Source organism: Rattus norvegicus, chromosome 1 (assembly GCF_021556685.1).
Source record: "Rattus norvegicus strain SHRSP/BbbUtx chromosome 1, alternate assembly SHRSP_T2T, whole genome shotgun sequence".
NCBI lineage: Eukaryota > Metazoa > Chordata > Mammalia > Rodentia > Muridae > Rattus > Rattus norvegicus.
Window position 1 is genome coordinate 80,351,659 of NC_141534.1, and position 128,342 is coordinate 80,480,000.

Below are 128,342 nucleotides of genomic sequence, written 5' to 3' on the forward strand. Positions count from 1 at the left end.
CTTAGGAGACAAGCTCTGACTCATGGGGCGCTCCCATGGGGAAGCCTCTGTAATTAGGATCACCCCCTCTTCAATCCTGCAAATATAATTAGCAGGATATCATAATTATGTCCAAACAAATAAGCTCCATGCTTGGGGCAGGCAGTCTTTGTTTTTGTTTTTCATGAGTTATCTATTTGGTGGGTTAGAACAATGGCTACAGCACAGAATGTTTTGTTAACACAGACTGAAGGAACAGCTGATTGAAGTGACATTGGACATTGAATGGCCTAGAGGGTAAAAGCACCTGCCCACAAGTCTGACAGCCAGGATCCACAGGATGGAAAGAAAGCACCGACTCCTGAAGGTTGTCTTTGACCCCTGCATTCATGCCAAGGCGAGAGGCCCGCGCGCACACACACACACACACACACACACACACACACACACACACACACTAAATTAATTAAAACACAGCTTGTCTTTTGAGACATGCAGCTTTCTCTGGCTATCCTAGAACTCACCATGTAGACCAGACTGGCCTTGAACTTACAGTGATCCTCCTGTCTCTGCCTCCAGAATGCTGGAATTAAAAATATGTGCCGCTACGCCATGTACAATATTTTGTGGGTTTTGTTGTTGGTGGTTTGGTTTTGGTTTGATTTTTTTGAGTCAGGGTTTCTCTGTATATACCTGGCTATCCTGAAACTCAACTCTGTAGACCAAGCTGGCCTCAAACTCAAGATATCCTGCCTCTGCCTCTGCCTCCAGAATGTTAAGGCATGGGGCCATGCTAATCTTCTCTTTATCGTTCCAATTTTAGTATATGTGCTGCTGAAGCAAGCAATAACATTTTGTTTTTAAGGAGGCTGAGGTTTTGCACTGTTCCGTGATCTTGTGGTTTTACCAACTCATAGCTTCATGGTTCTATGTACAAAGCAAATATGATATACTGGTATATCATATTTCAAGTGTCTGAGGTCCATGCCTCACCACTCTTATCTCTCCTGAATTCTAAGAGATCTCCCTACCCTAAGCATCTCTTCAGATAAAGACGACTATATCTTCCTTGGGTGTCGTCACATTGTATGAGATTTTCAAACAGCTAATAAAAATGTATTTAAGGAAAAAAATCCACTAAATAGCAGAGTGTCTTCCAGATTGTTGAAATAGATTCCAGAATGAGGGTGTAGTCTGTGGGTATACAACATGCACCATGTTTGAGGCTTGTGGTTTGATTTCCATTTTGGAAGAAAAAGAGATGTGCCCAGCAAACAACTGGGTAGAGATATTTAATACAGCAACATGGCTGCTCTGGCTGGAATACACTCATGTCCTTAGCACACATCTTTAATCCCAAACAATGACCATGAAGTTAGTTTGTAGAAAGAAATACCTATGTTTAAAAGGGATGTTAAATGAAAGACAGATGAAGTGATGAATCAGAGAAAGAGTTGATAGAAAGAGTTGAAAAATAGGATTTGCCCAACTCTCTTGAGAACAGAGAGAAAAGAGATCAGGGCAGAGAGAGTGAAGGAGAGGGGGCAGTTTTACCAGGAGAGTTACACACACACACACACACACACACACACACACACAGAGAGAGAGAGAGAGAGAGAGAGAGAGAGAGAGAGAGAGAGAACAAGCTAGTACAGGTGAAGATAGAACCATTCATAGAATAAGAAGGAGCCAGGAGATTAGAAAAGATTGCCAAAGTTAGTATGAGGCCAAGTAGAGCAATTCAGAAGAAGCAGAGAAAAGTCAGGTTGAATCAGTCAGTGGGGACAGGAGTTTTGAGCCAGAATATCTGAGTTGACCAGCTAGCTAGAGTTCAGAAAGAGCTAGAAAGGGTGAGCTTATTCAGCAACAAGTCTCAGAGGCTAAAAACATTCTAAGTCTAGATAAGATTGTGTGGAGGCTAGAAGGCTTCCAGGACTAGGCCTAGATTAGCAGACAGAGGTAGTAAACCTCCAAGTCAGCAATTATATCAGGTGAATAGAAGATACTGCTACACACGACTGAGACCTTGTGCCATAGCCAAGGGAACAGCCTAGCTGTACTCCTTTGAGAAGGTGTTGGGACAGGATCTCATCTATCCAAGGCTTCGTCTATGCTAGGGAGAACTCAACCTACTGAATTATATCCCTTGAGCTTCTGTTTGTCTTCGTTTTTGTTCTTTGCTTGTTTTGAGACAGGGTTTCTCTGTGTCCTGGAGCTTCTTCCGTAGACCAGGCTGGCCTCCAATTTAGAGATCCACCTTCCTCTACCTCCCAAATGCTGGGATTAAAGACATTTGTTGGGCTGGAGAGAATGCTCAGTGGTTAAGAGAGCTGACTGCTCTTCCAGAGCAACAACCTTCCTGAGTTCAATTCCCAACAACCACATGGTGGCTCACAACCATCTGTAATGAGATCTGATGCCCTCATCTGGTGTGTCTGAAGACAGCTACAGTGTACTTATGTATAATAAATAAATAAATCTTTAAAAAATAAGACACTTACCACCATTGTTTGGCTGCTTTTTGTGTTTCTGAGAAAGGGTTTCTTATAGCCAGAGTTATGTAGCTCAGGCTGTCCTTAAACTCAGAAGAGCCTCCTGCCTCAGACTCCTGAGTTTTGGGATTACAGGCACCCGACTCTAACCCCATAGGCAGAGGTAGGCTATAACAGGCCCCCAGGCGTTAATAGACCCCAGACATTAGTACAACTGACGCCATGATGGACGTTGCACTCTGGCCTTGGAACCCAGCTCAGAGACAGCACCCTCTGCCAAAACAAAAACAGATGTCTAAAATTCAGCAAAGTTCACAGTTCTGGGAGAGTTCCTAGCTGAACAAGTCCTACACTTTTGTCGGCGCCAGCACCGACACGGTACCGAGAATCGGGCGAAAGCCTGCGGGATGAAAGAAGCACACACACACACAGGTTATTCGTGTCAAGCCAGAAGAGGAAGAGAGCTTCTGGTTTCTTTATTGACCAAACTATATATCCAAAGAACACCACTTAGCAGGTATCTGTCAAGCACAGTGGGGAACCCTGGCTGAGACTTCAGCCGCTACCAAGATATCATCTATAAAATGGACGATATAAATCTGTGGGTATTTCTGCCTTAAAGGCTTTAGGGCAGAGGCTACATACACCTGACACATGGTAGGACTGTTGGCCATTCCCTGAGGTAACACGACCCAATGATAGCGATGAGAAGGCTCTTGAAAATTTATGGAAGGAATACTAAAGGCAAATCTCTCACAGTCTTTAGGATCTAGCGGAATAGTAAAGAAACAATCCTTTAAATCAATAACTATCATATGCCAATTTTTAGGTATAGCTACAGGAGTAGGGAGACCAGGCTGAGTAGGTCCCATAGGTATCATAATTTTATTGATTTCCCTTAAATCTTGTAATAATCTCCACTTCCCAGACCTTTTCTTAATCACAAAAATAGGTGTATTCCAAGGGGAAGTGGAAGGAACAATATGACCAGATTCTAATTGTTCCTGTGCTAATTGACGAGCTGCCTCCAATTTTTCCTTGGATAGGGGCCACTGTGGAATCCACACCAGATCATTAGACTTCCAGGTGATGGGCAAAGGTTTAACATTCGGAGGCTTATTAACAGTGACCCTTAGGATAAATTTCCCAAGCCTGTTTTATTGATTACACTACTAGGTTTGCCTTGCTTCCTCATTACATTTCGTACAGGCTGAGTTGTCAGCACAGCCCCCATATCATTGAGCACATCTCGTCCCCACAAGTTGGTAGGTATTTGCTCTAAGACAAAAGGCTGAAACCATCCTTCATGTCCTTCCTCGTCTCTCCATTTAAGAATCGTTTTAGAGGAGCTGTAGCTGTCCCCACTCCTTGTAGGGTGGAGTGAGATATCTCTAGCGGCCAGGCCTTTGGCCAGAGAGCTTTAGCTATTACAGTTGTATCAGCTCCGGTATCTAGGAGCCCACGCAGGGGCTTTCCTTCAACCCCTAGAGTAAGCGTGGGACGATTCTCTAAGGAGGACAGCCAAAATGCTCCGGGCCCTGTGGACCCAAAAACCTTGATTACCACAGGCAGATTTAAACACAGGATTATCAGTATGAAACCGGGGCAAAAGGACCAATTGAGCTATCCTATCCCCTTGAGGAATGACTACAATTCCCTTTTCTACAGAAACCATAATTTTAATTTCTCCTGTAAAATCGGAGTCAATCACTCCAGGAAAGATTTTTATTCCTCTCATCAGGGCACTGCTGCGGCCTAATAAAAGGCCTATACTCCCGGAGGGCAGAGGCCCATGTACCCCAGTGCCAAGTGCCTGGGGGCCCATTTGAGGGGTTAACACTGCTTTGGCAGAGGAGCAGAGGTCCAGTCCTGCACTTCCTGGGGTCCCTCTGACCAGGTCCTTGACAAAAAGGATTGGTCTGAGGGATAAACTGTGTCTGGGTAGGTTCTACCACAGAAGTTTTCATGGCTCCATACACTCTGGCTTGTGGGCCCCGGAGCGGGCCCCGGTCTCCCGTTTCCCGGAAGGTTTAAAGGCTGCTCTTCAACATCTTCCTTAGATCTACACTCACTTCTCCAGTGATGGCCTTTACGGCACCGAGGGCATAATCCAGAGTCTCCTATCTTTTTGTTCTGAGGGCACGCTCTTTTAAAATGTCCAGGTTGTCCACACCTGAAACAAGTTGTGGTTCCTCCATTTCCCTTCCTCATGGCTGCAGCCATGACCTGTCCCATCACATAATTCCCATCTATTTCTTTACACAATCTAATATAGTCAATCAAACTCTTATTCTTATGAGATCTAATAACCTCCTTACACCATTTATTAGAATTCTCATACGCCAATTGTTTCACTAAAGGCATAGCAGTATCAATATCAATATCCAAAGAGCTTCCCAGCCAAATGTAATAATCTATCCACAAATTCCTGAAAAGGTTCCGAGGGTCCTTGTACTACCATCGATAATTGTTCTCCAGCTGCTTTATTGGGCAGGGCCTTCCAAGCTCTAACTGCCGCTGTGGAAATTTGAGCATAAATGGCAGGGTCATATTGAATCTGGGCTGGAAGGGTCGCATATTGTCCTGTTCCCGTCAACATTTCTAGATCCCTCTGGGGAAATCCTGCTTGCGCATTAAGTCTAGCTAGTTGTACACACTGTTCTTGAAATTCTCCCCTCCATAATAGAAAGTCTCCACCACTCAATACTGCCCTACATAACTGTTGCCAATCTCCAGGAGTCAGAGTGGACGCAACATAGGACTCAAAAATGGCAGAAGTAAAGGGAGCTAGGGGACCATAGGCAGAAACTGCCTCTTTCAGGTTTTTCAACTCCTTAAAACTCAGAGGAGCATGTTGTCTTCTGTATTGACCTGCATTGTTGGGGTCCGGGACCTCAACAACAGGATACGCCGCTCCTTGTCCAAGGGGAGGCTCAGGGAAAATTACCCCTCTCCTTGTAGCCTTGTCTTCACAACACCACTCCAAGGAAGAATAGGGTTCATAGGCAGGAGGAGCAGAAGCTCCCTCTCCTGTAAAGAAGGGATTTACACTAGGGGGACGAGATTTTGATCTCTCAGTGGCCCTGTGCTTATTAATCTTCCTCTTAGGCACCTCTATTTCCTCTACTGAAGTCTCTCCTCCTCTTTGGAGCAAGACTCCTGATCTGAATCAGAGGTTTGTAAGGACCTACGAGAGGCATCATCTTGCGCCGCTCCAGATGTTCTTTCTATCTCTGACATCTGTCCCCTTATTTTAGCGTTAGTGCTCATGAGAGCATCCTTGACCAATCTCCACAAGGAAAGCGTGGCAGCAGGAATGCTCTCCGGGCCACGTCTCCGCAGCATTCTTTGCAAATCTCTCATAACCTGTTCCCAATCAGGAATATTAAGTCCTCCTGAATGAACAAGCCAAGGACTAGTCCTTTCTAATGTTTTAATAAATTCTTCCTTTACACCAATTCCCTGATGCTCGAGCAAAGTAACTATCTGATCAGCTAGCTGTGAAGTAGAACTCGCAGTTCCCATGGCGCGAAAATTTTCCTTTTAGCTATCCACTCACCCAATCCGTCCCTTCTCCTATGTCGGCCGGGCTCCCGGGACGTCCCGTAGGTACCCCTTTCTTCTCCGATCTCGGTGGAACCTCCAGTTGTCGGCGCCAGCACCGACACCGTACCGAGAATCGGGCGAAAGCCTGCGGGATGAAAGAAGCACACACACACAGGTTATTCGTGTCAAGCCAGAAGAGGAAGAGAGCTTCTGGTTTCTTTATTGACCAAACTATATATCCAAAGAACACCACCTAGCAGGTATCTGTCAAGCACAGTGGGGAACCCTGGCTGAGACTTCGGTAACAAAGGACCGACTATGTGACCTGAATAAATTAGGAAAATAACCAGGAAGGCCAACCTAATTCTTTGACTCAGGTGAGAAGTACCTGGCCAGACTGTTCCCAGTAGGGGACAAAAAGCTTCCACATGCAAAGGCAGGGCTCAGCAGGAGTCAAACCTTGCTGGAGACCCAGAAGGGTCTTGTTCCAGCTGAAAACATTCTGTGAATGCAAACTTCTTGTGCCGTAAATTACAGGGAGAGGCTTTTGATCCTACAATCTAAGACTAAGGCCAGACAGTGACAAAGCAACCAGGCCCAAATCCAATATGGCTCCCACAACTTTGGCTTCTACAACTCTGTTTGTGGCTAACTGTCCCTGTTAACTAAAGTATGTCAAGATAGATTATGACTTTTGTGAAAAGCTCATCCCAAGAACAGCTTGTGGCTACACTGGGATCAGGAACACACAGTGTGCGTGGTCACTGCCAGCTAATAAAGACTCTCTAGGACTTGGAGAGATGGCTCAGTGGTTAACAGTCCTGGCTGCTATGCCAGAGGACCCAGGTTCAAGTCCCAGTGCACGTGTGGCAGCTCACAACTGTCTGTAACTCCAGTTCAGGAGATCCAACACCCCCACAGAGATATGCATGCAGGAAAGACGCCAATGTTTTTACAACATAAACAAACAAAAGAGTTTTCATTTGGCTTGAACCTGTGTCCAAGTTGTTTTCTCTGATGGATCCATCATAACAAAGCCAGGACCATGTAGCGAATCCCTTCTTTTTGTTTTTGTTTTTATGTTGTTTTGAGACAGGGTTTCTTTGTGTATCTTTGGCTGTCCTAGAAGCAAATCCCCCACTTAAAGGCAGAAATTTGGGAGGTGCTGAGCACTTCTTTGGTCTGATGCTGTTCTAGTTAATTAACACATTCGTAGATTAAAATCTGACTTTCTAACAAGGACATCTTTCTCTGACCTCCCCTGTCTTTCCAGTCTTTAACTGTTTGTCTCCCATGACTTCTGTGATCTCATCTATATCTAGTCCCTCATCAGCTCAGCTTGTAACAATCTGGTCAACCTCCCTATAAATGTCTGGCTTGGGTGGTGGTTTGGTTTTTTTTTTTTTTTTTTTTTTTTGGGGGGGGGTAGTTTGCTGGACATAATGTCTGAAGATTGTCCTCTGAATGGTGCACAAGGTGTCCTTGACGTGATCCTCTTGCTGCTGCCTCCCCAGGACTGGAATAACATGTCTTTAACATTCTTTTGATTTGCTAGTGAGATGGCTCACAAAGTAGAGGCACTTGTAACCAACTCTGACACACACACACATACACACACACACACACACACACACACACACACACGCACACACACACGCACGCACACACACGCACACAGGAGCACATTCACTATAAGCATACTATTTTCTTTTAAAGATCTGCTGAGAGATGAAATAATATCAACCCCAGAAGAAGTAAGGGAGAAAAGATTAAGTTGAATGAAAATTGTTCTCCACAGGAAGGCATCTGTTCTCTGGCTTCCGTGTGCACAGGGCAATCCCAGCATGCCCACACATGCACATACACATAAACACAGAATAAATACAAAACAAAGCAAAAACAGAAAAACGAACAAAAAAAACCCAAATTGGGTCATCTCCCCCGTCACCAATTTTTCCCCCTTCCCTTTGTTAACCAATGTAGACATGGGCTACATGAGACTGTCAGAAAACAGTAAATAAAATGTTTGGTCCAGGGCTGGAGAGATGGCTCACTGGTTAAGAGCACAGACTGTTCTTCCAGAGGTTCTGAGTTCAAATCCCAGCAACCACATGGTGGCTCACAACCATCTGTAATGAGATCTGATGCCCTCTTCTGGTGTGTCTGAAGACAGCTACAATGTACTTATATATAATAAATAAATCTTTTAAAAAAAAATGTTTGGTCCAGCGGCAATACAACCATCACCTCTAAGGAGTTCTAAAGCATTCTTATCAGTCCCTAAGGGAAGCTTGAACCCATTATGCAATTACTGTACTTCTCATCTCCTGCCTCTCACCTTCCACCTGCTTCCTAGCCCCATGCATTTGCCTGTGGGAACTCTCTGTGCTGCATCACCCACTGGGGCATCAGCTCTCCAGGAACCGAGGTTTTCTCTGCCTCCCTCCTCTCCCTTTCCCAGAGTCAGAACCGCCTACACCACATCCCCCATCTTCTTCCCTCTTTCCCCTTCCTCTTTTTCCCCTCATCATGTATACATCTCTTGTGTTGTCTGCAAGAGCCAAGTCACATAGCCATCTGCTTGCCCTGGACACAGTTACTACCTCTGCAAAGCCAGGGCTTTGGAAAAATATAAGAACGGCCCACTAGATGCTATTGAAGACCAACAGTAAGTACAGAGGTATTCAGAATGGCAAAAAGTACAATTGATCCGGGACTTAGAGACAGAAGTACGTCTTGAGAGGCAACAATATAGGGGAACCCCTGCACCTCAAGGTAGGAACAGGGCTATATACTAAGCTAGCCAGAGCATCACAGCCAAAGAAAATATCCCTGGACTGTCTCTAAAGCTATAACCTGCCATAAGTTAAGAGACAGTCTAGAAGCTGGGTGTGGCAACTAATACATATAATTCCTGAATGTGGGAGTGCTGAGGCAGGATGTTCAAAGGAAGCTTGGGCTACATAAAACTTTGCCAAAAAAAAAAAAAAAAAGAAAGAAAGAAAGAAAGAAAGAAAGAAAGGGGTTGGGGATTTAGCTCAGTGGTAGAGCGCTTGCCTAGAAAGCACAAGGCCCTGAGTTCGGTCCTCAGCTCTAAAAAAAAAAAAGAAAGAAAGAAAAGAAAAAGAGACAGAAAGAGATTAATATGTACTACTGCCAAAAGTGGAGAAAAATGAAGAGAACGGAAGCAAAGGGAGGGGACAAAGAAGGGGGGGGGCAGATGTCAGAATGCTCAGGTGATGTTTTGTTGTTGTTTGTTGTTTTTTTGGGGGGTTAATTAAAGATTTATTTACTTTCTGTGAGTATACTGTCGTTGTCTTCAAACACACCAGAAGAGGGCATCAGATCTTATTACAGATGGTTGTGAGCCACCATGAGGTTGCTGGGATTTGAACTCAGAACCTCTGAAGAGCAGTCAGTGCTCTTAACCACTGAGCCATCTCTCCGGCCCTGCTTTCTGGATTTTTTGTTTGTTTGTTTGTTTTTTGAGATAGAGTTTCTCTATGTATACCTGGTTATCCTGGAACTCAACTCTGTAGACCAGGCTGGCCTCAAACTCCGCTATCCTCCTGCCTCTGCATCCCGGGTACTGAGATTAAAGATGTATGCTACCCACTGCTTAGCTATTTTATTTCATTTTGTTTTATTTTATGTGCACAAGAGTTAGCCTGTGTGTGCGTGTGTGCATATGTGCACGCATATGTATGTATGTATGTGTGTATGTGTGTATGTATGTACACTTTGTGAGTGTGCATGGTTTCAGAGGAGAGCAGAGGAGGCTGTCAGCTATTGTGTAGGTACTAGGAACACAGATCCTCTGCGAGAGCAGCAAGTGCTCTTAGCTTCTAGTCCATCTCTCCAGTCCTATTTATTTTTTAACTTGGGCACAGGAGATCAAACTGAGGCCTTCAAACTGGGGAAACAACTACTTTACCAGCTGAGTCCAGCACCCCGAAGGGTCTGAAGCAGAAAGGGAGGGGAAAAGATACAGGCATGAGTTAGAAGCTGGACTAGGAGGGAGGCTGGAAGGGAGGGAGGGGTCACGAGCACACACACATACATGTACATACACATGCACACAACATGCACACACACACACATGCACACACAGGTACCCACATGCATGCACACAAATGCACAAATTATAAACGAAAATGTAACTTTTTAAATGTCATCAACTGGATTCTGGTCTGGAGACTCTGGGATGGAACCAAAGTGTACTTTAGCTTAATGAGACTTTCCTCAAGCTGTAGCTCTCTAGAACTACTTAGCTAATCTGTGTTATCAGGGTCTTCCCTGTGGCAACCACAGATAGCCACTCCTAATATTTTTTAAATAAAGGTGATGTCTGAACTCAAGCCTTTCTGAGCGGAAATCTCCAGTTTTTTTGGATCTAGTCCTTTTCCTTTTCAGTGTTCACTTGGGAACCAGGGCCTCACGACAGGCAAGCAGGCTACCAGTGCAACCACTGCCTTCTACAATCTCCTGAATCCATGCACTTTGAAATAATCCCAGGTATTCTGTCCTCGGGGCCACTGGGCTGTGTGTATGTGTGTGAGTCATAAAGAAATGAGTCAAGAAATGAAGCAATCCCTGGGTGTGGTACATTGCCTTGTAATCCCAGCCACTGGGAGGGAGGATGAGGCAGGAGAGTGGATGCAAGTAAGATAGATCCTGGAGGGGCTGGGGATTTAGCTCAGTGGTAGAGCGCTTACCTAGGAAGCGCAAGGCCCTGGGTTCGGTCCCCAACTCCGAAAAAAAGAACCAAAAAAAAAAAAAAAGATAGATCCTGGAGAGAGAGAGAGAGAGAGAGAGAGAGAGAGAGAGAGAGAGAGAGAGAGAGATTGAGAGGGGCAGACAGAGAGAGGAGACAAAGACAGAGAGATTGAGAGAGAGAGAGGAGACAGAGGGAGGGACAGAGACAGAGAGAGATGTGGAGAGGGATAGAGAGGCAGATAGAAGGAGGGACAGAGACAGAGAGATGTGGAGAGGGATAGAGAGGCAGACAGAGGGGGACACAAAGCAAGAAGAGACAGAGTGAAGGGAGACAGAGAGAAAAGGAAAGAGACAGAGTATTAATGTCAGACACTCTAGGCACATTAATGGTTCTCTCCCTCCTTTTGTCCCCCTCCCTCTATTGTTTAAGACAGGGCCTCATGTATCCCAGGATGGACTCAGATTCCCCGTGATGACCTTGAACTTCTGCTTTTCTTGCTTCTTACTCCCTAGGTGTGCAATATCACATCTGGTGAGCATTGTGCTTGGGATTGAAACCAGGGCTTTATGAATGCTAGGCAAGCACTCTAGCAACAGAGTACATCCTTAGCCTTGTTTGTGATTTTGTTTTTTGATACAGAGTCTCACTACATAGCTGTAATGGCCTGGAACATTCTGGATATACTGAGTTAGCCTTAAACTTGCAGGAATTCTCTTGCTTCTCTTTCCTCAGTGCTGGGACTGGGATGACAGGCACTCACCAATATAGCTGCCATTCTCTCTCTCTCTCTCTCTCTCTCTCTCTCTCTCTCTCTCTCTCTCTGTGTGTGTGTGTGTGTGTGTGTGTGTGTGTGTGTGTGTGTGTATCTGTCTGTCTTTCTTCTTTGGTTGGCTCTCATTATGCCCCGGCTGGTCTGGAACTCATTATCCAGACTAAACTAACCTCTAATTCAGAGACTCACCTGTGTGTGAGATTAAAGGCCCATGTCATCATGCCTAGTACACCCAACTTTTATTATTTGTTTCCCATCTCCATACTTCAGTGTCCTTTCCTCTTACTCTGCCTGGCTCAAAGACCTCACAAGATTCCCAGGTAGCCTCAGAACCATCCCAAGCCTTCATGGCATCTGGGAACTTTGGGTCTTTGTTTCTTCTACAGCAGCTTCCCACAGACCTGGCCGAAGCATTGTACTTCCACGTAGCCTCAACACTGCAGAAGCCTTTGTGCACACTGCAAGTTCTCACCATCTAAGTGTGGCTGACGAGGTGTCTCCATGAGCTCCCTGGCCCCACTTCCCATTTCTCATATCCTCTGGCAATCTCTTCTTCCGGAGCCACTGTGCCCATTACACCTTGCTTTCCTCACCCCTGTGTGTTTGTATGTTCTAGTTTGGGGGAGGTGCACGCATGTGTGCATGCCCGTGCAAGCCAGACTTTAGGTGTACTACCCACCTTGATTTTTGAGATAGGGTCTGTAACCTGCCTGGAGCTTATGAAGTAACTAAACTAGGCCAATTGGCCTGTGAGCACCGGGAATCCACCTGTCTTTGATTCTCTGGCACTGCCATTACAGGCAAGCCTCAATGCTCAGTTGTTTTGTCTTGTTTTTTAAAATTACATTTATGAGCCAGGCATGGTGGTGCACACCTTTGGTTCCAGCACTAGGGAGGCAGAGGTAGATGGATCTCTGTGAATTCCAGGCTATCCTGATCCTCAGAGGGAATTCTAGGACAGCCAGGACTACACAGACCTCACAAGAGTCAATTAAACACAATTAAATTAAATTTTTAAGACGTACATGTTTTATTCATTTGTCTGTGTGACTGTGCAACTAGAGCACATTTGGGGTACGTCTCAGACAACAGCCAGGAGGAGTTGGCTCTTATCTACTGTGTGAGGCCCTGAGGTCTAACTCAGGTTGTCAGGTTGGATGGCAGCCTCCATACATGGTGAGCCATCTCTCCAGCATCCCCAAGGATTTTATTTTATTTTATTTTTTGTTTTCGCCAGATGGAGTCTGGAGACCAAACTCATGCCCTCACGTTTATTTGGCAATCACTTTATCTACTACTGATCTGGGTCCCAGGGGAAACTCAGACTGATAGATAGTCAGGCCTTGTGCAAGAAACGCATTTACTTCCTGATCCAGCTCACCAGCACCTCAATATTGTTTTAAAGATATTCTCGAAGAACAAAAACAAAACAAAAAAGAAAGACAGAAAGGAAAAAGGGAAAAAAGGAAGAAAATATATTTCACGTAGCCCAGGCTGGCTTTGAACTCGTGAGGATGATATCAACCTTCTGAAATGCCTGACCATTGCCAGAGTGCTGAGAAAATAGGTGTCTCTGGTCTCAAACACTTTTGCTAGCGACCTGTTTAGCTTCATTTCCCCATCTCAGGGAAGGGAGGCTTTTGTACAATGGTTTCTTCCCAAATGAAACTTTTCTCCCAGGAGGAAGACAGGAGACTTAGGAGACTTGGAAGATGAACACATTTCATGTGTCTAGGACACATGAGAGTCCAGTCTCCCTAGGAAAAGTCTAGCACAACAGGACCCAGAGTCCTAAGTGCAAAACATTGGGAATCTGGCAGAATTTAAGGTCTAGGACCACAGGGATGGGACCAGTAGACCATCACACAGCCATGAGAAAGATATGGTGTGGGTTTCAGTCTGTGTTCTGCTGCTGTAAACATGAGACTACAGACTGGGTAAGTCACAAAACAGAGAGTCTGAGGTCAAGGAGCTACATCTAGTGTTGGCCTTCTTCTTTTTTTTTTTTTTTTTTTTTTGGTTCTTTTTTTTTTCGGAGCTGGGGACCGAACCCAGGGCCTTGCGCTTCCTAGGCAAGCGCTCTACCACTGAGCTAAATCCCCAACCCCCCCCCCTTTTTTTTTAAAGATTTTATTCATTTATTATATATAAGTACACTGTAGCTGTCTTCAGACACACCAGAAGAGAGCATCAGATCTCTTTACAGATGGTTGTGAGCCACCATGTGGTTGCTGGGAATTGAACTTAGGACCTCTGGAAGAGTAGTTGGGTGCTCTTAACCACTGAGCCATCTTTCCAGCCCTGGTGTTTGCCTTCTTGATGACCAAGTCTAGAGATGATGCTGGCATCAAATGGTGGGAGACACAAGACTCCAAGAGACTTAGTTAAAATAGCCCCCAAATTAAGACAACCCACAAACGCAGTGAGTGATTAATCTATTAAATGTTATTTCTATTTATCTTCCTTTAAAACATTTTAATTAAAATTATATTAGCACATGCTTTTCCTTCCCTCAACTTCTCCCAGATCCTTCCCATCCCCTCATTCAACTTCATATTTTCTCTCAGAAAAAAAAAACAACAAAAAACCAAAAACATGGAAAAAAAACCCCAAAAATACTTAAAAAGAAAGAAAGAAACAAGGAAAGAAAGAAAAGAAGACAACAAAACAAAATAAAAGCACACCTAGAAAAAACATGGAAGCCGGGCAGTGGTGTGCATGCCCTTAATTCCAGCACTTGGAAGGCAGCAGCTGTCAGATCTCTGAGTCTGAGGCCAGCCTGGTCTACAGAGTTAGATACAGGACAGCCAGAGCTACACAGTGAAGCTCAAACAAAAACAAACAACAACAACAACAACAACAAAAAAAAAAAGAAAATAGAGAAAACAAAACAAAAAGATCAAGTCCATTTCGTGTTGGCCAACTACCCATGGGCTGTGGTTGATATACGCATGATACTCCACTGCAGGAAACTGATTTGTCTTTATCAGCAGGTTTCAATTGCAAATAGCTTCTTGGTTAGACATGGGACGTTGTACGCAGGTCCGTTTCTCAGTGCTAGGATTTTGTGTGGTTTTCTACTAAATTTTTTAAAAATTAGCAGGGCGTAGTGGCACAAGCCTTTATTAATCCCAGCACTCAGGCTCAGGAGGCAGAGGCAGGTGGAGCTCTGTGAGTTTGAGGCCACCCTGGTCTAGACAGTGAGTATCAGGACAGCTGGGTCTATGTAGAGAGACCTTGTGTTAGACTGGACTGAGAGAGAGAGAGAAAGAGAGAGAGAGAGAGAGAGAGAGAGAGAGAGAGAGAGAGAGAGAATACAAAAAGCTAGATTGGCTGGGGCATAGTCAACTTAGCACCTGGAAACTTGAAACGGGAGGCAGGAGGATCAGGAATTCAAGGTCAGGCTCCATTACATAACCAGTTTCCCACACCGGTTTCAAGTATGTAAAACTATATATCTAATCAAGCAAACAACATAAAGATACAAGATAGGGGGTGTCAAGATGGCTCAGAAGTTAAGAGTACTTCCTGCTCTTCCAGAGGATCGGAGTTTGGTTCTCAGCATCCATGTTGGATGGCTTACGACCAGCTGTAATTCTGGGTCCAGAGCATCTGACTCCTCTTCTGGCCTCCAAGGGCACCTGCATGAGTGTGTGTGACACACCACACACACACACACACACACACACACACACACACACACACACACTCAGAGAGAGAATTTTTTTTAAGTCTTTAAAAAAAATAAAAACAAATTCCACCACACAGCATAAAAACAAAAGAAGCCAAACAGAAAAGGCTGTGTAGGTAGGGGTCAACTTCCATGAACAGTGTACAGTAGCTAAATCCATACAGATGGAAACACATGAGCAGGGAGCGTCTGTTTGGGCTAATGAAACAGTCACAGGCTAGGTAAGTATGGTGGTGACATATGATGTGAATATGCAAAATGGTGCCTGGCACCATGCCTGATGACCTGAGTTCAATCTCTGATATCCATATGGTGGGAGAGAACTGAGTCCTATAGGATGTCCTTTGACCTTTATACACATGCCACTGTGCCACGCAGGCACAATGATGTTGGTTATAGGGGTACACACATTTAATGCTAGCACTCAGAGGCAGAAGTAGGTGGATCTCTATGAATTTGGATCTTGCCTAGTATACGTGGTGAGTTCCAGGCTATATAGGACCACCTGGCAGGACCCTGCTTCAATCAATCAATCAATCAATCAATCAATCAATCAATGTATGTATGTATGTATGTATGTATGTAATGTGTAAACAATTGCTTATTTAATAATTAGATAAATTTAATGTTTTAAAAATTTAAAAAAAGGAATGGCATGCTGGAATACAGCACAGCTGGTAAAAGTACTGGCCTAGCATGCATGAGCCCTAAATGAATCAGGTCTAGTGGTATACACCTGACATCCCAACACTCTGGAGGTGGCGGCAAGGAGAATTAAGAATTCATGGTCATCCTTGGCTACATGAGACCCCTTCTTAAGGGGTTGGGGATTTGGGATTTAGCTCAGTAGTAGAGCGCTTGCCTAGCAAACGCAAAGCCCTGGGTTCGGTCCCCAGCTCCGGAAAAAAAAAAAAAAAAAAAAAAAAAAAAGAAAAAAAGAAAGAAAAGAAAAAGAAAAAAGGAGACCACCTTCTTAAGAAAAAAGAAAAGAAAAGCTAGGTGTAGGCTGTACTGGTCCAACAGACCTTTAATTCCAGCAGAGGTAGGCCAGTCTCTGAGTTCCAGGCCAGCACACAGAGAAAGAAGGGCAGGGGTGGGATTGGGGGTGGGTGGGTGTGCTGACTGAGGAAGGGAAAGGATTTCGACTCCTGCCTGATTCATCAGCTAAAGATGGAGATATGACCCAAACATGAGGGTACTAGAAGGGAGCAAATGTTTGAAGGAAGATGGCAGCTGGCTTCCATGATCATTGTCAATTATTACTTTGCTTATTTTGCCTGTGCCATGGCATTCGTGTGGAGTTCAGTTCACCGGTTCTCTATATCGTGTGTGTCCCAGAGATGAAAATCAGGACTCAGGTCCTCCCTCTGGCTTGGCAGCAGGTATCCTGCGTGTCGCCATCTTACGGGCCATTCATTATTATCTGGTTTTCCAGACAGGGTTTCTCTGTATAGCCCTGGCTGTCCTAAAACTTGCCAAGTAGACCAGGCTGGCCACTTCAAGAGATCTGTCTGCCTCTGCCTCCCGGGCGCTGGGATTAGAGTGTGCCGCCAGTGCCCGGCTTGGCATTAATTATTTTATCATGACCATTATTTCATTGGGGTGTGTGCGTGTGGGAGGCATGTAGCACCATGTGAATGCACGCATACAAGCTAGGACTAGAGGAAATGCCAGGTGGCTTCTTTACCTTCTCCCCGTTCCCTTCAGGTCTCTTCATTGGAAGGGAGGCTTGGTGTCCTTTAGGCTAGCAGGCTCTTGGGAATCTGTCTCTGACTCTGTTGATGCAACAGTGGTATGCACAAACAGGCGTGCCTAAGTGGTGGGTGGTGGGTATTCAAATTCAGATTCTCTTGTTTCCGGAACAAGTGCTTTTATCCACTGAGTCATCTATCTCTCTAGGCCCTAGTCCCAGCACTAGGAAGGCTGAGATAGGAGGACCTTGCCTTTCAAGCCAGTCTAGGCTATGTACTAAGATTCTGTCTCAGAAAACAAAGAAAGATGAAGGAGCTGCTTGTGGAGGAAGAGATTTCAGATGGGGATCTTACCACCATTATGTCCTTTCACATTCACCCTGCCCATTTTGGGGAACTCTTGTCAGAACAGAAAAAGAAAGTGTGAGGGGAAGGAAAGAGGAGAGGAGGATGTGGGGTGGAAGCATCAAGACTCCACATCAAGCAACCCAAAAGACTGAACCCAGAACGGACAAGCAGACTGGTGGTATGAGAGTGTAATTCCGGCTATTCAGGAGACAGACAGGATGGGAACATCACCAATCCCAGGTCAGCTGGGGCTATAGAAGGATCCAGAACTAAGAGACCAGCATTTGCTGGTAAGTACTGGTGGCTGGACTTCAGAAGATGCATTCCAGGGGTCTGTATGTAGTTTGTGGGGAGGATAAAGTACCTGGGGAATTTGGACGTTGAACCCACAAAACTGTAGGAAGGAAGTTAGGGGCTCCCTGAATCAAGGGTGTTGCTATTACGAATCTGAGACCGGAAGTGGTTGTTTGTGTGGCTCACAGAAGGTGACTACTGATTAGACCCAAGGCCCAATATCTCATACACACTCAGCCTGGACTTTGCCTCTTCGGGAATGCGGACGCCTGCCTTCTTTTGCCACACCTGGAATCAAAGCCCTTTTTTCCTGTAACTGTCACTCAGGTTTAAATATATCAAGGAAGTGGAGAGAATTTGAAGGAACTTGGAAAGGTGAGGGGCCTAAGGGAACCAGGAGCCTGGGAACTGGCAGTGAAGAGGCAGGAAAACAGACAAACATCATTGATTAGGACTGAGGAAGATAGGGAGAAGAGCCCTGAGCAAAGGCTGGCCTGCATCAGCCTTCCAGCTAGTGGGGCCACTGAAGCAGGAGTCCATCCTCAGCACCACACGCCTGAAGACTGCTTGCTGACGTGGGAAACCCAGCTTCTTAACTTCTACTGCAGAGCCCAGCAATGTGGAATTACCTCTCCTTGCTGCCTGTCATCTTAGCTCTGTGGGCTATAGCTGGCATCTGGATTGTGTAAGTAGCAGGGGCCCTAAAGGATGCTTGAGTCTGAGGGAAGAAGATTGGCATCCAGACTTTTGGGTCTGAAGGAGGGCTTGATTCCTGGGTCTGAGGGAGGAGGGCTGGAGGCTGGACTCCAGGGTCTGAGGGAGGAGGGCTAGTGTCTGGACTTTTGGATCTGAGGGGGGACAGCTGGTTTTGGGATGGCTTCTTGTGACACAGGATGGGGGCCAGAAGTCCATTAACACAGTGAAGTGTTTTGTTTGGCGAACAGAAATAAGAGTTATCCCTAAGATATCTTTACTGACTTCCTATATTCCTCCCTCTCAGTTTTGCAATTGCTGTGGTTAACGGTTCTGTGGACCTCGAGAAAGGCTTCCCCTTTATCAGGTTGTTATGGCTGAGGGAGTGGTGGGGGAGACAAATAGAGGGTCTTGTCTGGGAGGAGCCAAAGGATTGACCCTGTTCTTCTTCTGCAGTAACTGTGGCTCTTACGCTCCCCAGAGCTGCATTTTCGGCCAAATCCTCAATACAGGAGCTGCTCTAGGTAAGTATTTCCAGACCTTTCCTTTCATTACCAGCCCAAAGCTGCCTAAAGGGTTCCTGTCTCCTCCTCCTCCAGATCAGAGCAACCGGCTTCCCTGAGAGCCAGGAGCCGCCTTCCCTCAGACCCCAAGGTTCAGGCCCCAGACCTCCTTCCTCATACCCAGGAGTCTAGATTCCAGTTCTCTTCTCTCAGATCCAGAGTCCCTCCCTACTCCAGCCTTTCTTTCTCAGACCCAGGAATCCAAATCCCAGCCCCTTTTCCTCAAACCTCCAAGCCCCGTACCTCCAAATCCCTTCTTCCCTTATCCTATGTTTAACTCCGACACCAGCCTTTTCCTGTTTCAAACCCTCTATTTCAGCTGCGAATCCTGTGATGAGTCTGACTCTTGCTCATGTCTTTTTTCTAGCTGTTTGGATCTGCATTGTGCGTTATCACCAACTACGGGACTGGGGTGTCAAAACGTGGCAAAACCAGCTAATTCTGTGGTCGGGGATCCTCTGTGCCGTGGGTACCTCCATAGTAGGCAACTTCCAGGTGAGATGCAACCTGGGGGACCCACCGCCGGAAACTGGACTACATTTCCCAACGTTTCCTAAGGCTTCTAGTGGCTTTTTCTGCGTACTCGGCTCGCAAGGCTTTCTGGGATTTGTGGTTCTCGCGACTCTTGCACTATAGAGGACTTTACGGAGTGTCCGGTATGTACTAGGTTGTGTTTTCAGAAACTTGTGGAACCCTCGGAGGTTGAGAGAATTTTATTGCGACCACCATTATCTGCCTTATTTCGTCATGAAATTATTGCAGTGTGGTACAGTGATTGAGTCTTATCAGAATCTCCACCGAATTCTATTCAGTTCCCGTTGGCTGTACCCTAGAGCGATCAGCTTATCTGTTGGTGGTCAGAAATGGACGGAGTCACAGATTCTAGTACTGGCATTCATGAAGATCTGTAAATTAACTTTAGAATGAATGAACGGACAGAGGGTAGGAAAAATCCCACTGGTCTATCTTGTCACTGTATTTTATATTCTGACTCTGATGTCCAGTCTCTTGCTGAAAAGATGGAGAGGTGAGGGCGGGCAAGACCACAGGATATTCAGACTGCCTCCAGGGTCATTTTCTTAACAACAATTTATTTGTTTGCTTGCTTATTTATTCCTATGTCTCTCAACCTATGACTATGTTATCGTTATCAGATTCCTTTCTTAAGGACTTTTTTTTTTTTTTTTGAGAGGGTCTCAGGTAGTCACGGCCAGTCTGGAACTCAATATGGACAGGTTTGAACTCCCCCAGACTTCCCGCTCTACCTCCTGAGTTCTGGGATTACAGGTGAATCCCACTCCTGTTTTATGGGGCACTGGGAACCAAACCTAGGCAAGCACTGTATGATTGGCTGCCTTCTCAGTCCCTAATATTACTGTTGTGCCTTTCCAAAGAACTTCCTTAGCCCTTTCTCTAGGCTTCATCTCCCTCCATGTTATTTGAGACAATCTGATCATGTATCTATGCTGAGTTTGAATTTGGGTGTCTCTTGTATCGGTCTCCACTGTTATGGCATTGTAGGGCAGTGCCACTACCCTCCCTGATCTTTCATGATTTTTTTTTTTTTTTTTTGGTTCTTTTTTTCGGAGCTGGGGACCGAACCCAGGGCCTTGCGCTTCCTAGGTAAGCGCTCTACCACTGAGCTAAATCCCCAGCCCATGATTTTTTTTTTTTTAAAAACAAGGTTTGTTTCTAGCTGAGGCAGTCCTGGAACTTACTATATAGCCAAGGACTGGCTTTGAGCTCAGCATCTTCCTGCTTCAGCTAAGATGGCATGTGGCATTAAAAAAACTTATGTAAAATATGATGATACATGCTTTTCATCCCAGCACACTGAAGGCAAAGGCAGGCAGATCTCGGAGTCCTAGGCTAGCCTGGTCTACAGAGAGAGTTCCAAGACAGCCAGGGCTACGCAGAGAGACCCTGTCTCAAAAAACTAACCAACCAACCAACCAACCAAATAACAAATAAACAAAACCACAAAAACAACCCCCCAAAAACCCCAAACCAAAAAAACCTACTTATATATATTTTAACATGTGTTTCTGTAAGTCACAAACCATTATGATAGCTAAGAGAATTTCACCTGTCAAGTATTGAAACTTGGACGTTGTTGAGCTGGTTCAGCGTGTGAAGGCACTTGCAACCAAGCCCAAAAAGCTGAGTTAGACCCTCACAACTCATATAACAGAAGGAGAGAACTGACTCTGGCACCTTATTCTCTGACCTACCACCTTGCCTCTACAAGTGAAATATTTAAAACAAACAAAATCCCACAATTTTGCTGGGCATGGTGGCTCAAACCTATTACTGCATTGCTTGGGAGGCTCAGGAGTTCAAGGTCATACATGTCAAGCTCAAGGCCAGCCTGGGTTCTGTGAGACCCTGTCTCTAGTGCTGGGACTGTAGTGAGGTAGGGTGATTGCCCTGATGCTTGAAATTCTAGGTTTAATCCAGAACTTGGGGTAAAAACAAACAAAAACCTAAAACAATGAGACTTTCCCCTTTGGGGTACATTTACCTCTCCTCACTTTGAGAATGCAAAATTTATTCTATGCATGTTTCCTGAAGTTCTACTTTGTGGGAGGTGCTATTATTGATAGTGAGGCTTGAACGATTAGATCTTCTGGAGGACCCAAACTTGGTTCCCAGCACTCATCGATTATAATTCCAGTTTCACTGGATCTAGCACCCTCTTTTGGCCTCCAGACATGTGGCATGCACATAAACACAAAATAATTTTTATGACTGCTTTGTTGAGCTGAGCTGATAAGGGCCAAGGTACCTATTCTGAAAGTTGGTGATAGGGTGGCAGGTTCTGTGTGTGTGTGTGTGTGTGTGTGTGTGTGTGAGAGAGAGAGAGAGAGAGAGAGAGAGAGAGGTAAGAGTGGTGAGAGAGGTGGGAGAGGTGGGAGAGGTGGGAGAGGTGGGGGGGGGAGAGAAGAGAGGAGGAAGTACATGTTTGCTGAAGTATGTGGGTGGAGGTCAGAGGATATCTTTTAGGTGTTACTTCGTTTCCTCTGTCAGTGCCTGAAATCATTTATTTACCAGCTAAGCTATTCTACCAGTCCCGAGTTTTGCATTTTTTTTTTTTTTTTCAGAGCTGGGGACGGAACCCAGGGCCTTGCACTTGCTAGCAAGCGCTCTACCACTGAGCTAAATCCCCAACCCCGAGATTTGCACTTTTAATTATAACTGTTGGACTGGTTCAAAGTCTCTTATTCCTCTCATTCTCCTGCTGTTGCCTTAATTTTATTCTCAATTCTCCTCCCTTCCCCTAGGAGAAGAACCAGAAGCCCACACACCTGGCAGGGGCCTTTCTGGCCTTCATCCTGGGCAACCTGTACTTCTGGCTACAGTTCTTTCTGTCCTGGTGGATGAAAGGCCTGCCCCAACCTGGGCCCCACTGGATTAGGCTTCTGCGCCTGAGTCTCTGCAGCCTCTCCACCATCCTCATCGTGACCAGTATCCTTCCTGGGGGTGAGGACTGGTCAAAGATGGCTTCTCTTTGGGCTTGTTGCCTTTGTTGTGTACCACAGTGGGTGTCCCTTCATGTGTCTGGGCCTTAGTGTCCATCAAGGATTACAGCTCCCAAGCAGTGGAAACCAGGCACGGTGGCACAAGCCTGTAATCCTAATACCAGGGAGGAAGGATTGTGAGTTCAAGGCCAGCCTAGGCTATGTGGTAGGCCTTTGTCCCAGAAACAAAACAAATGTAGTGGATAGGACTGATCTTGAAGTCAGATTGGTTGCTCAGGAACCTCGATTTTTCCATATACTACTTCTGCTGGTTTCTTACATCCCTGAAGTGTCTCGGTTTCCTCACTTATGAAATGCAGGTAGCTGAGGCTGAGGCAAAAGGATCACTGTGAGCCCGAAGCAAGCCTATGCTACATAGTGAAAATGCAGGTAGTTAACAAGCAGACCTCAGTATGTGAGGATGAAATAGAGCTCTGTAAGATGCTTAGATGTATACCCGGCGTGGAGCATGTGCATTAGGGGAAGGTTCTGTTAATAATCGGTTGGGAGGGACACCAGCCAGGCATGTCCAGCGTCTTTCTGAGTGCTAAAGAGCTGCAGCAGACTCAGACAAGAAAAGTTTCTTGGACACGGTGAGAGAGACTCCTGGCTGGGATTGGTGACAGGTTGCAAATGAATTGTGCGCTCCAAAAGATCAGTTAGTTCCTCAACCATCTTTTCCCAACACTTTTCCCAGAGTGTTCATATAAGCCACCCAAAATGGCCTAGATGGGAAGGAGTATTTACTCTGGCATAATCAGAAATGTTATTATAGTCAGTCAGCAGTGTGTGCGTGTGTGCGTGTGTGTGTGTGTGTGTGTGTGTGTTGGTGGTGGTGGTGGGAGAATATGTAAAGCCAGCTACGCCATCCAGGATGGCTTCAAACTCAAAGACGACCTGGGACTTTGGTCTTCCTGCCTCTTCTAATTACTAGGATTCTAGGTGTGGGGTGCCACACCTTGCTTTTTCGCCCCAGGTTCTGAGGGCTGAAATCAAGGTTTTTTCCGTGTCAGGCAAGCCCTCTACCAATTAAGCTACATTCTCCAGCCCCACCTCACCCCTTGTAAACATTTATTTGGTGTGTGCCTGTGAATCTATGTGTGTGGGTGCTCCTGGCCACAGCACTTACGTTGAGATTTTTGTTTTTTCCTACCATGTGATTTCTTGGTGATTTTTCTGCCATGTGATTACAGGGTTGGTGGGAAGCCCCACCATCCCTTGCTGAACCATCTTGCCTGCCCCAGCCTTCGGCCTCTTTATGAGATCTGCTATTTTATTTGGTGGGTATAATTGTTTGCTAGCGTTATGGATATGCATCATTTGTGTGTCTGGTGCCTACAGAGGTCAGAAGGTGTTGAACCCCCTGCAACTAGAGTTATGAATGGTTGGGAGCCAACATGTGGGTGCTGGTAATCAAACCCAGGTTCCTTCTGTCTGTCTGTCTCTCAGGGTTTTTTTTTTTTTTTTTTTTTTGAGACATGGTTTCTCTGTGTAGCCCCGGCTATCCTGGAACTTACTGTGAAGACCATGCTAGCCTCGAATTCAGAGGTCTGCCTGCCTCTGCCTCCCAAGTGCTGGGATCAAAGCAGTCAGTATTCTTAAGCATCGAATCATTCTCCAGGGTTTGCCTGCCACTTTTTAAAAAAAATTATTTATTTTATGTATATGAGTACATTGCAGCTGTCTTTAAATACAGCAGAAGAGGGCATCAGATCCTATTACAGGCAGTTGTGAGCCACCATGTGGTTGCTGGGACTTGAACTCAGGACCTCTGGAAGTACAGTTAGTGCTCTTAACCACTGAGCCATCTCTCCAGGCCTACCTACCCCCCCCCCCCCCCCCCGGAGCTGAGGACCGAACCCAGGGCCTTGTGCTTGCTAGGCAAGCACTCTACCACTGAGCTAAATCCCCAACTCCCACCTGCCACTTTTAAGAAGCTTTTAAATCCATGAAAGGAGCCAGATTTGGTGAAAAGTTGTAATGCTAGCACCCGGAATGCTGAGGCAGGAGGATGATTTCTGTGCCAAGCAGACCGTATCAAAAAGCTAAAGATACAGCTCAGTGATAAAGAGCTTGCCTAGGAAAGGGGCTGGGTTCAATATCTAGACCCCTTCCAAAAAACTGGATTGTGCAGGTAACTTTAATAAGACTTTTAGAGAAGAATAACTTACAGACGGACGAGGAAAATACATTAAAAAAAAAAAAAAGCATGTGTAGATCCAGGGAGTGGTGGCACACATCTTTAATCCCAGCACTCAGGAGGCAGAGGCAGGAGCATCTCTGAGTTCAAGGCCAGCCTGGTCTACAGACCAAGTTTCAGAATAGCCAGAGATACACAGAGAAAGTCTCAAAAAACAAAACAAAGGATGCATAGAAGGGCAAGATGGCTGTGCAGTAAATAAATGCACTGAGTTAGATCCCTTCATGGTGGAAGGAGAAAATGATTCCCTTGGGTTGTCCTCTGATCTCCACATAGTACATGAATAGGGAAATTCATTGATAGACGATGCGGATGGAGGAAGTGGGGGATGGGACTGGTGCTGTGTGAGGTTCCGGCAAGAAAGAAACCATTGTCCCTTCTGGGCTGTACCTCTGAAGGTAAGAGAATGAGGAGCTTGTTCCTTTTCTTTTCTTTCTCCCCCCTTGGAGATAGGGTCTCACACCAGAACTCTGACTGGCCTGGAACTCACTGTGTAGATTCAGATTTACATGAGGTACCACCACCAGCTAAAGGTTTAAGTTTAAGGAGTTGAGGGAACCTGTCTGAAGCAGCAGGGGGCGATGGGGAGAGCAGACAGAGGGTGATCACAAGCCTTAGGGACTAGGGAATTCCCAAGTGTCAACTCATTTCTGAGGGGAGAGTGGGGTACCTTAGAAAGAGGAACAGGTTTAGGCCAATGAGATTCTGTTCTGTTAAGGAGTTCATGTGGAGGAGGAGCTATGGGTCACAAAATAGGAAGGAAATTATAAATAGCCTGAGACTGGTGGGGGCTGAGGATGTAGCTCAGTTCGTAGAATGCTTGCTTGCCTCCTGTGCAGGAAGCTCTAGGTTCATTCCCCAGAACTGAATCAACAAGTTATGGTGCCAGATGCCCAGAACTCTAACATTAGGGAAATGGACACAGGATTGAGATTTCAAGGTCAGTGTCAGCTACATACTAACTTCAAGGCAAATCTGGACTACATGACAGCCTGTCTCAAAATAAACCCAAACAAGGGGAAAAAGAGAAACCAAGCAGCAATGCATGTGGAGGTCGTCGAAATGGTACTTTTCTTGGGAGAGTCATTCTGGGATCGGGAAGGATCCAGAATGGAAAATGGGTTTGGAGTTCTCCAGTGCTAATCGGAGTCACCAGAGAGGACAAACAGAGGAACTGATGGAGAGGAAGCAAGGTTTGGAGGGCAATGGGGATAACAGCTATAATTCCTTTGAAGGGATGTGGGTGTGAAGTGTGACTAGTCATGCCAGGAGAGGGGAGCACCTCATAGGACCAAAGATGTGCTGATGCCAGCCTGCAGTGTCAGGGCCTCTGAGGTGGGCCCTGGGCTTTAGCATGTGCCGTGTGACCCTTGACACTGGTGTGAAGTGATTGTCCTGCACTCCCTGCACATGCGCTCTGCCTCGGCTATCTGCGAGTGGACAGTGGCCATGTTGCTCTTTGTGCTCTTTGGCTTCTTCGCCGTGGACTTCTCCAGCTTCCGTGGCTGCACCCTGCACTTACAGCCCCACCTGGACTCCAGCCTCCAACAAGCTCCCTCTGGGTCTCCAAATATACAGATGGCAATGGTGCTCTGACCAGGCCCCACACTACTGGTAGAGGAAGAAAGATGGAGCCATCCCAGGCTCGCCGAACAGTATGCTGGAGGCTGATGTGGACAGCCTGATGAGTGCACGGCGAGGAGGACTTGTGCTCACTGCTTAGAGAGGCAGTACCTTGGTACCCACCTGTCCCTGTGATCAGAAGCACCCCAGGAATTGAGAGGCGAAGGCCAGCCAGCTGTCCCTGATCAAGGCTATTTATTTTTGTTGTTGTTGTTGTTGCCGCCGGCGGAATCAGACACGGACGCAGGCAGGATCACGCGAAACCAGAATTCCTTCCGGGAGAGCAAATCCGTACAGAAGGTCATAGGGGAGTGGGAGAAGGACCTGGTGGGGAGCAGGGGCCCATGAAGGGGAGTGGGGGTTGGGGATGACACAGAGACAGAGGGCCCTGTCCGGATCTGCTAAGCCACCCCCATCCCTCCCCCACCCCACCCGCAGAGTTTGATCAATAAATAAAATAATAAATAAATTAATAAATAAATAAAAACAGCTCCCACCCCCTTTTTGCCCTAGAACCTCCCCCCATTGGGTATGGCCCCTGGAGCCCTATCCCTGCAGGGCAAGGCCAAGTTTTGTGTCCCCCCCTCCCAACATACTCCTTGGGCCTTATATACAGATTCACAGTAGGGGGGCAGGGAAGGGGGTGGAGGGGGTTCCCCTCCTTCCCTGGCCCCCTGGGGTCAGGGTAGAGGGGTTCCATTGGTGGCCAGGAGCTTCTTGTCCTTAGAGGGTCCTCGGCGGGGAGAGCTACTCAGATCAGGGTCAGGGCGGCCTGGTGGAGGCTGCAGGCTTCGGGGTGGGGTACCAGCAGGCCGGGTCTGGGCTCCATTCTTCTCATCTGCAAAGGAGGAAGTAATTTTGCATGGGCAGACAGGCTGCTGAACACAGGTTGAGCTCCTGTTTGTTGGTCACAGTAGCACCAAGAAACCAAACTTGGGCTGGCAGGATGGTTCAGTGGAACTTGTCACCAAGCCCGATGATCTGAATTTAATCCCTGGGACCCATACAGATGGAGAGAGAGAACTGACTCCCACAAGTTGTTCTCTGACCTCTACATGTATACCATGGTGCTCACCCCCAATATACAAATAAACAAACGTTAACAGTAGTAATAACAACGACAATCATAATAGAGGTTGTTATGTCCACCATCTGTGGGACTTGAAGCCCCAAGACAGCTGCCACAGAGAAGCACACTCATTCCTACATGAGTACCCATGAGTTCCCACAGGTACATTCTAGCTTTGAAAAACCTGCCCAGGGGTTGGGGATTTAGCTCAGTGGTAGAGCGCTTGCCTAGGAAGCGCAAGGCCCTGGGTTCGGTCCCCAGCTCCAAAAAAAGAACCAAAAAAAAAAAAAAAAAAAAAAAGAAAAAAAAGAAAAACCTGCCCAGTTTGTCTGAGGCCCAGGCTAGCCCATTACAAGAAAGGCTCGGCTTTCAGGGGCAACCATAAGGCTTCAATACCCTTTATCTACAACTAGGTAACTCTACAGGAATGGGGCTCACAGTATTGTGAATTATTGGGGGGGGGGTGTCAGACCCTTCTGCTGACCTGAAGAAGGCCACACACTACATATCATATGTGGTAGCATGTGTGTGCACACAAGCTTATGTGAAACCAGAACTCTATACAGACCAGGCTGTATTCAATCTCAAAGAGATCTGCCTGCCTCTGCTTTCTGAATACAGGGATTAAATGCCATCAGGCTTGGCATCTTATCTCTTAGGTTACATTTTTTATGTACTTATTTTTTATGTATTTATGTATTATGTGGGGACACACACGTGCCATGGCACACAAGTGGAGGTCAGAGGATGGTTTGGGGAGTGGATTCTTTCATGGAACCTGGAACTTATCAGTTGGTTAGACCAGTTAGGGGTTCTGTTCCCATCTCCCCAGAGCTGGGGTTATAGGACTACACTGCAGTGGCTGGCTTCTCTTTTTCCTGGAGCTGAGAACAGAGCCTTGCCCAGCTAGGCAAGTACTCTGCCACTGAGTTCTGGGGATGAAATTTTCAGGTTGGTGTGCATCCTACTGATTAAGCCATTTTACTGCCACTGGGGTTTTCTTGTTTGTTTTGTTTTTGTTTTTCGGTGTGTTTTTTTTTTTTAAAGTGTTATTTATTTCATGAGTGGTTTCCTGCATGCATGTGCACCATGTGGATGCCTGGGGTCCACAGAGTTCAGAAGAGAACATCAGATCTCCTGGAATTGGAGTTCTGTATATTTAGGAGCAGCATGTGGGTGCTGGGATCTTCTGTAAGAGCAACAAGTGTTCTTAACCATTGGGCCATCTCTCTAGCCTGCCACCACCTGCCGTATTTTTTATTTTATTATTTTTTTGAGACAGGATCTCATATACTAGCTCAGGCTGGCCTTGAACTCTGTAGCAGACCTTGAACACCTGATCTTCCTGCCTCAGCCTCCCAAGTGATTGGATCACAAGTCAGGCTAACTTGTAAAGGACGGTCCAGATTAGGATACTGCAGGTGCAGAGATGACCTACCCTGATGTGAGCAGTACCACGCCAGGGCCTGGGATCCTGAACTGAATAAAAAGGAGAAAGAGAGCTGGACACCAGCATTCATCACTCTCTGTATCCTGACTGTCTGTGTGTGTGTGTGTGTGTGTGTGTGTGTGTGTGTGTGTTAGGACACCAGCATTCATCACTCTCTGTATCCTGACTGTCTGTGTGTGTGTGTTAGGACACCAGCATTCATCACTCTCTGTATCCTGACTGTGTGTGTGTGTGTGTGTGTGTGTGTGTGTGTGTGTGTGTGTGTGTGTGTGTGTTAGGGCTCCAGTGTGGAGTTCAGAGGACAATCTTTCAGGAATTTGTTTTCTCTCTCATCTGTGGGTCATGGGAACTTAATAACTCAGGTTATTAGGCTCAGTGGCAAGCACCTTTAAGTGCTAAGCCCTGTTGCCAGTCCCCACTTCCTGAAGTTGCTTTTGTAAGATATTCTGTTGTGGCAACCAGTCATTTAACTAATCCTCTTGGGCACTGATGTTGAGGCCTGAGTAACTTTGTTGTGAGAGTTACAGGTTTGTTTTTTTTGTTTTGTTTTGTTTTTCCAGCATCCCTGGTCCCCACCCACATGGTGTCAAAAACAATTTCCTGCCCTCCAAGTGAGACAGTCAAAAATGAGTCTCCACATACTGTCAAATGTCCCTCAGAGAGGCTGTGGTAGGCTGTATCCTGACAGATGTTCACTAAAGCTGGGAACCTGTAACAATGTTGAGACTATGTGTTGTGATTCAGGATAATCCCTGTGTGGGGGGAAGACTACCTTGGATTACCTGGGCAGACCTAGTTTAGTCACCTAAGTCCTTAAATGAACCAGTAATGTCAGGGGCAGAACCGTGTTACTGGTTCTGGAGGAAGTGGCCACAGTAAAGGTAGGAACTGCAGAGCGAGAGAGGGCAGCTCTCAGGAAGACAGGACAGCAGGCTGAAAATTGCATTGTTTCAGGGGTCACCGTTGAGGCAGCCATACATGCTGAACCCAAAGTCAAGACTAGCCCTGCTGAGAGTCAAGCCGCTAGTGTCCTCCGATGGCCGCTATAGTCATTCTAGATTCTCTTTGCCTGATCCCTTCTACAGGGAACAGAGGCAGAGGGTGCTCAGCTGATCGCACTAGACTCTTGTGTACCTAGTATGCTTCTTCCTCTTTCACCCTACAATGGAGCCTGCGTGACTCAGCAAACCTTTCATTCACACGAATTCTCATCTTTGTAGCTCTGGTTGCTGTGGCAGACACACCTTTACTACAGGCTAATGTTGTGTTCCCCATGATTCATACACTGAAACTATCACCCCTCAGTCCGTAGGGCCTGTGGGATTAGTGCCTTGAAATGATGAAGAGCCTCAGTGAAAGCCAGACTGCTAGTACACGCCTGTAATCCCAGCAGCTGGGACAGAGGCAGGAGGACCAGGAGTTCAAAACCATCTGAAACTACATTCCAAGCTTCAGACCAGTCTGGGATATATGAGGCCAAGTCTGGGAAAAAACCAAAATACAAATTACCCCTTTGTCCTTCCACCATGTTAGAGACACAGAGGCCCTCTGAGAACGTGGAAATGAGCTGTAGACAGATACAAAAATCTCTCTTGCTGCATTGACCTTGGACTTCCAGTCTATGAACAAAAATTCCTGAGTTGAAGAAATGGCTTAATGGCTAGGAGCCCTGGCTGCTCTTCCAGAGGACAAGCATTTCAGATCACAACCTTCTGTAACTCGGGATATGATACCTTCTTCTGCCTTCCACATGCACCATACATATACATGGTGCACAGACACACATGCAGGCAAAAACACCCATATATGTAAAATAAATAATACTATTTTTATTTTATTTATTTATGTATTTGTTTATTTGTTTGTGTTTTTGAGACCAGGATTCTCCATGTAGCCCTGGCTGTCCTGGAACCTACTCTGTAGACCATGCTGGTTTCAAACTCAAGAGTGCACCTGCCTCTGTCTCCTGAGTGCTAGGATTTAAGGCATGCACTAGCATTGCCCAAAACTGCTATTGAAAAAAAAAAAAACTAATTTAAAAAAATAAGTCTTTTATTTTTGAGACAGGGTCTCATGAATATCTGTCTGATCTTGAATTTGATACATACAGATGGGGATGACTCTGAACTCCTGATGCTCCAGACCCCACCTCTGAAGTGCTGGCTGACATTTACAGCAGCCGTGCAATGTCACTTCTGGTTTACGTGGTGCTAGGTTTGAACCCAGAATACTGTGCACGCTGGACTCTATATCTGAGCTACTGCCTCAGCCCCCTTGTTGCTTTTAAACAGTTTTATTAAGTGGCCAAAATGGCCTGGAACTAGTCCCTCAGGATAGACTTGAGTTTGTGGCAATCTCCCCGCCTCACCTCCTTCAACGTTTGGACTACAAGCATGTATGCATTTCCATACTCAGTTTCCTACGGCTTAAAAAGCCAACCAATTCACTTGTATGGTGATGACACACCCCTTTAATCCCAGCATTTGGGAGGCAGAGGCAAGCAGATCTCTGAGTTCAAAGTCAGCCTGGTCTACAGAGAGCGTTCCAGGACAGCCAAGGCTTCACAAAGAAAACCTGTCTCAAACAAAACAAAACAAATCAAAACAGCCACCCAGATCAAGTTTATTTGCATTTCTTTTTTTCTCCTGGGGATCGAATCCAGGACCTTTCTCATTGCTAGGTAAGCAGTCTACCTCTGAACTAACCTCTGGTTAGTTTATGTTATTCTCTTATGGAAATTTGAATGAATTACAAACACTTCCCTGAGGCCTACCCTCTGCTCTGCTCCCTGGATATCACAGGAAAACTATGTCCTTCTATGACAGTAGCATTTGGGTCCTACCAAGAGGGCCACCAACTTGTTCTATTTCCCCAGGTTTTAGCCCCTAGTTCCTGGTGGCAGATCTGGCTCCAGGGCTCTGTGGTACCATTGCTCCCAACTTGGGGACCACTGTCATTTTAGGGCCTTCAGGTAGCTGAGAAATTCCTTTCTTTGACCCCAGCCTCTTCGGGGAAAGCTATTCCCAACAGTACAGGGGAGACCTCAGCAAGACAGTAGCCAAAAGTCCAAAAAGTGGACCAGCCTAAGAGAAGCAGAGGGAGACTTGAGCTTGCACTGGTCACCCTGGATGTGTGCCCTCACACATCTGTCACCTACCTGCCAAGGCCTGCACGGAGGGCTGGTCATGAGTACTCAGCAACTGTGCCTGGATGGTCTCTACCACACGCTTGAACCGACGGCTAGGACCTGAGATAAGATGGGCAATCAGGAAACACAGTGACTGAGAGTTGGAGCAGGCAAGGTCCCTCCATAAGCAAGACTGTCCTCCTTTCGGGTTAATTTTCCTGACTCTGTTGGGACCCACATCAATAACTGGTTCTCCAGATGGATCTTGTCCTTAAGGAATACTTTTGCACCCAGACATCTTCATTTGATTATAGCAATAGGTGTTGGCTTCAATTTAAAATAGATGTTGTCGCTCATTTAACTTTCCTTAAGGATGTGGGGGGCCGGGTTAAAAAAACACGTGAGGGGCTGGAGAGATGACTCAGTGTGCAAGGGCACTGGTCACTCTTCCAGAGGGCTTGAGTTTGATTCTTAGCACCCACACGGTGGCTCACAACTACCTGTAACTCCAGCCCCAGGAAATCTGATACCTTTTTATGGTACACATGTCATGCACAGACATTCATGCAGAAAAAATACCCATACATATAAAATAAACATTTTTTAACATAGAAAAATAAGTGAGAGAAACAAACAAACAAAAGACAAACAAAAAACATCAAAAACAAACAAACAAAACCCCCAACCTAAAACAACAAAAATCTTGGCTGGCAGAATGGTTCAATGGGTAAAAGTATTTGTTGTCAAGTCTTACAACCTGAGTTCAATCCCAGGGGCCCACACAGTTGGAGAGAACTGATTCCCCAAAACTGTCCTTTGACCGCCACGTGATTACTGTGTCACACACACACATTGCAGCCTGATTTAGAAACTCTTAGAGTAAACTCACCTCCTGATCATAACATATTAAAATTGGTTACCAGTAACCAAGAATTGGAAAAAAAACTTATCTCTGCAGTTTTTCCTCTCTCAGGCTAACTCTTGATTGGTCATGGCTGCCTAGAGTTAAAATTCCGAGGCTACAGCTCAGCTGAGTGCAGGAAGAACTCCATGGATAGACTGGTGATGTCTGCTCTGGGTAGGGCCCTGATGCTTGAGGCTAGCATGCTCACTCTTCTATTAGAAGATGGAGATGAAAAGGTAGCAAGAAGCACTCTGTGGTTTTGTTCCCTTTGTGAAATGAGTGATCCCTGATACCCATGAACTATTTTCAAAATACATGTGATGGAAAGACTGGGAAAGGAAAGTGTGTGTGTTGTATGTGTGTTAGGGACAGGGGCACCCACAGAACCAGAGCATTCTGTGCTGATTCCCCTTCTTGCTGCCTTCCTGTGCTGAGATCCTATTTTAGAGATCCCGTTTACCCCAAAGCTGGTCAAGAGGAACTCACCGGAGATGAGAGTGAAGGTGACTGAGTAGATGCCACCTCCACTGCTACCATCTCTTCGGGGTGAGGGTTCTGGACCCTCAGAGGAGCTGATGTCCACCTGGAAGCGGACAGGCTTCTGGAAGACAGAGGGGCCACCGCTGGCCTTGTATTCGGCCCTGAAGCTGGTCTGTGACAGCACACTGTGACTCAGGCTAGGGATCTAGAAGGTAAGAATATAAATAAGGATGAGGTAAATCTAAGGAACAGATGACTGTTCTACACCTGGCTCTGGACAAGGAACAAGGCCCATCACAATGGTAATGGTAAGAGATAACAAAGTAGGCCTTGGGAGGACCCACTGCCCACTGCCTCACCTTCTACAGTTCCTCTGCCCTATGATCAGAAGAATGAATCCTAAATTCATGTGGTCTTTCCTTTCCTCCACAAGTCACATGTCTTAGTAACTGAAAATTCCAAAAGGGCTATGACTGGTAGTAAGTAGGAAGCGTTAAGGTTCATAGAGAAAGTTTTCTCCTCAGATCTTTTGGCATGGCATGGTGACTCGCTCATTTTTCATTGGTACTCAGGAACCTGTTAAACGTTTATTTATTTATAATGTATACATCATACAGTTTTCTGCCTGCATGTACTCCTGCAGGCCAGAAGAGGGCACCAGATCTGATTATAGATAGTTGTGAGCCACCATGTGGTTGCTGGGAATTGAACTCAGGACCTCTGGAAGAGCAGACAGTGCTCTTAACCTCTGAGCCATCTTTCCAGCCCTGTTATTTAGGTTCTTTTTTTTTTTTTAAAAGGATTTATTTTATTTTATTTGAGTACACTGTAGCCGTCTTCAGACACACCAGAAGAGGGCATCAGATCCCATTACAGATGGTCGTGAGCCACCATGTGGTTGCTGGGATTTGAACTCAGGACCCCTGGAAGAGCAGCCAGTGCTCTTAACCTCTGAGCCATCTCTCCAGCCCCCGTTATTTAGGTTCTTTATTCACTGCTTTTAGGCTGTGGGCCCAATCATCTGTTCCTGCCTCCCTGTGCCATAGTAACCAAGTCCACCTCTTGCTGGAAAACTACAAATCCCATGAATCTCAGAAGTAAGTCAGGCCAGGGATAGTGTTAGGGTGGTGTAGCTTTGCGGTCAATAGGGATGCCAGGACTCTCACCGACAGAAAGGCATGGACAATGTCCGCTTTGATGCTGCTGAGAGGTTTGTCCTTTAGCACGAGGAATATTTGTTCTTCTTTGTCCAAGGAGATGAAATTCCCGAACCAGGAGCGTTTTGCCAGCCTGGGTGGAAGGGGACAGATAGAAGGAGGAGGGTCAAGAAGACACTAAGAGACAAGTCCCCTTGGTTCCCACTTAGTTCCTTCCCTTGTTGAACTCACTCTGGAGAGGATTCTGGTGTCAAACTGGACATCTCCTCAGCGGTAGGGACTAGTTTGGGAGAGGAGAGAGTAGTCAGCACTTACTTATTATTTATCATCCAGCACCCTGTGGGTTCAGTCATCTCCCAAATGGCAAACCCTAACTCCAGTAGTCTGATCTAGTCCTTCAGGATAGGCAGTGGTGCTACCAGGGTGGATACTAAGTCCCTATGGACCAATGAGTAGGCAACCAAGAAGAGTACACTGTGGCAGGACATGTTCCCATGTCCCTCCAGCCCCCAAACCTGTCTCTCTCCAAACTTTATCATCGGTATTCGTGTTGGGACTTGGGAAGCAGGCTCTTTCCTAAAGACCCCCAAGAAATTTCCCGTATGACAAGACGTTTAGCCCCTCCTAACCACATTAGAATCCAGCAGTTGCCAAACCCAGACCAGCATCTGCTGAGACCCTTACCCTGCATCTTGCGCCGGTGGAAGCGAGGGGAGCCCAGGAAGCTGTTGCGGATGGAGTTGAGACGACTTCTCCAGGCGGCTCCCCCGACGCCACCGCCTGGGCTGGGAGGTGGTGTAGTTCCTGGAGTCCCGGTAGGGCTGGCTCGAGGCGTGTGCAGAGGTGAGTGCAAGGGGGTTCCGCCGGAGGAGCGCGGGGAGCCTGGTGGTCCAGGCAAGGGCGTGGAACGGGCACTGGGAGGTGGTGGCTGCTCTCCAGCGCCCCCACCTCTGGGGCCCCGAGAAGGCAGCGTCTGTGTTTTGGAAGTTGGGGAGCCTCCACCTCTAGCCTCATCTCCAACGCCTGGCTCCGGTGAGAAGGAAAAGACCGGACTCTGTAGACAAGTAGGACCTAGTGAGAATTCGGACTTCAACTTCCCGGAGGGAATTGTGTTTGGGAGTATTACTAGCACAGACTCGCTGGGGAGGACTGCAAGACATGCTGGGAGTTGTAGTTCAATCAGCCCCACCCACGCTCTGGATTTGAGGCACATGCACTGTCTCCAACCAACCCACTAAGGCTGCCAAGCAGAGACTGGCATGCTGAAGGTACTCAAAGAACTTCTGATAAATGATTAAAACCCCCCAGGCATATACAAACCCAACCCTGAGAAGAAAAAATGGTGTCTTTGACACTTCTTGGGCAAGAATGTCTCATGGAACTGTATTTTCTGTTGATTTCTCTTAATTCTTTGAGGGTCTAGTCTTACCCTTGGGCTGCTTAGAGGGCTGGAGGACAGACCAGTGGATGCTCCACTGACGCTGCGGGATCTGTTTACAGGGTTAAAAAAAATTATCTGAGAGTGTTTCAGAAGGTTCAGCTGTTTCTCCATTTCCATGTCCTCCCAGATGAGGGACCAGGCACAGGAGGTTGCAATGCTCTGCTCCCTCTATATTCTGGGACTGAAGATTCTTCCAGAGGGGACAGCCTCTCTCTCACCTCTGACTGTGCTGGGCCATCTCCAAGGCCCTTCTGGTAGGCACTGGAGAGCCACCACTCCCAGCATCTGTGATGCTGAGGACTTCCATGGACTTCCGCTCTGGCCTCCGTTTCCCGTGTCTGCTCAGCATGGGGGAATCCACACGCTTCCGAGGTGGGTCTGAGGGAGAGTTAGTCACCCACCCAGTAGGTAAGTTTGCCCAGGTATACACAGAATATATATGACTGCCTTGTAAACAGATGGGGAAACTAAGACCCAGAGCAGAGAGAGGTTCTCATGTCTAGTTGTCTAAACATAGACTTCCAGGGCCTACAGCATCCTCCTCCCTCAGGAATCCTAGGATCTGGACTGCCCTATCTGTCTTCTTACCAACATCATTCCGAGGAGGCAGGTCCTGGTCTTCACAGCTAGGGTACCGCTCTTTCCGATCCAAAAGCAAATAATAGATCATCTTTTCTTGGTTTTCCCTAAGACAGGGAAGAGGGAGGCGGTTAAGGGAGGACCGAGGTCAGCAACAGTACCCAGGGCTGGAGAGATGGATAAAGGTGCTTGCTACTAAAGTTTGATCCCTGGGACCCACATGGTGGAGAGAGAGGACCAAGCTCCTGCCAAGTTATCCTCTGGTCTTTACACCCTCCTCCCATACATAATTAAAAGCAATGAAAAACAAAACAACCATGTAAATGAGGAAGTTTGTATCTGAATAAGACCTCCTCTTCCTTCCTCCTCCCCTCCCTCCTCCCCTCCCTCCTCCCCTCCCTCCTCCCCTCCCTCTCTCCTTCTCTCCCTCCCTCTTCTCTCCCTCCCTGCCATCTGCTGTGGCTCTTCCAGCTCAGGCCACCTCATAGATCTGCCCCCATATCCAAGGGCACAAGTGCAGGCCTTCTCCCGTGGACCAAGGAGCCCAGACCCCCGTCCTTCTCCTTTAGACTTTCGAGCCCACTGCACCACAGTCCCTCCAGTCCAAGCCCCTAGCTGTCCTCCCTCAGACACAGGTGTTCAGGTCTTATTTCTCTTTTTGGACCCAGAATGTAATTTTTTCACATAAGCCAACATAGTTGGCTTCCTATGGTCCAATGTACATCACGACTTAAGTACTTATTAAGTTCTAAGTAACGAAGACACCATCCATGCCTGTCTCAGCATTAATACTTTCTCTGAGTATTTCCAGACTGCAATTGCTCCCTAAATTTTGTCCCTAAAAGTGGATGCAGCTCGCCCCCTTCAGGCTACATAGGGAACTGCCACAACCCATTCATCCAGTATAGTGGGGGCACTGCTGAAAAGGATTTTAGGAGCTCTTACTCCTCACTTCGCAGTTCTCTGTGTAGCCGCTCGCGGTCTCTGAAGCAGCCCAGAGACGCCATGCTTTCCAGAACGTCAGGGTCCAGCTCGCCATTGGAAGGCAGGCTCCGCATAGCTACTCTGCGGCCTGGGGCTGGCTCCAGGCAAGGGTCTGGTTCGTGTTTCCCGCCCCTGGAATGGTGCAGGAACAAATGCTTTGGAGAAAATAGCATCTGAAATAGAGCCTTTATCATCCTAGGTTTATGTCCTATGCCCAGACTACTCATCCCAGGATCTGGAGATTCTGGCTCTCCAGCTTTACTTCCTTAGACTCAGGGGGTCCAGTTCTCTGACTCAAGAGTGCTGGATTCTCCACACCCGCCTCTGGTCTCCACACCCTGGCCTCTTTTTAGCTTTGTCCTCTGCCTGTACTCTGAAGTTTCAGACTGTAGTTCCCTCCATCCCACCCCACCATCAGGAACATGGCATCCCACCCTCCACCTTTCTCTCTATTCTGACCCCAGTGCCCTACCTCCCGCAGGTACCCAACTGCTCAATTCCCTCCTACTCACAGATACCAAGGATGTTTCTGAATTTGCTCCAGCTGTGAAGGGGTGGGTCACAGAGAAGCAGAAATTAGGTCATATACAAACAGAGGGTGAGCAATTAAGTAAAATTGATTAGCATTGGCTCTGGGAGGTCACTGACCCATCATTTCCCAATCTGAGGCAGAGTGATATCATGTCTGCCCCTAGTGGTGGTAAAGCACCTGTAGACTGACCATTTTTAAGAGACACCCCCCCTTCCCCCGTAGCAGTTTCCTGCATGCACAGTGCCAGCATTTTCAACCCCTGCCTCAACTCTCAACCCGCCGTGCCCAAGGCCTGAGATCCCTGGTCTAACTTGGGAATGATTGTCTAGTTTTTAGGTTTTACTGGTTCTTGGGCTTGTCACTTAACCGACAAACTCAGTCAATCCCAGGATTTACAGGCAGGCCCAGGAAGCTCTCTTAGGATTCTGCCATCTCAGGAACATTTCTCTTCCACCAGTTCCTCCCTGCTTACACTGAGCCTTTTCTCGGGCTCCACTTCAATCATCCCTCTCAGGAGGCTCTGGCAGTCTGGAGGGATGAAGTGCGGCATGTGGAAGACACCACGTTTCACCTTCTCTAGTAGCTGTCGTAGGTTGTCATCATCGAAGGGCAGCGCCCCCTGTGCAAGACATCATCAAGAACCCTGAGGTCAGTGGTTCTCAACCTGTGGGCTGCAGCCCTTTGTGGGGTTATAGGCATGCACCACCAGGACCAGTTTATGTAGTTCGGGGATGGAACCAGAGGCTTCATGTGTCCCGGGCAAGCAATCCACCAAGTGAGCAACACCATTGGGTCTTTCTTTATGGCAGTGTTTCTCAACCTGTGGGTCATGACCCCATTGGCAGGTCAAATGACCTTCTCACAGAGGTCGTCTAACACCATCAGAAAACACAGATGTTTGCATTTCAGTTAGTAACAGTAGTAAAATCACAGCTATGGAGTAGCAACCAAAACAACTTTACAGTCGGGGGTCACCACAACTGTACATGAAGAACCATACAAAGGGCCAGAGCTTCGGGAAGACTGAGTGTCACTGCCTTAGGTGGAGCTTAAGACTGTCCAGGTGATGGGCTGGAGAGACGGCTCAGTGGTTAAGAGCACTGACTGCTCTTCCAGAGGTCCTGAGTTCAACTCCCAGCAACCACATGGTGGCTCACAACCATCTGTAATGGGATTCTATGCCCTCTTCTGGTGTGTCTGAAGACAGCTACAGTGTACTCACATAGATATAATCTTTAAAAAAAGATTGAGAGTTTGGGAGGACACTTAGTATCCTCACCTACATGGGCTGGAGATGTAGTCCAGCTGTTGAAGTGCTTGCCTAACTTCCATGAAGCCCTGGGTCCCACTCCCAGCACCAGTGTGGTGACACAGGCCTACAACCCCAGAACCTGGGAGGTAGAGGCAGGAGGATCAGAAGTTCAAGATCATTTCCGGTTACATAGTGAGCTTGGGGCCAGCCTAGGTGATTTTACACACTGCTACAAACAAAAGCCACATTAAAACCAAACAGGAACAAAACAAAAATACATCAAAACCAAAATAATCCTCGATCTAAATCCTCATGCACACCTTCAACCCCATCACTCGGGAGGCAGAGGCAGGTTGATCTTTGTGAGTTTGAGGCCAGCCTGGTCTACAGAGCAAGTTCTAGGACAGCCCAGGTTAGAGAGAGAAACCCTGTCTTGGAAGGCAAAAAACAAAAAATATTAAAAAAAATCTAGTGATTTATTTTTATTTATGTACTTTGGTATTCTGCCTGCATATCCTGTGTGAGGGTGTCAGATCCCTTGGAACTGGAATTACAGTTGTGAGCCACCATATAGGTGCTCAGAATTGACCCAGGTTCTCTGGAAGAGGATCTAGTGCTCTTAACTGCTGAGCCACCTTTCCATCTCCAAATTTGTTTTTATTTAGATGTGTGTGTGTGTGTGTGTGTGTGTGTGTGTGTGTGTGTGTGTGTGCGCGCGCGCAGGTACTTTTGGAAGCCAGAAGAGGGAATCAGATCCTTTGGAGCTGGAATTATAGGCATTTACGAAGTGCCTGATGAGGATACTGGGACTTGACCTCACGTCTTCTGGAAGGGCAGTGAATGCTCTTAGCCACTAAGCCATCTCTCTAGCCCATAATCCATATATAAGTAAATAATGAATAGCCACACCAATAAAACAAGTGGGAGAGCCCAGGATGGTGTAATTCTAGTGCTCAGGAGGCAGAGGCAGCTGGATCTCTGTGGGTTTGAGGCCAGTCTGGTGTATACAGTGAGTTCTAAGCCAGCCATGGTTACCAGTGACACCCTGTCTCAAACTAGCTAACTAGCTAACTAACAAAGAGGCCCTGGTGGGGTAGTACATACCTTCAATTCCAGAACTTGGTAGAATGGCAGGCAACCTCGCTTGGTTGGAAGCCACCCTACCTGGTCTAAATACAAGGACCCTGTCTGAAACAAACATCAAACACACAAACAAGGAAGAAAGAAAGAAAGAAAAAAAAAAGGGGAGGGACGGCTGGGAATGTGTTCAGTTGGCAGTAGAGAGCTTTTCTACCAGGCAGAAAGTTGTGCATAATTCCCAGCACTGCATAAACGGGACATGGAACCGACACCTGTAGCCCTAGCCCTGGGACGAGGTAGAACAGGAGGATCAGATGCTCAGTGTCATCTCCAGTTACAATGAGGTCAAGGCCAGCCTGGGCTATGTGAGAACCTGTCTCAAATAGGGCCCTGACATGATATATAACCCAGGCATGCGCTGCCGAGCCTATGCACCAGAGTTGATCCCTGGGACCTACATGGTGAAGGGAAGAATTGCCTCCTGCTAGCTGTCCTCTGACCTCACCCATGCCTTGGATACCATTTTGAGTGCACACACCTCCTCTCCTCAAATAAATATGTGTTTAAAATAACAAAGAAAATAAGGAGAAACGGGGAAAATACAGGTGGAATGGATGAAGTAATGTTCAGGATTGGGACAGAGCAAGAAAGGGGTCTGGCTTGACCTAAGGCACCAGAGGAGGATTCTTGGGAGAGATTGAGTCTGAGGGCTTTCCCAAATGTTTTAAATGGTTGACCCTGGTATCGAGGGGCATGGACAGAATGCAGGTAGATGGGGAGAGGACACTCTCTTACTGGTCTTGAAGTCACACAGCTTGCCTTTGGCTCTGGTGCCTGATGGCACTGGCAGTGAGCCTCAGCTTCTCGCCTCTGTGTAAGGGATGTAAGGATTCTATTGGGAAAGGCTACGGGACGGATTAAAAATATCAGCCACAGCACAGCTGATCCTCACTACTCTTGGAAGTCCAATTTTATATAATCACTGTGATCAGAAAGTGAGTCCTGGAAGAGTGGGTCCTTGCTTCTGCTCAAAGCTAGGCTCCTTCTACTCTCTGCTCACAACCTTTTTCACGAAGGTCGGTCATTACTCTAAGTTGTTTGTAATGTGCTTTTTGTTGCTTGTCTGTTTGCAGGACTGGAGGGGGGACCCTGGGATCTTGCATTTAATTTAAATCTTCATAATTGTTGGTACTATAATTATTCACATGTAATTATTCAGTTTACACAATTATTTGATGAGGAGGACTGAGGCTTACACAAAGAGAGTGACTTACATGTCCAAGATGAGCAAGTAGTGATCTGAGCTCTGTTCTTTCCCTACTGATGACAAAAGGCTGAGTGTTGGGTCTGGAGATCTAGCCCAGTGGGTAGAGAGCTTGTCTAGTATACACAAAGCCCTGGGTTCAACTTCCAGCATGGTATCTACCTAGCCTTTAATCCCAGCATTTGGGAGGCAGAGGCAGGGGAAATTTGAGTTCAAGACCAGCCAAGTCTAGAGTGAGTTCCAGGATAGCCAGGGCTACACAGAAAAACCCTGTCTCAAAACCAAAGATAAACCAACCAATCAAACAAGCAAAAAACAAAACAAAACAACAACAATAAACCCCCCAAAACCCAAATGTGTCTGGAGAGATGGCTCATCAGTTAGGAGCACTTGCTGCTCCCACAGGGGTCTGGGTTTGACTCTCAGCATCTACATGCTGTCCTCATAATCGCCCATAATTCCAGTTCCAGGGGATTCAGACGCCTTTCCTAGCACCCACCGGCACCAGGCAAGCATATAGTTCATAGATAGATGCAGGCAAAACCCTGCATCTATACATGGAAAAAAAATCTTAAAAAGAAACAAACACTCTTGGGGGTTGGAGAGATGGCTCAGTAGTTAAGAGCACAGACTGCTTTTCCAGGGGACCCAAGTTCGGTTCCCAGCACCTACATGAGGACGTTTATAACCACCTCTAAGTCCAGCTCCAGGGAGTCTGACACCCTCTTTTAGTTCACACACACACACACACACACACACACACACACACACACACACACACACACTAAAAAATAAACCTTAATTAAGAAATGCTCAGAAGAAAGCTTGCTGCTGGACATGGTGGTGCACCCCTTTAATCTCAGCACTCAGAAAGCAGAGGCAGGTGGCTCTCTGTGAGTCAGAGGCTTGGTCTACAAAGGGAGTCTAGGACAGCCAGGGCTACATAGAGAAACCCTGTCTCAAAAAACAAAAACAAAAACAAAAGAGAGAGAGAGAGAGAAAGTTTGCTTTAAATGAATTAAGGGTTTATGACAGGCCAGCCCTGGGTCTTCAGAGTCAACTAAACAAATGCACGAAGATGAAAGTGACTGACATGAGCCCCGACCTGGAGGGAAGACAAGGCTTCAAGAATTATGCAACAAAATACATACTGAGAGCCCAGACCATGGCCAGGAAGAAGGACACTTATAGCAAGACCCACCTGGGGAAGGGGTGAGAGAGGGCAGAGGGAGGCTCTGGGAAGTGTGTGTGAGAAATGACCACGGGGCTGAGGGTTTACAGCAGTGTTGCTATCTACTAGGTGAACCACAGAACTGGTAAGGATGGAGGCCCGTTCTAGGCCTAGCATGTAAAGCCCTGGGTTTAGTCGCTAATGCTGCACAAACCAAGTGTGGTGGTACACATCGGTGACCTAAACATTTGGGAGGTAAAGGCAGGAGAATCAGGAGTTCAAAGCCACCTTTGCCTATCCATGAGTTTAAGGCTAGCCTGGGAGACATGGTACACTGCCTGACCCTCTCTGTATCAGTGCTTCTCAACCTGTGGGCGGCACCCCTTTGGGGGGTCAAACAACCTACCCCTAGGGGTTGCCTAAGACCACACAGATATTGACATTACAATTCATAACAGCAGCAAAATACAGTTATGAAGTAGCGATGAAAATAATGGTCGGGGGGACCATGACATGAGGAGCTGTGTTAAATAAAGGGCTGCATCATTACGAAGGTTGAGAACCACTGCTCTCTATAAAAATACACACATATATGCGGGAGATGTCACACACATATCCATACACATACATGGGAGAGATCATACATATATGTTTACATTTATGGGATCACAATACATATATTTGAGAAATATACATATACACACACACATGAGAAAAAAAATATATGTATCTCCATTCAGTCACACATGCATACAAATATTTAAGAGATTACACACACACATGCAGGCACACATGCACACATATACCTGTACTGGTGCACGATTATACACACACACACACATACATACTTTTTCTCTCTCTCTTTCTAAGATGTGGCGGGGGGTGTGGTGAGGTGGGGGGAGGATGCATGTAAGGTTCTATGCTCCGCTTGGTGACACTGTTCTACAGATACAGTGGTAGCAGCAAAAGGTGCCTCACCACAAGCAGGGCAAACAGGATGACTCCACAGCTCCACATGTCTGCCCGGCGGCCATCATACTTCTCCCCCTGAAAGGGCAAGAGTTGTCATTTCAACAGCATTTCTGTCCCACTGTCCACTCCTCTTAACCTCCCCGTACCCTTCACTCACCTTGATCACCTCTGGACATGCGTAATGGGGGGACCTGGAGAAAGAGAAGGATAGGGAGACAGCAAGAAGAGGCTATGAGCCCCAGCCAGCTTCTTTCCTTCCCAGGAGCTCATCGTGGAGGGACTCCCACTCACCCACAGCTGGTCTCCAGGAGGCTGTCCCCCACCTGCAGGGACGCCATGCCAAAGTCTGCGATGCGGATGTTGTTTTTCTCATCCAGCAGCAGGTTCTCTGGCTTCAGGTCCCTGTGACTAAGGCAGACAGGTAGGATTCAGCTTTGGATGCTCCAGGAAAGCCCATCCTCACTCACTCAGTGTCTCTTAAAGTGAGATTCTTTCATGTAGCTCAGGCTAACTTCACACTGATTATGTAGTTGAGGATAGCCTTGAAGTCCTGGTCTTCTTGCCTTTATCTCTTATGTTCTGGGAATACAAATATGTCCTATCAAGCTTGACGTGTGTGTGTGTGTGTGTGTGTGTGTGTGTGTGTGTGTGTGTGTGTGTGTGTGTGTGAGAATCATGCTACAAAGACTCAAACTGACATCTAATTTGAATCGATTTTTCTGCCTTACTCTCACAGGTACTGAGATAACAGGCATATGCCATCGTGCCCGATTCTTGCTCCTTTTTGAGTATGTGCATGTACCTATGTATGTGCATGTACCTATGTATGGGCATGTACCTATGTATGTGCATGTACCTATGTATGTGCATGTACCTATGTATGGGCATGTACCTATGTATGGGCATGTACCTATGTATGGGCGTGCCCGGGAAGCAACAAGTTGACATCCAGCATCTTCCTCGCTTGCTCTCTACTGTGCTTTTATTGTTTGCTTGTTTTTCTTTTCTTTTCTTTTCTTTTCTTTTCCTTCCTTTTCTTTTCTTTCTTTTTTTTTTTTTTTTTGTTTTTGTTTTGTTTTGTTTCAGAGCTGGGGACTGAACCCAGGGCCTTGCGCCTCCTAGGCAAGCGCTCTACCACTGAGCCAAATCCCCAACCCCATTGCTTGTTTTTCAAGGCAGATTTTTTCTGTCTGCCCTGGATTGGGTTACCTAGCTTCATATTATACTTCCTAAGTCTATTCAGCTTTCTCTTTTTCCTTTCCTTTCTTTCTTTCAAATTATTTTGTTTTATGTGGATGAGTATTTTGCCCATATGTATGTATTGGCACCATGCAGGTAGATGCCTGGTGCCTGAAGAGGTCGGAGGAGGGTGTTGATCTCCTGAAAATGGAGTTGTGATTGTGAGCTACCGTTTAGGTGCAGAAAATTGGACCTAGGGCTTGTTAAAGAGCAGCTAGTGCTTGCAACCTCTGAGCATCTCTATGGCCTCAACTTAAAACTCACTTATTGATTTATTAAGACAGGGTCTTACTATGACGCCCTAGGCTCTCCTGGAAGTCAATGTATAAGACCAGGCTGTCGCTGAACTCATAGAGATCTACATGCTTCTGCCTCCAGAATTATGTACTGTCACATCCACCCTGCACTAGTTATTAGAAATATAGGGGTTGGGGATTTAGCTCAGTGGTAGAGCGCTTGCCTAGGAAGCGCAAGGCCCTGGGTTCGATCCCCAGCTCCGAAAAAAAAGAACCAAAAAAAAAAAAAGAAATATAAACGTTGGGCCATTGAGATAGCTCAGCAGCTAGCAGTCTTTGCTGCCAAGCCTGATGACCTACAGTTGATCTCTAGAAGCCACATGAAGGAAGAACTCAAAAGTTGTCTTCTGACCTCGACATGTGGGTCATGGCACCTGCACCCTTCCCCCAGTAAATAAATAAATAAATAAGTAAGTAAGTTTTGTTTGTTTTTGTTTTTTTTTTTTTTTAGAAAAGAGAAATAAAATACAGCAAGGTATGGTGGCTCATGTATGTGATCTTAGCATTCTGAAGGCTGAGTCAGGAGGATTGGTATGAGTTCCAGGCCAACCTGGGCTACACTGTGAGATTCTGTCTTACTACTCCCCAAAATTTTAAAATTTTAAAATACTTCCATATCAACTCCCCACCCCCACCCCGCAAAAAATAAAAACAGCAACAACAAAACAGTTTCTCTATGTAGTCCTGGCTGTCCTGGGACTTGCTCTGTAGACCATAATGACCTCGAACTCAGAGATCTGACTGCCTCTGCCTCCCAAGTGCAATGATTAAAGGCATGCACCACCATGCCCAGCTATTACTATTGTCGATGTTGTTATTAGGAGTGCATATCAAGTAATTTTTTTTTAAACTTTTTAAAGATCTACCTGTTTTTCCCTCTTGAGTGCTGGGCCACAAAATGCTTCAAGTAATTAAAAAAAAAAAAAAAAAAAGAAGGGCTGGAGAGATGGCTCAGTGGTTAAGAGCACTAACTGCTCTTCCAGAGGTCCTGAGTTCAAATCCCAGCAACCACATGGTGGCTCACAACCATCTGAATAAGATCTGATATCCTCTTCTAGTGTGCATGAAGATACTGACAGTGTACTCACATACATAAAATAAATAAATGTTTAAAAAAAAAGGAAAGGAAAGGAAAGGCATTGCTACTCATTGTTATTCAAAGCAGACAACTACTTCCTTACTCAGGACCTTTCCTTTTTTTTTCTTTTTTTTCGGAGCTGGGGACCAAACCCAGGGCCTTGTGCTTGCTAGGCAAGCACTCTACCACTGAGCTAAATCCCCAACCCCCCTCAGGACCTTTCTATTCCTGGACCAAACTCCTCAAGATTTAAGGGTCAAATATGGAGGGAAATGGGATGTAGAATTCTGTAGTTTGCAGGTGTCTAGTGAGGTCAGAGATACTTCATCTTCCTGGATCCTGGAGCTGGACTTACAGCAGTTACGAGGCTTCAGATGTGGGAGGCGGGACTTGAACTTGGATCCTCTGCATTACATGTTCTAGCCACTGAGAGATCGCTTTAGCCATACCTAAAGATAGGGTCTTTCGGGGTTGGGGATTTAGCTGAGTGGTAGAGTGCTTGCCTAGTAAGCACAAGGCCCTGGGTTCGGTTCCCAGCTCCAAAAAAAGAAAAGAAAAAAAAAAAAAGATAGGGTCTTTCTGTGGAGCCCTGGCTGGGCTCGAATCCTTATATAGACCTTGCTGGTATCAAACTCTCAATAGGGCTTCTGCCTCCGTCTCCTGGGCGATAGGACTACAGGTATGGATCCCTCACCCTAAATGCTACATGCATCATCTCTTGTCTGGGTTAAAGGTAGGTAGGTCATTGAGGAAAAGAAGTATCTGTCTGTAGAGATACTCATGTCATAAACATGAACTGCAATTCTTACCTCACATCAAACAATTATTAACTCAAAAGGGACCCTGGGTTTAAATGCAAGAGCTAAAACTGTATAGCTTCTAGAAGAAACCATTGGATAGAACTCTAGTGACCTTGACTTAGTTATAAGTAGCACAGAAGTGCTGGGAAGATGGCTGGGGGTGTGGGAGACGACTTGCTTCCAGACCTGATGACCTCAGTTGGATCTCTAGGACCCACAAGTGGACAGGACAGGCTCCTAAAAATTGTCATATGACCTCCACATGCATACTGTTGCACACTTGTGCACACTTTCTCTCACACACACCATAAAAAATGTACAAAACATGAAAAACAGCTAGAGCTGTGTGTGGTGGTACACATCTGCACTGTGAGTAAACAGGAGGCTGAGACAGGAGGACTGCAGTGAGTTTGAGGGCAGCCTAGTCTACACAAGAGAGGAACTTATTGAAACCTGGGTTTTCTCTCACACAAAAAGGAAAAAAAAAGTTGGGGATGGGGCTGGAGAGATGGCTCAGTGGTTAAGAGCACTGACTGCTCTTCCAGAGGTCCTGAGTTCAATTCCCAGCAACCACATAGTATCTCACAACCATCTGTAATGGGATCTGATACCCCCTTCTGGTGTGTCTGAAGACAGCTACAGTGTACCTATATATAAAATAAATAAATAAATCTTAAAAAAAAAAGTTGGGGATGTATCACAAATGGTAGTAGTGCTTTCCTAGCACGCCAAAGCTCCAACCCTCCCATGCTTACTTAAAAGAAAGTTCTAAAATTACATAGCAACCATGCATAAGTCTGAAAATGTGTTTAAAACCACTAAATTGTACACTTTTTCAAAAGGGTAAATTGTATGGTCTGAGTTACAATACCAGGAATTTTATAAAGGTTAGGGCTGAGGGCTAACCACACTGGTTTCTGCTCAGCCCTTCATGTGGCTGCAGCAACCATCATCCTGGGCCACCCTCAGTCATCTCCCCCCTGCAGCTGTCCCCTCACCAGATGGAGTAGCTATGGCAGAAGTCCAGCGCTGACACAATCTGGCGGAAGAACTTTCGGGCCTCCTTGGGTGTCAGTCTCCCTTTTTTTACCAGGTAGTCGAACAGCTCACCACCAGAAACATGCTCAAGCACCAAGTATCTGAAAGACACAGACGGGGCAGAGGGCTGGAAGGGGCATGTGAAGGATGGAGGCCTGGTCTCCCTTTTCTGAAAACATTGAAGCCCCAAATCCCACCAGTCTCTGCAAAGAAGAAATTTCAACTGCAGTTGCCACAAGCCTCCAGGAAAAATGATTCCAGTATCCACACGTCTCTAGGAAACCAAGACTCAATTCCCACTAGTCCCATGTGGCATTGATTCCCAAGGAAACTCTTGATTGTTTTTGGAGATAATGCAACCCAATTGGCACCTGAGGTCAGAAACCATAATCCACACCAAACTCTGGTGGAAATAAAGACCCTACTACCTCCACTAGCAGTCCATTCCCCCGGCCGCAGCCCAAGCCTCTAATTTTCACTAGCTGTTCTCATTCACTTTTGGGCAGTGACAATTACAGTACACACCAAAGACAAACTACAACTCCCATCAATTTAAAGAAGTTTAAAACAAAACCAACCAACCAACCAAACAAACAAACAAACAAAAAACCAACCAACCAACCAACCAACCAACCAACCAAACAAACAAACAAACAAAAAAAAAAAAAAAACCCTCCTAACTCCCATAAGCCTCTGGGACATAGACAGTCCCAATTCCCATTTGGAGACTCCAAATCCCATCAGGCTCTGAAAGATTACACCTCCAGTTCCTATCAGCTCCCAGGAAACAAAAACTCGATTTTTGAGCTGTTGGCCAGTTAGATTCCCATGTGAAGAACAAACTCTCATGAGCCCTCTCTCAGCTTTGATGGTGGAGTGGGAGTGGTAACCACCAATTGTGAAAACAATGGCTTCTCCTTGCCTCCACACCTGGGAAGCCAAAGGACTACAACTCCCATGAGGGCCTGGGGCTATATACTGCTTCCCGCTTAGGGAACCTACTCTACCAATCTGATGGATGTTGGATTAGTGGCTTTATCCTATACCTGGGGGAGGTTGTGAGGTTGGGAGGGGGACTGTGAGGCTGGTCCCCTCTTCTGTTGTCTACTCCAGCTGTTCTTTGGGCCACCAGAGTGTGCACAAAAGAATCATTCTCTGAAGCCCAGACAGCTGACCCCACCCCCATCTTAACTGGACGGTAATAGACTTTGTGATACTGACACAGGACTCCAAAGAAGGCCTACTGTTAGGGTGGCCAGCCTTGGCATCGTAAATGATGTTGGGATAGGAGACACTTCAGATGTCCCGGAGTGGGAATTTTAAAGGATTCTTTAGGCTCCTTCTGGGCTAATGTAATCCTAACTGCCTTAGGAAGAAAGAGGCAGCTAGCTGGGTTTGGTGGTACAGCTGAGGCTGAGGCAGAAAGATAGCAGCAAGAGGCTCAGCCTTTGTTCTGATCTCAGGACCACTCTACTCTGTTGTACTATTAGTAGTATCAGGTGGAGTGTAGATTGTGGGACATTCCTGTACCCAAGGGCAGGACTGGGCATTCAGTGATCCAACCTAGAAGTTCAAAAAAATTGTTTTCTCTTCTCTTCTCTTCTCTTCTCTTTCCTTTCCCTTCTCTTCTTTTTCCCTTCTCTTCCCTTTCCCTTCCCTTCTCTTCCCTTTCCCTTCCCTTCCCCTTCCCTTCCCTTCCTCTTCCCTTCCCTTCCCTTCTCTTCTCTTTCCCTTCCCTTCCCTTCTCTTCTTTTTCCCTTCTCTTCCCTTTCCCTTCCCTTCTCTCTCTCTCTCTCTCTCTCTCTCTCTCTCTCCTCTCATCTCCCTTCTCTTTTCTCTCTCTTCTCCTCTCTCTCTCTCTCACTCACAAGTAGCCCATTCTGGCCTCCAACACGACAGTGTAGCTGAGGATGACCTTGAACTTTTGGCAGTTCTGCCTCAGCTCAATAGAGCTGAGATGATACATGTGTGCTGCCACTACCAGTTTATGAAGTGCTGGGGTTGGACTCAGCGCTTCCTGCATTCTACAGAGGTACTCTACCAATTGAGTTACATCTCTAGCTCAGAAGCTTGAGTTTTGCCAGGCCACACTAACAAGGTCCTGTGTCTGGAGAGGTCTCTATACCATGGAGAGGGAGGATGGAGGGGCTGGGCGTCTATAAATACCTACAAATATTTCTTGTTCTCGTAGACGTCGTGGAGCTTGAGCACATGCGGGTGTTCAATGAGCTTTAGAATGGCGATTTCCCTCTCCACCTGAGGGGCCAGGGACACAAGAGAAAGGGTGAGCATTACCTCCCTGCCTTTCCTTCTGTACCAAAGGACACTCCTGCTACAAACACACACTTATGCGCGCGCTCGCGCGCGCACACACACACACACACACACACACACACTCACACCTACCTTCATCAGCACAGATTCCGACAGCTTCTCCCTGTTCACGATCTTGACAGCGACCTTCTGACCCGTGATGCAGTGGACCCCAAGTTTAACTAGACCTGGAGATCATTTAAAATATGAAGTGTTCTCCTGGATCTCCCAATAGCTCTTAAGTTGTCAACACCCGTCTCCCCCCTTGCTTGGCTACCCATTTCTCCTATTCTGAATTTCTGCATTTGAACTGATAGCCAACAGCTGTCATTCCTACAAAACAACTCCTTTCCCATTCGTGCTGCTCACTTTTGGTCCTTCTGACTGTCCACCCTCTGCCTACCCCCTCCACCAGCCTTCCCTGGTCTTTCATTCTGACTCTCTGACCTTCTGGTATGTCTGCCCAACTTCATCTTTCCTTTCAGATTCAGAAGCCCTATAATCTCACAAAACACACTCTCAATTTTTCTTCTTTCCCAAGCCTCCCCATCCTCACCTCTTTCCAAAACCCAACCCTTCAATTATCTTTAAAAAAAAAAAAAAACTCTTAAAAACTAGCTGCCATGGTTAAAAAGCATGTAAACTCCCTGACCACTCCTCAGAATCCGCAGATCAGCTGTGTATGGTACTTTCTCAGTCCCAGGAATCCAGATTTCATCCCTCCTCCCTCAGACTCAGTAGTCTTTGCCCCAGCCCTCCTCCCTCAGACCTAGGATTGTAGGTTCCTGACCCCTCCTCCTCCTATAGTTCGAAAATTGAGGTCAACAACACGTCACACTCTTACTACCAGGATATAAAGGACTGACCTCCCTTTCCTATCTCAGGCCTGGAGTTCAGTTTCATAGTGACCCAGGACCCACAGCCTAGTACACTGGAGGTGGCCTCCCAGTTCACCTCGACCCCCTGCCTAGGAGGTGGTCATGCCACACTCAGCCTTTAGTATCAATCAAAGATAACTCTGCTTTCCAGGCCACTCCTGGCTGGGAACTGAGCTGTCTACAGTCCACCTCTCCATTCTATTTCCACACTGCAGAATGGGGAGAGTGTAGTCGACCTCACACTCTAGGGCTCCAGCTTGCTGCCCAGAGCGCAAGTGGCCCCTTTTGAGAACGAGAAGAGGGACAGGAAAGCAGCCTCTCTCTGGATGGACGCGCCTCCACCCAGCCTGCACCTCCACCCTGCCTGCGGCTGTACTGCAGCACCCGCCTGCCTCAGCTTGCAGAATTAGCCCGGGCTCCACACCCGAAACGGGCCTACTTCCCCAGTGCTTCCTGAAGCCCCTCCAATATCTGCCCCAATAGGGTTACTTGAGCCACAGTAGTCCATACCCCTAGGACCCAGTAGTCCCAGACCCCTGCCCTCTCGAGGCCCCAGCGTCAGACTCTCAACTCGGTACACCGTGGGCACTTGGAACTCAGAATTCAAGCCCCTTTTCTATGAGGGACACAGGGGTCTGCCCTTTAAATACCCATGGTCCCGCCCTCTGCCCCTTCCTGCACCCCGCCCCCGCCCCAGGTGTCCGCTTAGGTTCTAGGCTCACCTGTCTGTCCTTTGCCCAGCGTCTTCTCCAGCCGATAGGGGCCCACATATTGGGCGTGCTGGGGTGGGTGTGGGTGTGGGTGTGGGAGGTGGTAGGCGGGGGAGCCCCCGCCACCTTCCTTGGACCCGGACGACATGGTGCCCTTGGTCCCGGCCCGACCGGTCCCCCGGCCGCCCCCCCTGCGGCCCGTCGCCCCGTTCCTCCGGTGGGGGCCGGCGACACCTCCGTCCCGGCCCCCCCGGTTGCTCCCCACTTCTCCGGGGGTCCCCAGGGGGCTGGGCTGGCCCCCCCAGTCGGTGGGCCGCAGAGCTGGGGGAGGGGGGGCTGCCGGGGGGGTCAGGCCCCTGGAATCAGCATGGCCGGGGGGGCTGCGTGGCCCCCCCTCCCCAGCCCGTCCCTGGCCGGCCCCCCCCTTCCTGTGCCTCCCCCTGCAGGGGGGGTCTGAAGTGCGGGGCCGGCGGATGCTGCAGGCCGAGATCCCCCCCGCCCCCCCACGCGCCCTCTCTCCTCCGCCTCCTCCTCCTCTCCGCCTCCCCCCGCCACCTCGTCCTTTCTCTCCGGCACGCTGACATCACCATCCGGGGACTCCCGGCCCTTCCCCACAGTTAACCCTTTCGGAGGGGGAGGGGGAGTGGCAGGGGGCGGGCCTGGAAGCTGGACGGACAGGAAAGAGGTGGGAAGATGCAGGGATAGGTGGAGGGATGTACGGATGGGTGGAGGGATGCTGGAGGAGAGGGATGCTGGAGGAAAGAAGGATGCCTGTAAGGTTGGAGAGAGATACAGAACCACTAGACAAGCAGACATGGAGACACAAAGAGAAGTCTGACATACATTAGTAGATGGGAAGATGCAGAGTATCAGAGACAGGGTGGAGGAGAGGAGGGAATAAGGGAGGGAGGATTAAGAGTTCAAGGCCATCCCAGCTATAAAGTGAGTTTGAGGACAGCCTAGACTATGTGAGAACACCCCCTCAACCAGCCCTATAAAAAAAGAGCTGAAAGGGGCAGGCGGATAGGAGACAAACAACCAGATGGGATGAGGAGACAGAAATGCAAAGGAAGATGTAGAGAGGGGGACAAAGAGATATAAAGACTGTCAGGGGTCCAAGTATTCACAGGAGGGAAAGATGCTCGGCTTAGACAGGAACAGACTGCGGGTATGTGTGTGTGTGTGGGGGGGGGTGCAGAGGATAAAAGAGACGGAGATAGAAAAGGGAAGGACTTTTGGGAGTTGTAGACCCAAGTGTGATCTATTTCTCTATGTCCTCTAAGGTCAACACTGTGTACTCCTTGGGCAAAGTCTATGTTCCCACCATTATCAGGGCTCCACGTCCTGCTATTGTTTTTTTTTTTTTTTTAAGACAAAGTCCAGCTGACCTCAAACTATGTGGCTGAAGGTGACCTTGAACTCCTGATCCTCCTGTCTCTATCTCTCAAGTGTGGGATTAAGTCCTGGAGAGATGATTCAGCAGTTCAGAAGAGCAGGCTGCTTCCCAAGGACTGGGTTTGCATTCTCAGCATCTATAAGGCAGTTCACGGCTGTATATAATTCCATCCAGTTTCAAGGGATTTGACTCCTGGGCACCAAGTACACATGTGGTACACATGCGCACAACCAAATACCCATACACATAAGTCTTCTAATTCCTTTAAAACTGTTTAAAATCAGTCCTATGCCACCGTGCTTCAATGTCTTCTATACCTAGGTGGGTAGGCAGGTAGATCCCAAGGCAGGTTGCATTTGTAGTGTTTGCTTGTTAAGTCCTGGAAACCTCAAATAGGCATCAGTATAGTCCATACACCTCTGTGTGATCTGCACTCAACCGTGTGGGAATCTGGTCCCTACTGTGTTTCTATATAAGCCATATCTTTTTTGTCAGGCATCCGAGATTGTTAGACATCCATTTGATCCCCAAGTTTCTCTCAGGGTGCGCCCATGAAAACTGGTGCTCCTCTGAAGTGGTAAGCCTATTAAACCATCTTCGTTTTAGCAACATCACTATGAAGTCTGAGCCATGTACTGTTCTGAATGGTAAGGACATGGCAGGGTGCTAAATCTACAAAATTCCTCCCCTATAGGGTTCTCCTGTTAGTGGAGGAGGCAGCTGATTGGACAAGGCGAGGACCCTGTTAGCCACTTTAGACAGTCATGGTTGGTTCTGAAGAGATGACTAAGGGTAAGAAACTGTTTCTTTTCTCCTTAAGATTGTATTTGTGTGGGGTTGGGGATTTGGCTCAGTGGTAGAGCGCTTATCTAGGAAGCGCAAGGTCCTGGGTTCGGTCCCCAGCCCCGGAAAAAAAAAAGAAAAAAAAAGATTGTATTTATGCATTTGGGTGCCACTGGAAGTTGGGAGAGGATGCTGGATGGCTGGAGCTGGAGTTACAGGTAGTTGTGGGCTGCCTAGAGTGGGTGCTGGGAACTGTACTCAGGTCTTCGATGAGCAAGAGCTCTTAATCACGGAGCCATTTCTCCTGGAAAATGCTTCTAGGAATAGGTATGCATTAGGTAAGATGGCTAGGAAGTAAAATGAATCATGCAGACAAAAGGCAAGGAGTAGTTAGGGAGAGAAAGCGCAAGTGTAAAGGTCCTGAGGCAAGAGTCTGCTGGGTTATGTCTTAGCAACACTGAAGAGGCCAGGGTATATAGATATGAGTAAGCAAAGAGGAAGGCCAGAAAGCAGCTGTGTTGGGCTTTATATGTAACAGTCACCATGTCTTTGCTTTATGTCTCGTATTCTGTAATTATCGGTTTTCATCTGTATTAAAAATATATATGTTTGCCAGGCAGTGGTGGCACCTGCCTTTAATCCCAGCACTCGGGAGGTAGAGGCAGGTAGATTCTGATGAGTTCAAGGCCAGCCTGGTATACAGAGCTAGTTCCAGGACAGCCATGACTACACGAAAAACAAAAAATATATAGTTTAAAAAAAATTTCATACATGTATATAATGTATTCTGGTTACTCTCCCCACATCTATAATTTATTATTTGTGTGTGTGTGTGTGTGTGTGTGTGTGTGCGCGCGCAGATGTGTGTTCACACGCGTGCATAATGCTTGTAGAGAACAAAGATCAACCTCTAGTTGGTTCTAGTGTCATTCCTCAGGAGCTTTCCACCTTGGGCTTTTGGTTTTGGTAGTTTTTTGAAATAGGATTTCTCTGTGTAGCCATGGCTGTCCTGGAACCCACTATTTGACCAGGCTGGAATCAAGATACACCAGGATGTTCTAGATCTAACTGAGAGCAGAGCATATTCTTTAAACTCAGCCCCCCCAGCCAAAAAAAATCCCTAACTGAATCTCATGTTCTAATTTTCTTTGGGTATATAAGGTCACATATTCATAGGTTCTGAGGATTAGAACAATAATGTATATGTATACATGTATGGGTCTATGTACGATGTATATATGTATAATGATATATGATGCCACATAATATAAGTGTACATATAGCATATTTATATGTATATATAATATTAAACATATGCACCACGAGGGTAGCCAAGATGCAAGCTCCCTTGCATACTATGAAAGTTACAGTATGATGCATAGATACATATGTAGATAATAATTTATAATAATCTGTAAGGAATGTGATCATAAAGCTTTTCCTTCTTTACTGAGATACTCCAGAGTAATAGGGGTCCTATTAATAATAGCATATACCTGTAATCATAGTACTTGAGAAGAGGAGGAGTTCAAGATCAGCCCAGGTATTTAGCAAGCTCAAGACCAGCCTGGGCTACAGAAATCCTTTTAAAAACCTAGAGAATGTGGTTAGGGAGATGTTAGGGAGACAGCTTCGATAGTAAAATATTTGTTGCACTTGATAAAGGATCTGAGTTTGATCTCCAGCACCCCCAGGGTGTTTGTGTGGTACATGCTTGTTGACAAGTGGAAATAGGAAGATTCTCTGGGACTCAATAGCCAGCTGGTATAAAACGTAGGGCTGGAGAGATGGCTCAGCAGTTAAGATGAGTACTATTCTTTCAGAGGACCCAAGTTCCGTTGCCACACCCATGTCAGGAAGCTCACAGTTACAGGTAACTCCAGCTCCAGGGAATATAAAACCCTCTTCTGGCCTCCTATAGCACCTATATTCACATGCACTTACCTGTACATAGATATACATATATACATAAATAAAAAGTCTGGAGCAGATGAGATTCCTCAGCGGTTAAGAGCACTGGCTGCTCTTCCAGAGGTCCAGAGTTCAATATATATATATACGCATACATGTAGGTAAAATACTCATACATAAAAGTGAATAAAATAAGGCAGGGTGGGTGTGCACACTCTTACCCCCACATTCAGGATGCTAAGGCATGTGAATATTTATGAGTTGTAGGACCACCTGGTCATGTCTGCTCCAGGCCAGCCAAGGTTACATACTGAGAGCCTCATCAAAACAAAACAACAAAATACCAAACCAACTCCAAAATGAAAAACAAAAGTGGAGTGGGGTGGGATGGAGAGGGAGAGAGAGAGAGGGGGGGGGGAGAAATAGTTCAATGAGAGATAGTTCATTAAAAGCTCTTGTTACTTTATTGCTCTTGCTGAGGACTCAGGTTCAATTCCCAGTACCCGTATGATGGCTCACAATCATCTGTAACTCCAGTTCCTGGCAATCCATCAGGCATGGGTATGGTGCACATACATACGTGCAGGCAAGACATGCATTCACACTGGGCAGTGGTGGTGCATGCCTTTAATTCCAGCACTCAGGAGGCAGAGGAAAGTGGATCTCTGTGAATTTGAGGCCAGCCCGTTCTACAGAGTCAGTTCTAGGACAGCCAAGACTACACAGTGAAACACTGTCTCAAAAACAGGACAAAAACCCAAAAACTAACCAACCAACCATAAACCATTCATATACAAGTAAATGGATAAATTTACAAAAATTAAAGCAACAACAATAATAATGTGAGGGGCTGGAGAGATAGGTGGCTTGGCAGTTAAAAGTACTTACTGTTCTTGCAGAGGGCCTGAGCTTGGTTCCTAGCACCCACACTGGTTGTCTCTTAATTGCCTGTAACTCCAGCTTTAGGGGATCCTATGTCTCTGGCCCCATGGGAACCTGCATTTACATGCACCCGCCTCCTCCTCCACTACATAATTAAAAACAATAAATCTTTAAAAGAAAACTCTAAAAATATTTTTTAAACGAGGTGAAGATAAAAGGTGGAAGACAGCTGATGTGACTTTCCACACACACCATGCATAGTCACATGAAGACATATATACACAACTCAGAGTATTCCACATCGAAACCGATAATAAGTGGGGAAACAGAGGCCTAAAAAAAGATGAGACTGAGTCTTAGGTTACAAAGGTGGGATATTAGGGGCGATATGCCAAGACTCTATAGGAGCAACTGCAGTTAAAATCGGTTAAGTGAGGAACAAAACCCCTTGAGAAGCAGAGAAGGGGCGTGGCCTACGCAGGGGCGTGGCCGAACAGGACAAGCTGAAGTTCCAGGTACTAAGAGGCGGGGCTTGACTGGGTCAGGCCGAAACGCCTAGAACAGAGGCGGGGATATGAGTATAGGCGGGGCCTATGTCTGGGAGGGGAGGAGCTCGCCACGAGAGTGTCGTATTCGCTAAGGTACTTAGAGGAGCTAGGGGGCGGGGCTTATAACAAAAGCGCGAATGTAGGGGCGTGGCAAGGAGAAAGGCTTAGTAGACAGAGGCGGAGCTAAGTGCCGCATCCGCCAAGGGGTGCTGCTTAGAACTGGGCAAACAGCTTGGGGTGAGGCACTTCCGAGTGAGATCTGCGTATTTCCGGCAAAGATGGCGGCGTCCAACAGAGTCAGGTGCAGGCGAGTCTGTCTTTAGGCGTGGTGGCCGCTCTAGACCGGGCAAGGTGAGATCAGCCCCACTGGGGCGCCCCTCTTCAAAGGCAAGGAAGGAGACTTGTTGCTAAGGAGACTGAGGGAAGACTTGTTGCCACGGAGGCGGGGCAGTGGGGTTGCTAAGAGACAAGGACGCAAGCTGGGGAGCTTGGGGGAGCTCGTTGCCAGGGAGTGGGTGGGGCCTGTTGCTAGGGAGTAAGGAGGGACGTCGGATTTGGGGAAGGGTCCTGTTGGTATGAAGGAAGGAAAGGGGGCTATGGTTAAGGTGGTTGCAGCCAGAATGCTTTGGGATCAGGAGGAGACTCCTAACACCTTCAAAACTCCACCTTTTCAGCAGACCTTAAGGAATCGACCCATCCCGACGCCAGAGCTGCCTCACCGGTGACCATCAATTTCTTTTCAACACATTCTTCCTTCACAGACAGTCCATGGCAGACAAAGGCTCAGGGGGCAGTCGCCTCCCCCTCGCACTGCCTCCGGCCTCCCAGGGTTGCTCGTCAGGGAGCAGTGGCTCCTCGGCGGGGGGCTCAGGCAACCCTCGCCTTCCACGGAACCTCCAAGGCCTGCTGCAGATGGCTATTACTGCGGGCTCTGAGGAACCAGACCCTCCTCCAGAACCCATGAGCGAGGAGGTAAAGTATGAGAACCTAAGAACCTTGGATGAGAGTCCTGGGGATATTAGTGTCTTAGGAAGAGTGGTTAAGTGAATTAGAAGCTGTTGTCTTCCTGGGTGTGAGCAAGAGTCTAAATGTGGCATCATGGTAGGCTGAAGGTCAGCTGTGAAGTGTCTGAACACAGCCTTTTACTGGGAGGCAGGATCAGTCTGGGTTTTCTGGACCCAGGTAGAACTAGATTCAGCCTTGTCCTCACAAGTATGACCTTGGGTATACTTTCCAATCCTAAAGTTTACAATCCTAAAGTTTTCATCATTTTTTTAATTGATGGTGATAATAATAGCAATGATAGTGTTTCATCAGGCAGTTTTTTTTTTCCGGAGCTGGGGACTGAACCTAGAGCCTTGCGCTTGCTAGGCAAGCGCTGTACCACTGAGCTAAATCCCCAACCCCTATCAGGCAGTTTTGATGTTCTAGTTTTTACTGACCAGTACACAGTATACTGTATAGTTGGGCATGGCCAGTTGCCAACCATGACCTTGGTTGGGCAAGTCATATCCTTTCTCTGTCTCTGATTTTTTTTTTTTTTTAATTTATGGAATAGCCATAATCAAACCTGACAGAATTGTCTTGAAGGTTGATAGGAATTTTACATGTAATTTCTTTTTAGCTGACATTTATGATACATAGAGTATTACAGTAACTCAGTTAAGTTATAGAAACATTTATACAAGTTGTATCATTAAATCTTTATGACACAAGAAGGAAACGGGCACAGAGCAATGAGATATTTATCCTGGAGTGTGATTTCAAAGCCTTACAGCCTCTTCCCCTTTTCTTTCCTGTTTTGAGATTGTGTCTCGCTGGGGATTTAGCTCAGTGGTAGAGCGCTTACCTAGGAAGCGCAAGGCCCTGGGTTCGGTCCCCAGCTCCGAAAAAAAGAACCAAAAAAAAAAAAAAAAAAAAAAAAAAAAGAGATTGTGTCTCATACAGACCAGGCTAGCCTAAATGACCTTACCCTTCCCACCTTCCTGTGCCCTTCCCCCACACCTCCTAAATCCTGGGCTTACAGGTGTGTGCTATGCTAGCCATTTCAGTCTTGAAGCTCCCTTTTGGGGACAGTATAGTGTCTGATCTTCCTCTGGGCTCCCTTGTCTTGTTCTCGTGCCATTTGCTGATTTCTCCTCATTCTCTACCCTTTCTGGTTTTTGTTTGTTTGTTTTAGTTCTCCAGACAATAGTTGGCATGGCTAGAGAGCAGGTCTTGTCCTAACGTGGTGGTGGCAAGTACAGGCCAGGGATGCTTTTCAAACTGCATGTAGTTCTCAGGACATTTGTCACAACCTCCACGCTCATGATCCTCCGTTGTCTTCATCTTACCATACAGAGCTTGTCATACTGCCATATCATGTCACATTACATGTTGTATTTTTTTTTTTTTTACCTCTAGCTTCTCTGTGTTTACCACGCACACACCCTGAACAATACTTTTCTTTTCTGTAACCAGTCCGTCTCAGGATTGACTCCCTAGTACCTAGAAAAGAAGTTATGACTAAAACTGTAACCATCTGGGCATGGTGGCTCATGCTTGTTAACCCCAGCACTTGGGAGTCTGAGACAGGAAGATGGCTGTGAGTTGGAAGCCTGATTGCACTATAGAATGAGAGATTCTGTGCTTCCTAGATACTTGTTGATGGAAAGAGCCATCAGCCCTGGCATTTGGCTGTCCCTGTTAGTGTCACTCCCTAGGCAATCACTGAGAGACGACTTCTCTCCCCACCCTTCTCCCTTCTTCCCTAGAGACGCCAATGGCTGCAGGAAGCCATGTCAGCTGCCTTCCGAGGCCAGCGGGAAGAGGTAGAGCAGATGAAGAACTGCCTCCGGGTCTTGTCCCAGGCCACACCCCCAACTGCTGGTGAAGCTGAACTGGCCACTGACCAGCAGGAGCGTGAAGGGGCACTAGAGCTGCTGGCAGACCTGTGCGAGAACATGGACAATGCGGCAGGTACCCCCCTCCCCCAGCTCTCACCAGTGTCCCACATCCTGTGTGGCTCAGCGCTTGTCCCTGCTCTCCTGGACTGAACCACTGGCTCCTCCTGGCCTTTCCCTTTCGTTAGCACAGGAACAAAGCCCTCCTCATATCCCACCAAATCCCTATGGTGACAAGTTTGTTTGCTACTTTCTAATGAGTCCTGGGACTGATATTCACCCCCTAATTTGCTTGCTGCTTTCTCAAGGGTGGGAAGGGAGGTGGTTTAGGGTGGAGTGGTAATGTGGGACAGCCTTGAGGTAGAGTGTTTGATCAGATGTCTCTGAGTGAGGGTATGTCATGGGGTATCATGGAGTCCAAAAAGCATTCCAGGCAGTAGGAATAGCTAGTGCAAAGGTGGAGGTACCATGGTGCTGTTGTGGTCAGAACACATAGACATCCCCCTGTTAAAGAAGAGTGGGCTGGACATGTGTGGGTCTAGGGTAGGCAATGGTATTGCAGTATCCAGGGTCAAGGTGTATTCTGTAGGTCACAGGTCACAGTTATATATCCATATATATGGATTTATTTATTTATTTATTCATTTATTATATATAAGTACACTGTAGCTGTCTTCAGACACACCAGAAGAGGGCATCGGATCTCATTACAGATGGTTGTGAGCCACCATGTGGTTGCTGGGAATTGAACTCAGGACCTCTGGAAGAACAGTTGGTGCTCTTAACCACTAAGCCATCTCTCCAGCCCTATTTATTTATTTTTAAATGAGTCAATATCTCACTTTGTAGACCTAGCTGGCTTGAGCTCTGTAGGCCAGGATGGTCTTAAATTCACAGATATTTTACTTGCCTCTGCCTCTCAGGTACTAGGATTAAAGGCATTTGCTTTTTGTTTCAGGATTTTATGTAGCCTAGGTTACCTCCAAGGTCGTTTGTAGTTGGGGATAACCTTGAACTCTTTTTTTTTTTTTTTTTTGGTTTTTTTTTTGTTTTTTTTCGGAGCTGGGGATCGAACCCAGGGCCTTGCGCTTCCTAGGCAAGCGCTCTACCGCTGAGCTAAATCCCCAACCCCGGCATTTGCTATCCCAAACAGCTTTCTTTCTTTCTTTTTTTTTTTTAAAGATTTATTTATACGAGTACACTGTCACTGTCTTCAAACACACCAGAAGAGGGCATTGGATCCCATTACAGATGGTTGTGAGCCACCATGTGGTTGATAGGAATTGAACTCAGGACCTCTGGAAGAGCAGTTGATGCTCTTAACCACAGGACCATCTTTCCAGCCACTCCCCCTCCCCTTCTTTTTTCTTTTTTGAGACAGGGTCTCATTGTGTTTCTCTTGTTGGCCTGGAACTCACTATGTATACATATTAGGCTGGTCTCAAACCCGTAGATATCCACCTGCCTCTGCCTTCTGAAAGCTGGGATTAAAGGCATTTTATGTTTCTGTGTGAGTGCCCGCATGTATGTATGTATGTGTACCATGTGCATATCTGGTGCCCTCAAAGGCTAGAGGAGAGCTTTGGATCCCCTGGAACTGGAGTTACAGGCAGTTGCAGTCTGCCTGTATGTGGGTGTTGGTAACTGAACATCGATCCTCTGCAAGAACAGCAAGTGTTCTTAACCACTGAGCCATTCCTCAAGCCCAATATTCCTTTTGTTATTGTTGAGACAAATTCTCAGGCAGCCCAGGCTACCCTCATATTTGCTTTGTAATTGGGGTTGGCTTTGAACTCCTGATCTTTCCTCTACTACCCCAGTGTTGGGATTACAGGTGTTTATCACCAGGCCTAGTTTTTAAACCTCATTTAGTTATCAAGGTAAATAAATCACAGTGGGCCAGTGAGATGGTTCAGTATTGCCACCCAGTGATCTGAGTTCAATTCTGGTAACTCACGTGGTGGAAGGAGAGAAACACCTCCCAGAGGCTTGACCTTTATAATCATACATGACGTGCATACCTACATACATACTGAAGAAATAAATATGTAAATATTAAAAGTCACAAAACAGGCTGGAGAGAAGGCTCAGAGGTTAAGAGCACTGACTGCTCTTCCAGAGGTCCTGAGTTCAGTTCCCAGCAACCACATGGTGGCTCACAACCATCTGTAATGGGATCCAATGGTATATCTGAAGACAGCAACAGTGTATGCACATACATAAAATAAATAAATCTAAAAAAAAAGTCACAAAACAGAAGTAACTGTTTCAAGTTTATAATTCTGTAGCATTCATCTATTTTATTTATTTATTGTTTTACTTTTTTGGGGAGGGATGTTGGTTTTGTGAGACAGGGTTTCTCTGTGTATCTGGCTGTCCTGGAACTTACTCTGTAGACCAGGCTGGCCTGGAAGTCAGATCCCACTTGCTTCTGAGGCTGGGAGTAAAGTCATACACCACTACTGCCCATCCTTTATTTATTTATTTGTTTGTTTGTTTGTTTGTTTTTTATTTTTGAGACTGTCTATAACATCCTAGCTGACGATGAATTTATGGCTGTTCTCCTGTTTATACCTTCTAAGTGCTGAAATTACAGGCCTGTGCCTGCACACTGGGCAGCATTCAGAACATTTTCAGTATTCTGCAATATCACCTCCAGGTTTCAGAACTTCTTGTGTATGGTACTCGGGATAGAATTGAGGACCTCAAACATGTCAGAGAAGCCTACTGTAGATTGTTAGCCCTCTTTGCATTTTGCACTTTGAGGCAAGATCTTAGAAAGTTGCTGAGACTGACCTTGAATTCCCTATGAAGCCCATGCAGAACTTTTAATCCTCCTGTCTCGATTTTTTTTTTTTTTAAGACTGTTTCACTATGCAGCTGTCTGCCCTGGAACTTACTACATAGACCTGTCTGTCTTCGAACAGACAGAGATCCACCTGCCTCTGTCTCCCAAGTGCTAGGATTAAAGGAGTGTACTAGTATACCCTACTCTATCTCAGCTTTCTGGGTACCTGGGATTATAGGCATGTACCCCCAGTTTCTCCCAATCTGTAAGTCAGGAAGGCCTTATATTTCCTATGCAACTGAGGATGACCTTACTGCTTCCTCCTTAGTGCTACTGTACCACTATGCCTGTTGTATGTGGTGCTGAGACTCAAACCCAGGGCTCTGTGAAGGCTAGGCAAGCACTCTACCACCTGAGCTGTATAGCCTTAGCTCCAGACCTGCCTCACTTCCATATCTTTTCATCATCCTCGAGTGAGCCCCACACCCTTTCATCAGCCTTTCCTCTCACACTCTGTCTGTCTCACACCTTGTCTCAATTCTGAGGAATGAGAGGTCAACCTTTGAATTGGGGGCTTTGACAGTTTTCTCCTCCTGCCCATAGATTTCTGCCAGCTGTCAGGCATGCACCTGCTGGTGGGTCGATACCTGGAGGCAGGAGCTGCAGGGCTGCGTTGGAGGGCAGCACAGCTCATCGGCACGTGCAGTCAGAATGTTGCAGCCATCCAGGAGCAGGTGTTGGGCTTGGGTGCCCTGCGTAAGCTACTTCGGCTGCTCGACCGGGACTCCTGCGACACGGTACGAGTCAAGGCTCTCTTCGCCATCTCCTGTGAGTGTCCCAAGATCAGACGGGGAGGTTCTGGGGCCAGTGTTGACCATAGGGGTGGGACTTGCTGGGTCCACAGGGGAGAAAAGGTTGGGATACCTCATTTATATTTTTGATCTGTATTCTTGTTAGGACTCTTTGTGAGGTGCAGGAGCCACAGTAGGGAAGTCAGAACCAGATACTAACTCTACCTTGATAGTGGTGATAGATGACCTTGTGTTCCAGCTTGAGCTTGTTCATGTTTGGGCTCAGTTCATTTTCTGTCTTGGGGATATCCTATATGCTGTCCAATGCTGAGCTCTGTTTGTGGTGTCCACCAACTGGAGACACAAGAGCACTGCCCAGTTATAACAACCAGCACTTCCGACAGGGCAGAGTCCTCAGTGAGTACCGTGGTGGCTCTGTGTGGATGCTGTCTGTCCTCACAGCTATGAAGCAGGGAAGCCAAGGCATGGGCAGAAATGTAGCGCAGATTTCGGTGCCAGCTTGAAGACAGAGAAAAATTCCTGTTGGGGCATGGGGCACTTATGTCGGTTTTCGGTTTACTTTTGTAATTTATATATTTTGTGTATGTAGCTCCTTTCACCATTCAGGTCCTCAGGCTGGTAGCAAATACCTTTATGATATTTTGTGTGTGTGTGTGTGTGTGTGTGTGTGTATTAAACATATACAATTATATATTATATAATATTGTATGTAATATTATATAATATAAATTATATATATATTGCTTTTTTGTTTTTGTTTTTAAGAGGCAATGTGTCATGTGGACGAGGCTGGAACTCTTTGTAGCTGCCAATGACCATAAAATATTCTCTCTCTCTTTCTCTCTCTCTCTCTCTCTCTCTCTCTCTCTCTCTCTCTCTCTCATTTTTTTTTTTTTTTTGAAACAGGTTATCACTATGTAGTTCTGACTGGCTAGTAACTAGCTATAGACCAGGCTTACATTGAACTCACAGAGATTTTCTGCCAACAAGTCTCCCTCCTACTTTCAAGTCTCTTGTGTCGTTTTGCTTTTGTGATCCACTGCATTTAAGTAGGGTTGGTTTCATCAGGTAGGTGCTTGTTTGCCAGAGCAAGGGCAACTTACCAGTGACTCCAGCACTGAGGACTATGGTTCTTCCTACTCCCTTCCCCAGCAGAAGTTGGGCTAGAATATCAAAGGGAAGGGTGGAGTCCTGTAGTCTCTCCCCTACAGTCATATGCTTCAGATTCTCCTGCCACCATTTCTCAAGTGCTGGGATTACAAACATGTATCACCACGTTTAGTTATGGGGTTCTGCAGATCAAACCCAGGGCTTTGTATATGGTAAACAAGTACCCAGAAACATGTCCCCAGTTCTCTTTACCTTTTTGTTTTGAGGGCAGGATCTTGTTAAGTTTCCTAGGTTGGCCTTGAACTCACTCTACAGCCCAAGCAAACCTTAAACTTGTCATCTTCTTGCATCCATATTCAAGTAGGCCTATGCCATGAGGCCCAGCTAAATCCATCCTTGTAGAGTGTACGGTGTAGTACCCCCTGTCAACTTTATAACATTCATCACTTCTAGCTGGGCTCTGTAGGCATGCTTTAGTCCCTCCCCATAGCCCACTGAGCCCAGCTCTTGCAGGTTCTTGTTTAATGTGTCTGAGGATTTGCCTGTTCATGACATCTCCTGTAAACTGAACGGTGTGCCTCACATGGCCTTTTGCTTCTGGATTCTTTCACAGAGTGTAGTGTTCATCCTTGTTGTGGCATGCGTCAGTACTTCATTCCTTTTTATGGCTGAATGACATTCCTTTGCTTTAACAAAGACATTTTGTTTATCTGCTCATCTGCCAGTAGGAGTCTGGGTTGTCTCAGCCTTTTGGCTGTTCTGCTGCTGTGAGCAGGGGAACAGTCTTGGGGTATGTACCTGGGGGTGGGTTTGCAAGGACATATGGGGACTCCTTGTTCATCTCTGCAAGGTCAGCTGTTTCCCTTTCTTTCTTTCTTCTTTTCTTTTCTTTTTTTTTTTTTTTTTTTCCGGAGTTGGGGAACGAACCCGGGCCTTGCGCTTGCTAGGCAAGTGCTCTATCACTGAGCTAAAACCCCAACCCTTTCTTTTCTTTTTTTAAGACAGGTTTTTTTTTTTTTTTTTTTTGGTTCTTTTTTTCGGAGCTGGGGACCGAACCCAGGGCCTTGCGCTTCCTAGGTAAGCGCTCTACCACTGAGCTAAATCCCCAGCCCCAAGACAGGTTTTCTTGGTTTAGCCTCGCTGTCCTAGAACTACCTAGCACTGAGCTTAGGGAGTCTGCTTCTGCGTTCAGGTGTTGGAATTGAAGGTGTGTACCACCACCTTTGGCTCCCTTCCATTTTTCAGACAGGATCTCATATAGACCAGGTTGAACTCTTGAACTCTCTCTGTACCACAAGATGACCTTTGATTTCTCATCTTCCTGCTTGTATCTTTCCAGAGCTCTGGGAATATAGGCATGCACCACCGTGCATGGTTCTTGAGCTGCTGAGAATTGAACCCAGGGTTTTGTGAATGCCAGGAAAACATCCTATTACTACCAACTGATATGCATCCCTAGTCTGACTGTTCCTTTGCTCTAGAAGTTACACATTGGGATTGAAATGGGATATATAAAGCGGCCCACACTTATAATTCCAAGATTCGGCAAGATTGGCATGAGTTTGAGGTCCAAGAGAGTTACAAAGCTAGACTGTGGAGGGAGGAGACAAGGAGAGGGGGAAAGGCAGAAAAAGAGAAACGAGGTGTGTAGGAGGGGCCTCTAACCCACATCCTCCTTCGTTTGCCCTCCCCTGCGTCTTGAGCCATGGTCTCCATGTGCTTGTTCTCAGCAGATGGGCAGATGCTACTGGGGCATAGAGGCTGGCAGGAAAAACACGGAAGGCTTGGGTAGGAGAGGCCTTTCAACAGGGGGAAAAGATTTGAATCTGAGGCATGAAGGAAGTCTGGAGCAGGGCAGCCTCTGGAAAGTAATGCCCAAATTAGGAACATGAAGAGACAGACTCAGGATACCCTAGCCCTAGGGTAGGGAAAAGGACTTTGTGCCCTACATCTGCTACAGTTCGATCTGGAGCTACATAGGGAACTGCAAAGCTTCACTTGTATTTTTTTTTCTTTATGTGTATGTGCATGAGTTTTTTTTTTTGCCTTCGTGCGTGTGTGTGTGTGTGTGTGTGTGTGTGTGTGTGTGTGTAGTGCTTCCTTCTCCTTGAACTCAAGTTACAGGTGGCTCTGAGCTGAATCCAGGTTCTCTCAGTGAGAGCAATAAGTGCTTTTAACGGCTGAGCCATCTTTTCAGCCTCTATTAATTTTTTTTAGAATCTATTTTAAAATTATTTTTAGTTGTGTGTATATGTGTTTGTTTCTGTGTGTGCCCACATGAGTGCCACAGGGAAGCATTGGATTCCCTGGGTCTGGAGGTATAGGTGGTTGGGAACCACTTGGTGGGGTGCTGGGAACTGAATTTGGGTCTTCTGGAAGTAGTAAGTACTCTTAACTACCGAGCTGTGTCTCCAGCCTATCCAGTTCCAATCGCTTTTTAGACATTAAATAAGGTGGACATGATTACTCACCTATAATTCTGGTAAATGGGAAGCTGAGGCAGGAGGGTTTCTGTGAGTTGTAGGACACCCTAGGGTCTACAGGGAGAATGTGTCTTAAACATCCTGTGCCTCCAATGAAGACATTCTATAGTATTCAGAATACAGGGTACTGAGAATGTTGGGACACATCTGTGATTCAACCTTTGGGATCTGATCTGGAGGATGCCTGGAAATTTGAGGTCAGCTGTCTAATGCTTTTAGTTCCAGTACTGGGGAGACAGATGCAGGTGAATCTCTGAGTTTGGAGTCAGCCTAGTCTACCCTGTCTCAAAAAAAAAAATTTTTTTTTGAGGTTGTCTTGGGCTACATTTTGAAGGTTCAAGGCTAATGATAGACAGCTGGGGATGTAGCTCAGTTTGTAGAGTGCTTGCTGGCTCTCAGGAATCCCTGGGTTTGACCCCAAGTAACACCCAAAGCCACCTAAAGGAGTGTTGTGTATGCCTGTGACTTTATCAGCTTTTGGGAGGTGAAGGGTGGAGGGGGAGGATCAGAAGTTCAGGGTCATCCTTGTGTATGTCATCCTGTGTATATAGTGAGTTCAAAGTTAGTCTGAGGAAAGAGGAAGCAGAAGGAGGTAGGGAAGGGAAAGGGGGAAAGAAAATGAAGACAAAGCAGAAATCTAAAAAGTTATATTGCTCAGAGTCTGTCAGGTACATAGATTATGTAATGAAAAGCCCCTGTCGGAGCTGAAGAATGGCTCGGAGGTTAAGAGGACTGACTGCTCTTTCAGAGGTCCTAAGTTCAATTCCCAGGAACCACATGGTGGCTCATAGCCATCTGTAATGAGATCCGATGCCCTCTTCTGGTGTGTCTGAAGAGAGTAACAGTGTACTCATACACATAAAATAAATAAATCTTAAAAAAAGAAAGAAAAGTCCCCTGTCCCAGACCACCTGGTCCCCTTGTACATGGTACTTACATGTTTCTGTAAATCTGTCTCTGTGTGTATGTAATATACAGACTTGTGCAAAGCCTCTCTTCCTCTGCTCATTTGCAGGTACCTGGTAACAGACCATTTGGATGGTTCTGCCCAGCTGATCTTGGACTGCTTTGGTCCTCTTTCTTCTTTACACACTAGTGACTGTCATCTTTTACCATTTTTGGGAGTCAGGGCTCAAGAGCAGTCCACTTACGTAGGTTTTGATTTTTGCCCTTTATGAGGCCCTGACCAGGCAGTGGACCATAGCAGTAATACTGCCTTTGAGCCCACATGCATCCTCTGGTGTTGGCTGTGTGTCTGTTAGGTTGCCTGCTGCTGAAGGAAGCATTTGAGGCAAGAAGACTCAGGTTGCTTGAGTGGCCCCGTGGCATGGTGGATTCTCCAGTGCATTGGGGGAGCTACAAAACAACACTGCCATTTTACTCTGAAGTAGAGTTTGCATAATCACTTTAGAGTGCACAGTCAAGTGGTGTCTGCCCTTCCTTGGGTAGCTTTATAGTATGGTGTTATGTGGCTGCTTTCCAGGACTCTGTGCTAGGAACCGGTAGGGCTTAGTCACATGGGTTCGTACTGCTTAAGGCAGGGACATTACTGTATTCCTACTCCTCTCTTGTGAGGACACAGACTTGGTTGCCCAGTCACTTCACTTTTGTAAGTGGTTCTTTGTTTGCACAGAGAAAGGGTTTCAGAAAGACTCAGAGATGGGTCACTTGGAGTCAAGTGTGCGCAGGCCTAGGGTGGGGGAAGGGATAGGGAAGGATAGGGAGACATACATGCATCTCCTGTTGGTGTGATCCCTGCTTCTGCTGCTGCTTTTTCTCCTCCCACCGGGCGCTCTAGATGGGTTTCTCTGTGTAACCCTTGCTCTGTAGGCTAGGCAGGCCTTGAACTCAGAGATTCTCTTGCTTCTGACTCCAGAGTGCTGTGGTCAAAGATGTGTGCTACCACTGCCTTAGGAGAGGGGGCAGTGAGTGCCATTGACATACATATGTGGTGGCTAAAGGACAATTGTGGCATCAGCTTTCCTTTTTTACCTTAATGAGGGACCTGAGGATCTCCAGGTCAGCCTTGTACTGCAGACTGCTTTTACACTCTGAGCTGTCTTAGTAGTCTTGTCTCTTCTCTTTTTCATACAGGGTCCTGTGTATTCCAGGCTGGCCTCAGACTTGCTATGTAGCTAAGGCCTCATGATCCCCCTACCTCCTACTGGGATTACAAGTGTGTGCTACCACATATTTTTTACATTTGCATGGGCATGTGTGCCCATAGTATAAGTGTGGTGGTCTAAAGGCAACTTGTGGGAGTTGGTTCTCACCTTCTAACAATGGGTTCCTGGGGATTGAATTGAGGTTATCAGACTTGATGGCAGGTGCCTTTACCTACTGAGCCATCTTGGTGGCCCATTGTTTTTTGAGACAGAGTCTTACTGTAATCCAGTGTAACCTGGTTTGTAACCTGATATAGCCCAGGCAGGCCTCAAACTTGCAATGATCTTCCTGTTTTGGTTTTAATTATATGTGTATGTGTACATGTACTTGGGAGAACAGGTACCTTAGTGTTCAGAAGAGAGTATCAGACCCCCTGGAGCTGTAGTTACAGGTGGTTGTGAATTGCCTGCTGTAGGTTCTGAGGATTGAACTCAGGTCTTCTGAAAGAACAGCAAACTCGCTTTACCACTAAGTCATCATTGTTTGTATGTCGCAGTTTTACAAGGTCTAGCCTAGCCCTAAACTGGCTCTGTAGCTAAGGATGACCTTGACCTCTGGGCCTCCTGCTTGAGGTTCTCTAGAGCTGAAACTACAGGCATTCACCAAAATGCCCAGTTTGGTGGGTTTCAAACCCAGGGCTGAGTACATGCTGTGCCATAGAGCAGATTTAGGTTTACAGCAAACCAGAGTGGGAGGTATGGAGAGATTCCTCTTACCCTCTGTCCTGTGCCCACACAGTCTCCCTCCTTATCAGCACCCCAGCAGAGTTACATTTGCTCTAACTGATAAACCACATTGCTGTCTCATCTATAGTCTGTAGCTCGTGTACTCTGTGGTTTGGATAGGCATCTAATGACATGTATCCATCATAATGGAACCATACAGAGACGTTTCACTGCCTAGAACCTCTCTGCCCTGCCTGGATGTCACACCCTTAACCTGAGCAATGACTTTCCTGGAATGCCACTGTCTCTATAGAGTTTTTATTGCTGTGAAGAAATATGACCATAGCAACTCTTATGAAGGAAAGCGTTTAATGAGAGCTGGCTTACAGTTCTGAGGTTTAGTTCATTATCACCATGATGGGAAGCTTGGCATGCAGACAGACATGGTGCTGGGTGCTGGAGAGGTAGCTGAGAGTTCTTCATCTTGATCGACAGATAACAGAAAGAGAGAGTGATACTGGGTCTGGCTTGAGTGTTTGAAACCTCAAAGCCCATCCACAGTTCCTCAAACAGGACCATATCTTCTAATAGTTATACTCTCTTTAAGCCTATGGGGGACATTTTCATTCAAACCTCTACAGCCATATAGTTGGAACCTAGCATGTGTTGGATTGGTCTCTTATGTAGTAATGTTCACTTAGCCTTCCTCTGTCTTGCCAGCTCATTGCTTTTCAGCACAGAGTAAGTGTAGCCTTTTGTTTGTTTGTTTGTTGTTTTGTTTTTTTCCTGGAGCTGAGGATCGAACCCAGGGCCTTGTGCTTGCTAGGCAGTCATTCTACCACTGAGCTAAATCCCCAACCCCTAGTGTAGCCTTTTTAAGGGAGAAGTTCAGAGGGTGTTGATGACCTTGGCTGTCACTTGAGAACAGTAGCATCTCATTCTCTTTCCCCTGTTGCAGAGGGGCTCAGGCAGGGTTCGTGGAAGGCGGGAGGTGAATGAGGGTTGTGGTAATGACCTAGATGAGAATAAAGGTTGAGGTAAGTAAGCAAAGGTCCTTGTGGAAAGGTGACAGGTACCCTCTAGGGACACTCTCAATGAATGACCAGAGTATTTTCCGTTGTCTGAGTTGAGGTCAGGGCTCTATTCCTCATTTAGCCATGCTCATGGTCCCTCCTACAGCATAGTTGGCCTAGCCCTAAATGCTTACCATATCCAGGTGGAGAAGCCCTAGGCTAAAGGACCATCCTTCCTCCTGGTCATATTTTGGAGGCTATGTTTACCAGTTGAATTTGTGGTGCCTCATGTCCCCTACCCATGAAATACTGTTGTTATTTTTCTTATCTAGTTTTAGTTTTTGTAATAGGGTCTCAGGTAGCCATGGCTGGCCACAGACTCATGTCATTGAAGATGGATCTTGAATTCTGAGTTCTGGGATTACAGACATGTGCTACCATGACCAGCTTTTTTTTTTTTTTTTTTTAAGATTTATTTATCATATAGAAGTACACTGTAGCTGTCTTCAGACACACCAGAAGAGGGCATCAGATCCCATTACAGATGGTTGTGAGCCACCATGTGGTTGCTGGGAATTGAACTCAGGACCTCTGGAAGAGCAGTCAGTGCTCTTAACCATTGAGCCATCTCTCTGGCCCCATGACCAGCTTTTTTTTATCTTTTATTTTATTTATTTATTTTTGAGATAGGGTTTCTTTGTAACAGCCCTGGCTGTCCTAGAACTCACTCTGTATACAGTGATCAGGCTGGTCTCAAACTGAGAGATCTGTTTGCCTCTGCCCCCGGAGTGCTGGGATTAAAGGCGTGTGCAGATTAGCTGCTGCCATTAGTGCTAGGACTCTTTTTGTTGTGAGACAGAGTCTTACTACATAGTCTTGGCTGGCTTGGTACTTGCTGTGTAGACCAGGGTGGATTTGGACTAACAGAAGTCCTCTCATTTCCAAACACTGAGATTTCAGGTGCACACCACTATAACCAGTCTTCTATTAAAAACAAACAGCTGAGCAGTGCCCGCACACACCTTTCATCCCAGCACTTGGGAGGAAGAGGCAGGCAGATCTCTATGAGTTCGAGGTCAGACTGCTCTCCAGAGTGAGTTCTAGACAGTCAGGGCTACATAGAGAAACCCCATCTCAAAACAAACAAACAAACAAACAAACAAACAAACAAAAAAAAAAAACCCAAAACCAAACCAAACTAAAAAAAAAAAAGAAAAACCCTAAAACAAAACAAAACAACAACAACAACAAAAAAAAAAAACTACACACGACAACACAACTCCCAGAGTCCAGAAGAGTCATTCAGTTTCCTGGTACTGGAGTTAGAGGTGGTCATTAGCGACCATGTAGGTGCTGGGAACTAAACCTGGATCCTCTGCAAGAGCAGCCAATGCTCTTAACTGCTGAATGAGCCCTAAGTCTCTTTCCTTTGTCTAAAATGATGTTTTATTAAGTTCAGGTAACACATGTAATCTCAGCATTTAGAAGATTGGTGAAGGAGAATCATGAATTTAAGGCAAGCCTAACAACACACAGTAGTAAGTCACTATCTTGAGAAAGAAAACAAAGAAGCTAGAGAGATGGCTCAGTTGTTGTTGTTGTCGTTGTTTTAAAGCAGCATACTGCTTTTGCAGAGGATGAGTTTGGTTCCTAGCATCCACATTGGGCAGTTTGTAACTGCCTATGACCCCAGCTCCAGAGCATCTGATTCTCCCTTCTGGCCTCTGGGGGGCGCATGTACTCACATGCATACATGCACAAGCATATGCATATGCATGCATGCATATATGTATACATATACATATACACACATACATATATGTGTGCATATATATATGTATATATGTATGTATATATATGTATATGTGTATATATATATATATATATATATATATATATATATATATATATATATATATATCTTTTTGAAAAAGAAAGCCAAAAGAGTTAACTATTATGTATAGGAGCACTTAGTGGATATAGACAACTTTTTAAATTTTTAAAATTTATATATTTATTTATTTTTTCTGGAGCTGGGGACCGAACCCAGGGCCTTGCACTTGCTAGGCAAGTGCTCTACCACTGAGCCAAATCCCCAACCCCTAAAATTTATTTTTTATGAGTATGTAATATTATGTGCATGGGTATTTTACATGAATGTATGCCTGTGCAATTAACTTGTAGGTCTGTTGCCTGACTCTTTTTTTTTTTTTTTTTAAGATTTACTTATTATATACAAGTACACTACCGCTATCCTCAGACACACAAGAAGTGGCATGGGATCCCATTACAGATGGTTGTGAGCCACCATGTGGTTGCTGGGAATTGAACTCAGGACCTGTGGAAGAGCAGCCAGTGCTCTTAACCGCTGAGCCATCTGGCCAGCCAGGTGCCTGACTCTTTAGAAGGAGATCCCTTGGGATTGGAGTTACAGGTGATTGTGAGCTACTGCATGAGTGCTGGGAAGTGAACCCAAGTCTTCTGGGAGAGCAGCCCCAGAGTTAAGAGCTTAACCGCTGAGCCATCCCTCTAGCCCCTACATATGAACTAAAATGAGATCCTTTGTGTCTTTATGTCGTGCTAAGTCTCAGAAGTCCATGGCATGCATTTTACACTCAGCATATCTCAGTTTAGGTATAGAATTTCCAAAGGTTGGTGTATAGTTTTACTAAAACAACAGAGTTGTGTTTAGTGGAAAAATTTACAGCCTTCCTGGTTGTGGACTTTATATTTCAATGAACTTGAAAGGGGACAGCCCAGCTCTTAGTCACACTTGGTACATGTGAAGTACCTAGTGGCCTTGAACTTGCAGTGACTTCTGTCTGAGCTTATTCAGGAGCTTGCTTTCTGCAGACGCATCCCTAGTTGGCTGTTGCCCTATTTGGAGGCTGCTCAGAATCCTCATTGCCTTCAGAAGAAAGATCATTTATGCTCTGACCTGGCTGCCTTGTATGTTAAATGGAATTTTAGCCATGTGTGGTGGTGGTACATACCTATAATGCCTGAATTTTGAATAAGGCTAAGAAGAGTTCAGGTCATCTTTGGCTGTGAGTGAGTTGGAGGCCAGACTGAAATATATGAAACCTCATCTTAAAACCCATAAGTTCAGGGTTGGGGATTTAGCTCAGTGGTAGAGCGCTTGCCTAGGAAGCGCAAGACCCTGGGTTCGGTCCCCAGCTCCGAAAAAAAGAACCAAAAAAACCAAACCAAACCAAAACAAAAAACCCATAAGGTCTGGGGAAATGATTCAGTTGGTAAAATGCTTGCAAGCATGACAACCTGAGTTCAGATGCCCAGTACCCATGTAACAAGCCAAGCATGGAGGCTTGGGGCTGTAATCCCAGAGCAGGGGAGTCAGAGAATGGGGAGTCCCTGGAAGTCTCTAGCTGTCCAGCCTATTGTGACTGGGGAAGCTACAGGTTCAGTGAGAAATCCTGTCACAATAAACAAGGTGGGCAGTGACTCTGGACAAGATCAGACATGACTGCTGAGTTCCACATGCACGTGCATATGTATACACAAGAACACATATAAACATACACGTATTATGTACACAAACAGAAAAAGACCCAAAATAAGTAAACAGCTGAATGAATGAGCAAATAGATAAAATGGGAGCCCAAGGGAACCTACTTACCTATAGGTATAAGTCAAAAGTAAAAGGTAACTGCATAAAAACGTGTGCTTCTCTAGCGACAACTTTGGAAATTTGGCTTCTCTAAAAAACATGAAAATATTATAAGAATATGTTTTCGTTTTAATCCCAGTTGTGGGGAATGGGACTGCTTCAGATTATCCAAAGCAGCTATGATTTGCCTCATGCTCTAACAGGGGCGTGGTTTTACCAGCTGCAGATAGTTTCTGTGATTGTTTGATGTTTGTAATTCGGGAACTTATCAGAGGATATGTAAATGCTCGGGGGTTCCAAGAGGCAGGGGTGGTTGTTGGCTACTGTCGGTCATGGTTTGTTAAGTAGTCAGTGGGACACAAAGAAGAAACAAGAAGAAATTAGATACTGACATTGAAGATCAATCTTGCCCCAAGGAACTCAACACCTTAATCAGCAGGAAGTAGTCTAACAAAAACATTGTCCGCCCCCCTTCCAATCTCTGACTTTATTGAGGGATCTCTTTCCTTTCCTCTCTATCCTTTTTTCCTCTTTTATCCAGTGTTAGGGGATTGAAGGGGTGAAAGAAAAGGGCCGGAGAAGGATGGAAGAAAGAAGAATCCACCAAGTAGCAAAAGACAAGTTACATCCCCTATGATCAAGTATTGCTCTATTGTAAGAGGAAATGAAGTAGTTACAGGATTTATAACATGGATGGACCTTGAAAACAGTTGAGTGAACAAGACTAGATACAAAGGTTCCATATTGTGTGAGTCCATTCATATGAGGTATCCAAGGTAGGCAAATCCATAGGGAAAGAAACTAGATCGGTGGTGGCAGAGCAGGAAGCAAACTGAGAATGGGAGTGTCATCCACTGGGTACCGGCACAATGTAAATGTTCTGGAGTCAAGTGATAGCAGTGGTTGCATTGCTTGTAAACATGCTAAAAACCGCTGAGTTAAATGCATTAAGAGAGTGAAATATGGGTTATGATGGTGAACTACTTACTATATGATGGTGACAGTGGTGGTCATGCTGCTGCTGCTGCTGACAGTGGATAGTGATGATAGTGGTCATGGTGGTCATAGTACTGATGGTCGAAGTGGTGATTGTGATGATAGTGCTGTTAACAGTGATTGTGGTGCTGGGTGGATGGAAGTAGCAATTACGTAATGATGATAACGCTGGTTTCCGCGGTAATAGTGATATAGTGGTGAGGGTGTTGTTCCTGGCTGTAGGAATGGTGATAGAGGGGATGGTGGTGGTTAATGGAAATGGTGGTGGTGGTCACAGTGGTGACAGTGATGTTGATGGGTTTAGTAATGGTGATGGTATTGTGGTGCTGCTGCTGGGGATAGTGCTAGAAATGATGCTCATTGTGATGGCACTGATGATAATAGTGAATGGGTGGTGTTGATAGTTGTAGTGACTGCGATGGTGGTGATGGGTATAGTACTGATGATCATCACGATAGGCATGTTGGTGTTTCTGGTGATGATGGAGGCCATGGTGACTGGGACCTCAGAGCTCTGCTTCTCTCTCCAGGTCTTGTCCGAGAGCAGGAGGCTGGATTGCTGCAGTTCCTCCGCCTGGATGGATTCTCAGTGCTGATGCGGGCCATGCAGCAGCAAGTGCAGAAGCTCAAGGTCAAGTCAGCATTCCTGCTGCAGAACCTGCTGGTGGGCCACCCTGAGCACAAAGGTGAGCTGGCTGACAGGTTAACAGATGCCTTGAGAAAGACATCTGGGAAACATGGGAGTGGTATGGGAACGTCCTTCCTGACTCCCACAGCTCTTCCCCCAGGAACCCTTTGCTCCATGGGGATGGTCCAGCAGCTGGTGGCCCTTGTGAGGACAGAACACAGTCCTTTCCATGAGCATGTGCTTGGAGCCCTGTGCAGGTAGGTGTGCTGGGGTTCTAGGAGGAAAGGGCCTTGTATGAGTTTTTCACAGAAAGAGCAGCTCAGGCACTAGTCTGTTCCTATACTGGGACCCCCCTGCACTGGAACTAACTCTGTGGGACACAAAAAGATTGTAGGTCAGAGAGGTGCAGGGATCACACAGTGCATCTCTTTTCAGTTCTTGGGAGGGAGAAACCCTTCTTACAGTTCTCAGGGTGAACAAATTAGTGTTCTTGGCCTTTTCATCCTGCAGGCCTTAGGCCACATGTACCCAGAATGCTGCCTGTTAGCATTTCGTTTACGCTCTGCCCCACAGTTACCTGGCAAAGGCCAGGTATGCCTGACTCACTATAAAAGAGGCTACCCCCTCTCCCCATTCTCCTCCACCTCTCTCCACGTGCTTATGACTGCTTATGGCCAGCCTCCACGCCTCTCCCCTCCCCTCTCTTTCCCTCCTCCTTCTCTGCCTTTCTCTGTCTTTACTACCCTCTCAACTGCCCTCTCCAGGCCCTGAATAAACTCTATTCTATACTATAGGATTGTGTAGCTGGTCCCTCAGGAGGAAGGGATGCCTCAGCATGGGCCTGTGGAAGTACCCTTCCCCCATACCTAACTACACATCCACCAAACACATTTTCTCTTTCCTTATCTTTTTATAAAACACAACACTGCCCAATACAGAATTGTAAACTTAAAGCACTGTAAGATTTCATATATATAATATATATTATATATAATTTAAAATATATATCATTTTATATTATGTTCATCGGTAAAGTAAAACCTTGAATGTACGTTTGTGTGTGAGTGTCAGAAACTCTGAACTGAAATCACAGACAGGTGTGACCCACTGTATGGGTGCTAGGAATTGAACCTGGGTCCTCTGGAAGAGCAGCCAGTGATCTTAACCACTGAAGAATCTCTCCAGCTCCCACATTGTAAGATTTCCTTCCTTCCTTCCTTCCTTCCTTCCTTCCTTCCTTCCTTCCTTCCTTCCTTCCTTGGTTTTGGCTTTTTTCAAGAAAGAATTTCTCTGTATAGCCCTGTCTGTTCTGGAACTCACTCTGTAGATCAGACTGTCTAAATGTCTGCCTGCCTCTGCCTCCTGAGTGCTGGAATTAAAGGCAGTGCCACTACCACTCAACCAAGATTTCTTAAAATAACCCAATCAATCATATCATTCTCTAGCATGGTCTTTGTAGATGACAGCTGACAACAATGTGTGTGTCACAGTGTCAAAAGTTGGACACATTGGACCATGGTGGAGCCAGCATAGACATCATAGCAGGCACCATCCAAACCTTACATTCACTGCTAGGATGTGAAGCAGGTGGATGGCAGTTTTATAGATGGGGAGCCAAAGACTCACTATAGGGCCTTGGCTCCCATAGAAGCAGTGGTGCAGGGCTAGGTTATTGCAGATGAGGTTTTAAGGTTTGCTCCTGTGTCCTCCCATAGCCTTGTGACAGACTTCCCTCAGGGTGTTCGAGAATGCCGGGAGCCTGAGCTGGGCCTGGAGGAACTGCTCCGTCATCGCTGCCAGCTGCTGCAGCAGCATGAGGAGTACCAGGTAGGAGGGTAGGGGTTGGGGTCCTGTTCCTGGGAGCTCAGCTTGTCTCTGCCTTTCTTCTCTCCCTATTGTGTTTTCTCCTGTTATTTGACACTGTGAACCACATGCTGTGTCAGTGGGGGGACGGTGGGAGTGGGGAAGAATTAAACTGATTAGGTATTATGTACCACAAAAGTAATAAACATCCTTAAATATTCAGTTAAATGGGTGAATAAATTAAATAGATAAGAATGGTTAACTTACTAGATAAGTAATGAATGATCACAGTTAATTTAGTATTCATTCTTCCTGATCTAGATGATTATTTAAATTTTTTTTTTTTTTTTTTTTTTTTCGGAGCTGGGGACCGAACTCAGGGCCTTGCCCATGCTAGGCAAGCGCTCTACCACTGAGCTAAATCCCCAACCCTTTAAAATTTTTTTTTTAATTAAAAAGATTTATGTGTCTGTGTTTGTATGTGTATGTATTGGGGAGGGGGGGTTGCCTTTGGAAGCTAGTGGAAGGCATCGGAACCCCTGGAGCTGAAGTTACAGGTAGTTGTGAGCTGCCAGTGAGTGCTTGGAGCTGAGTCCAGGTTCCCAGCAAAAACAATTGCTCTTAACCACCAAGCTATCTCTCCGGGCTCTATTATTTGTTTTTTTTACATTCGTAGGGGTGTATGTGGATGCATTTGTGTGTGTAGGAGTGTTCATGTATAAGTACCACAGTGCTTGTGTGGAGGTCACAGAACAATCAAAGTCAGGCCATCAGGCTTGGCAGAAGGCACTTTTACCTGCTGGGCCATCTTGCCAGCTCTGATTATTCATTTTGTGAAGTACCCTTTGCTTCAACGCTGTGGATTTTAGCAAAATTAAGCATAGCAAATGTGCACCAGCGATGCCCTTTCTATTGCATCTGTGTCTCTGTGGACACACCTGATGTTTACAGAGGGACAGTAGTAACGTTTTAGCAGCTGTCTATCCTGACCTCATCCCAGGAACCTGTGACCTTAATATCTGTCCCCATAGAGCACTGGATGCTACAGACCAGCCTGGCCTGGTTTCAGGTGGACAATGTGGGGACCCTACATGCCACATTTGTATTTATCTCCCAGGAGACCCTGAGCTGAATTATTCCAAGTTCAGCTTTGCCCCACAATCTACAGGCAAACAGACCAAGCCTTATATATAATTCTCAAACACAAAGACACAGGGTAGCACTGAGGCAAGGGCAGGTAGATGTCTGTTGTTAGAGGCCAGCCTGGTCCCTGTGTAGAGCACTCCAGGCCTAGTGCTGGGATTGTAGGTTATACACCCCTGTGCCCAGCAAGAGGGTTTTATTTTGACTCACTCCTGGTGACAGCTTTTCTTTTTTCTTCCATCACAGCTCTATTGAGTGGAATGGGGATAGATTTATGGCCTCATTGATTTAATTACCTCTTCTTATTGTTCTAGTTGCATTTTCACTGTGTTAGCTCAAAGTGGTCTCAAACTTGAAATCCTGATGAAGTTGCCTCTTACTACTACAGACACTGCTATAGGAACAAGTGTTTGAGGCAGGGACATGGGTCAATTGCTTGCTGTGTGAGCAGGAGGAGCTGAGTTCAAACCCCAGGTGCACAGTTAAGACCTCAGCACTCAGGAGGCAGGGACAGGGGATCCCTTGGGACTCATGTGTATGAGTGAGTGAATTCCAGGTACACTGAGAAAGTGTGTCTTGGGAAATGAGATGGAGGCTAGCATACACCTTCAATCCTAGCATTGGGGAAGAAGAAGCAGGTGGAGCTCTGTGAGTATGAGGCCAACCCAGAGTGAGTTCCAAGCCAACCCAGGCTACTTTGTGAGAAAAGGGAAAGAGATGGAGAACAGTTGAGGAAGATACTTGTTAACCTCTGGTGTCCACACCCATGTGCATACTGGTGCACTCATACCCAAACACATAATGCGCACACACACACACGGTGGATGGCTGGCTTCTGGGACCCTCTAAGTCCTCACACACATGTACATGTATGAGTACATATACACTGACACAAACATTTTTTACTCCATCCCCATAAAAATAGAGCTTAAAAAGATCTAAATAGTGCGTTTGGGGCACACGTGTGTCATGGTGCATGGGTGGAGGTCACACAGGAAAATTTGTAGGCATCAGTTCTTCCCTTCCACAAATGGGTTATGGGTATTGAGTGCAGGGATATATGAGCCATGGGGCTAATGTGAAGACAGACTCGTCTGGGAGCTCTTATGTCTGGTGCTCAGAAACCCATGAGCAGGGCAGGTGATCATGATTGGTATATTGGTCATTGGGAAAGCCCAGGCTACCGGAGTGGGAAGGTGGTAGCCAAGAAATACAAGGGAAGGTTCTGACTGCTGAATGTATGGGAGGCAGGTTCGCCCTTGTGCTCAGGACTCTTCTTTTACCCTGATCCAGGAGGAGCTGGAGTTCTGTGAAAAGCTGTTACAGACCTGTTTCTCCAGCCCTACGGATGACAGCATGGATCGGTGAGACCAGGCGGCTTCTTGCATTCTCTCCGTGGGAACCCCAGGCCTCCTGCCTCCCTCCTTCCCAGGCACCCTCTCCCAAGGGATTGCCAGGCCTTGTTTGGGCCTGCGCCTGGGCCTGCCAGCCCATCTCTAGGCAGCCCCCTGGAGGGGTTGCTGAGAAAGGTGCTGGTCCCTTGGAACCCCTTCCTTGCTTTCTGTCTTTCATGTCCACACTGCTCTTCAAATAAAAACATTTCTCCTGCTCTCCTATGCTGTCTTGCTTTGTTTTTTGGGAGGTTTTGTGTTATGGAAGGAAGGAGGGACTGAGCTTGGAGGATTTGGGAAAAAGGTCACTAAAGGGATAATAAAAGTGTTGCTCTTATCCTCAGAGCTGTTGTCTTTTTCTGCCTTTGTTGTGCTGGGACCATCTGTTCTTTAAAAAACAATGTGTGCGTGCATATGTATACACATTTTTTTTTTTTTTTGGTTCTTTTTTTCGGAGCTGGGGACCGAACCCAGGGCCTTGTGCTTCCTAGGCAAGCGCTCTACCACTGAGCTAAATCCCCAACCCCTACACATGTACTTTTAAAAACATATTTGAGGGGTTGGGGATTTAGCTCAGTGGTAGAGCGCTTGCCTAAGAGGCGCAAGGCCCTGGGTTTGGTCCCCAGCTCCGAAAAAAAGAACCAAAAAAAACAACAAAACAAAACATATTTGAGTGTATAAGGGAGGAGCATGGCCTGTGACTGGAGGTCAGAGGACATGTGGGTCATTGGTTCTTCCTTTCTTCTGTGTGGGTATTGGGAATCAAATTTTAAGTTGAGTCAGGTCATGAGGCTTGCACAGCAACCACCTTTACCCATCAAGCCAGCTCAATATCCTTAAAGGAATTTTTATGTGAACGTTAATCTTCATTGCCAAGTTGGCTAGATTTAGAATAACCATGGAAACACATCTCCAGTGTGCTTATGAGACTGTTTCCAGAAAGGTTTAATTGGGGAGAGAAGACCCACCCTGGAATGTGGGAGCCCAGACTGAACAAAAAGTAGACATGGGGAGCAGAACTAATGTTCACTTTATGTGAAGGTAGTCCATTACACTGAACTAGCTAGTTGATAACAAAATGGAACAAAAAATTAGAAACAGCACAGCCCTGAAGAGACAAGACAGGAAAAAAAAATTACTGACAGGTGTTAATCCGTGAAAGCAGGTCTAACAAAGCCATTTGAGAATCAAGAGGTGGAAAAAACAAATAACTAGATCCCTTGAAAGACAAGAGAATGAATACAAACACGACTCAGATAAAACGTCCCCGAAATGTAGAGTTCCAACCTGCTGTTTTAAAGAAGGAAAACGAAAGTTTCTTACACGCATTTGTCTAATCCTTAGAGTTGACCTATAAAATAGGCACGAAGGGCAGTGTATGAAAGTTGAGAGTAAACTGAGGCTCAGCGCTTGAAAAGTCCCTTTAGTGACTGAATCCCGGCGTAAGGGGTTCCTCCCGGTTGTTACAAGAGAAGGCATTGTGCAGCAACTGGCAACAGTAGACGTAGCTTGGGCAAATGCCTGAGTAGGAACTTGAAGTCAGCCAGAAAACCTCCACAGAGCCTCCCGGACGAACCCGACTGAACAAAACCAACAAGCTTCGAGTGAGGACGAAAAGTCGGAATGGATTTCTTAGGAGTTGACTCGAATCAAAGAAACAGGATTGGAGGAGTCGGAATAACAATCGGATTTCCGAAGGTAGCTTTCAGGGAGAAAGATCCTAAAACCGAATACTCAGAGGGTTTTGGAATGTAGTCACAGAAAACGAGGTTCGGGATGCAGCAGCGCCTGCGCAGTGGGCCCTCTAGATTTATTCAGGGAGAGAACATTGGCAACGGCAGGCGCGGACAGCGGCCGAGTTCCGGAGTGGGCAGGTTCTGGGCTCCAGCGTTCACAGCGCACGCGCCTCGCCAGCCCGAACTAGTGGCCTCTCGCGCACCTGCGCACGGAGAGCGACCACGAGAGGGCGGAGCCTGTCTTCTTGCGTCCTCCCGCGCTCGGGGCATTGTGGGACAGTGGCGGGGGTAGCCGTGCGTCGGAGGCCTTAAGGTGGACGGCTGGGCCGGGGAGACCCAGCCGTTTCGGGCGACACTGAAGTCGAGGAGACGGGCGTCGGCCTTCGGTGCAGCTCTGCACCCGTTGAGGCTGCGGCGGCTTCTTTTTCCTGTTCCGCGGGTGCCGGCGTGTTTGTGTGTGTCTCTGTGTGTGTGACCCGCGGCGACTTCCCCCGTCGCCCCTGCTTCGGAGGCGCCTGCGCAGGCCTCGCGTCTGCCACGGAGCTTTGCCGTGGAACGAGTGCGCCTACTTTTTCGCGACGCCCCGAACTCGTTGACGCTCGGTGGTGAGGCAGGGGATTCCCTGTGACCAGAGGGCGCTTGCGCGGGTCCGCTAGCTCCGGCCCAGGCGCCTGCGCGAGCCCCCACCCCCCCGGCGCCGACCCCGCCTCTCTTAGCCGGCCCCTCGACAGGGCCGGAGCCGCCGGCGGTGGGGCGGCGGGGGCGCCCCGATGAGCCCCGAGTGCGAGGAGCCGCCGCCCCCCCGCGCAGGTGAGCACCATAGCTGCCTTCCCGGGCGTGTGCCTTCTTATCCCGAGGTTTTGCCTCAAATCCTCCTGAGTGCCCCCCCTCCTGAGTCTCTTAGTATCCTCCTCCCTTTCACTCCCCGAGTCTTTTAGCCACTTGTCAGTGTGGTCAAGTCTGTTTCCTGTCGCCGGGCCTGTGTCTACCTCACTGTCATCATTCCCAGTCCATCTTCCTCGTTTATTGGGGACCCTTTCTAAGTCTCTTAGGTTTTTCTTCTTTACCCTCTTCTCCCCACAGCCCCCAACCCTCATCTCTTCCCACTGGGATCTACATCACCTCCACTATCATTCTGACTCAGCTTTATTGGGGCTCTTCGGGCCCACTCCCCTGTCTTAGTCTTCCTCCTCTAGGGTGCCTTCCTCTTTCCTTCCTCTTGCCTGCTCTTCTGTGCTCACCACTGTGTCTACCCTTTTCACTCTCATCAGCCTTCGTGGACTCTTGGCCTTTCTGATTCTCATTCTCTACTCAGGAAGGAACGATTAAACAGGTTTTTCCCTCGCCTTGGCTGTGGCTGTCCTGTCCCTCGCTGTCCCTAGCTTCTTGTGGTGAAGCTGGAGCCACTGTTCAGTGCACTACTGGGTATACTGTGAGATGAGGCCTGCTGAGTGCAGGGCCTGATTGCTGGGTCCGGGAGGGAGTGGTCAATGGAAGTCCCTGGTAGTTTCTCTACTCAGGGAGCCAAAGGCAAAGCTGGACAGTCACAATTACTGCGTGTTGTAATGGTGGTAACCCAGGGTGCTGTGGCAGCAGGCCACAGAGTGGGAGAGACTGGTGAGACCGGCCGGATGGGTGGCTTTTCTGTCGAGGAAGGCTGAGTGGGAGTTAACAGATGGAGAGTGGGAAGAAAGGCTTTCCAGGTGGAAGAAACAGCACGTGCAAATATGTGAAGGTGGGAACATTGAAGGAGCCAGGATGAAGTGGGTTGAAGTGTTAAGAGGACAAGGGGCAGGGAATGGCTTGGTTGGGGCGGTTGTCCAGGGCCTTAAGTGACCTGGATAGTGGTCCCTTTTTCCTCCCTTTTGTGGTGGTACTGGGGCTCAACCTAAGTTTTTCTGCCGCAGAGTAAGCATTCTACCACTGACTGAGCTACATACAGCCTGAGCCTCTCCTATTGCTTTTAAATTGTGAGACAATATCTTAACTAAGTTTTTTTAGGCTTGCTTTGAACTCTGCAGAGCTGCTGGGATATTGACCCACAATCCTGTTGTCTCAGCTTCCTAAGTACCTGGGGTTATATGTTTGTTACCAGGCCAACGTAGTTATGGTCTTGATCACTCTATATGCAGAGGCAACTGTACTGATGATGTATTACCATTAACACCTACCTGGAAGGCAAGTTGTTTCTGGGAAGGAAGCTGCACTGTATGCCAAATGTGGTACTATGTTGAGGGTTGTAAAACTGTCACAGGGTTGCTTTCCTCCTAAAGGAGAGGTTCTGTTAGAGCAAGGCCAATGTTGCAGGGACTGGATTGCTAGAACAACACAGTAAGAGTTGTTTCTATATACATTCTGTGTTCCTGATGTGGACAGTTCATGTGGGAGCACTTGCTATGATCTGCCACATACACTTAGAGTTGCCTGTGGCTTTGTTGTTATTTATTTCTCTGGTAACCTTTGCCTAATGCAAATCATTTTGCCCAAATTCAGTGACTCTACTCCTCTAGTTTTGAGATTGGGATAATGAGGAATTATTTAGAGCAAGAATTTTTTTGTGAGTTAGACCTAGGTTTAAGTCCAGGCTCTTCCCTTTCCAAGTGATGAATCCTTGGGAAAGTTATGCAAGCGGTCTGTATCTGTTTCTCTCATCTGTAAGTGGGCTAATAGGGCTGTCTGTGTAGGGTGGTCCTGGATATTGAGTGCAGTGTTTGTAGATCCCTGTCACAGAATGCAAGGCACACAGCAAGTATATCAAATCAGTATCTCTTAGGATTATCATCCGATTTTTGATAATATATCCCAGTAGTTCTCACTGGATATGATATGTCCTCTAGGAGATATTTGGCAATGTTTGGAGATCTTTTGGTTGTCAAAACTATAGGAAGTAGAAGAAAGTATGCTTCCCACATCTAGTGTATCTATATCCCCCCTAGGGATGCTATTGAAACTGTTCTAATATACAGAGCAGCCCCTCACCACAAATAGCTATCCAGTCCCAACTGTCAATTATGTTGCTAGGGAGGATAGGAGGGAAACTCTGCTATTTTGGTTGAGTATCTTATGTGCTTTGAGCGTCTATGTGGTGTAGGAGCTGTTGTGTATTTGTGTATTTTCTTTTACATTTATCCTTTTTGGTTGTTTGCTTTTGTTGTGCTATATGGCATCTTTTTTTTCCGTTGACGGGAAACAACTTTGTCGACCCCCCCCCCCTCCTTTTTTTTTCTACTTTTGGGATCTCTGGCTAAGTGACCTTCAGAGATCACTTTCTCTTCTCTGACTTCTGTTTCCATTAATCCCACAAGTACTTTTACTTTTTATTTTGAACCAGACTCTCATCTGGTTCAAACCATCTGGCCTCAAACTCACTATGTAGCCAAGGATGACTTGAACTTCTGATCCTCCTGCCTCTACTTCCCAAGTGTTAGGTTGACAGTGGTTGTTCACTGTTGAGATTTGAACTCAGGAGTTTTGTGCATGCTAGACATACCCCCGAGCAAATGGACTACACCCTCAAGCCCCAACAAACACTTAGTTTTGGATCTGGCAGTATCTTAGATCCTAGGTGGCATCTCTAGAAAGTTGCAGGTCCCTGGACAGGCCTATCTTTCCCTCACAGCTGATGCTTATATGCTCTCATAGAGTGACCAATGGGATGCTTTGGAAGGAGACTTGCCAGGGAAGGCTTCTGGGAGGAAGTGGTGTCAGTGTAGAAGTCTGACAGTCTAAGGAGGAGGTAGTTAGACTCAGAGCTAGTAGGGCAGGTAGAAGGTGCAGACCCCATCCTGAGTGCATTCAATTGCTGCCATTAGGCTTGCTGCAAAAGACAGGTAAGTGGTCTAGCTGCTATGGTAAGAGTTATTGCCTTACTGGCTTAGTGGGAATACATCCATGCCAGACCAGGGTTTTCCCATTGCATGTCAGTTTTGTGAATTTGTCTCCAGGAAAGGCTACGTTACAGATATTTCTCAGATGAGGACACTGAGGCTCAATGGAATTAGGTCTTTGGTTTTCATCTTGGAGAGATAAAATTCCAAATCTGGTCAGGTACAGTGGTATATGCCTATAATATAGGCAGGAGGAATACTTGAGCTCTGGAGTTTGAGGCTGGTCTGGACATACATATAGAGATTTAAACTTAGGTCTTTCAAAGTTTAGTTTAGTTTAGTCTTAAGATAGGATTTTGCTCTTTAGCCCTGGCAACATGAGCTTCCCAAGTTCTGGCCCATTGATCTCATTTCCATTCTGTTCCTCTAAGGACTGTTTCACAACTGTTCAGTAGGCTGTTGCTTTTTCCCTTTAAACCTGTGGCCACACCAGGAGATGAGTACAGAGTATTTTTGGCTTTGCCTCAGTTCTTGGCCAAGTGTCCTTAGGCTCTGTTTTCTGTTTATTCCTCCTTTGGGGTTGGGCCAGAGTTTCTATTTCCCCTAGAGTGGTACTAGGATCTGAGGGGTTGGCTACCTGCACGACCCTCCTTCACCCTGGTTGTTATCTCACTCAGGCCTTTCCTAAGCCTTGGGAAAGTCCCAGCTCAGTTTTCCATGTGACCAGATCCTTCTAGCAGTGGCTCCTCCAAATGGTTGTCCCCCTGTGCTTGCTTTGCCAGGGTGGTGGTGTGTTCTGAAGGCCACACTGCTTCGGGTCCTGCTTAGGATGGTTAGATTGCCGTTACTGTCTCCTCATCCCTGGTATTAAGTGTCCCAAACCCCTTTTCCAGATTTGGCCAGGAGCTGGCTGTGGCATTAAAAAACAGAGGCATGATCCACCCAGCCTTTTAAGGAGCTAGCATGCCTGCTGCTGGTCTCCTTTCCTCCTAGAGCAGCCAGGCAGCCTGAGGGGCTGTCCTGATGTTGGAGCCTTTGAGCAGTCAGGTGGCTATCTTGGAACTCCTCCCCAACCCTAAAGGTCTCTTTGCCCTTGTCTCCCATTTCTGGGTAGTTGAGGTCAGGGGGTGGTTAGGGCAAGTATAGGAAGATTAGCAGTTAAAGAACCTGTCCCTGGGTTTCCTAGTAGGCAGAATATTTGCAGTCAGCCGGGGCTGCAGCAACAATGAGGGCAGGATGGGGACCACAGTGAGGTCCTGTCTGGACCAAGGAAGGAGAAACTGTAGGGACTGGCAGGTTCCTGAGAGGGACAGCTAGTGTCAGAGATTTTAGAACAACACAGCAAAACAAGAAGCCAGAGCTACTGATGTTAGAGTTGGCAGAAGAAGCAAAGCGACTTTTTTTTCTAATGGCTTCCTTTCTCATTTATAATTTCCCTTCCTTCCGTTAGCAGCCAGTCTTGGTTTTCAAACCGTCTCTAAAACCAGTGGTTGTCACTTCCGTTTTCTTGAAGCTGCTGAAAGCTACACAGGGTGGGGGTTGTGGGGTGTATAGTGCTAAGTATCTGAATGATCTGAGAAAAGTGCTTAAGTCACTTGGGCAAATGCTGAGAGTTTCTGCTTTTCTGTTTTTAGTGCTGCCACCTTTGGTGTAGTGACTGTCTCCTGCTTGAAACTGAGTGTGGTCTCAGGACAGCCTGTAGAATTTTGCCTCACTACATCAGTACTTGCCTTCGGTCAGCATTCCTCCCTGATACTCTGGGTTTTCTGGACTCAAGTAGAGGCTACTACACATCATGTGAACTTCAGCTAATCGTTAGCTCAAGACTTGTTCAGTGGCCTCCAGCTAGGTTCTCTGGAGAGCCAATTTGGGGAGAGAAGCTCACTGAGAATCACTGAGACGGGGGTGGTAAGGTTGGAGTAGGGATAGAGGAATTTAAGAGGCTGTGGCTGTGCCCTCTAACCAGGTGTCTTAGAAGGGAGTGGATAGGCCTCAGCAGTGAGCGTCTGTCAGAAGACCAGCACATGTCACATGGATTCTGAGTCTGTCTCTTGGTAGCTGTGTCCTTCTCTTCCTTCGGACCTCCTTTTAAAATAGAATTCTGTTGTCAAATGGAACTGACAATTTTTTTTTTTTTCTGTCTCACAGTAGACAAAATACTGAAAGGCTAGGTCCTGGGATTGTCCACAGATGGCTTGGTCTTGCCTCTAACCTGTCTCCCACTGGAGAAGGAGGCTTTTTTTCTTTTTCAAACAGCTCCACATTTATTTAGTGGGGGGGTGGGGAGAGTGAGAGAGTGAGTGTGTGTGTGTGTGAGTGTGTGTCAGTTTTTTCCTTCCACATTGATTGGGGTTCCAGGGCTTGAATCCCAGTTGTCAGGCTTTGCAGCAAAGTGCCTTTTCCTGTTTAGCTGTCTCACCAGCCCTAAGCCCCACTTTATTAAAATGGGAAGTGTGTTACTAGCACGTACTGGGGAAGCTGCTCACCTCCCTCTGCATGGCATTCTGCCGGCAACCCTGAAAAAGGCCTTTATCACTATACTTATGACACTCTTCCTTCCATGCTTCTGATTGAGTGTTTTGAGTCCACCTGATCTCTAGCATCTGGGCCCTTTCAACTCTCAACTGCACATGGCCACTGCTGTGCTTTCTCAGTTCTTCGAGCCTGCTGGGTGGTGATTTCCTTTCTCCCTTCAGCCCTAAGATAGGCAGTCTCTAGTGAGGGTTATGTTGCAGGCCTAGGTGGGCACAGGGTGCTCTTGTGGAAGGTCTCTGCCTCATGCCCAGAATATAGCTAGGATGTAGAGGGCCACAATGGCACTTTTCAGTGTGACTGTTAAGACTCCTCAAATCATATGCCCTGCCTCTGCCATCTTCTCACCATGCAGACTTAACCTGGTGGGTTCTTTTTATCTCAAGAATGTTGGTAGTGAAGCATGGGAAAAAGGGAATCTGCTCAGGCTCTCAGAGCAGAGCTTTGGTAGGCTTCCCTTCTTCTGGGCCAGCAGGCACTTTGTCAGCTCTGGTCTGGCCTCAATATACATTAACGGTTTCGGTACCATTTATTTCCATCGAGTTTTTCCATTTAAAGAGCACAAGTCAATGGGTCTGAGTAGATCCACAACTTTGTGTAGTGTCACCACAATTTATTTCATACTATTTTCTTTTCTCTCACAGTTTTTGGACTTTGTTTTGAGACAGGGCCTTAGGTAACAGAGGTTAGTGTTGAACTCGGTATGTAGTTAAAATTGACTTTAAACATCTAGGTCTTTGTGCCTCAGCCTCTCAAGTGCTCTGATTATAGGTATGCACCACTGTGCCTGGCTCAGTATTAAAACAACAACAAAAAATTACTAAAAGGAAACTGTCCTCTACAAATTCTTCTAGATCCTTGAAACTTGTAATCTTCTTTCTGTCACTGTGGATATTTGTCTGTTCTGGAAACTTAGTATTATCAGAATTTTTAGTTCTGGTTTCCTTCCCTTGGCTTGGGCAGCTTCCCGACCTTACTGTCTGATCTTACTGCCATGCAAACAGCCTCCTGTGTAGAGAGGCACCATGTTCACCAAGTTGAACTTTTTGTTACTTCACACCACGTGGCCTTCAGCAGGAAGTCAGTGAGTCATGATTGATGTGGCGGTTGCCCCTTGAGATTATTATTCTTGTCCCAGGTATACCCAGATCAGGAAACCCATCTGCCTCACCTCTCCCTTCTGTCAGTGTTCTTCCTGGCTGCTTCCCTTTGCAATGCATGTTTTTGTTACGGATCTTGATTGGCTTGTGAGATTGCCATTAAGTGAGGTAGGAAGTAGAAAAGGGGTCCACACAACATGGTTCTTGTGAAGCAGGAGTTCTTTCACCTCTACTCTTCATCTATGATAACACCCCCAGCACCTGCATTGACCCTGGAACTAGCCTGTCCCCTACCAGCCTGAGTGACCTTGTACCTCCTTCTCACTAGACTTCCTCCCTTTGACCTTGATTGAATGGGGCCAAGGCGTGGGAGTGATTTTACTGTATCAATCCCAGACTGTCAGTCTCCTGCCTCAGGGGGCTGAAGCCTTGTGACAACGTGGTTTGGCAATATGTGTGTCTTTTAGTAATATTTGTATATGAGGTTGTGTGTTAGGTGCTATTTTGTGTACTTAATAGCATAGGAAAATTTTGGAAGTCTTAAAAAATTTTTATGTTTTTATGTTTTATGTGTATGACTGTTTGGTCTTTATGTACATATGTGTGCCTAGTACCTGCAGAATTCAGAAGAGTGCATTGGGTCCTCAGGACCTGGAATCAACAATTGTGAGCTGCCTGCCATGTGGGTACTGGGAATTGAATCTAAGTTTTCTGGAAGAGCAAGTGCTCTAAACCACTAAATCATCTCCAGCCCCTGGAGTCTTTATAGTTACAATAAATGTATTATTATTGCGTGGTAATTTTCTGGATAGCACTAAGTAAGCTCTGTACAGGTCACAGTAAGAGGACAAAGGCGGGCCTGGGGACTGCATGGTTCAGCCAAGATGATTGGGAAAGCCCCTGTGCAAGAAGAATGCTTAGTAAGAAACCCTGAATAATGAGAAGATACTAGCTGTTTGGACAGAATCATTGAGGTGGACCAAAGCTTAGCATGTTTTGGAAACAACAAAGAGCAGTGTGTGAGTAAGGAATACAGCATGAAGGTTGAAAGAGTGGGATAAGTTTCTAGGAGGTAGTTGAGGGTAGCTTGAGTGCACTGGGGTTGACGTATCTCTTCAGCAAGCTCTAGCTGGCAGGCTCTGGTGGAGGAGGTCTTCTCTCTAGGACCAGAGAATCAGAAGGTCTTGGGAAATAATAGAGGTCTGTGCAAGGGGGGACCGTATAGGCAGAGAGGGTCTGATGTCTGTGTGCCAAGCTGTAGGCTTTCCTGGCTGGCTCTACTCTGTCTTGGCTTCATCCTCAGGTGATTGTCAGGCTATCAGGAGACAAGTGAAGAGCAGAATTTGTGGTCAGGCCTTAAGTGTAGCAAGAGTTCCACAGATGCTATCCTTGGGCCAAATGGCCCCTGAGGGCCTGGGAAGCCTCATAATTTACTGGGGTTCAGTTCTTCCCATCCTGTGATGAGGTAATGGCAGCTTCTATGGTTGTGACTTGGATATGTGTACCCAGAGCATGTTGTTGAATGAGTTGCTGGTAGCATAGGCTGGGTCTCTTGACTTCTAGGCTTAAGTTTTTTAAAATGGGGTTTTGTTGTTGCCTTGAGAGGAGCAAGGCCTTAGTGCAGACCAGGGACTCAGCATAGTGCTGTTTCCTGGTTAATACCCAGGGTATTCTGGTCTTACCTAGTTACTAAGAGTCGGCTTGATACCTCACTTTATCTCATGCTGACCTGTTTATCATTGTGTGTTTCTTTGGTTCCTGCTTAGTGGCTGTCTTGTTCTAGGAGCCCCCACCTCAGGTTTTCCTCTTTTCCTGGGCGTGGGGTGATGAGTATGGTTGGGCTGTGTTTGTGTCTGTGGTGTCTAGGCAACAGCCACAGCCTCAATATGAGCATACTTCCTCTCTCCCAGCTGCCACCACCCCATACCTCACTAGTGGCCTTGGGTGATTTGCTACTGTGGGATGTGGCTGTGCACTATAGGTCATGGGAGCATTTGAATTTGTTCAGCAAATAAAATGAATCTGAAGCTAGAAGTTCAAATGGTATCCTTGCCCAGATAAAAGACAGTGGAACAGGCTCATGGGATGGGCCACAGTCACTTTATGCCACTTAGCTTTTCCTTGCAGGCCCTGGATAGTCTACACTGAGAACTTCACCAGGCCTTAAGCTGAGAGTGATAAAGTGATTTCTTATACTGCAGGAGAGGCAGCTTGAAGGCTGAGGTGGTGGGTTCTGGGTTCCTTAGCAGAACCGAGTGCTGTATGTGCTATACTTGTGGAGCCTCTGTGCAGGGCAGACTTGTGAGGAATCTGTGTCTGGGGCCTAGAAGGGGTGTTTGTACTTGGTCACTGATACTGCCACTGTCTCACTCAGCAGCAGCTGCTAGTTGTATGTGATAAATTGATTATGCCCATGCTTACAGGGCGCCATGTTTTGGAAGTTTGACCTGCACACAAGCTCTCACCTGGACACATTGCTGGAGAAGGAGGACCTGAGCCTACCTGAGCTGCTGGATGAGGAGGATGTGCTGCAGGAGTGCAAGGTTGTCAATCAGAAGCTCTTAGACTTCCTGCTACAGCCTTCCCACTTGCAGGCCATGGTGGCCTGGGTCACCCAGGAGCCCTCAGCCAGTGGTGAGGAGCGGCTACGCTACAAGTGAGTTCTTCACTCTTACCTGTTCTCAGTAATTGAACTTTGGGGATGAGGAAGTAAGGCAGGGAGGGTCAGATCATTTATAGGATCACGGTTCACCTAGTGAAGACCCTTCATGGTTGAGTTATTTTAAAAGTTTTGTATGATAAGGTTCTCTAGATAGACCAAATACAAAGCCTTGGGTAAGTCCCACTCACCCTTCAAACCTCAACAGGGAGCCACATTTTCTTATTTGCATTTTATTATTTACCTTTCTTCTAGTTTGTTTGTTGTTCTCAGTTTTTGTTTAGTTTGTTTTTTTTATTTTTCTAGACGGGGTTTCTCTGTATAGCCCTAGCTGTCCTAGAACTTGCTCTGTAGACCAGGCTGGCCTTGAATTCACAAGAGGTCTGCCTCCTAAGTGCTTGAATTAAAGGCCCTGTGCACATTTCTCATACCTCAGGCTGATCTTGAACTGGGTGTGTTAAGTATCACTCCTGATCTTCCTGTTCCCTTCCAAGTGCTGAGATTGTAGCATGCATTCACCATGCTTGACTCCTCCTCGTGTGTGTGTGTGTGTGTGTGTGTGTGTGTGTGTGTGTGTGTGTGTGTGTGTGTGTCTGACTGTCTGTCTCCTTTCACCATAGAAGTTCTGGGGATTGAATTCAGGCTTGGCCTTTACCTACTGAGCCATCTTCACTGTTTTTCCACTCTATTTTTTGAGACAAGGTCTACTGAATCTGAAGTTAAGCAATTCAGCTAACTGGCCCAAGAAAGCTCCAGAAATCTTCTTATCTCTGCCTCCATAGCTCTGTTTAGAAACAAGCCATCACACTCAGCATGTTACATTGGTGCTGAGGATCTAAACTCAGTTTCTCATGTTTGTACAGCAGTCACATGTGCATCTATATAAACTTCTGTGTACTACAAGGAGGCCAGTGGATATTGGGTCCCCTGGAGATGGGGTTACAGGAGGTTGTGAGCCGTCTGATGTTGGTGCTGGGAACTAAGCCTCTGCAAGTTTTAAACATGCTTAACTGCAGGCCTTCTCTCTAGTCACCTCCCTTATGTTTTTAATCAATTTAAGATTTTTGTCCAGATGATGTAGACTTGATCATGGTTGATCGTAGTTGAGAGTGATCCCAAGTATATGTTGGCTGGTTTCCCAACTGGAATGGTGACATGGACATAGCATGCCTAGTACCTGATCAGTACCTGTTGGAAGGAGGCTTTCTGACTACACGCCTTTGCACATTGCAGATATTAATCACCTGCATAGGCTTGTATGTCTGAGCCACAGCGACATCCTGAATACTTCTGTCACCGCACGATTCTTTCTGTTCCTTTCATAACATGCTACCTCCTCCTCTTTTTTTTTTTTTTTTTTTTTATTAACTTGAGTATTTCTTATATACATTTCGAGTGTTATTCCCTTTCCCGGTTTCCGGACAAACATCACCCTCCCCCCTCCCCTTCCTTATGGGTGTTCCCCTCCCAAACCTCCCCCCATTGCCACCCTCCCCGCATAGTCTAGTTCACTGGGGGTTCAGTCTTAGCAGGACCCAGGGCTTCCCCTTCCACTGGTGCTCTTACTAGGATATTCATTGCTACCTATGGGGACAGAGTCCAGGGTCAGTCCATGTATAGTCTTTAGGTAGTGGCTTAGTCCCTGGAAGCTCTGGTTGCTTGACATTGTTGTACTTTTGGGGTCTCGAGCACCTTCAAGCTCTTCCAGTTCTTTCTCTGATTCCTTCAACAGGGGACCTATTCTCAGTTCAGTGGTTTGCTGCTGGCATTTGCCTCTGTATTTGCTGTATTCTGGCTGTGTCTCTCAGGAGCGATCTACATCCGGCTCCTGTCGGTCTGCACTTCTTTGCTTCATCCATCTTGTCTAATTGGGTGGCTGTATATGTATGGGCCACCTGTGGGGCAGGCTCTGAATGGGTGTTCCTTCAGTCTCTGTTTTAATCTTTGCCTCTCCCTTCCCTGCCAAGGGTATTCTTTTTCCTCATTTAAAGACCTCCTCCTCTTTTTTAAAATATTTATTTTATGTATATGAGTACACTGTAGCTGTCTTCAGACACACCAGAAGAGGGCTTCAGATCCCATTACAGATGGTTGTGAGCCACCATGTGGTTGCTGGGAATTGAACTCAGGACCTCTGGAAGAGCAGTCAGTGCTCTTAACCACTGAGCCATTGCTCTAGTCTTGTGCTACCTCCTTTGTAACCCATGCTTAACTTTGGCAGCTATTAGTCTGTCCCCCTGTTACCTAGTTATGTCATTGGCTTTTCTCAAGACGATTTTCTGGAGACTGATTTAACCCCTTGAGAAAAGGTTTTTTGTTTCATCAAGAGTAGCAAGGGGTTGGGGATTTAGCTCAGTGGTAAAGAGATTGAGGCCCTGGGTTCGGTACTCAGCTCTGAAAAAAAAAAAAAAAAAAGAGTAGCAAGATTGACAAGGATTAACTTTGGCTCACTGCATTCCTGATCTGCATACTGTTGTGGTGCAGCCTGTGAGGCTTCCATGTGGTTTACAGCCAGCCCCTGACTGCCTTATTTTCATCTGAGGGTTTTATTTTTTCTTTTGTTAATTTCTCTTGGGATTTTGAGCTTTGAGAGTACAGTGTCTGCATCTCTTTGACCATTTTTGGTTCCTAGCATAGTTCATGAAGGCTCTATATTTAGGGGGAGGAAGTATATGCCACCTGCATGGGGCATAGGATATAGCACCAGTGGTGAGGCAGGACCAGGCAGACAGGATACTGTTGGGCCCCTAGCAGTTGTTGCCATCTTGCTGTTCTTCCTCAGTTGCTGTGCCTGCATGATCCTTCCCTGGGTTTACATCTCTATCTCCTGTGTGTCCACCCTGTTCACTGTGCTATTCCCTGCCTTGTTCTGTCTTCCCATCCTGGAAACCTTGAGCCAGACAGATAATGATGACTGCTCCTCAGTTTCCCTGTTGTAGTGGGGACTCAGTAAAGCAGTGTTGACTTGTAGAGTCATGGTCTTGCTATTTGGTCTTGCTGCCTCCGATAGCACTTCTGGAGGACAGAGTCTGTCTGTCATTTGCCAGCTCATCCCACTGGATGTCTTCTCCTTTGCTCTTCCCTTTCTACCCATCCACCCTCACACTAAAACTGCATCTAGTGGACTGTGATCTAGACTCGGCATAGGGAGTTGATAGTGAAGCAGCCCTGCTGGCTCTGGGTGTCTCTGCCCTGATTAAGGAGTCTGTTTGCTAGATGTTGGGAGCCCTTGGCACAGGCCCCACAGGTTTTGGCCTAGACTTGGAATAGCTGTAGTCTCCTAGGGCCTTAGGTGACATCCTGAGCAGTGAATCTTCTGGAATGTCAAGTACCCAAGGATGTGTGAGGACAGGAGCAAAGATTGGAGAGTTAGAAAGATAACAGGATGCTGAGGAGAGAAGGCCTAAGCTGGAGCAGCATGTGGGACTCACATGGCATTAGAGGAGATAGGAGTTAGTGTTGGGAGGGGATCAGGAAATGTTTGAGTTTTAGGACTGAGTTCAAGTCAGATGTCATTTTGTGGTGGTGGGAGCCCCAGTAGGTTGTTTTTGTTTGTTTTGAAACAGGGTTTCTTTCTCTATGTAGCCCCCGCTGTCTTGGAACTCACCATATAGACTAGGCTAGCATTGAACTCACAAAGAACCTCTACCTGTGCCTCCTGAATGCTGGGATAAAAGGCGTGTGACACCATGCCTGGCTGTTTTTAATTTTTAAAATTTATTTTATGTGTATGGGTGTTTGGGCTACATGTTACCAGGTGGGTATGATGATTACTTGCTCCTGATGGAGGCCAGAAAAGGATATTGGATCCTCTGGGATTTGAGTTGCAATGGCTTGTGAGCTGCCTTGTAAGAGCTACACATCAAACCCAGGTCCTCTGCAAGAGCAACAAGTGCCCTTAGCCACTGAGCTATAATTCTTGCTTTCTCAGTGTGTTCTTAGGAAGCCTGAGGAGGGCTCAGAAATCGAAGGGGGCTTTTATTTCTCTTTTGGTTTCTCTTCCTGGACACAGGACCCCTGAGCCTCGTGCTAGATGTGGGGGATTGAATGTGGGGCTTCTACCTTCTCTCTGCACCCACACCTACCCTGCACTCACTTCCTAGGTACCCTAGTGTAGCCTGTGAAATCCTGACCTCTGATGTGCCTCAGATCAATGATGCCCTGGGTGCAGATGAGTCCCTCCTGAACCGACTCTATGGCTTCCTGCAGAGTGGTGACAGCCTCAACCCGCTGCTTGCTAGCTTTTTCAGCAAAGTCATGGGCATTCTCATCAATCGCAAGACAGACCAGGTGCCTGCTGACTCAGCATGTGGGTGAGGAGTTGGGAGGGTGGGTATCAGGATCCTGTATGACACAGCCTGTGCCCCCAGCTTGTGTCCTTCCTGCGCAAGAAAGATGACTTTGTGGATCTGTTGCTGCGTCACATTGGTACCTCAGCCATCATGGATCTCCTATTGCGTCTGCTTACTTGTGTGGAGCGGCCTCAGCTTCGGCAGGATGTCTTCAATGTGAGGAGCCTACTCAGGAAGTGGGTGGTGGAGTGGGATGGGCTGGCATTTGGCTTAGGAACTTAATGTTTTCTTTTTTCAGTGGCTCAATGAAGAGAAGATTGTCCAGCGGCTAATTGAGCAGATTCACCCATCAAAGGATGACAATGTGAGTGCCGGCTGACATCTCCAAACCTCATCTTCAGATTATGTTCTACATTCCTTTTGTGCCTTAAAAGATGGGTAGGAGAGCTGACGGTATGGCTCAGTTTTTAGAGTGTTTGCTTAGGATTCATGAAGCCCTGGGACTCCCATAAATCAGTCATAGTGGCTCACACCTACAATCTCAGTTCTCTGGAACCCAGGCAGGAGAATGAGAAGTTAAGTATCCTCCTTTGCTTCTTAGAAAGTTTAGGGGGTAGTGTGGGCTACATGAAACTCTTGTAACATGGGTCAATGCCTTATTGCTTTTCATGGCTGAATAGTAAATATCCTATTGTGGGTGGACAGCTTTGCTTTTTCTATCCAGCAGTTATTGAGCATGTGATTGAGCAGTGTTGCATGTTCATACATGAATTTTTTTTTTTCTTGAGGTTTTGGGTACTGGCTTCCTTATTATAGCATGTATCCTGTGTCCCTGTGATTACTGGTTTTCTGTCTGGAAGGTGCTGGGAGCAGATGGTTAACTTGTGCATACTCACTTGTTCCCATTTCTCCAGCAACATTCCAATGCATCTCAGTCCCTGTGTGACATCATCCGCCTAAGCCGGGAGCAGATGATCCAAGGCCAGGACAGCTCGGAGCCAGACCAGCTGTTGGCCACCTTGGAGAAGTGGGTTTGCAGGATCAGTTCTGAGACTTGTGGTAGGGGGCTTTCCTGGGCGAGTTTTGGCTCTTGGCCCTTCACTCTGACTCCTCTTCCCCAGGCAGGAGACCATCGAGCAGCTCCTCAGTAACATGTTTGAGGGAGAACAGTGCCAGTCTGTCATTGTCAGTGGGATCCAGGTGCTGCTCACCCTCCTGGAACCTAGGAGGCCAAGGTGAGGTGTATCAGCCTGAGGTGGCACACTGCCCCTACCTGCACTTAGTCCCTCAGAGCCTGAAGGATTGGATGGCTATTGTTCAAAGCTGTGGTTAGTGAGAGATACAGTTCTTCCCCAGCCAGGCCTGTCCTTTACCCTGCTTTTCTGACCTGTTAAAGGGCTCTGGATGTTCAGGGCACAAGGCTGTGGTATTCTTCTGGCCCATTTTTGTGACCTCTTCCTCACTCCGCCTTCATACTGCTCTCCTTCACAGGTCTGACTCTGTGACCATGAACAACTTCTTTAGCAGTGTGGATGGGCAGTTGGAGCTCCTGGCTCAGGGAGCCCTGGATAATGCACTCTCTAGTATGGGTGCCTTGCATGCCCTGCGTCCCCGGCTTGACCGCTTCCATCAGCTCCTGCTTGAGCCTCCCAAGGTGGGAGACATGGGTTGTTGTGATTCTAGAGGGAAGTGGGGGTGAAAAAGAAAATGCCCTGTATGCACTAAGCCTTCTTTGTTCCTGTAGCTGGAGCCTCTGCAGATGACGTGGGGCAGCCTGGCCCCACCACTGGGTAACACGAGGTTACATGTGGTCAAGCTCTTGGCCAGTGCCCTGAGTACCAATGCTGCTGCCTTGACACAGGAGCTTCTGGTGCTGGATGTACCCAACACCTTACTGGTATAAGGGATGGGATCAGGGGCCAGGGAAATAGAGATGTGTGCAGAGCACTTTTAATATCAGTCTGTGCCCTCACTCCCTCAGGACCTCTTCTTCCACTATGTATTCAACAATTTCCTGCATGCTCAAGTGGAGGTGTGTGTGAGTGCAATGCTGAGTTCCGGGCCCCCTCCAGACAGCAGCCCTGAGACACCTGTCCCGAACCCTATCGTGAAACATGTGAGCTGGGACTTTTGTTCTCCTCCCCCTGGGGACTTGGTGCCTGAGGCCATAACCTCCCAGAGGTGTTTCCTACTTCCACCCTTGTCTATTGGGCAACATCAGTACCTGGGATGGGTGTGGGTTATACAGCTGAGGAGAAATTGATATCTATTGAGGACCAGTGAATGCTATGACTTGACAGAGAGTTGGGGAAACTGGGGATAGTTCTCTGAACAAATGAGGAGCTGTGTATAGTCCATGTGAGAAGTCAAAACACATGCTAGGTATGGTGGCCCACACCTTAATACTAGTCCTAGAGAGGAAGATCTCAACTTTTGAGTCTAGTTTAGGCTGCATAAGTCTCAGAGAAAACAAATTTAGAGCTTGGGATGTAGCTCACTTGGCTAGCTAGTACCTAGCATGCATGAAGTTCTGCATGGTCCCTGCACAGTATAAAAAAAGCAGGTGTGGTGATGCACTTGGGAGGATACATAAAGAGTTTAAGGCTAGCCTGCATGAGACCTTGTATCAGAAAGGAAAAAGAAGAGAAATCCGGAATTAAAGCAAGCCATAGACACTGGCTTTCACTCTTGTTTCCTCTGCTCACAGGCTTGGAGCCTGTGAACTGTGTTTGCTGAATAAAGGCCTCTTCTCCATCTGCTGGGTTCTGGAAGTGTAGATATCCCCAAGCTAAATCCTCTTTGCTCTCCTGCAGCTCCTTCAGCACTGCCGCCTGGTGGAGCGCATTCTGGCGTCCTGGGAGGAGAATGACCGTGTGCAGTCAGTACTTACAGACTTCCTGTGGGGACAGATAGGGCAGTGGGAGGATGGGTAGGAGGCCTGGATAGCCCAAGCATCTCACCTGTCACCCAGCAGTGACCTCCACTCTCAATTAGGTCTGGAGGGGGCCCAAGAAAAGGCTACATGGGCCACCTGACTCGGGTGGCCAATGCCGTGGTGCAGAATGCAGAACAGGGGCCCAATGCTGAACAACTGGGACAACTGCTAAAGGGTAAGGCATGAGGCTGGCTGGAACTGCAGCTTGCAGGTATTAGGTATTGGAAGCTGAGGTTCTCCCACCTCACACTTTTCCATGTCCATGTGCTCAGAGCTGCCAGAGGAGCAGCAACAGCGATGGGAAGCATTTGTGTCAGGACCCCTGGCTGAGACCAACAAGAAGAACACAGTGGATCTGGTGAGGCCTGACCTGGTGTCTTATTCTGCTCTCCCTCTTGATGTGGCTCATGCCCCTACTTCCTGCAGATTCTTGCCTTGCCCTTGTCTGGGGGCTTCAGCAGGTCCTGACTGTTCTCCATCATCCTGTCCCTAGGTAAACACTCACCATCTACATTCTTCCAGTGATGATGAGGATGACCGCCTCAAGGAGTTCAACTTCCCTGAGGAGGCTGTATTGCAGCAGGTAGACATGGGCTTGTGGAGGTGGGAGGAGTGGGGAAAGGAGCCCACTTCCAGCCCTGACCTCCACGCCTCTTGTAGGCCTTCATGGACTTCCAGATGCAACGCATGACCTCAGCCTTCATTGACCACTTTGGCTTTAATGATGAGGAGTTTGGGGAACAGGAAGAAAGTGTGAAGTAAGTGTTCCTCATATGAAGTTAAGGCTCTGCTTTGTGACGGTTTGTGCTGTACCTGCGTGTGTTCCTGTGTGAGGTCACAGTGCTGTTTCACCTCGTGATGTTAATTAATATGTCTTGTGCCTTTTCTTGAATGTTCATCTGTTTGTGCACCATGGCTTAGCCAGCACCCTGTTTTTGGGTTTATCCAGCTGTGGCCTTGTGTGTTCCTCTTCTAGACTAAGACCCAGTTTGTAGTCATCTTTCCTTCCACAGTGAAGGTCAGGAAGGTAGGACACCAACATTTTTCATGGTGAGGATGATGAGCATAGTGTATAGTGTAGGGATGATATTCTTCAGTGAGAGATGACTTGGTCTTGATGAAGTCTTGATGTCTCTGGGAAAAGTAGAACACAGTTGTCAGGGTGCTGGATTCTGAGTTGGGTGGAGGAGCTGGCCTTGGGGAGCATATAGTGGACATTTGTGTTATCACTTATAGTGGTCTGGGTGCCTCTAGGGTTTGTAACCCCCACTGCTACCCTTTGAGCAAGCATACCAGCCATATACACACAAAAGGACAAAGTCCCAGGACCTAGCCAGAGTGAGAGTGTTGTCCACTCTTTACCCTAAACATCTCTGGGTGCATTGTGATAGACTGCAGTCTGCTGCTGTTTCAGTGTGCACTTAGATACAATACTGTGGAATCCTATGTTTGTTGCTTCTCTACTTAGTGTGTGGTGGCTTTCTACTAGATTTTTATTTGGTCCCTTGGGGAATATACTCAAGTGGAAACTTGACTCCATCTGATGGCAGTGGGGTTGGCTTCTTGGTGGATGGAGTTGGAGTAACTAGCTGCTTTGAGACAAAACTCTGTTCTTGCTTTTCCACCAAGATAAATTACAAGGAAAATGAAATCATTCAGAGTTAAGAATATTAAACAGTGTCAGGGGGAAGTTGTTCTGCAGTGCTTCTGGGGGAAGACACCAAGTCAGCTGGGGGGCTAGTGAGTGCTGCTGGGGGAGAAGGTCTGCTGGGGAGAAGGTCTGCTGGGGAGAAGGTCTGCGGGGGGAGAAGGTCTGTGGGGGGAGAAGGTCAGCTGGGGGAGAAGGTCTGCTGGGGGAGGAGGTCTGCAGGGGGAGAAGGTCAGCTGGGGGAGAAGGTCAGCCTGGGGGAGAAGGTCTGCTGGGGGAGAAGGTCAGCTGGGGGAGAAGGTCAGCTGGGGAGAAGGTCAGCTGGGGGAGAAGGTCAGCCTGGGGGAGAAGGTCAGCTGGGGAGAAGGTCAGCTGGGGGAGGAGGTCAGCTGGGGGAGAAGGTCAGCTGGGGGAGAAGGTCAGCTGGGGGAGAAGGTCAGCTGGGGGAGAAGGTCTGCTGGGGGAGAAGGTCTGCGGGGGGAGAAGGTCTGCTGGGGGAGAAGGTCTGCGGGGGGAGAAGGTCTGCTGCGGGAGAAGGTCAGCTGGGGAGAAGGTCTGCTGGGGGAGGAGGTCTGCTGGAGGAGTTGCCAAGTGTGGAGGGTGCGGTGCTTCTCGGAGACACTAAGTCAGCTGGGGGGAAGGGGCTAGTGCAGTGCTGTTGGGGAGTCAACAAGTCAGTGGGTGTTAGGGGGCTGTACAGTGTAGCACTTGGCTAAATTGCTCCACTCTTCACTAGCTGGAGGCCTCAGCTCCCCTCAGGTTTTTTGTTTTGTTTTGGGAAGTTAAGGACACTTCCCTTGTAGAGTGGTTGTGACAATGGAGTGTGTGTGGGAGTGTGTCATTGAGCCATCTTGCTGCTGATTATTTCATGAACTTTACACAGTTAGGTCATTGGGAAGTAACCCCAACCTGTGTTCACAATGTGGATCTGTGTATAGTGTTTTTACTGTGTAAAGGGAGAAAGACATCTCAGTAGAAAAAGCAAAAGGCTGGATGTGGTGGCACATTCTTGTAATCCCAATACTTGGGAGGCAGAGGCAGGATTAGGAGTTTGGGGTTGTCCTTACGGACATAGTGAGTTCAAGGCCAGTTTGGATGGACTACATGAGACACTGTCTCAAAAGAAAAAGTTGAAGAGGTGGGTAAAAGACACAAAGTAAGCAGGGAACTGTTGGAAAGTCACAGGTGGAAAATAAACTCATCAGTTCTTTTGGATATTTCACACATGCAGGTTTAATTTGTGTTTCTGAGACTGTCTGGAAGAGAACTGAGCAAAGATGCCTGTGCACAGTGCTAAGTGACAGTTTGAGGTGGTCATGGATGGCTTGTCATGTGCCGACTGTGAGGCGCTCCCTACAGGCAGCGAGCGCCTTCTGGGTAGTTCAGGCAGTTGTTGTTGTTGTTGTTATCTTATGTATTTTATGTATATGAGTATTTTTTTTCCAAGCACATCAGAAGAGAGAATCATAGTCCATTACAGGTGGTTATGAGCCATCACGTGGATGCTGAGAATTGAACTCAGGACTTCTGGAAGAACAGCCAGTGTCCCTAACCGATAAGCCATCTATCTATCCATTCCTGACAATTAAATCTTACTGGGATTCCACCCCACCCCTCATGGTTTTCAGTAGTGGGGCCTAGGCAATAATTTGTTATTTAATCTCCAAAAATTGTTGGTTATGTTCCCATATTTAGCACCTGAATGCCATAATACAGGCTCAAGGTCAGGGGTCATGTGTCGACTACTATTACCTGTACTTGTACTCCTTGAAGCAGTTTGCCTCATTGGCACTCGGTGTTATATATTTTCCAGGAGAATACCTGGCCATTTCTTTCCCTCTAGCACTTGAGTTCTCACTAAGGACAAGGAAGAGGAATAATGGCCACAAACCATAAAAGCCACAAACCCTCATAGGAAGTGATTGGTCTCCCTGCATTTCCTGTTAGCAGTAAATGGTACTGGTGTAGTTAGAGCCCCTCATAGACAGTAGTGTGAGAATAGGGAGTGTCTTATCAGTGCTTTATCGTGGTCTGCTTTGTTGTAGGGTGGTTATGAACAACAAATTGGCATAGCTTGTTGTTATCAGGAACCGCGGATGCGTATAAACTCTTAGGTAGGCAGGTTGTGAGTCTCAGTCCTTGGAAACACCCTTTAAGGTAGATTGTTTCCTCAATTTCACAGATGACAAAAGGAGATTTAGAAGTGCAAATTGAGTTGCCTGAGGCCACTCCACAGACGGATCAGGGTTCAGAACATCCTTCAGACCTTCTTGCAGGGCAGGTCACCTGAGTATCCTCTGAGCATCTCTTTTTGTTGTTTTTGTCTTAAGGTTTATTTTAATTTTATGTGTTTGAGCTTGCCTGTATGTATGTATGTGCACCACATGTTTTCATTGACTGTGGAAGCCAGAAGAGTGTAAAATCCCCAGGAGTTAGAGTTATGGGTAGTCATGAACCACTGTGCAGTTGCCCGGAACTGAGTCCAGGTCCTCTACAAGAGCAGCAAGTGTTGACCACCGAGCAACCTCTCCACAGCCCAAGAGGTTTTATGTTTAGAGAGGAGATGAGGACCCTGCCCTTTAGTGTGATTGTGAGAATCAAGTGGAATGTGCTGGTAATGTATATGTTAGGTGACTATAATCTTCCTTGTTACCATGCCCTCAGAGTGCTGTGAACACTGGGCTTGATGTTATAACATCTTGGGGAGGAGGTGAATTTGCATAGTAATGGCAGTTGTTATGTGTCATGTGAGCAAGCAAAGGAGGTGAGAACTATGTCTCATTTCATCTCTTTCTTTTCTTCCAGTGCACCATTTGACAAGACTGCCAACATTACCTTCTCCCTAAATGCTGATGATGAGAATGTGAGTACTGTCTGTTTTGGCTGTGGGGAGGGGAGGAGAGGGGTCACAAGCAGTATAGCCCACCCTTCTATCCTGCTCTGTAGCCCAATGCCAACCTGCTTGAGATATGCTACAAGGACCGGATCCAGCAGTTTGATGATGAGGAAGAAGATGAGGAGGAGGGCCATGGCTCAGCAGAGTCAGATGGAGAGTATGGTGCCTGGCAGGGCAGCCAGCCAGTGAGAGCATCCCAGGCAAGCCAGCCCCCTGGTGTGCGGTGAGTTTCCCTCCGCCCTCCTATCTCTTAAGTTACCAGTGCTTGGAGATGTATGTGCACTTAAACAGATGACTGTGTGCAAGTACCCACTCTCACAAGCTAAATACAGAGGTATGTAGTGAATGAGAAAAATCAAAATGTTGTATGTTAGTGGTAGAACCCAGTTCATGTTAATCAAGGTAGGCACAAAATGAAGAGGGGTCCATTGTTGAACTGTGCTCCTGAACTCAAATGATGCCACATGAGTTTCCCTTCCTCTTTCTGAAATGAGAGAAGAAAGAAGAAACCTCTCTCAATTATATTGTTCTTCAGCTTTGTACAGATAAGTCTTTTTCTTTGTACTTTGTTTTTTGTCTTGATAGTGTGATCAAATTATTTCATGTTAGAACTTGCTGAGGTAAACACCACCTCATGTATGGCCTGTAGCTCTAAACTTTTACCTCATAATTTGATTTGAAGACCAGTTATTTATGTTCGTTCTATATTTGTATAGCGTGCAGGTTTGCAATGAAATGGAAGCACACAGTTAGAATCTAGAGCCAGGAGCAGGACCTGAGCCCTTTGTGCCCCTATGTGGCTACTATCCCCCTGCCATGGGCAACAGTGTCCTGACATCTTTCCATGAATCAGTTTTGTGTCTTTCCCCACTCTTTATAATCATATAGGGAAAGGGTGGGTCCTGTGTCTAAAATTCTCGTCACTAAAATGTTTTGAGGCAGGGATTACAGGTGTATGCCACAACCCCTGGCTTAGACAACTTGTAGGAGTCAGTATTTGGGTCCCAAAGGTTGAATTCAGGAGGTCAGACTTGGTGGCGAGTAACTTTACCTGCTGAGCCATCTCGCTGGTTCACACATACACACTTGATGCATGTTATTACCCTTTACTCTCTTCCCTCTTCCCAGCTAACTGCCCTTTTTTTTTTCATGTTTTTTAAAACTATTGCTTATTTCCCTTAACATGGTGTTATGTTATCCTGCAGATGATGTAATTTCATATTTTATGGCTAAATAAAACTCAGACCCTTTTTGTGTATAGATCACATTTGGCTAGTGCTTTGTTGATGGACACTGAGGCTGATGCTATAACTTATCCTTGGAAATAGTGCCGTAATAAACCAATGTACTAGTGCTTGTGTCTTTGTCTTTTTTTTTTTTTTTTTTTGTTTTGATTCATTTTTATTAGATTCCTCATTGTACCCAGGTGTGATAGAACTGCCTTTCAGAGTTTAGCACAGCTAGTATTAGTTGTTTTTGTTTTTGTTTTTTAAGATTTATTTATTATATTAGTACACTGTGGCTGCCTTCAGACACAACGAAAGAGGGCATCAGATTTCATTACAGATGATTGTGAGCCACCATGTGGTTGCTGGGAATTGAACTCAGGACCTGTGGAAGAGCAGTCAGTGCTCTTAACCACTGAGCCATCTCTCCAGCCACTAGTATTAGTTTTTAAAGAAACCCCTTTGTCTGTCTCTCTCTTTTTTTCCCCCCAAGATTTTTGATTTTTGTTTTGTTGAGACATACTGTCATGTAGCCCAGGCTGGCTTGAAGTTGCAGTGTATCTAAGGATAACCTTGAACTTCTTGGTCATCCTGAGTGCTGAGATTATAGGGTGCACCACCACACCGTATATGTTTTTTGTGTTCTTTCATATATTCTTCCTTTCTTTACCTTATTCTCATAAGCTCCTCAAAAACTTCATAGAACTGGTTTAAGAAAGTCACTCAGACAATGTCCTAAGTTCCAGATTTTAAACATATCAATGCCATTCTTCTGTATAGTAAGTGGCTGTTCACAGGTGGAAAGGCTTGTGTGATACTGGTGATGGGTGACTTGAAAGTTGGTGCCTCATCTCTTGTGGTTGTAGCTGAGTCTAGTTCTCAAATGACTCAGACTCCACTTGTTGGCTGGCTTCTCCAGCACCCTCATATTCCTGGGTTCCCTGGACCTCTCTGGAGGCCTTTGTTCCCCATATTTTTTTGTTATCTGCTCTGTGGTCCTGGGCTGTGGTTGGGGAAGTGGATCATAGGCTGTCCCTACATGGCCACCTAATGAATTGTCTGGCAGGAGTGGAGGAAGCACAGACAGCGAGGAGGAGGAAGAAGAGGAGGAAGAAGAGGATGAGGATGAGGGGGCTGACCAGGCAGCATGTGGAAGAACCAGCCCTTCCTCCTTCCCCAGCCCTGGCCCTCAGCCTTCTGGTGAGTGTTGGATGGCTTATGCTCAGGTATACATGGAGCTTCTGACTGTTTTGAACTTATCTTTTGTCCATGTTCTCTCACCTCTGCCACAGGCCCAAGTTGGACTGCTACCTTTGACCCAGTGCCTATGGATGCCCCAACAGGCCCCCCAGTTTCCAAGGAGGCAGACATATCCTCTATCCAGATCCTATCCAGCCCTCCAGCCCACGATTCCCCACAGCTCAGGTGTGGATGGACAGGACAGGGCAGGCGGATATTGCTCTGATATTTGGTCTGGAAGGCACTCCTATGTCTCTTAGGCTTGGGAGTTGATGACCTGCATTCTTTCAAGCTCCTCTTTTACCTTCTAGGTCGCAGGACCCCACACACCCCTCAGCACCTCAGGAAGTCACAGATAGCAGCAAAGTAGCAGAGCCCTTGGGTGAGCTAAGCCATACCTTTTCCCTAAGGGCCCTGGACCCTTGTATGAAGACAGCATAGCCATGTCTCAGCTTGCTGGAAGGTGGCAGCTAAGAACTGGCTCATCTCTTTCTCCACAGCCCCCTGCCAGGCCTTGGTTAGTGTTGCAGATGTCCAGGCCACTCTGCATGGGATGCGCTCTGCCCCCAGCTACTTGGACAGGTGATCATTAATTTCCCATCTCAGCTGGAGGTAGGATAGGGGAATCCCAGCCTCCTTGCTGAGGTGGGTGCTAGGCTCTTGTCTCTAGCTGTCCTCAGCACTAAGCTTCGGTGTCCCTGTAGCCATTCATTTTTATAATTAAATGTTTTGGACAATGGCATATATAAGGGCTCTTGTTACCCCAGAGGTAAGAACAGCTTCCAAGAGGATCAGGGACCACAAGAAGCAGGAGGACTGTGCATAGCCCCACAAGCATATTCTGCAGGGGGATAATCACTGGGAGTAGCTGGGTCTAAGGTCTCATTTTCCCCTCGAGGCTCTGCAACCCCACTATGCTCTGCTGTCAGTATGCTAATGGGCTTCTCTGTTCTGAGGTCTCTTTGCTGCCCAGCCCTGCCCTCACCTTAGGCCCCTTACGGAAAGATGGTGGCCTCAGGCAGGCAGGGATATGGGAATATCTAACAGTAGTCAAATTGATCTCTCTCACAGTGCAACCAGAGACCCCTCTACCTCTGTCCCAGACTTCAAGGCCCACCAATCCCCTCAGACAATGGAGGGGAAAAAGAGCCCAGAACATTTGGGGCTTCCCCAAAACCAGAGGTGAGTTAGTCTCTCTGGGTGGTATTGGGTGGATGGAGCAAGACTGGTAAAGCATGAAATAACCTCCAGGTTTCCTTTCTCCCCTAACAGTGCCCAGGCCCTTGAGATGCCCAATGGTTCTACCCCAGGAGGGCCCATTACATCGGGTTCTCAGTGAGTATGGCAATAGCCTGGGGTGGGTCTGCAAGATGGGGTCACTAGACCCTCACTGGTGTTTCTCTCTGTTTCTAGGTAGCTGCCTGGTGGCAGCGGTGGCCAAGTCCTCTGTCCTCCCTGTGGAGTTCCTCAGTGGGGCAGGATGAGTCCTTTGGTGGCCCTCTATTCCATTGTCCCATACCCTGCATTCTCTCCTCTGGACTCCCAGGGAGGCTGGTGCCAGGGAGATGCCCTTACCCACCCCCATTTGCACTGAGAAGAGAAACTATGGAGTTTTTCCTCCAAGAATAAAGATAGAGAGTCACATAGAGAGAAAGGAGAGAGAGAGAGAGAGAGAGAGAGAGAGAGAGAGAGAGAGAGAGAGAGAGAGAGAGAGAATATTATATATATTATATATATATTATATATATATTATATATATATATATAGAGAGAGAGATAGATATTGAGGGAGGAGTAAGAAAGGAAGCCAGGACAAGAACTGGGCCAGCAGCTCTGAAGCACAACCTCCCTGTCTTTCCCAGTAGGGGTTGGTGCTGGGGTTTGAAGCCGCTGACCTGTGCTCTGGTGCAGATGCTCACATCCAGCCTTTCACTCAGGATCACCGTGGGGTGTAACAGAGGACATCGGGCCCAAATGGCCATGCGTTTGTCTAGACCTTGCACTTTGACCAGTCATCTGGCCTCTGGCCCTGGGGAACACGGCCTCCCTGGCAATAGCCCCAGAGTCCCAGAATGGAGGTTGCTGGATCTCCCATACCCTGAGGGTCCCAGCACTGCTGCCAAGTGGCCTTGTCCCAGCTCCCTCCCCAAGGCTGGTGTGAGTGTGCAAGTATGTGTGCAGAGCTTGTGTTTCATACTGCAAATATAAATAAAGGAAGATAGCAGAAGATTCCTAGTGTGGGCTTTTGAGTTCCTGGGACTCAGAGTTGGGTGAACATGCTCTCCATGGCCTAGAGAGCTACATTCTCTTTGGAACACACTTGTGAGAGTGTGTATGGGTGCAGAGGGATGAAGAATATGTATACACCAGGCAGGAACATCAGGAAAAGGGTACCAGCCTTGTTGAGTTAGCACTTTGGGGCTCTCTCATCTTGATGTGCACTTCCTTAGCCCTGTTCTAAAATGCAGATCAGCTTATGACTGTGTTGAGTTAGCTTATAGCCCCCTTACCTCTATCCTCCTCTAACAGACCTTGGAGCTGACTTTCCTGCCATTGAGGGATAGACGGTAGCAGGTGTGGTGGTGCATATAAGAGTCAGGCTCAGCCTGGTCTACCAAGGACAGCCAGAGCTCAGCAGAGAAACCCTGACTCAAAAACAAAAGTGGGAGAGATTAGGAGACAGGAAACTGCCTTGAGAATGGACACACAATGAAGTATCTCCTGAGGGGATGGTTGAGAAACTTAGTAGTCCCTGGGCATCCAGTAGGTCCCTATCTTCTACATGGGAAGGCTGCAGAGTATACAGTGGCATGATATATTTCCTTCCGGGAAATACATTTGAACGACTTCGAGCATAACACAGGATTTATTTAATCAGCACTGTGACAGGACTCCTCTAGAGTCCTTCCTGTCTCTGTTCTCCAGGGTTGGTTGTGGGGGCACCCCTCTGTGGAACCTTATATTGTCCCTTCTGATTGGCTGGGCATGAGACAATGGGAGCTCCACTTGGGGGGAGGGAACTCACTTTTGCCAACCCATAAGGGAGGTGGTGGCCAGGTTTCTAGGTGCTGGGGAGGAACTGGAGGGTGGAGGGACCCTTGGTTCCTGATGGGCACCTTATCAGCAAGTGCCAGACAGGAATAGGCCTTGCGTGAGCCTTGTTATCAGCCCGAGAGTCCACAGGACACTTGGGTTAATGTGTAACCACAGGGCTTCCCCTCTGCCCTCTGAAGCCACTGGTTCCTAAAGAGAAGTCACTCAACATGGATGCTAGAAAAGAGGGACTGTCCCTGGAGATACTCTTTTCAGACCAAGTGAGAATCTGTATGGTGGGGATGGGGTCAGGTCTGGGAACATGGGCAGCCCTGGGGCCTGTGATTATCTATGCTTGGTGAGTTGGTGGGGATCCCCTGTCCTTCCAGGAGGCTGGGTTTTAAGGTATCATGGTTTTGTCCTTGCAAGAGACGTGAATGTAAAGGTTATCAAGGTGGCTAAAGATTCTAGTCCTGAAAGTTCAGCCTGGACATACTTAGGAATTGGCTTGAAGGTGGTGTGGGGACAGGTGTTTAAATAGGTTCTCACTATGTATCCTAGACCAGTTTTGAATTCAACAGCCTCCTGTTTCTACCTCCTAAGTACTGGAATTAGACATTTCCTACCATGCCTTGCTGTGACCCCTACCCCTGGATTGGGCTGAATGTTGGTAGGCTGAGCAGCTTCCCTCTCCTCAAGTATCCACAGGTCCGCAGGTGGCTGGCCCCCTTCATCGTTGCCTGCTCCCTCTACTTCCTCCTCTGGATTCCTGAGGACCAGCCATCTTGGGTCAGTGCCCTGGTCAAGTGCCAGCCCATTCTCTGCCTGGTTTTGTTCCTGTGGGCTGTGGCTCCTGGTGGGAGCTACACCTGGCTCCTGCAGGGAGCTCTTACATGTTCTGCTGTTGGAGATGCCTGCCTCATCTGGCCTGAAGCTTTCTTTTATGGTGAGCAGAGAATCCCATGACAACACACCTAGGGCACTTGTGGAGTTGAGTCAGTGCTGGAACACACAAGGAACCTTCCCTAGGGTCCCCTGGGTTGAACCAGGCTGTCATCATGAGATATCAGAAGGCAGTGATGAGTGGTAGCATAGCTCACAGTTTAGCCAGGGGATTGGGGTCAGGCCCTTTGGTAGGAAGGTGCTAGATTACTTGGTTGAAAGGGGTGGTGTGGAGGAAAGGTGTAGCATGGCTGAGGTGGGTGGGGGTGGTTGGGGGTCATTTTGAGTCATCTGTATAGTCCAGGCTGGTCTGAATGGCCTCAAACATTGGATCCTCCTGCCTTAGCTTTCTCAAGGGCTAGGATTACAGGAGTAAGGATGTGTGTATATGGGAAGAGTGGCCATCCTGTGCGTGGAAATAGTGTGTGGAAAGGACCTGGGGTATGTAAGTTATTTTGCCCACATGGGCCAGTTTGGCTAGAGTGGGATGGTGGATAAAACAAGGGTATGGGGCTTCCCAGAACACGATTTAGATTTGACAGACATTTGACAGAGCAAGCACATGATGCTATGAATTTTAAGGTCATTGCCATTGCTTTGGGAACTGATCAAACACCCAAGGATAAAAAACTGGAGAACCATCAAGAAAAAGGGTGCTATAATCAGCAGAGCATGATGGTGCTGTGGCCATCTGGGGGAGCTGGTGCTTTGGGGACATTGTTCTTGATGTCTGATGGTGGAGAAGTCAACAGTGAGAAGCAGGAGGCCAACTCCTGCCTCACTGGTGTCCCACCCCTACCTCACTGAGTTCCTATCCCTCTCTCCCTCAGGCATGGCAGTCTTCTCTGTTGCCCACTTACTCTACCTCTGGGCTTTTGGCCTGTCTCCACTGCAGCCTGGATTGCTGCTGTGCACCACCTTGGCCTCTCTGACATACTACAGCTTCCTCCTGCTACACCTTGAGCCGAACATGGTCTTGCCAGTGGCAGCCTATGGGCTGATCTTGAACACCATGCTGTGGCGTGGCCTTGTCTTGGGTAGGAGTGCTGGCTGGGGTGCCGTGCTCTTTATATTCTCAGATGGTGTGCTGGCCTGGGACACTTTTGTCTACACTTTACCTTTTGCCCGCCTAGTGACCATGAGCACCTACTATGCAGCCCAGCTCCTCCTCACCCTGTCAGCCCTCAGGAGCCCAGGGCTCAAAACCCACTAATGCAGGACCCAGACAGCCTGGTACTCCCTCCCATAAGAACCTTGGCTTTCCACACTGGCCCAGCCTGGCAAGTGAATGCTTCTGATCATATGTGAACAGATATGTGGCCGACCCTCTTAAACATCTGCCTGCATACTGTTGTCAGGATTTCAAATCTACCACTGATTTCAAGCTGCCTTCCCTGGCTTCTGACTTTGGATTCCAGGACGCCCAACCCAAGCCATATTCTGTTTTCCCCTCCCCATGCCCACTTCCTTTTCCCAGTCAGTTTTTCCTATCCACCTGCCCCTTCACACTGCTCCCAGGTCTGGTTCTGGCTGTCTAAGTAAAACCAATGTTGGAACATCAGTGTCACCATTATTTGGGAGGAATGTATAGGGGTATGATGATAGTTCGAACAGCAAGCGTGGCTCTAGGAAAAAAGATAACTTGGGTGTGAGTAGGTATACATGTGTGTACAGATGTGTGAACTTGTGTGCCCCTACTGACATGGCAAGAGGATATCTGATAATCTGGTATCCTCTCTTTTCCACCTGTTTGAGGCAGTCTTCCCAGAACCTGGGGCTTGCAGTTTCTCCACTAGAATAAGCTCCTTCCTGTCTCTGCCCTTCTCAGAGCTGGGCTTATGAAATTTAAACTCTGGAGCCCAGGATTGCACAGCAAGTACATCATATATATGTATGTATATATATGTGTGTGTTTTTGTATTTATGTGAACTTGTATTTATCTGTGTGTAGGTATGTGCATGAGTGAAAGTACCTGTGGAGGTCGGAGGTATCAGATCCCCTGGATCTGGATTACAAGCAATTGTGAGCTCCCCCCTACCCCCCACCCCCACACATACTTCCACCCCCCTTTAGTTTTTTGAGACAGGGTTTCTCTTTGTAGTCCCAGCTGTCCTGGAACTAGCTCTGTAGACCAGGCCGGCCTCAAACTCATATAGATCTGCCTGCCTGTCTCCCAAGTGTTGGTATTAAAGGTGTGTACTTGTGTGCCACCATTTGGCAAAGCATATATTCTAGTAATTTCTCCATCCTACCCCTCTCTGCCTGTCTGTCTCTCTGTCTCTGCCTTTCTCTCCCTCTCCCTCTCCCTCTCCCTCTCCCTTTCTTTCTCTCTCTGTCTAGGATCTTACTTTGTAACCCAGGCTGGCTTTGAACTCAGATCAGCCCATAACAAGCACTCTTGACTGCTGAGTCATTTGCTGCTCCAGCCCTTAAACGTGTCTTTTCAGACAGGATTAATGGTGTAACCCATAACCCATGCTACTCTGAAATTCACTGTCCTGTGTCAGCTATCCCCTCAAGCAAAACATCTTGATTAAGCCCCATGATTCAAGGCCTGGTGCCTGATCACAGCCCACCCCCACGCCCCACTATGTGTGTGCTGCTGATCAGTGAACTCCAGGGATTATAAATATATGCTATTGTGCCTGACTTTTTATGTGGTTTCTGGGGAATCAAGTTCAGATCCCCCTGTTTGGATAGCAAGCACTTTACCAACCTTTTTACCTATCCCACCCCCATTCATCCAGTGAACCCACTGTGTAGCTGAAGATGACCTTGAATTTACAGTGCTCCTGCCTCCACCTCTCAAGTATTAGAACTAATACATGAGTACCTTTCTGTAGTGTTGGGGACAGAACACTAGGGCTTTGTGCCTGTTAGGCAAGCACTCCACTATTGAGCTACATCCTCATCAAGACAGCTTTCTAGGGAACACAGCCACAATAGTCATAGTGTCAGGAAGAAGTGAGGATAGAGGCACCTTGGAGATGACCGGTAACTGCAGATCTTAGGGATGGTTCTCATCAGCAGTGTGACCTGGACAAGCCACTCCCTGAGTTGAGGCTTTCTGTTCTGTGTTAGAACACATGATGAGACCCAACCCTACCTCCACTACATTGTCCACAATGTGCTTTTAGTGATAGCATAAACCTGACTCCTATGTCCATGACATCCCTGCAGGAGCTCAGGAGGAAAGCATTATTACAGTCATTGCAACTGAACTTAGAACACAAAAGTTGGTAAGTGTGATGAGTGCTTCTAGTCCAGCACTTGAGGGGCTGAAGCAAAAGGGTCAAGAGTTTGAGGCCAGCCTGGCCTTCACTGTGAATTCCAGGACAGCCTAGGATATGTTGTTAGGCCCTGTTAAAAAAAAAAACAACTAAAGTTCAGCCTGGGGATGTATCTCAATAGAATACAGTTCAGGAGTTAACATAAACTTGGCATGGTAGTGCAAACATAATCTTAACACTTGTGAGTCGGAGACAGGAGGATCAGAAGTTCAGCTTGTTCTCGACTACCGTGAATATTTAGGCCCATGCCACAGTACGCAAGTGGAGATCAAAGGACAATTGCAGGTGTGTGTTCTTCCTTTCCGCTGTATGGAACTCAGTTATCAGGCTTGAAGCAAGTGCTTTTTTTCTTTTTAACCATTTTATAGTTTTGTATGTGTGGGGTGCGTGTATGTGCGTATGTGTGTTCACACATACAGACATTGGTGCATGTGTATCCTGCATGTTGAGGCCTGTGAGGGTCTCTGCAGACACCAGGGCCATCAGAGTAACGATCCACATGAATCAAGAAGGAAATTGGGTTCAGTACAACTCAGTCGTAACCAGTGTTTGTTCAAATTAGAGTCTGACCCTGAGCAGTTTATTTGAGGCATATTTAGTTTGTACAATTTGAAAACAAGTTTTCAGGTGTAATACAATCCCTTGTGTACAAGGAGGCATAATTCCATCCCAGCACTTCTCAAAGTACATGCCACGTCCATGAAGATGGGTTTCAGAGATGTTTAACATTCCTGTTTTCCCCAGTGCTATCTATGGGTGCGTTTCCAACAGAGGCCCAAGGTTGGCATTCAGTGACTTTCTCCAATCACTGTCCACCTTGTTTATGGAGGCAGGATCTTGCTGAACTCATATTGGCTGTTCTGACTCCTCTGGCTAGCCAGCTTTCTCCAGATATCCCGTCTCTGTTGTTTGCTCGTTGGGAGTACAGGCTGGTGTAAAATTCACTGTGTAGTCCATGTATGGTCAGGCTCACAGCCGTTCTCTGTCTCAGCTTTCTAAGTGCTAAGGTAATAGGTATGAGCCACCACAACAGGTTAAAAACTGAAATGCTGTAACCATTAAATAGCATGCCATTCCTCTTTCCTCTGTAAATTTGACTCTTCTAGGTACTTCATGGAAGTGGAACATTTTAAATTTTTTTTGTCAAAATAAAATTTTCAAAACCTTTATTCTTTGATAGTTTCATACATGTATGTGCTATATCTTAAATATGTCCATCCCAGGACTTCTGCAGTACTAGTAGAAGTCAGAAGAGGGCATCAGATACCCAGAACCAGAGTTGCAGGCAGGTGTGAACCTTCATGTGGTTGCTATGATCAGAATTTCAGTTTCTTGCAAGAGCAGTAAATGCTCTTAATCACTGAGCCATCTCTTGAGCTCATCTCTTATTGAACATGGAACTCACAGGGTAGACTGGTTAGCTGACAAGCTCTATACATTCTCCTGTCTCCCCCAACCCAAAGCTGTGAATGCAGGACAGGTTTTGGTGTATTATTATGCCTGGCATTTAATGGGTGCTGGAGGTGGAACTTGGGTTCTCATTCTTGCACAGCAAGTAATTTACCACTGAGCTTCCCCTGCCTGCTAGTTAAATTCTTCAAAGAGCTGTTATATGATCCCCTCAGCAGCATCCCACCTTACATTTCTATCAATGTACAGGGTGCAAGCTTACTATAACTGTCTTTTGAGTTTTGTTTTTCCTATGGTCCTGTTACTTTCTTTTTAAAGATTTATTTTATGTACATGAGTGCTCTATCTGCACATACACCTGCATGCTAGAAGAGGGCATAGATCACATTAGAGATGGTTGGTTTCTGGGATTTGAACTCAGGACCTTTGGAAGAGCAGTCAGTGCTCTTAACCACTGAGCCATCTTTCCAGCCTCTACCTTTTCTTAAGACTTACTTTGCCTATGTGTTTGCGTGCGTGCGCGCGCGCATGTGTACACACAGACCTTCTGTAAAAACAGTATACATAACACTACATTCTTTAATCCCAGCACCTGGGAGGCAGGGGGCAACCTTGTCTACATAGTGACTTCCAGGCCAACCAAGACCCTGCTTCCAAAGAAAGCAAACAATAAAAACAAAATAAAGGGGTTGGGGATTTAGCTCAGTGGTAGAGCGCTTGCCTAGGAAGCGCAAGGCCCTGGGTTCGGTCCCAAAGAACCAAAAAAAACCAAAAACCAAAAAACAAAAACAAAAACAAAAAAAAACCAAAAAAAACCCCACCAAAATAAAAAGAAAACAAAACAAAAAACCCCACACACATACACTTATAACTACTGAGCCAACTCTACCACCCACCCCTTTAAAACCCTAGTTGTGGTTTTTATTTGAATGTGATCAGGGAGCAGTGGGACAGGAAGGAGGCTCCAGCTTCACCTCTACCAGCGAGATCCAAGATCCTGATCTAGAGAGATGTGAAGAAGTTCCCGCTACCACAGAAGGAGTTGCTCTGCCTGCCATCCCCTTCCCTTGAAATTGTGAGCCCAAATAAACCTTAAGCTGCTTCTCCTCTTCCTCTTCCTCTTCCCACTCTTCTTTCTTCCTCCTCTTCCTTTAACTTTTGAGATGGGGTTTAATGTAGCCCAGGCTGGCCTCAAACTCACTGTGTAGTGGAGGAGCAGAGAATGACCTTGAGTGTCTGACATTTCTCCCTCCACCTCCTGAATGTTGGGCTTATAGGCGTCTGTCACCCTTAAGTTGTTTCTGACAGGTATTTTGAAACAGATGGGAAAAGTAGTTAACAGAAATCCTAATGGATGTGTGGAGATACTTTAGTGTTTGTTTAATTTTAAAAGATTTATCTGTCAAAACGTCATGCCTGTGTACCACACGCCTGGTGCCTGTGGAGTTCAGAAGAAGGCATCTGAGCCCCTGGAACTAGATATACAGACAGTTGTAGGTCACTGTGTGGATGCTAGGAATCAAACCTCGGTTCTCTAGAAGAGCAGCCAGTGCTCGTAACCACTGAGCCATCTCTTTAGCCTTCATTGAGAAATGTGGTTTTGCATTCTGAAGATCTGAGTGCCTGTTAGCATGTTCACCAGACACTTCTTTTGGGCAAGATTATTCTTCCAATTCTTTATTTGTGGTTCTGCCTCTTGCAGATTTGTTTCCATGTTCCCTGGCTAACCCAAACGTCTCTCATACGCTGGGATGTGGTGGCACATACTCTTAATCTCAGTACTCAGGGAATTGGGGGGTGGAGGGGAGAAGCAGAGGCAGAGGCAGAGGCAGGCAGATCTCTGTAATCTGCCAGCCTGATCTACAAAGCTAGTTCCAGGACAGCCAGGACTACAAAGAGAAACCCTGTCTTGAAAATAAAAAAATTAAAAAGTCATGGGTTTCAGCCCATGTATGTTTTTTAGTTGTTGGTGGTGTGAAACTATGGCAGGGGGGATTGGGAGGAGGGACTGCATTTGGGATGTATCTCCCAAATGCTGTGAATACAGACATATACCACTGCTCCCAGTGTATGATCAAACCCATGACTTGGTACATGTGGATAGACAGTCTACCAAATAACTACACTGTGAGTTCAAGGGTAGCCTGAACAATGGGGATCCTGTCTTAATGAAAACAACAAAGAAAAAGATGAAAGAAACCCAGGTACTTTTAACAGTATCTCTATAAGAATTGTACACATAGGTGGTGCGCACCCATAGCCTTGGATCCTGAGACAGGAGGGCTGCCCATGAGTTCTACATCAGCCTGTTCTACACAGCGAATCCCAAGCTAGTAGGACTACACATTGAGACTGGCAAAATATTATTGGGGTGCATTGTGTGAAGGGGTGTGTCTACATATTCACTTGTTAATTCTGTGCCAGCAGAGAGCTAAATATTGGCAGGATCTTGGTATTTTTATTTCTATGGCCTGTCTCTGACCACATATTTTGTAAATATTCCTTCTTCTTACCTGCATAAGGAAATCTGGAATTGTATCTGATTGGCTTTAATAAAGATCTGACGGCCAGTAGCTGGGCAGGAAGTGGAGGGTGGCTCTTCTGGGCAGAGAGAGGGATGCTGGGAGAAGAAAGAAGAGATTCAGCCAGCCAGATATGGAGGATTAGTCAGGTTAGAGTAGCTGGAAGCTTGCCTAAACTTAAAGGCATAAGCTTTAAAATATTAAAAAGCCTCTGTGTCATTACTGTCCTGCTATAAAATACAAAAGTGAAAATAACTCAGTAAAGGTGCTGTCGGCATGGCAGTCTGAAGTTCAGTTGCTACCAGTCACATGAAGGTGAATAAAGAAAACTGCAGATTTATCCTCTGATCTCTACAGACATGTCATGTGTGCCTATGTGCACACACACGTGCACAAGCACAGACATAACAGCACTTTTTATAATGTTCTTAATTCAAATGGAGTTACATCACTTTGTACTTCCATTGCCCCACTCTAAACCGATAGACTTATTGTTGCATACGTTAATGTACGTATATGTATGCACAAAAGTTTAGCTGCAATCCGCTGAGTCTGTTTTTGTTGTTTGTATGAATATGGTTGTTGTTGTTTGCTTGTTTTTTTTTTTTTCTTTTCTTTTTTTCGGAGCTGGGGACCGAACCCAGGACCTTACGCTTGCTAGGCAAGCGCTCTACCACTGAGCTAAATCCCCAACCCCTTTGTTGTTGTAAAATTAAATTAGGGCTGTCTTTTACCCTGCTAGCAGATATCTTGGCAGAAACACATCCCAACTTCATGGTGGCTCAGTGTCTCTAGCCGCCACACACACTCCCAAAGTCAAATCGCCACGTGAAAGAACACAACAACACAATAACCTCTTATCCAATTGATAAGATATAATTGCCCACCTAAACATACAAAGCCCGGTACCATCCATCCCTTAAGAACATTCATAACAACCTGTAAAGGCACAGTGTGGAGTCTTAACGTCAGCCTCCATGTTGTCCTGTGGCTTCTCTGCTGTCTCCTCCCCTCTTCCATTCCCGCCGCCTCCTCTTCCTTCAAACTTTTCTCCTGCCCATCCTTCTCATCCAGTGACAGGCCTTGTTCTATCCTGTACCGGCCCTCACCTGTATTTTACAAATTAAATGGGGAGAAGGTTCTGATGGAGTCACCTGAGTCCTGAGTATGTGAATAGGCAGCCGTCCTTGGGGCAGTGGAATTAGCATCAAAATACAGATAACTCCAGGGCAAACCACAACATACGGTTTCAGGGTTGACCACTTTGTACTGAATAACCAGTAAGAGGGCTCATTCTCCCTTTCCCCGGGAGTCATTGGTTGTCTATAGTTCTTTGTCTAGGGCTGAGATCATGCGAGGTTCCCTCCTTTCTGAATTAGCCTAGCTGTTGATATTGGTATTGTTTTGTCTTACCAGCCATTTCTAGGAGAGTGTTTCACAGCAGACTTCTTGGTATTTTGACTCTTACGATCTTTCTACCCACTCTTCTGATGTCCCTGAGCCATAGATGCAGGAGTTGCAAAGCAGATTTGTCCATGGAAGAGCTGTGGCCATGTGTCCAGCTGTGCTCTTCTCTGATGGCCACTCTGACCAAGTTCTATGTATCACACACACACGCACCCCTGCACAGATGCTGAAATTTGGATGTTAATCCCACTTTCAATGAATCTACTGTCTTAGGGTTTTACTGCCATGAACACACACCATGACCAAGGAAATTCTTACAAAGGACGTTTAATTGGGGCTGGCTTACAGATTCAGAAGTTCAATCCATTATCATCAAGGCAGGAAGCATGGCAGCATCCAGGCAGGCATGGTTCAAGAAGAGCTTGCGAGTTCTAATCTTCATCTGAAGGCTGCTAGCAGAATACTGGCTGCCAGGCAGCTAGGATGAGGATCATATGGCCCACACCCACAGTGACACACCTGCTCCAACAGCACCACACCTTTTAACAGTGCCACTCCTTGGGCTGAGCATATATAAACCATTACATCTACAATAGCAGTCCTTCATTTGATGCATTTCTGAGACATAGGCCACTTATCTCTGGACCTTATTGGGCGGGACTCTCTAAGGACCTATACTGTGCTATCTCGTGAATTCTCAGGAGCAATGAGTCTACTCTAGACTCACTCACAGGCCCACATCAGCACCAAGGACAGCACCAGGGAGCCTTGCAGCCAGGAAGAAGACTTACAGGCCAGGGCAATCTTGATGTCTGCAGCCTTGAAGGGTCTGGTCTCTTCCTTATGCTCCACTGTGTTCCCAGCCTCCAAGGGGATGCCCAGTGAGGGTTGTGTTGGGTGGAGAGCTGAGATGGTTAGAGTGGTCGATTACAGATGTCTGTTGGGTCACCTACGTCTGAATGTAGCCAGTTCTAGGTAAGAATGGCTAGAATTTGAGGGCTTCTACATCCTACCCACACCTGTACATGTACGGGATTCCTATTGTCATAAGTTATCAGAGAATAAAAAAGTTTATTATTTAATTAGGAAAAGAAAAAAAGGTGTTCTTGCTCTAATGAAGGACAGGGAACAACAGATAGTGTTAACAACAATTGCAGTAAGAGATTTGCTTAAATTACAAACACAGGCCTGGGGAGATGGCTCGGTGGTTATTTGCTTGCTTTCCAAGGGTGATGATCAGAGGTTGATCTCCAGAACACATAAAAAAAGTGCCAGGCTCCATGATGCTTGAAAGCCCAGTGTGGGGAGGCAGACTCTTAAACCCCTGGGGCTGATTGTCAGGCTAGTATAGTGTAGTCAGAGTTCTGGGGCAATGAGAGACCCTGTCTCAGAAACCAAGATTGCTGTTTCTTGAGGAATAACACAACAATTAATCCTCTGGCCTCTCTACAAAGTGTGTGCACACACATGCAAATACAACATGCATATACAAACACACACACACACACACACACACACACACACACACACACACCAGATGTTGACCAGTGTAGGCATAGTAAAACTAGGAACTAGGAGAGGAAGCTGATAATATGGACAGAGAATAGATTTTTTTTTTAAGCCTAAAGCCATTTGAACATTCAGTCAACAAACATTTATGGATAACCCACTAACTTTCAGTCAAGGTTCTATGTTGCAGGTTTGTGATCCCAGATAGATGGGAAGACAAGGTAGGGAATGACAAGCTTTAGGATTGCCTGGGCAGCTTAATGAGACCTCGTCTCAGAAGGTAACAGGAGGGCCAGTGAGATGACACTTGATGCCAAGCCTGATGTGACCTAAACTCAGTCTCCTGAATCCACAGTCTCAGGTGAGAACAGACTCCTGAAAGTGCTCCTCCTGTGTCCACACATGTGCTATAGCATGTTTGTATTCGTGTGCACACAGTAAAGAACGAAATACAACCCTGGCAATGGTGGCACACACCTTTGCAAGTGGGTCTCTGTGTAGATGGTCTCTGCTGCTTTGTGGGTTTTTCTTTTTCTATCCTTTATGCCCCCAGTTTCACCCCCTATCACTAGGTAGGAGAGAAAGACAGATAGAGGGGTGAGAGATATCCCTAAGTCTAATATCTTTCCTTTTGCTTCTTTTGTGAGCACAACTACTAACAAACCACAACCAACACCCCTTGAACAACCAACAACCCCACAACCACCTCTCAGGGCCCTAGCATTTCTATACCCTCTGAAAAATTCCCAGAATTCCAAACAGCACACAATCGTAGAAACCATCTGCAGGTGGCAAAAACATGCTTCTGCTAAAGCACGAGGCAAATCATGGCTGTTGTAGTCAGTCTGAAGCAACTCCGTATCTCTACATGGGATTAAAACGAAAGCATTCTTATAATATTTCTGTGTTTTTATTTATGTATTGTGTTTAATGCTCTGCCTGCATGGACACCTGCATGCCAGAAGAGGGCATCAGATCCCTTTAAAGATGGTCGTGAGTCAGCCCCATTTCTGTTTTTCAAAGAAACAAAAGTCCAAATTTGTCACTGCATCTCTGTCCATTTGAGGCCAATCTGCTCTATAGAGTGAATTCCAGGAAAGCCAGAGCTATACAGAGAAACCCCTTCTCACCACTCCCAAGAAAGCAATCAATGTAAAAATGAGTTAAATGTAAAAAGAGAGTTGGATGTTGTAACCACAGTTTTTGGGAGGCAGAAACAGAAGGACCAGGAGTTGGAGGCCAGTTTTGACTATATAGCAATCTCAAAGCCAACCTAGGCTGTATGAGACCCCATCTAAAAATAAAAAATAAAAATAAAATAGGACTGAGCATGTGGTGTATGCCTTTAATCCCAGCACTCTGGAGGCAGAGGCAGTATCTCTGTGGGTTTAATAGCAGCCTGGTTTACATAGGGAGCCAGCCAGGAATAAAAAATGAGATCCTGTCTCAAAATGAAAACATCAAGTAAAAGAGAAATGGGAATATAGACCTGTGGTTGAGCAGCTTCCCCAGAGTCCACTAGTAAAGGACTGGAGGTGTATGGCTTCACAGGACAGTGCTGGCCTAGCATGCAGGGGGGCCATGGTTCAGTTTCTCATATTGCATAAGCAAACATGCTAGAACCTTATTGTATATATCCCTGTAAGCAGATATCACTACTTAAATGTGAGGGGGAACCATTGTAATGCTTGTGGGTGATGGGATGACCTAGCCCTGGGGAGACTCTCAAAGGCATCATTGCAAACTCCACCTCTGCTGGATGGGTGACAAATATTTGGGCCACTTGGAACTGGGGCAAAATGCATCTTCCATCTGGTTTGTTAGCCAGATTCTGAATTCCAGGGAATGTGTTGTTTGGGAAAGCAGACCCTACACTGAGAAACCGGCTGCCTTCGACTCCATTTTCCGATCCACTACCTCCTGCACAGATTAATCATGGACCTAGAGGGAGAAAGTTAGGGATGGGAATGTAAGTCCATTGCTAGATGCCCACCTTGAAGGCACAAAACCCTTGGTGGTGGTTGGAACCAAAATGCCCCCAAGGGCTCATATATTTGAATGCTTAGTCCTTGGTGGAACTGTTTGAGAAGGATTAGGAGACATGAACTTGTTGGAGGAAGTGTGTCACCAGCAGTGGGTGTACTAGCTGGTCTTGTGTGTCAACTTGACACAGGTTACAGCGATCAAAGGGAAGCATCCATGGTTGAGGAAAGGCCTCCATGAGACATTTTCTCAATTGGTGATCAATAATGGGGGGTGGGGGCAGCCCATTGTGAGTGGTGCCATCCCCGAGCTGGTGGTTCTGGGTTCTATAAGAAAGCAGACTGAGCAGGCCATGGGAAACAAGCCAGTAGCCAGGACCCCTCTATTGCCTTTGCATCAACTTCTGCCTCCAGATTCTAGCCCTAGTTGACTTCCTGTCCTGACTTCCTGCAATGATGGACTAGGATCTAAGAGTATAAGCCAAATAAACCCTTGCCTCCCCAACTTGCTTTTTGGTCATGGTCTTTCATGGCAGCAATGAAAACTCTGACTAAAACAGAAGTTGATATCAGGAGTGAGGTATTACTATGACAGACCTGACCACCTTTTTGGGAGGATCTAGGAATGACTTTAGAACTTTGAACTAGAAAAGCTACTGATGGGAGCTTGGAAGATAAGAATGTTGGGAGCAATGTAGATGATGGCGGCCTGGCTTGTGAAACTTCAGAAGAAAGTTTAAAGACTATTGGAAATGTTCGCTAGTTTGATTTAAGATTCTGTGGTTCTGGTTAGCTGGGACTGACAATTCAGCCACGATTAAGAAGATACCAGAACTACTAATGCAAAACCATTGCTTTACAGGAACCATTGATGCTGCTTAGCTGGAGTCAAAAATTTAGCAGTAATTAAGAAGAAACCATGGAGACCCACCCGTCACCACACCAGGCTGATCTGAGAGGGATAGATGACCAGAAACCTGCCCTCGATTGCATGGCAAAAACAGGCCCTAGACTCATAGAGCCCCACCTGCCACCACAGAATGCAGCACCAGAGGAAGACATCCATAGACCAGTCCGCCACCAGCCACAGTGGACCTGCTTGCCACTGTAGCACTCGGGTAGGGTAAAGGAGGCCAGCCATAGGCCGGCTGGCCACGTGGGCCCCCTGCAGTAAGAGCCAGTAAGTACAGTGCCAAGTGTTGGTGGACTCATGGGAGAGGAAGAGGGGCTGAACAGCCCGAGAGTTATGAAGAGAGATGGAACTGGAGATAGGAGGTAGCGAGGAGTAGTCTCGTGAGTAGCCAGCCCCACCACCTGAGGCTATGGTGCCACTGAGGGCCGTCTGGGTGTGTGGTCATGTAGCTGCAGAGATGAGTGTCTATGTCCATAATCTGTAGAGAGGTGTGTAGATACCTCGAGACCCGCTATTACCACCAGAGACCATGAAGGCATTCCTAGTCTGGGACCACAGAGATATACAGAGGTTGTGTAGAACTGGCCCTGCCACCTTACTGGTTATGGCACTCTGGAGAGCTGGCCCCGCATCTCCCCAGTGGCAGAACTCAGGAGAGGGGTTCCTGCATGTCTCCCAGGTGGTATAGTGTGGCTGGCCCTGGTGGTGGTCGTGGGGGCTCAGGTGAGTTGGTCCTGAGGGTGAGAGTATGGGAGACCTCTCCACTCATGAGATGGTGTGGTGCAGTTGCTCCTCCAAGTACCCCCACTCCTTATTCCCTGTGGCAGTTGGGAGAGCTTGATATGGGGTCCTGAGAGTGGGTGAACTGGCCCTGCCCCTCACCAGCTGCAGCACTCAGGAGAGAGGGCCCTGCACCTCACCAGGGCAGCACAGCAGAGCTGACCTTGGTGGAAGGGGTGAGGGTGAGCCATTCTGAGAGCATGAACTCAGGACAGCTGGTCCCACAACTCCTCTGACACCAGGTGGTTTGAGCACAGGGTTGATGCCCTTAGCTGCCCTCCCCATTCCACCCCCTTGATACCCGAGGAATTCAGTGGAGAGCTGGTCTAGGGTTGTGAGAGTGGGAGAGCTAGCCCTGTCCTCACTGGCCGCATCACTTGGGAGGCTGGGCTCCGAGCTCTGGAGCACAGTGAAGCTGGCTCCGGAGCCATGGGTGCAGGTGAGCTGACCCAGAAGACATAAGAGCAGGAGAGCTAATCCTGACTGTAGTAGAGTCCTGGGGTGCTCTGCTAGAACACACATCGGTGTGGATGTGGGAGAGCCGGCCGGTTGGCCAGCTCAGTTACTGCCCAGGCCCAGATCCAGGCCTCCACAAAAATCCACATCATCTTGGAACTGTTGGATCATGTGAAAGGGTCATCTCTGCCGATCTGAAGCTGTATAGGCTCCCCAGGATAACAGGGAGGAGTCCTGTTGAGGATCCAACGTTGATGGTGTCACAGAAGCCAGAGACCTGGAATCAATGACTCACTGCAGTGCACATTCGCAAGCCAAGCTGTGTGCACAGAGGGGTGTACTGTAGGACACACTGTGACATATTTCAGCTTCCATGATGAAACATTTTCTATAATTTGTTTTTGTTTGTTTCTTTGTGTTCTTTATTTTCTTTTGGTGGGAGGTGGAATTCCCAAAGGTGGATACAAGGGAATAGATGATGAGTAGGACTGGGGTGGATGATGTGAAACTCACAAAGAATCAATAAAAGGTAGAAAGTAAGAAGGAGAGGATGGAAGCGGAGGAGGGAGGAAAGAGGAAGAAGGAGGAAGAGGAAGGAGAAGGGAGGAGAAGAGGCCAGAATTACTGAGGTGAGTTCTTCTGGGAAGTGTTTCCTGAGAACACAGAGAACTGTGTCCCAGAGGGAGTCATTGAATCATGGTTGGACCTCACGTTGGTCACTGGACTTGGTAATATGTAAGAATTATTCAAGTAGTACTGGTTTTGAAAGCATGAAGGAAGGGGTCGTGGATAGCAACTGAAGCTTGGCATGGTGAGAAGTCATTTGTGAAGATGCAGCCTCAGAGTCAGTTGAAGGCCCAGGACTGAAGGGGACAAGTGAAGGAGTTGAGGCTTGGCAGCAGAAGGAGAGTCTAGGGGAGGATACTGGTGAAGATGCAGCTCCGTTGAAGCAAGGGATCCCAACAGTTTTGGAGATGCCAGTACCAGGGCATGACCACCAGGAACAGCAGCAGCAGTGGGGTGGAGCTGCCAGGACCTAGACGAGAAGCTCTGTGTGCTGCAGACGGCAAAGCTGGAGACGTTACCCAGGCCCTGGGGAGGAGCCCAGAGGATCATGAGTGGATCCCAGACATTGGACATTGAGTTATTTCTATTGGAATTTAGTTTTTCTTGGTTCAGATTGTGATTGTGCTGTGTCCTGGTTCTTCCACCTTGAAGAAGGTATTTAATTTAATGTTGGTCTTTACAGATGCCCACGGCTGAAAGACCCTGAGTTTTTTTTAAAAGAGATTTTGCACTTTTAGAGATATTGTATATTTTAAGGACACTTTTTGAAAAGATTTATTTATTTTACATATGTGAGTACACTGTTGGTGTCTTCAGACACACCAGAAGAGGGTGTGGGGTCCCATTAGAGATGGTTGTGAGCCACCATGTGGTTGCTGGGATTTGAACTCAGGACCTCTGGAAGAGCAGTCAGTGCTCTTGGCTACTGAGCCGTCTCTCCATACCAGGAGACTGATGGGCCTTTTAAAGTTATTTGTATTTTTCAAATGAGATCTTGGGGATGAGGAAAGGTTTGTGGCTTAATAGTGATGTGTTTGTGTGTCAAGTTGACAAGAGTTGACATGACAGTTTTACTGGCTGGTTTTGTGTGTCAACTTGACCCAAGTTAGAGTCAGCAGAGAGGAAAGAGTCTCAGTTGAGAAAATGCTCCCATGAGATCCAGCTGTAAGGCATTTGGTGATGGACGTGTCATGACCCGGTCCATGGTAGGTGGTGCCACCCCTGGGTCGGAGGTCTTGGGTTCTATAAGAAAGCAGGCTGAGCAAGCCATGGTGAGCAAGCCAGAAACCAGAAAGCAGCACCCCTCTGTGGTTTCTGCATCAGCTCCTGCCTCCAGGATCTTACCCTATTTGGGTTCCTGTCCTGACATCCCCCAATGATAGATTATGATATGAAAGTATAAGATGAATAAACCCTTTTCTCCCCACTTGCTCTTTTGGTCATGGTCTTTCATGGCAGCAATAGAAACTCTAACTAAGGTAGTGGACTCCGAGATTTCAAAAGCACATGTCATTCCCAGTTAGTCCGCTCCCTCCCCCTCTCTCCCCCTCTCTTTTTCTCTGTCCCTCTCCCTCTCTCTCTCTGCCTCATGTTTGTAGGTCAGGATACAGGATGTAAGCTCTCAGCTACTGCTCCACTCCCATGCCTGCCTGCTGCCATGCTCCTCACCACGATGGTCATGGGCTCACCCTCCGTAGTGTAAGCTCCTGTAAACTCTCTTCTCTGGGTTGCCTTAGTCATGGTGTCTTATCACAGGAATAGAAAAGTAACTAAATCAGGGCAGAAGGATCAGGAATTCAAGGTCATTCCCAGCCTCATAGTGAGTTGTCTCTCTTCAGTAGAATGTCAGACTAGCACGTGAGAGGCCCCAGGATCCAACCCCAGTACCTGCAAAATAAAAGGAGAGTGCTATAGGATCTCCATCTGTAAGCTCAGTCTGTCTCCTGAGTCTCATGACAGCACTGGCCTGTTCCCTGGGTTTACTATTTAGGATGGATGGGAAGTCCTCACGCAATAGATCGAGAAGGCCGAAATGTCACGTCTGCTAAATTTATGAGCATAACCCCTTCACTGGCATGGCAGTGAACAAAGGCAAAGAAAGCATGGGGCTTCTATCCCAGCTGCGGGATAGCCTTAGCTACAGTCATCCTTGTGTACTTGTTGTGGTTAGAATGTGAAATGTCCCCACAGGATCCTGGGTTTGAACTCCTGATTCCAGCAATTGGCACCATGTGAGGACAGACCTTCAGGAGGCAGTGCCTGGTTGGCCAAAGTGTGTTGCTGGGAAGCAGGTCTTGAGGTTGTCACTGGGTCCAACTTCCTCAGCTCAGATATGTGAATAAATCAGATGGTAACATCTCACTGACACACCTCCCTGGTGATGGACTGTACCTTCTGCAGCCACGAGTCCAAAGTACCTCCTTATCTTGCTTTTGTCAGGTATTTTAATCACTGTGTAGAGAAAATTAACTAA

General features: G+C 46.8%; 5 protein-coding genes, 1 long non-coding RNA gene and 1 pseudogene across 23 annotated transcripts in view; 5 read left to right on the forward strand and 2 right to left on the reverse strand.

Moving 5' to 3' along the window:
* Positions 1-763: 763 nt before the first annotated feature.
* Positions 764-826, reverse strand: LOC120100203 (U6 spliceosomal RNA; annotated as a pseudogene).
* Positions 827-17,044: 16,218 nt separating this feature from the next.
* On the forward strand, positions 17,045-26,755 carry Tmem150b (transmembrane protein 150B). 8 transcript variants are annotated; one of them, XM_087554267.1, is made up of 7 exons: positions 17,078-17,526; positions 17,858-18,215; positions 18,531-18,590; positions 18,680-18,747; positions 19,154-19,281; positions 22,068-22,251; positions 25,892-26,614. In XM_087554267.1, the coding sequence occupies exons 2-7, from the start codon at positions 18,148-18,150 to the stop codon at positions 26,098-26,100; spliced, it is 717 nt and encodes a 238-aa protein (XP_087410393.1). In that variant the 5' UTR covers positions 17,078-17,526; positions 17,858-18,147; the 3' UTR covers positions 26,101-26,614. The 8 variants fall into 8 exon arrangements, 4 of the variants coding, with proteins under 4 accessions (XP_087410393.1, XP_087410397.1, XP_087410401.1 ...); XM_087554271.1 differs by having other exon boundaries at positions 17,095-17,526; positions 18,139-18,215; XR_015622109.1 differs by having other exon boundaries at positions 17,096-17,526; positions 19,154-19,442.
* Positions 26,306-52,533, reverse strand: Brsk1 (BR serine/threonine kinase 1). Of its 3 annotated transcripts, XM_087581321.1 has the most exons (20): positions 52,449-52,533; positions 51,954-52,011; positions 50,447-50,541; positions 50,211-50,296; positions 48,001-48,141; positions 43,881-43,997; positions 43,747-43,780; positions 43,596-43,664; positions 38,323-38,469; positions 37,831-37,862; positions 37,280-37,450; positions 36,344-36,441; positions 35,974-36,133; positions 35,744-35,804; positions 34,999-35,368; positions 34,546-34,594; positions 34,324-34,447; positions 33,164-33,362; positions 31,804-31,893; positions 26,306-26,965 (listed from the first exon to the last, which is right to left on the reverse strand). In XM_087581321.1, exons 3-20 carry the CDS (start codon positions 50,450-50,452, stop codon positions 26,808-26,810), a joined length of 2,112 nt encoding a protein of 703 aa, XP_087437447.1. In that variant the 5' UTR covers positions 50,453-50,541; positions 51,954-52,011; positions 52,449-52,533; the 3' UTR covers positions 26,306-26,807. The 3 variants fall into 3 exon arrangements, with proteins under 3 accessions (XP_087437447.1, XP_087437440.1, NP_001120809.1); XM_087581314.1 differs by having other exon boundaries at positions 50,207-50,296; positions 51,954-52,533; NM_001127337.1 differs by lacking the exon at positions 52,449-52,533 and having other exon boundaries at positions 26,703-26,965; positions 51,954-52,089.
* A 5,191-nt stretch (positions 52,534-57,724) lies between these two features.
* On the forward strand, positions 57,725-81,188 carry Hspbp1 (HSPA (Hsp70) binding protein 1). 3 transcript variants are annotated; one of them, XM_087617367.1, is made up of 8 exons: positions 57,725-57,812; positions 58,139-58,433; positions 60,215-60,419; positions 63,735-63,959; positions 76,534-76,689; positions 76,792-76,888; positions 78,347-78,458; positions 80,871-81,188. In XM_087617367.1, exons 2-8 carry the CDS (start codon positions 58,230-58,232, stop codon positions 80,943-80,945), a joined length of 1,074 nt encoding a protein of 357 aa, XP_087473493.1. In that variant the 5' UTR covers positions 57,725-57,812; positions 58,139-58,229; the 3' UTR covers positions 80,946-81,188.
* A 1,303-nt stretch (positions 81,189-82,491) lies between these two features.
* Ppp6r1 (protein phosphatase 6, regulatory subunit 1) lies at positions 82,492-109,286 on the forward strand. Of its 5 annotated transcripts, none has more exons than XM_087568155.1 (24): positions 82,492-82,666; positions 92,587-92,819; positions 96,926-97,112; positions 97,193-97,330; positions 97,413-97,478; positions 98,029-98,141; positions 98,236-98,349; positions 98,606-98,768; positions 98,859-99,011; positions 99,096-99,230; positions 99,928-99,992; positions 100,109-100,224; positions 100,322-100,407; positions 100,543-100,632; positions 100,710-100,807; positions 104,503-104,560; positions 104,644-104,816; positions 106,886-107,019; positions 107,112-107,244; positions 107,370-107,440; positions 107,559-107,640; positions 108,130-108,240; positions 108,331-108,393; positions 108,472-109,286. In XM_087568155.1, the coding sequence occupies exons 1-24, from the start codon at positions 82,592-82,594 to the stop codon at positions 108,473-108,475; spliced, it is 2,661 nt and encodes an 886-aa protein (XP_087424281.1). In that variant the 5' UTR covers positions 82,492-82,591; the 3' UTR covers positions 108,476-109,286.
* A 941-nt stretch (positions 109,287-110,227) lies between these two features.
* Positions 110,228-112,594, forward strand: Tmem86b (transmembrane protein 86B). Of its 2 annotated transcripts, NM_001109604.1 has the most exons (3): positions 110,228-110,371; positions 110,790-111,036; positions 111,863-112,594. In NM_001109604.1, the coding sequence occupies exons 1-3, from the start codon at positions 110,321-110,323 to the stop codon at positions 112,243-112,245; spliced, it is 681 nt and encodes a 226-aa protein (NP_001103074.1). In that variant the 5' UTR covers positions 110,228-110,320; the 3' UTR covers positions 112,246-112,594. The 2 variants fall into 2 exon arrangements, with proteins under 2 accessions (NP_001103074.1, XP_087448192.1); XM_087592066.1 differs by lacking the exon at positions 110,228-110,371 and having other exon boundaries at positions 110,642-111,036; positions 111,863-112,588.
* An 11,421-nt stretch (positions 112,595-124,015) lies between these two features.
* LOC148007220 (uncharacterized) overlaps positions 124,016-128,342 on the forward strand; it is an 8,777-nt gene continuing 4,450 nt past the window's right edge. The window contains exon 1 of one of the 2 annotated variants that reach the window (XR_015649722.1): positions 124,016-124,333. This is a non-coding gene — a long non-coding RNA (uncharacterized LOC148007220). The remainder of the gene's footprint in view (positions 124,334-128,342) is intronic. The other variant, XR_015649721.1, reaches the window with a different exon arrangement.

Bases quoted from the DNA above. Each gene is read 5' to 3' on its own strand.
- Tmem150b (XM_087554267.1), top strand. From the start codon at position 18,148: ATGTGGAATTACCTCTCCTTGCTGCCTGTCATCTTAGCTCTGTGGGCT. The intron at 19,282-22,067 runs GTGAGATGCAAC...CCCTTCCCCTAG, and splicing joins CCATAGTAGGCAACTTCCAG to GAGAAGAACCAGAAGCCCAC. The intron at 22,252-25,891 runs GTATCCTTCCTG...ACTGGTGTGAAG, and splicing joins CACCATCCTCATCGTGACCA to TGATTGTCCTGCACTCCCTG.
- Brsk1 (NM_001127337.1), bottom strand. From the start codon at position 52,089: ATGTCGTCCGGGTCCAAGGAAGGTGGCGGGGGCTCCCCCGCCTACCAC. The intron at 50,542-51,953 runs GTGAGCCTAGAA...AATGATCTCCAG, and splicing joins GCTGGGCAAAGGACAGACAG to GTCTAGTTAAACTTGGGGTC. The intron at 48,142-50,210 runs GTAGGTATTTAT...TGTGTCTTTCAG, and splicing joins TACGAGAACAAGAAATATTT to ATACTTGGTGCTTGAGCATG.
- Hspbp1 (XM_087617367.1), top strand. From the start codon at position 58,230: ATGGCAGACAAAGGCTCAGGGGGCAGTCGCCTCCCCCTCGCACTGCCT. The intron at 63,960-76,533 runs GTGAGTGTCCCA...TTCTCTCTCCAG, and splicing joins GGCTCTCTTCGCCATCTCCT to GTCTTGTCCGAGAGCAGGAG. The intron at 76,889-78,346 runs GTAGGTGTGCTG...GTCCTCCCATAG, and splicing joins GTGCTTGGAGCCCTGTGCAG to CCTTGTGACAGACTTCCCTC.
- Ppp6r1 (XM_087568155.1), top strand. From the start codon at position 82,592: ATGGATTTCTTAGGAGTTGACTCGAATCAAAGAAACAGGATTGGAGGA. The intron at 98,142-98,235 runs GTGGGTTTGCAG...CCTCTTCCCCAG, and splicing joins CTGTTGGCCACCTTGGAGAA to GCAGGAGACCATCGAGCAGC. The intron at 100,225-100,321 runs GTAAGGCATGAG...CCATGTGCTCAG, and splicing joins ACTGGGACAACTGCTAAAGG to AGCTGCCAGAGGAGCAGCAA.
- Tmem86b (XM_087592066.1), top strand. From the start codon at position 110,718: ATGCCTTGCTGTGACCCCTACCCCTGGATTGGGCTGAATGTTGGTAGG. The intron at 111,037-111,862 runs GTGAGCAGAGAA...TCTCTCCCTCAG, and splicing joins GCCTGAAGCTTTCTTTTATG to GCATGGCAGTCTTCTCTGTT.